Source organism: Oncorhynchus mykiss, chromosome 1 (genome assembly GCF_013265735.2).
Source record: "Oncorhynchus mykiss isolate Arlee chromosome 1, USDA_OmykA_1.1, whole genome shotgun sequence".
Classification (NCBI taxonomy): domain Eukaryota; kingdom Metazoa; phylum Chordata; class Actinopteri; order Salmoniformes; family Salmonidae; genus Oncorhynchus; species Oncorhynchus mykiss.
The window spans coordinates 73,944,362-74,088,540 of record NC_048565.1 but is presented as its reverse complement, the minus strand read 5'-3'; the positions used below and the strand labels follow the sequence as shown (position 1 = coordinate 74,088,540).

Sequence of the window (144,179 nt, the reverse complement as noted above, 5' to 3'; positions counted from 1 at the left end):
GAGGCAGCTGTCTATCGTTGTCTCTGACTGAGAACCATACTTAGGTAGCCTTTTCCCCACCTGTGTTTTGTGGGTAGTTGTTTTCTGTCTGCACAAATTTGTTTACATCCCTGTTAGTGATAATTTCTCCTTTGCCAAGATAATCCATCCACCTGACAGAAGAGCCATATCATGAAGCTGAATAAACGGCATGATCATGAAACAGGTGCACCTTGGGATGGGGGACAATAAAAGGCCACTCTAAAATGTGCAGTTTTGTCACACAACACAATGCCACAGATATCTCAAGTTTTGAGGGAGTGTGTAATTGGCATGCTGACTGCAGGAATGCCCCCAAGAGTTGTTGCCAGATAATTTAAAGTTAATTTCTCTACCATAACCCACCTCCTACGTCGTTTAAAGAATTTGGCAGTACGTCCAACCAGCCTCACAACCGCAGACCATGTGTAACCACGACAGCCCAGGACCTCCACATCCGGCTTCTCCACCTGCTGCATCATCCAAGATCAGCCACCCCAAAAGCTGATGAAACGGTGGGTTTGCACAACTGAAGAATTTCTGCACACTGTAAGAAACCATCTCATGGAAGCTCATCCTTATCAGGGTCTTCACCTGACTGCAGTTTGATGTTGTAACCGACTGCAATGGGTAAATGCTAACCTTTGATGGCCACTGGCATGCTGGAGAAGTGTGCTCTTCATGGATGAATCCCGGTTTCAATTGTCCCGGGCAGATAGCTGACAGTGTGTATGACATCGTGTAGGAAGCGGTTTGCTGACATCAACATTGTGAACAGAGGGGGGAGGGGAGGGGGGGGGGTTATGGTTATGGGGTTATGGTATGGGCAGGCATAAGCTACAGACAAAGAACCCAAATGCATTTTATCGATGACAATGTGAAAGCACAGAGATATGTTGACGAGATCCAGAGGCCCATTGTTGTGCAATTATTCCGCCACCATCACCTCATGTTTCAGCATGATAACGCATGGACCCATGTCGCAAGCATCTATACACAATTCCTGGAAGCTGAAGATATCCCAGTCCGTCCTTGGCCTGAATACTCAATGTCACCAGTGACTATGTTTGGAATGCTCTGAATCTGTGTTCCCGCCAATATCCAACAACTTCACACAGCCATTGAAGAGTGGGGCAACATTCCACAGGCCACAATCAACAGCCTGATCAACTCTGTGCAAAGGAGATGTCGCGCTGTATGAGGCAAATGGTGTTCAAACCAGAAACTGCCTGGTTTTCTGATTCATGCCAATACCTTTTTAGGTATCTGTGACCAACAGATGCATATCTGTATTCCCAGTCATGTGAAATTCATACATTAGGGCCTAATTTATTTATTTCATTTGACTGATTTCCTTACATGAAATGTCCCTTAGTAAAATCTTTGAACTTGTTGCATTTGCATTTACAGTTGAAGTCGGAAGTTTACATACACCTTAGCCAAGTACATTTAAACTCAGTTTTTCACAATTCCTGACATTTAATCCAAGTAAAAATTCCCTGTCTTAGGTCAGTTAGGATCACCACTTTATTTTAAGAATGTGAAATGTCAGAATAATAGTAGAGATAATGATTTATTTCAGCTTTTATTTCTTTCATCACATTCCCTGTGGGTCAGAAGTTTACATACACTCATTTCGTTTTTGGTAGCCTTTAAATTGTTTAACTTGGGTCAAACGTTTTAGGTATCCTTCCACAAGCTTCTGACAGAGCTGGTGTAACTGAGTCAGGTTTGTAGGCCTCCTTGCTCGCACACAATTTTTCAGTTCTGCCCACAAATTGTCTATAGGATTGAGGTCAGGGCTTTGTGATGGCCACTCCAATACCTTGACTTTGCTGTCCTTAAACCATTTTGCCACAACTTTGGAAGTATGCTTGGGGTCATTCTCCATTTGGAAGAGCCATTTGCGGCCAAGCTTTAACTGATGTTTTGAGATGTTGCTTCAATATATCCACATACTTTCCCTGCCTCATGATGCGATCAATTTTGTGAAGTGCACCAGTCCCTGAATTTATTACAGATCCAGGGTCTCAGGATACATGGCTTGTCTCGAAAAACAGTTGTCAATACTCACAAAAATGACAGATGACGGCGAGTCTAAAGTTCAGCCCCTCAAGAGGGTTCATACTGCAGCTAAGACTAGACTTAAATGCTAAACAGCATAACTAGGGATTACCCCTTTTCCAGCTCTAAGCAGAACCTACTCTACCCTTACTGGTACTAAAGAGAGGACACAACAAACAAACTGCTATGGAGCACATCGTAAAATGATGTTCAACCCTAAGCTGAGAGAAGAGGACAGCATTTATCCCTTTGCGCCTCAACTCCACCCACACTTATTAAATTGACCAACGAGAATGAGCATTTTATTAGATTTCACTAGAATAACTTTACTTTGTTAATTAGACCATGTAAAATTGGCCAGTGTAAACCAATGTTAATTTTCTCGGTGTCAAATTTTTTGTGTTAAGAGGTGTTGATTTAAGAGTTGTTTTTACACCCTGTGCTAATATAACACCCAATTGAGAGTTACTGTACAGAGGTTGGGCAGTGGCACTGAGCAGTGTTGATTGAGCTTCCGGGTTTAACTTGAAACTTCCTTTTCATCTAAATGCTGATGATGCAAGGGCAGCTGGAATTGTGACGTGTGAAAGGTAAGTAATATGTTTATGTTTTAATATATTTTTTAATAAGTTAGCTGGTGGCCAAACTTGTTATATCAGCTAAGTGAATGGTCAAAATCTTTGTTTGTAAATTTGTCTACATCTGCGATGTTTAGATTTAGAAAGTTTATAGCTAGCTAATGTGGTTAGTTAACATTTGCGCTAGATTAATTAGCTATCTAGCTAAATGTTAGCGGGGACTTTGTCTGACATTAGTGGTGCAGCAGGAGCATGGTGTTAATTGGGGTGAGACCTAGTGTGATATATTTGAGCCTTGTTTGGTGCAGCATGTAGCTAGCCTGAAAGTGAAGGAAACAACATGGCTAATATCTGCACAAAACGCATATAAATAGGGATGTTTGTCTGGCCAAAAATCGTTAGACAGCTAGCTATATATCTAACTACAACACCAACCTCAACATCTTGTAAATTAGTGCTAACGTACGTGGCCAGACGTGATAGGGTTGTCCTCTGTCATTTAGATGAACATGTCTATGGTGTGTGCTTGTTCTTAATCACAGATCAGACATTGTGTTGAAGACGATACGGCTTGAAATGTTTTGGCCAGTTTCTTTCCCATGTATAGGGGTGGTGGTAACTGTTTGTAGCAAGTTTGTTAGCTTGCTAGTTTGGTTGGTTGATTTCACTGAAATATTGCCTTGCCAAGCCTGGGGCCTGCAGGCACCTGTTACATCATTAAAGTGGCATTCGGAACAAAGGGTTGATCCACTGCAGGGAAGACAAAGGGTATAAGGGGGCATTTTGTGTGATTGTTTCTATATGTACAGCTATACCATAAAATGTTTGCAACCAAATTTAACTTAAATACGACATTATGTGTAATTGCAGTGTAACATGTTGGAGAATGTCCAATGCCAAAAATGCAAGAAGTTCATGAAGTTGCAGCCTGGGTTCTCTTATGGAGATTTCATCAATCAAGTTGAATATATGAACTGTCTGATGTGTTTTCTTAATTGAACCCTTGGGCTTGATTTGGGTCAGACTCATTCTGTAGCCCCCTAGGTGACTTATCTCCCTGTATTCTGATTAGTCTCTCTTTTTGTAGACCAAAATAGGTTTGGACTGCCCTTTGCAGCACATATACACAATTTGATGATTCCCAAACGGAGGTGGAGGATGTCCTGCTGGACCTGATTGAGGCCAATCAAGACCTGTGCCTCACAATCAAAGATCTTGATGAAGGTATCTTTCTACAGTCTCAAATAATGATATCAAATAACACGAATGTATAGATTGATTGCTTTGATCCATTGTTTGTGCTCAGACTTTTCTCCTACAGGCTGTTCGACACCGCGAGTGTGTGCACAGACACATTATCCCTCTTGTCAAGTGACTTAGACCTGAGATCTTCAGAAAGACTCTTCTAAAAAGGCCCACTCAACATTAGGAGACGAGGCCATTGACTCTGCAGCAGGAAAATAGGTATAATTACAACTGATATTGGAGGTTGATAATCCCATTTTTGTGTTTGCTCTTCATGGAGATTCTGACAGCAAGACGTATTAGAAGAATACCAGACAACTAAAACATTGGACCACAGAACCAGGAGAGAGATTGCCATCTTAGTCAGCCGCATGAAAGAGATGCATGAGTAAGCTTCTCATTGGCCACAAACAATGGATCAAAACAATCAAACTATACATGAATGTTATTTGGCATCATTATGAGACTGTAGAAAGATGCAGTACCGTCATCAACAAAACTATGGTTAAACATATATTTGCTGTGTGTATGCTTTATTGTTTTTGAGCAGGAGGCTTCCCACTCATCAACAGAGAGAACGTTATGCTCTTGGAATTCAGGAGGCCCAACCCATAGGAGGAAAACTGACCTGGACCACCAGCTTGTTGGTGATGCCTGCAAGGAGGCCATATCATTCCTTGTCCACACATCCAATGAAAAACACATCTATCAGAAGATGTAGGAGGTATTCCAGTATCGCCAGGAGCTAGTTTATAGTCCAGACAGAAGCACAGATGTCCTCAGTCTTTCCCAGGTTTCTGGGAATCATACGATTGGTGAGTGATGTAGTATGTATTGGAATCAGAACTACAGACTATTTGTCTGATTGAGAACATTATTTTGTGTTGGTCATAAAGTTGAGTTGATCCACTTTGTTTTAGGTGAATCAGGACTTTTTGCTGATGCTCGACGATGAAACGTCCTCTAAGCTCCTTGAAAAATGGGACACTGTATTGAAGCCTAAAGTCATCAAACTGGCAAAATCCCTGACTACCACAGCTCCTGAAGTCTGCAGAAAAACTGCTGGAGAATGACAGCAAAACCAGTTACTGGATTCTCGTGGGTAGTGCAATATTTCAAATTCAGGATATTGTTTTATGTGATTTGGGGTTGTTTGCTTTTTCTTTCCCTCAGACTGGGACAATATGTCCTCCCTGCTGCTGCTTCATCTCCTCCCTCCACCAGCAGGAGGGAAGAGGACCAAACTCAGTGCCAGTGAAGCTGTCGGCAGACTAGTGCACTTTCATAAGGTAAGATGATACAGTAATTGTTGTGTCATTTCTTTTTGGGTTGTCTCTTCATTGTCTTAACATGTGGAGTGTGACTTAAGACCCTTTGTGTGTTGCAGTCATGCTGCAGCATTGAAGACTATCTTGATGGGAGCCATGGTCGACAGCCATACCTCCTTGCCGTCGGAAGAAGACAGAGCAAGATTGACAACTACTACATTGTGGTGGACAAGAGGCTAGTTCCCTGCCAGGCAAATAGTGATCTGTGTGCGTTTGAACTATTCAAAGTCCACTTTGTCTTTAACCTGACATAAACTCAGTAAAAAAAGAAACGTCAACTGCATTTATTTTCATCAAACTTAACGTGTAAATATTTGTATGAACATAACAAGATTCAACAACAGACATAAACTGAACAAGTTCCAGAGACGTGACTAACAGAAATGGAATAATGTGTCTCTGAACAAAGGGAGGGTCAAACTCAAAAGTAACAGTCAGTATCTGGTGTGGTCACCAGCTGCATTAAGTACTGCAGTGCATCTCCTCCTCATGGACTGCATCAAATTAGCCAGTTCTTGCTGTGAGATGTTACCCCACTCTTCCACCAAGGCATCTGCAAGTTCCCAGACATTTCTGGGGAGAATGGCCCTCACCCTCCGATCCAAAAGGTCCCAGACGTGCTCAATGGGATTGAGATCCGGGCTCTTTGCTGGCCATGGCAGAACACTGACATTCCTGTCTTGCAGGAAATCACACACAGAACGAGCAGTATGACTGGTGGCATTGTCATGCTGGAGGGTCATGTCAGGATGAACCTGCAGGAAGGGTACCACATGAGGGAGGAGGATGTCTTCCTGTAATGCACAGCGTTGAGATTGCCTGCAATGACAACAAGCTCAGTCCGATGATGCTGTGACACACCGCCCCAGACCATGACGGACCCTCCACCTCGATCCTTCTCCAGAGTACAGTCCTCGGTGTAACGCTCATTCCTTCGACGATAAACACGAATCCGACCATCACTCCTAGTGAGACAAAACCGCGACTCGTCAGTGACGAGCACTTTTTGCCAGTCCTGTCTGGTCCAGCGACGGTGGGTTTGTGCCCATAGGCGACATTGTGCCAGTGATGTCTGGTGAGGACCTGCCTTACAACAGGCCTACAAGCCCTCAGCCCAGCTTCTCTCAGCCTGACGAGGACAGTCTTGAGCACTGATGGAGGGGCTGTGTGTTCCTGGTGTAACTCGGGCAGTTGTTGTTGCCATCCTGTACCTGTCCCGCAGGTGTGATGTTCAGATGCACCGATCCTGTGCAGGTGCTGTTACACGTGGTCTGCCACTGCGAGGATGACCAGCTGTCCGTCCTGTCTCCCTGTAGCGCTGTCTTAGGCGTCTCACAGTATGGGTATTTCAATTTATTGCCCATGCCACTTCTGCAGTCCTCGTGCCTCCTTTCAGCATGTCTAAGGCACGTTCACGCATATGAGCAGGGACCCTGGGCATCTTTCTTTTGCTGTTTTTCAGAGTTAGTAGAAAGGCCTCTTTCGTGTCCAACGTTTTCATAACTGATCTTAATTGCCTACCGTCTGTAAGCTGTTAGTGTCTTAACGACCGTTCCGCAGGTGCATGTTCATTAATTGTTTATGGTTCATTGAACAAGCATGGGAAACAGTGTTTAAACCATTTACAATGAAGATCTGTGAAGTTATTTGGATTTTTATGAATTATCTTTGAAAGACCAGGTCCTGAAAAGGGGACGTTTCTTTTTTTGAGTTAATGATGATTCTCGTCAACTTCTACATTGTGCAGACAATCCTTTGTTTGACATAATTGAGTAATAGTCAGATTATTGCCAACTTTGTCAAGAAAATTGCAGAATTAGTCTTAGGAGGGCATCCACTTGTGTTTAAATAGTAACTCTGCAAATACTTGTTCGCATATAATATATGTACTGATGTGTCTGTGATGCACTGATTTCATTCTAATGTGTCTGTGATGCACTGATTTCATTCTGATGCATCCTCTCTTTTGTAGCCTAAATAAATTAAACTAAGCAGAGTCATTAATATTGTAACAAATCCTTTATTGCTCATGTTTAAATCCCCTACAACTTGCAGGCTTGATTTGAGTGGGAGAGAACCAGACACACACAAAGTTATTTCATAGTGTGAACATTTAGCACTTCCTGGTGTCAATTCAGCTACAGGATGACTTCTCTGGAGTTGATCCTCAACACTGAAAGGTGTTGCTTAATACTGAGGGTGTTGAAAAAACACTCCCATGGGTCATTTGAACAACAGTGTCATATTTTAACACTCCAAGTGTTTCAACATGAACACTACCAAAAGTGTTAAATTAACACTGATGGGAGTGGACCTATATAAACCCTGGACAAGTGTATGAAATGAACACTTTCACATTTGTGTAGAAAACAGTTAATTGCATTCATTAGTTTAAATTACCATATTTTGCCTTTTACACTTCAGTTTAAAAGACAGAGCTACATCAAATAGAACATGATTAGAACTACTACTCATTGAGACTGAAAGCATGATGCGTGAACTACATGCTAATTATCTAACTCCCCACAACTGGCTTAAACCTGAGCGACCAACTCTGTAGCAAACGATTAAGGACACGCACACCTAATCTGGTATATACACAGTGCATTCAGAAACTATTCACACCCCTTGACTTTTTCCACATTTTATGTTACAACCTTATTCTAAAATGTATTAAATTGTGTTTTGCCCTTATCAGTCTACACACAATACCCCATAATGAAAAAGCAAAAACTGTTTTTTAGAAATGTTTGCAAATGTGTATATTTTATAAATACAAATGAAATATAACATTTACATAAGTGTTCAGACTTTGTTGAACATTTGGCATTGATTACAGCCTCATGTTTTCATGGGTATGATGCTACAAGCTTGGCACACCTGTATTTGGGGAGTTTCTCCCATTTTTCTCTGCAGATCCTCTCAAGCTCTGTCTGGTTGGATGGGGTGTGTCGTTGCACAGCTATTTTCAGGTCTCTCCAGAGATATTCGATTGGGTTAAAGTCTGGGCTCTGGCTGGGCCACTCAAGGACATTCAGAGACTTGTCCCAAAGTCACTCCTGCGTTGTCTTGGCTGTGTGCTTAGGATTGTTATCCCGTTTGGAAGGTGAACCATCGCCCCAGTCTGAGGACCTGAGAGCTCTGAAGCAGGTTTTCATCAAGGATCTCTCTGTACTTTGCTCTGTTCATCTTTCCCTTTATCCTGACTAGTCTTCCAGTCCCTGCCGGTGAAAAACTCTGCCAACTTCTCCCCCAATTGCTCAGTTTGGCAGGGCGGCCAGCTCAAGGAAGTCTTGGTGGTTCCAAACTGCTTCTATTTAAGAATGATGGAGGCCACTGTGTTCTTGGGAATCTTCAATGCTGCAGATATTTTTTGGTACCATTCCCCAGATCTGTGTCTCAACACAATCCTGTCCCGGAGCACTACGGACAATTCCTTTGACCTCATGGCTTGGTTTTTACTCTGACATGCACTGTCAGCTGTGGGACCTTATATACAATTCATCAATGACAGACAACCCCCCCACACATCTCATTCACTCTAATTTATAGAGTCTTGATGAACATAATTAAAGCCCACAGCCACAGGAGAACAAATCCCTACCTAATTACCAACCCCCGACATCAGTCCCCCACAAACTGGATGTTTACAACCATGGGTGAAACCACATGGATGAAAAGCTCCCCTGCCAAGCTCCCCTCATAAATCATGAGGTGTGAAAAACAGTTTGTCAGATTAAACCCTACTGATATGTTTCAAGATGAACATCTCCACATGGTCAACCATCCCTATAGGCCTGGGCCAATATTAAAATGCAATCAAAATGCAAACAATACAGTTCTAAAAATGTAATAGTTTTTATTTATATCGTAGTTTGTTTGTTTTTATCTCGATTGCCCACTGGAGTTTATATTTGACCCATTACCTACTTTTTTGTACCACTACGTCACTGATTTTGATATGGAATAGAGTCGTAAGTCTAATAATTCATGTGAATGTGATAATACAATCATCTGTGGGCTCCATCGATGTCTCTTTGTGCAGAAATTGATTAGTAATGCCTAAGAATACAAATATGAACGCTATGTAATTTGAAAAAATACATTTTTATGTAAAGAGTTCATGATTTTATGCAATTCATCATTACAACTGACTGAACAGTCACTGATGCTACGTGTCAGTGTGAATCATTTCTCATATTTCCCCCCGTTCAGGGGTATAACATTACAATTGTATAGATATTAGCTATGTGTTTGTAGATCTGAGGTGAATGAATCTACAGCATCCAAGGTGATCATGGCTGGGGTCATTTTTGCCTGTTTTTGCTGATCTCCGAATAGAATTTGAAAGTTTTTTTTATTGTGTAGAAATGCAGTAAATGTGCTTCAATATAAAACACATTTTGGACCTCACTAAAACTCAAATGCTGGTTACGGCCCTGCAATGAACCATTACAAATGAAAGTTGACAAACCTGAGAGGGAGTCAATGACCTTCCGGTTTGAAAAATGAAGCCAATAAAAACTGTGTGGCAAACATCAGTCTCCTGAGTTTGAACTAGACTTAACTTTGGCCGCTGCAGATGATTTAGATGCACAGAAACAAGGTATTTTTGGCAATATAGTTCCACACACACCCAGGGTGAACTAGAAAATAGACTTAATGACTTTTGGGCTATGAAAGGATTGTCTAGTCAAGTGTTAATCCAATGTGAAGATTCTGGATACATCCATTATTTAACAGGTAATTGTTGTTGCAGTTAAGTTGTCCACGGACAGAACATCCCAGCTAGCACATTTGGTTCCTTTGAAGTTGTGGGAATGCATGTTTTTGGCTTCACATTATTTGTTGGAACGAAGCCATACGTTTCTGAATGGCAAAAGGGAACGTTTTTTAAATGTTCTGAGAACAGAAGTGAAAATGTTGCTTGTTCTGCAAACATTTATTTTTAGGTTGCAGGGATGTTCTGAGAACGTTTTACTCTGCTTCCTTGAAAGTTTTCCTGGGAGGTTTTATTAACGCTCTGAGAACAGAAATTATAGGTTATTAGGAGGTTTTTGAATAACTTCCTTAAAACTTTTACTGAATATTTCAATAAGATTTTCAAGCTGATTTAAGTCAAAACTGTAACTAGGCCACTTAGGAACATTCAATGTCGTTTTGGTAAGCAACTCTCGTGTAGAATTTGCCTTGTGTTTTAGGTCATTGTCCTGCTGAAAGGTGAATTAATCTCCCAGTGTTGTAAGGAAGTCTGTGTGTAGCTGGTGTATAGGAGTCAGGCGCAGATATGACAGCAGATATGAGTAAATAAACGTATTTTACTCAACATAATAATAAATGCAATACAAAAACAGAGCCCACAATAACAGACCTTTCTACATAGAAACAATCACTCACAAACAAACATGGGGGAACAGAGGGTTAAATAATGAACAGGCAATTGGGGGATTGAAACCAGGTGTGTAAGACAAAGACAAAACAAATGGAAAATGAAAAGTGGATCGGCGATGGCTAGAAGGCCGGTGATGTCGACTGCCAAACGTCGCCCGAACAAGGAGAGGGACCAACTTCGACGGATGTCGTAACAAGTGTCTGATGGAAAGCAGACTGAACCAGGTATTCCTTTAGGATTTTTCCTGTGCTTAGCTCCATTCCATTTATTTTTTATCCTGAAAAACTCCCCAGTCCTTAACTATTAAAAGCATACCCATAACATGATGCAGAAACCACTATTTTTTAAAATATGAAGAGTGGTACTCAGTAATGTATTGGATTTGCCTCAAACATAACACTTTGTAATCAGGATAAAAAGTGAATTGCTTTGCCACATGTTTTACAGTATTACTTTAGTGCCTTGTTGCAAACAGGATTCATATTCTGTCCAGGTTTCCCTCTTTTCACTCTGTCAATTAGGTTACTATTGTGGAGTAACTACAATGTTGTTGATCCATCCTCACTGTTCTCCTATCACAGCCATTAAACTCTGTAGCTGTTTTCTTAAAGTCACCATTGGCCTCTGTGAAATCCCCGAGTCGTTTCCTTCCTCTTCAGCAACTGAGTTAGGGAGGACACCTGTATCTTTGTAGTGACTGGGTGTATTGACACACCATCCAAAGTGTAATTTATATTCAATATCTGCTTGTTTTATTGTTACCCCTCTACCAATAGGTGCCCTTCTTTGCGAGGCATTGGAAAACCTCCCTGGTCTTTGTGGTTGAATCTGTATTTGAAATTCATTTCTCGACTTAGGGACTTTATAGATAATTGTATGTGTAGGGTACAGAGACACTATACAACTTGTTATGTGACTTGCAACTTATTATGTGACTTGTTAAGCAAATGTATAGTTCTGAATTTATTTAATCTTGCCAGAACAAAGGGGTTGAATACTTACAGACTCAAGACATTTCAGCAAAAGAAAAACGTAGTAATAAAATAAAGCAAAAACATAATTCTACTTTAACATAATGGGGTGTTGTGTGTAGGCCAGTGACACAAAATCTCAACTTAATCCGTTTTAAATTCAGGCTGTAATACAACAAAATGTGGTGTGAATACTTTCTGTAGGAAATGTGTGTGCTAGATGAGCACGTCCTTGCATCATTACTATAACACAGGACCTAAGTAATCTCATACAAAGACAGAAATAAACTTTGATGACAACACATAATACATTACATATGGAGCAAAGAGCATCAACAACGCCTCTAAGTTGAATCTAGTTTTGTAGTAATTTTCATTTACTTTCTCCAGACTGTTTTTGTCTTTCTCTAATGAGTTATTTGTCTCATAGCCAAGCCTTCTCTTGCCTTGTGGGTTTCTATTCAAGTGTGTCTGCTAATGTTGTTTTGGAGTTACCTGAGGGTATGCTATTGCCAAATCTATTCTCTCTTTCTGTGCCCTAGATAGGTTGTGACGTACTCAAGGGTTGCATCGCAATAGTTTAAAATGGCTTTCTCGCCATTCTTCTCTAGACAATGCACTTTAGATTGTTTAACTTTATTGGGAAGTAGGGTCATTGTAACACTTGATTTTAACACTTGATTCAAAGCACATGTCAAACTCATTCCACGGAGGGACGAGTGTCTGCGGGTTTTTCCTCGACCCTTGTACTTGGTTGACGAATTAAGGCCACTAATTACTAAGGAACTCCCCTCACCTGGTTGTCTAGGTCTTAATTGAAAGTGAAAACCAGACACTCAGCGGAGAGATTTTCACAACTCTGATTCAAAGCATATTGCTCAATGACATCAACAAAGTGTAATTTTAGCAGACACTCTTATCCAGAACAACTTATAGTAGTGCATACATTTTCTTACTGGTTCCCTTGGTGGACACAAACCCACAACCTTAGCATTGCAAGCGCTGTGCTCTACCAGCTGAACCACACAGGACCCGATTTGAGAAATAAGGGGATGCAACCTCAGTGTCTTGGCTACCTATCCATACAACCCTCATCCCTGGGCCATTTAATGATAGTACTTTAGCCCTTTGAGACAAAATGGCTACCTTCAATCATCCTAATGAGAGCCTCCCATTGAGGGTGGATGAGATGTGATTGAGATCTGACGACAGGAGCTGTAGACATGCAATTCATCAAGGTAATTATTGATTTGTCCCTTTTTGTCTTGCATTTGATTTAAGTGAACTGAGTCTATGGTATATTATAAACTGGCTAGTTTGAGCCCTGAATGCTTATTAGCTGGTAGCCTAAGAACAGTCCTTAGCTGTGGTATATTGACTATATACCACACCTCCTCAGGCCTTATTGCTTAAGTATATCACACAGGCAATTACATGCCGTTTTAAGATCATTCAGGAAGTTTTAAAAGCAGTTAGCAGATTTCTGATGAGAGCAAACTTTTATTTTGCTAAACTCAGTACTTCGTTTATGACACATTTAATTTGCATTGCATTAGCAGCGGTTGAATATCCATTTCAATATTGGCATGGCTATTGCCATAATTGCGACATTTTTATGAAAATAATTAATGACATGCCCACCAGCTTTGGATGGCTTTATCAATTACATGCCTATCTAGCAAACAGAGAAATTAATTCTGACTGCATTATAGCTCAATCAAGTCATTAGGCATCCAATTCACAGCGCTTCTGTTGGCCAAACACACAGTCACCTCGGAAACTTCACTTTTGATTGATGTCAGAGCAATTTTATGAGGAAGTCTTGACCACTTTAGGGAATGTAATCATATGAGAATTTAGCTGTTTGCATTTATTATAATAAAATAATATCCTAAACTAAAGCTTCATTTGAAATCATTGACAGCTTCTCTTTTTGTTGTTTAAGCAGACCCATGTGAGGGCCATATTTTATTCATAAGTCTGGAAAGTGTGCCACAGAGAAGGCTTGTATGCTCAATGGGTGGATGGCGCTCATAAAAGATTTACCAGCTCCTCTCAGAAAGAAGAGTTCAGACATGGTATTTTTAATTATTTCATTTCACCTCGGAAGTTTGGGAAAAATGCACTTTGTATCCTAGAAATGGATTTTTATGGTGCACTCCACTGACCTGTATCTCCATTTATTAAATATATGAGCTAAGAGACGGTTTGTCATTTCTAACCTGGTCTGACTGGTTTGCCTCTGCAAGACTCCTTCCTGACATATTTTTGGACAGCTAACTAGGTAGCTAAAGGGAGAGAATCCCTGTGTCTTTCAATATGCCAGCAGCTTCAGATACTTTGCTTACAGGAACTATTATCTTCACATTGGTTAGAAAAAAACATGTCAGTGTTTAAACATCAGGAGCAAAAATGGACTGGTGTTGTAGGCAGAAACATTTGGGCTTGGCACTACTGATAACGTTCTCTCAGAAATGATAATGAATCTCTCCTAATATTCATATCAGAATATCCAATAGTATAAAAGGTGACTAGTAAGGTATAAAGCTGATAGGAATTTTGAATTATACATCAAAATAAAACATTTCTTATTTAAATCTCATCCCACAGCATCAGGGACATGTTTTTTAAGTGATACCTCATTATTGTTGTACCACGACAAGCATATATATTTTGCATATAGTATTTTTCTCAATCAGAGTTTCCAAGTTGTCACTTTCTGGAGTCTGAAATGAATGGTATTAGTTTTTGGTTTTGATCTTTACAAAAATACATTTACAAAAGTGTTACCTTTGATGTTAGCAATAATTCCAATGCAGTCACAACTAAAATGTACAGCATAGATTAAGACTCTCTATACTTCCTCTGTTTTAGTGTGCCATCGTAGGAAATAGCTGAGGCTATGACTCATCATTTACTTGATCCTGCTGTATATCTCAGAAACAATGTTTTAAGTATACATTATATCAATGCTTTTATGTTTATTTGTATCTCTTCTGTTGTGACCTGATTAAATCCTGGGCAAATAGAGATGCTATATTAATTATATTGTAACAATAATGTCTGTGGATGACACAAAACATAGAGCTAATTCAAATCATATGCAAGGTTTTAGACTGCTATATTCTCCTTGCCTTGAAAACTGTTTTTTTTCCAGAGGCCAAAAAAGCTCCTTTATATACAATACTTTTCACAACAAAAATTATCTAAGGAGAAGCAACTCTTAGTTTACCACTCCCCCTCTCTCTTCTCCCATCCCATCCCATCCCATCTCTCCCTCTCCCTCTCCCTCTCCCTCTCCCTCTCCCTCTCTCTCTCTCTCTCTCTCTCTCTCTCTCTCTCTCTCTCTCTCTCTCTCTCTCTCTCTCTCTCTCTCTCTCTCTCTCTCTCTCTCTCCTCTTCTCAAAACAAGCAAAGACCTTCAAATTCAGAAGCGCTTTTGTGACAGCGACAGAATACAGTTTACAATTCACTGCTAATTTATTGACAATTCAGTCACTGCTAAATGATTAGTGTGCCGAATTATAATCCACTCAAATTGAGGTAAGCAGAAGTGATGATTGAGGTGACATTGACGTGTCAAAGGTGGACTCATCTAGTGAGAGCATCTGTCCACAGCACAATGGAAACTCAGCTGAAATGGTTGCCATGGTGCCAGGGATGTGTTGCAGTCATGAAACACAGGTGGCCATCGGAGGCTGGGCGAAAACCTCTCCAGCTTGGCAGTGGGCTGAACGGATGGGGGTATGGAGAGGTAAAGCGAAAGTGGTACTCTCCAAAGCTGCAGCTGCCTCCAGGATTTTGGTGTTCAAACATGTGCACTCGGCAGAAAGAATGAATCAGCCTACCAAGTACATTAAAAAAACATAATTCTGTACAGTATGAGTTCCCTTCAGTTTCACATATTCAGCATCAGTTTATTGATTTACCATAAATCAATATGAGTCACACTGTGAAGGAATCATTTAGTTTTAACTTATCCAGAAACCTCAGGACACCCGTTTTGATTGAATAGGGCCCTAAATAAAAAGTAATTCATTGTACCTCACAGCCAGTGGCGTTGGTAGAAAAATAAGTATTGATTTCTTATAGTAGCTTTAATCTGAAAGGACTTCCCTATATGAGAGCCATTATGTTGAGGCTATACCAACGGACTCCATTGATTAATTCCGGCTTTTGAAACGGCAGCTCATGCTTTCAATCTATGCCGAAACTCTCAGTCAATTTGATAGCTTCTGCCACTGTTCCAGGTTTTATACTTATTTTTTCTTTTTTTCGTTCTGTCTGAGTGACGCCAATGGAACACTGCCTGAATGTCCGTCAGATGAATGTAGGGTGACATGTTCTCAATACTATCACGTCCTTTCTCTCTCAGTATGGGATTGAAACTGTCCCATCTTCTTTTCTCTGTTTCACTCAAGAAAGACAACTTGTTTACTTGATCCTGCTGTATTCTGATTAAGGCAATGAAGTATTCTGATAGAAACAAGCACATAGCTACATATTATATACGTTATTTTATATATTCAGTGTAACATTCAAACTAACGGAGGGTGACCACAGGCTAAAAGTAGCTCTGTTGTGTAAAACAAATCTTTCAACAATAAAGCGTTTAAAACCTTCATAACTGAAGATTGACACTTAGCCCTCACTGGCTATTGGCAGTGGTGTGTTCTGGCATCCTTGCAGCCTACTGCTGAGTCTCTGTCTCTGAGCTGCAGTACAGGGTCAGAGCTGGAGATGGCCACCTGAGCTGTGTGTAAAGTGGGCCGTAAATCACAGGGGTGTGTGTGTGTCTGTCTGTTCGTGTGTCTGTGTATTTATGTGTTGGCTGTAAATCACAAAATATTATATGTATGTGTGTGTGCATTGGTTTCTCCGTGTATGTGGGGAGGCACTTCCTTGGTGTGTATGCAGCTTTGTGTATTCTACATTATGTGTATGTGTGAGTAGGTATGGACCTGTACGCATAACTTTGCATGTGTTAGGGGCGATGTATGTGCACTTGCTTTAGCGTGTGTGTGTGTGTGTGTGTGTGTGCGCGCGCGCACACAGGTCACCCTGGAGCTGCCAGACCAGATGTGCAGGAGACTGGATTGGGTGGAGTGATGAGTGGCTCCCTCGCTGACTCTGCAGACTTGGAACAATGCACACAGGTCTCTCTGACTAATGAGCTCCTATAAAGAGAGTAGCCACTCTGACTAGATTTTCAATCAGGACCCCCATCATATCATGGGGCCAAAGCTTTTTATCCTCTTACTGGCATCGGACCAAAGAACCTGACATAAAATGCAAAACAGAATAGAGTACCGTGGGCGCCTGCAGCAGTGTTTGTGTCACAGGGTGAGAAGTGACAGGTTCCTTGGATCTTGGTGGAGCAGGCATTGTGAGGTAGAAGCCAGACAAAAGGAGCAGTTTGATCTATGCATGGTTTTGAAGAATAGGCTATTCATTTTCAGATTTCCATGAGACATTTCAAGGAGCAAGAGAATTATATAATTGTTTGAATTGGTTCACTGTTTTGAAAAGCCCTGTTCCCCCACGACCTACTGAAGGTCACTCAACACATTAAACATAGGATACTGAAACAGCTCACATACCTCTAAGAGCAAGGTACATAATCTATGTTATTCCTTTCGCTACAACATTTTGAGTCTAAACAAAAAGCATGCTTATGGCAACATGGACAAAAATAAAAAAGACAGCATCACTAGCTGTGGATGGTAGCCAATACTTAATCACAGGGAGTTACATTGGATGTTTATTTAATAATCCAGTTAAGCATAAATTAACAAGAATAGACTGACGAGTTTCAGAAGAAAGGTCTTTGTTTCTGGCCATTTTGAGCCTGTAATCGAACCCACAAATGCTGATGCCTCAGATACTCAACTAGTCTAAAGAAGGACAAGTTTTATTGCTTCTTTAATCAGTTCAATCGTTTTCAGTTGTGCTAACATAATTGCAAAAGGGTTTTCTAATGACGAATTAGCCTTTTCAAATGATAAACTTGGATTAGCTAACACAACATGCCATTGGAACACAGGAGTGATGGTTGCTGAGAATGGGCCTCTGTACGCCTATGTAGATATTCCATAAAAATCTGCAGTTTCCAGCTACAATAGTCATTCACAACATTAACAATGTTTACACTGTAGTTCCGATCAATTTGTTGTTATTTTAATGGACCCTTTTCTTTCAAAAACAAGGACATTTCTAAGTGACCCCAAACTTTTGAACGGTAGCTTATATGGAGCTTGCCCACAGCACAATCACTACCATTTTGGAACACGGAGGAACATCACACCCCTGAACAGCAGCTTCATGCTCGTGGAAGAGAAATAAGAAGATGTGTAAGAATGTGTGGTAGTGGTGGTGTTAGGGGAAGACATAATAGAGGAAGAGGTAGAAGACAAAGAATAAGAGTCCCCATGGTCTTACAATGGAAGACCATCAATCTGGCCAAAGGCAGGAGGCGTGGCCGCAATCTCATTGGACACCGAGCCACAATTGCCACACCAGGCCAACGTGGGGGCAAAATTACAATGTGTGCTGCCATTTCTGAGAATGGTGTGAGCACACATGTTCCAGACATTGGGCCCTAGAACACCCAACTTCTCCTGGCCTTCCTAAATACATTAATACACCAAAGAGGTTTAGTTAGACCAGATTTGCCAAATTATGTAATTGTGTGGGATAATGTCAGCTTCCACCAAACCAGCATTTTTAGGGAAAGGTTTGCTGCGCATGAAAGGATAACAATGGAGTTCCTTCCACCATCCTCCCCAATCCTGAAACCGATAGAAGAGGTTTGTTCAGCATGGAGGTGGAAAGTATACGACTATCGGGCACTAGATCAGATGTCTCTGTTAGATGCCATGAATGCTGCTTGTGAGGACATCACAGGCGAGCATTGCAGGAAATCCCCCCCCCCCCCCCCCCCCCCCGGTGCATTGCAAGGGAAACATCAGATGTGATGTTGAGGAAAATCTCTGGCCAGACCGACAAGAGTGACAGGATGTCCACCAAGAAGATGGGAATTTGTAGTGTTACGTACTGTGAGAAGGTACAATTATTTATTTTTTACAGAACTACCGCAGGTTTTTTCACTGTTGTGTTTTTTCTTCTTCTTTTTTGCATGGATGTCATTTTGTGGCAAATTTTCTCATCACTATATATGACTCTGCATGTAAGAAATATGTAAAAATGAACATGCAAATGTGAATTTTCTGTTTACATGCAACACATTGCTACAAAAATAAATGTACTGTATATATACAAATGTGCGTATTCTTTAACTGTGTACTACAGTATTGTACAGTATTGACTTTTCCCAGTAAACTTTTACCTACTGTTGAAATTGGGATCTAAAAAGCTCTGTGTGATACACAATAGCATTCAGCTCGACACAACTGACATTATGGTATAGTACAGTAAGCAGTCAGTGTCAACAAAAAAGTAGAACAAAACTGACATTTGTATATAACAAACATTCCCAGGGTTGACTGCCATGGTGAAAAAAACAGCTTAACATTTTCACCAGTACGGCTCACACGATGACAAAAAAACGTTTCCTTTTGGTGGCATTGGCCAATTTACTGACACAATAACTAGGTTTTGAAGCGTGAATTATATGTTTTGGGTGAGTTACTACATTTTGTGGACATGCAGTAGTCGTGATGTCCCATAAAACAGTTGTGACAATTGCACTTACAGTTTAGAGAATGTTAAGACTGTTTAAAAAAAATTGCCAAAGCGATTGAGAAACTGTAAAAGAGGGTCAATATTTTTTACCTGCCTTTTCGTTTTCAACCCCAGGAAGACAGTAACATGCTATTCTACAGCCCCTTAGGAGCAGAGTAGGCATTAACGCTGGCTGTTAAACTTAAAGGTTGATAATGATGAAAGTTCTGCTCAAGAGGCGGTTATGAATGCTAATCCGCTCATGCTTCCAATCATAGCCTGCTAGCAATATCATCAAATATTCATTTTCACAGGAACCCTATTCTGTGTGTTGGTGCAAAATCCTCAGCCTCTTGGAGAGGTACAAAGATAGATTCATATACCCTACAGTGCTCCTCTGCCATATTGTGTACCTGTCAGGGAAATTACAAAGGCTCTGTGCTTGTGTCAGATTTCAAACATCTAACCTTTCCATTTTAGATTTGTTTTGCACTTCACAGTGCTAAATATCAGAGTTGCCCCCCTGTATCTTACAAGAATGCTGTTTTGATCTCAAAGGTTGTGATATATGCTTTGTTTAATAATTGATGAATAGGAGGATGTTTCTCTCATGCCCTGTTCACAAGGCTAAAAAACGACAGTCCTGAAAATTTCAGGGGTCTTCTGGAAGATAAGATATTTTCCTTTGTGAATGACTGATGCATTGTGTGGGAGTTTTCCCCTTGTACTTGTGCAAACCTCAGTGGTTTAACTGTTGCCATGGCCTTTTGACCGCTCGGGATAAACTGGTATTACCTCATTAGAGGTCTAGCATATGGAGCTAGCAACCTGCAGGACTTTTACAGAAAAAACAACAAGAGTGACCTTCTCATTGTTTATATGTCTCATGACTAATTAGGCAGGGAAAAAAGTCTGGAAACCTCAACTGAGCCATGAGGAACCTTCTTACACCGGAGCTACACAAAACACTGAGACTACCGTAAACCTGATTCTAGGCCAGGCTCGAATTACTTCAGCTCCACAAGAAGCCCCCACCATAGTAGAATAGACAGAGTAACAGCAACACAAGCCCCGTGGCTGTTGATTTAAAGAATGGGACCCAGAGAGAGCAGAGAGGCTGGTGAACATCACACTATCATCATATAGAACTCCCACAGCTGCTACTACTGGGACACTAAGAGGGAGGGGAGAGAGTGACTGTGTTCTACCCGGAAAGAAGGGAATAGAGGGAGGACAGAGAGATGAGAGGACTCTGTCTAATCTGCGTGAAGGCAACAGACCAAACACTCGAAGACAGCATATGTGCGAAAGGCCACAATGAGACTGTTAGTTTTTCTTGCATTACACTATCGCTAAAATAAGCTTCTCAGAAGTTCATATCATATTCCCTTTTAAATGTGACTGTATGTGCTGTGAGATTCATCCACCTGTCTGTTATCTATTGATCCTAAACTGGTTCGACATTGATGTTTATATCTGTACAAACTGTATATCAACACATTTATAATTAATGTATCTCTTTGTGCATAGACTATCATCTCTCTGGTTTGTGATACCAACACCATAGCAGCCACTGAACCTGAAAGGCTTGCATTGTATATCCTTCTTCTTCAGCTAAATAGACCAGAGGATTTGTGCCATCAATAGATATGGCCTATAGCATTCCACAAGGGTCAAAACACTTAACCCGCTGCCTGTATTGTCTTGCAATTTATCTCTTAGTAATGTATTTGAAATTATTAGTTGAAAAGGCGATCGTCTCTTCAGCTGCCCCAGAGGTGTGCTGGGTACTAATTGAAGTGTAAGTCTCAAGCGTCCATCACTAAAATGAGCTAGCTGAAAAAACCCATCAACTCAACACTGATAGGAGTACAGTGCACGGCTGACCAAAACAGAATCAATCAACCCACACCGCAGATGGACTTTCTTTTCGTTTTCAATCAGGATTAGATAAGTAATAATCTGCGATCAAAAGGATTATCTTCCTGTGGGAGTGATATCTGTGAGTGTGGAGGTGATGCTGAGTCTGATCCATTGCCACAGCTCCTACTGCAGTAAAGGCAGATGTTTGTTGGAGCAGAGGGGAGGCGGGGTGGACACTGTGCATAACTAATGCCCTGGCATTTCATCCTTCATTGCCTTTTTGTCTTGTCATCTTCTGTTTGGACGAATGCTATGTTTGTTTTCTCCTCTTTTGCATCGCCTTTGTTACAGAAAGGTGTGAGAGGGAAGCTAACAATTGAAGCTATTTCTAGACAGAGGAAGAGACCTTGAAAATAGGCTACAATTCTACAAAGGATTTCAAGGTCTGTTCAATTTAACTAACAGGGGAAATCAACAGCTAGGATCCATCTTTTCTCCTAAGAGTGCATTCTGCAGGGCATGCTTCCAAATCTGCAAATGAACAATTTAAGATAAAATAAAATAGTGTAAGTCATATGCTTCACACACAACAGGTGTAGACTAACAGTTAAATGCTTACTTACGGGCTTTTCCAACAATGCAGAGAGAAAGAAAATGGAGAAATAATAGAAAAGTAAGCCGTTCTCTCCTCAGCAGCCTCCACTGATATATACAGTACATATAACTAGGAGGCATAGATTGACTAGGCAACAGGATAGATAATTCCTGTGACACCGCCTGGTATAGAGCTACTAGATGTCAGGAAGCTCGACCCCAGTGATGTACTGGGCTGTTCGCATTAACCTCTGTAGTGCCTTGCGGTTGGATGCCATGCAGTTGACATACCAAGCAGTCATGCAGCCAGTCAAAATGCTCTCAATGGTGCAGCTGAATAACCTTTTGAGGATATGTAGGCTCAGGCCAAATCTTTTCCCCTGAGGAGGAAGTGGCGTGGTTGTGCCCTCTTCACGGCTGTGTTGGTGTGTGTGGACCATGATATATCCTTAGTGATGTGGACACAGAGGAACTTGAAGCTCTCGACCCGTTCCATTATAGCCCTGTCAATGTGAATGGGGGTATGCTCGGCCCTCCATTTTCTGTAGTACACAATCAGCTCCTTTGTCTTGCTGACATTGAGGGAGAGGTTGTTTTCCTGGCACCACACTGCAAGGTCTCTGACCTCCTCCCTGTAGGCAGTCTCACCGGTTTCGGTGATCAGCAAACTTAATAATGGTGTTGTAGTAGTGTGCGGCCACGCAGTCATGGGTGAACAGGGAGTACATGAGGGGAGTAAGCACACACCCCTGAGGGGCTCCAGTGTGAAGTGCATTTCATGGCTACAGATGTGAGTAATATAGGGCGATAGTCATTTAGACAGGTTACTTTGATGTTCTTGGGCATAGGGACTATGGTGGTCTGCTTGAAACATGTAGGTATTACAGACTGGCTCAGGGAGAGTTCAATAATGTCAGTGAAGACACTTGCCAGCTGGTCAGCGCATGCTCTGAGCACACATCCTTGTAATCGGTCCTTGTGAATGTTAACCTGTTTAAAGTGTTTACTCACATTGGCTGCGGAGAGCATGATCACACAGTTGTCTGGAACAGATGGTGCTCTCATGCATTGTCCAGTGTTGCTTGCCTCGAAGCAAGCATAGAAGGCATTTAGCTCGTCTGGTAGGTTTGTGTCACTGGGCAGCTCACGGCTGGGTTTCCCTTTGTAATTCATGATAGTTTGCGAGCCCTGCCACATCCGAAGAGCATCAGAGCCGATGTAATAGGACTCCATCTTAGTTCTGTATTGATGCTTTGCCTGTTTGATGGCTTGTCGTTTGGTCGAAGCGGGATTTCTTATAGGTGTCTGGATTAATTGTAATTACTTCGCCAATATGGCCTATTTATTGCCTTACCTCCTTACTCCATTTGCACACACAATATACAGGTTTTCTATTGTGCTATTGACTGCACATTTGTTTATCCCATGTGTAACTCTGTGTTGTTTTTGTCGTACTGCTTTACTTTATCTTGGCCAGGTCACAGTTGTAAATGAGAACTTGTTCTCAACTGGCCTACCTGGTAAAATAAAGGTGAAATAAATAAATAAAATAGTGTCCCGTTCCTTGAAATCGGCAGCTCTAGCCTTTAGTACAGATATTGCCTGTAATCCATGGCTTCTGGTTGGGATATGTACTTACGGTCACTGTGGGGATGACGTCGTAGATGCACTTATTAATGAAGCTGGAGACTGATGTGGTAAACTCCTCAATGCTAACCCCAATGTCAGGGAGAATTATGCAGTTTGTATTCAGTCTGTGTGTGTGACAGAAAGCCAGCCAAAGCTAGAGCGATCCTCTTTCTTGAAAGACAATCATACATTTTGCCATGGGGTGTGCACACCCACAGGTAGGCCTAATATGTAAGCAGTTATTAAAGCTTACACCCATATATGATAATGACACGATAAACCGAGATCACAGTTAAATTCATGTTTCTTTTCATGTTCCCTTCAACTGTCCTTGGAACATAACATTTAATCTCCTATTATGTATTCTTCTATAAATACTACCAGTCTACACTATTTCACAACTTTTTATCATACATTTAAAAATACTTAAACACATGTGAAACCTTCAATACACTGATTCATGTTCTGTGGTATATTTCCGGTAACTTTTAGCAGTGGATCAAATGTGTTTTGTATACACACATAGGCCGAAGCGTGATTGAAATTCCCAATCAACCATTCATCTGCATTAGGCAGGTTTCCTTCTTGTCTGATGCAGGATAACTGAAACAGATTGAGAGAGCTAGTGCACACTGCATTGCTAATGGCTCTGAATGAAAGACGGCCCTGTGCTGCTGACCCCTCCATGTAACAGGAACACGTCCCGGCTCAAGCAAAGCGATGGGGAGGACAGATCAATATAGAGACTCTCTAAGGCATCAGTCAAAACCAACCTCCTCCTATTGACTAAATGTTACCCAGGAATAGAATCAAATAGCTAGAATGGTGAGGATTCTAATGGTTTGCACCAATGTTGCATTCAATCCAAGAAGCCTATTGCACAGTATGAAGGATTTCATATACTGTATGCTATGGCCAATGTATTGCCATAATTTAGCATATTTTCAGCAACTTCATGCGTTACTATTCTGCTATGATGTTGTATTACTTTCCCAGAATAGAAGGCTGGCAAAATGATTGGCCACACCTCCATTGCAACCCACTGAGATTTAGGTGAGTACCAATGCCAGCCAGAAGATAAAATTATAATATTAGCACCCCACACCGTTAGAAAATTGTAACTCACAGCATGAAGGTTCTTAGAGTCTGACCTGCTCATTATTTTAGCTGTGTTGGTACACTGACAGTGCATTGTTGTAGGTCCCTGGACACTCAATTAGATTGGCAAAAGGGACATTTTCCAAAGATGACAACAGGTCATGGGCCAATTTTGAAATGGCAACACAACAGAGCTCCCCACTGTATTTCACAGCAATATTTCAAACCTGTAATTCCTGATGGCAATAACTAAGGTGAAGGTTCAGAGAAAATGTCACGGTGAGGGCAGGATAATGTCCCAGAGTCATGATCTACATATCGCTGTCTGAGGGAATGTTTCTGCTGAATATCTGATGCTCTTTGCTCTAAGTTAACTCAGGCGCTTAGGTGGGCCTGGACCCACCTACTGAGCTCAATCAGATTGAGCAAAGAAATAAATAATTTATGCTCTCAACTTGTCAGTGTTCCAAATTGGACATTATTTTTCTTTTTACCGAAACATGCAAACACCATCAGATATAATTCATACTGTAGTCATAATCCAGTGCAATGGAATGGCATTCACTCCCATGGGATGGGTAGTCAGAAATAAGCAACTGAAAGCCACACCCCCAATAAACCACAAATATGACTGCATTGAGGCATATGTCACTGTGCTTCTATGGCTATATGCACCATGCCACTGCCTACTTCCTTTGTTCTTTTAGCAAACAAGACAGGTCATAATCCAGTGCCTTCAGCTTTAATTGGCTTTAAAAATGCTAAATGTTCTCTCAGCCTCAGGGCTAAATGTGTAGAATAGAATGAGATTAGCTATAAAACTGCACATTTTCCTCTCTGCACCATGGCAAAATGTGTACAATTGCAGGAAATAAAATTTAAAACAGTAAAAGTTTTGCTCAGCCTCATGGGAAGTCATGAGATTAAATATAAAAACTGCTAATTGTTCTCTTTGCCCCATGGCAAAATGTGTAGAATTTCAGGAAGTTACCCAGCTAGCATGGTGGATCTGAGCTGATTCCAGCTGAGTCGGTGAACTCGGCTGAGAAGTCAGACTCGGCCGACGTCATGTGGCCCGAGTCTGGATTTATTGCTAGGATGGGGGGATTGAGCTCGGGCCAATTCCGGTGAGAGTTATCTGCCCCAAATGTATATATTACTTGGGGCTCGGCCCGATTCCGGTGTGAGTTATCTCGCCCAAATGTATTACTTGGGGCTCGGGCTGATTCCGATGAGAGTTATCTGGCCCAAATGTATATATTACTTGGGGCTCGGGCCGATTCATGTGTGGGTTATCTGGCCCAAATATATTACTTGGGGCTCGGGCCGATTGAAGCTACTCTCTGGCAGATGATTGTATGGGCTGTTTTATAAAATTAACAATTCGTTATTTATTTTTCTAGATTTTCTCATTGTTTCTGTGAGCAAAAAAATACAATTAACATCTAAATTAAATTATTTGATAAGCGTCCTTGATACTTTATAGAAGGCAATTCATAAGCATTGAAATCTTTTATTTACAATGCATATATCAGTATGTTTTATAGGCTACTCCTTAATGAAAATATGACTGAAATAATACTCCATGTATCATTTTCCATGTTATCCAGAGAAGAACTTCCACTAAACAGTAAGACCACTTTATTATCAGGGTTGCTATCATGTTAAAGTACAGGGGATAGCTCTCTTTTCGCCTCTCTCCAAATGAACGTCTAGTCAGATTCTGGCTATTCTCTCTCCTATCATGACCGAATCCAACCGCCAGCTCCTCCTCCGGTGCATCGTTTGCATCACTACTTCTGTGAGCGCTTCTTCGCACACTGTAGCAACCTCCGTTCCCGGAGCGATTCAGCGGATAATAATCAAACCCTAAAAAGTAGTCTAATTATCTTCAGGTTATAATTCAAATCGGACTAACCTAAACTAGGGATGGAAACAACCGTCGGTTGCTGCCCTCATTGGCTCATTGCTATGTGGATGTGTCTTTTTACTTTAACTTCCACCCTGGACATGACAAAAACAAATATAAGGTGCATTCCATCAAGCCAACTCTCTGTTATCAAGCCGGCTCCCCGGGAACTCTCTAAAGTGGGATTTGATCAATTTGGAAAGGGACCAGAGGATGAAGCTGTGGGGGTTGCAGAGAAGTCACCAGGTTGTCACCCCTTTAAAAGCATCTGTAAAAAAGCCAATGTTGCGGAATATTTAGCGCGCGTCTCCGGTGATGGCGAGGCAAGAAGTTCAGTCCCTGAATCCGAGCAGCCGTTTGTAAATAAATCATACAGCCGTGGATTAGAAGAACGTCGGCTCGTGGACAGTTCTGAAGTGCTCTATCAACATCAAAGTGGCTCGGGCATCACCTCCAAACTCACAGATAGGCCTATGCCGCCACCTGCCACCCTCAATAAAGTAACCGTCAATAACACTAGACATAATACAATTAATAGTTTTGGAAGAGAAAATAGACTTAAACGACATGAGTTATCAAAAAAGAAGGCTGGGGCAAGTTTGAGGAACCTTCGCCGTCGACGAAAGCGCAGCTTCCAAACGGCGGAGAGCAAAACATCTTGGTCCGTATTCGGATGGAACGGTGAAGATGCGTCAACCCCCGGGCAACATGAGTTGAAACTTAGTAGTTCTACATTCGCACTCACGGGGGATTCAGCTCATAACCAAGCCATGGTGCATTGGTCCGGCCAAAATAGCAGCGTAAGTGAAACTTGGCTATGATGAATGCATCCTTGCATTATAGCGCATGGCATAATCATTTTGAATGTATAACAGTTAGCCTATAATGTTTCTGCCTCTTAAAATGTCAATTTAGGTGGTGGACTTGGTCTTCTGAAGGGTCTGATATGTAATTAATTAGTTGTGTGTAGACCTCTAGTGTAAATCCTGGCACTTGGAAAATATTGGGAGGCATTGGGAGAGCAGTGGGCAGTGCAGACCAGTGCACCAGGCGGTTCAATGAGAGGATGCTGAAGAGCTAGATTGTCGAAATAAGAAACACACATGCGCGCGCGCACACACGCGCGCGCGCACACACACACACACTTACTCACACATACACGTTCACACACAAACACTCTCACTCACGGTCAGTGTGTTTCTTTTAGTCTGTCTATCTTTGTGTGGGTGGAGGTTTTGCATGACCCAGGAATTAAGGGTAGATGTGAGGATTAAGGCACGGTCCAATGATTTTTGTTACTTTACCCCTGCTCTACATGTTCAAGCAATCCATTGTTAGCCTATTTACATGACACTTCTCACAAATCCATTTGTTAAAAGAAATGCATGACAGCCACTCGGATCTGTATCCTCAAAATATCAGGCAAATGGGAGTCAATCCCTCATTAGATTGGCATCAAATGCAGCAGACCATTGTGGATATCTGTTCAAAGACCGCATTTGTAGTGGAACAGTCTATTTCTTAAGGTGATGCTAGAACTGAAGCAGTGTTTTGGCCCTGGGTGTGTTATATAATTCAGTGCACATCTCATTTATATGGTTTCTATTTTGGATAATTTTGTACATTATTGTTCTAACATGTGTATGATTTTCATCTTCATTTAGCATTGGATTAGGATCATACAGAATGAGTGAGATCATACTCTACCTCCCATCAACTTTCCTTAATTGTCATGGGGATATTACAACCAATGCTTCATTATACAAGGGAGGCTATGCAAGCTTTGCTTGTTCACCAGATCTGATCCCGAACAGATGGCTGTCACTTACATTTGACATTTTAGTCATTTAGCAGACGGTCTTATCCAGAGCGACTTACAGGAACAATTAGGAGTAGGTGCTTTGCTCAAGGGCACATCGACAGATTTTTCACATAGTCAGCTCAGGGATTCGAACCAGCAACCTTTCAGTTACTGGTCCAACGCTCAAAAAGGGGTATGGCATTAGGTGTGATCCCAAAATACATTTCAAGGTGTAAATGGGATGTTATATGGGATATTATATTGACAGAAGCGAGGGCAACATTTGTACCTTTTTTTCCCATGTCTTTACTTTCGCCTTTGCAATAGATGCATCATCCTCTTTATACTAGCTATTATAAGTCAGCACCATTATTACACGATCAACCTGCATCAGCACTCATTCTTGCTTTTTCTCTTGCAACATCAATCTACCAGTCTCAACGTTACGTTAGCAACACCAGAGTTGTTCAGTTGACATCTTCAATGTTTTACTGTGACTCATATTTTGGAGACTTCTGTTGGACCTCAGTCCTGCACTGAGTGTGCTGCAGAGAGGGAACGCAGGCTTTTAGACCTCAGCATGTCGCCTAAGGGTCACTAGTAGGGTTGCAAAATTGAGGACATTATACAAGAGTCATTCTGACTACTACATTTGTCGTCACACAGGACCACGTGCTGACACAGAGTTTTCACAGGCTGGCAAGCTATGAGGTTAAGGTTGACTTAAGGTTGACTCTCTCAGGCAGGATGGAAACGACTACATCAACCATGATCAATTGCTAGTTACCACTTTCACCATGATCCTTAACAATGTTTTTGGTGCCATTCAGCCCCATTCAGCATTATGGCTTACTTTAAATTAAAATACTTCCGGCTTCATGCGCTATCGGGAGTTTTCCATAGGAATACATGGATGCTACTGTATCACTGTCTACTGGTTTTAATGTCTATGGTCATGGCTCATGTCCTAACCTCAGAACAAATTACGGAAGTAGATTTATAGCAGAGGTATTTCATGGACATTTGCTTTGGTTGCAACTCTAACAAAATGTGCATCTAATTAGCATGAATTATATCAAAGTTAGACAAATGTCATTGCTGGTGATCTACAGTAGCTTAAGAGTTTGTCAACAGAACACACACAACCCTGCATCTTTATCTTTGAGCATCCACATTTCAGAAGACATTTATATGAGTTAAAAGTGTTTTTTTTTAAAGCATCCTCTGCTCAGCGGGTGCTACTTTTGGGCTGGGTAGAAAACAAACTCACTCGATGTCTAATCTTGCCAGCATTGATCAGAGTTCCCTCATGCACGATGAAGTGTCTAGGCTCAGCAGGCTGCCATAGTCTGGCTGGAGAATACAGCTGCACTTCATTCTTTTTAAGGAGGAGTTACTACGGCAAAAGCATACATTCAAAGAAGAAGTGAGTGGCTTCTGATGATTTATCACGTCAAGAATCAACAACAAAAGAATGTCTGCCATAGGGGTGTTTGTAATGCCTCTTTAATTTAGGCTTTTCTTAATGGTATGATAGCATCAGCGTATCCCTAACATGGTGGCTAACTATATATTCTTGGTACCCAATTAACATTATATGGTTAACTGAGATTCAGGGAAACATAGATCAAAATGGATATTCAATTGCAGATGCAGGATTTTAATTTGATCACCGTGTTGCAGAACTTTCCCGCAATGTAGGAAATTGAAAACTTGTTGTGTATTTGAGGTTTAAAAAGGCTCCTGAATTCTGTAATTTCCACTTTGACAATTCAGCCTTGATTTTCCCCCATGAAAACAAAAGTCCATTAAAATCCACATAATACTTCACATTTCCTGTTGCTGCGGGATTATGTTCCTGCTGTGGCAAATTGGCTCAAATGAAGATCCTACATCTGTAGTGGTTGTAAATGTAATGATCGGTCATTTGGATTTTGGTGTGCAACATTATTGTAACATGTAATACATGTTTAGGGTAGATGTTTTCTTTTTATGTTAAGGCCAGTTTGAAGGAGTTTTACATGTATGTGCTGAATAAATATGTTAATGTCAGAAATCCAGCTAGTTTTACTGTATCCTGAGTAGCTACTCTCATATTTACAGATATTCAAATATCCTTTTGTTCATGATAAAGCTCACAGTTGACAGTAGTGAATGTCAGAAGATACTAATGTGGTTGGAGGAGGCAGATACGACCGTGATCTAGACTATTCTGTCGAGGAATCTTACCTTTAGCAGTCATGGTATGGCATGCTTTGGAAATCCTGGTGGTTATGAGAGTCATGCGAGGACATTAAATCATTTATCTTTGCAATATACAGTACTACTGTGATGTCACCTTATAATTCATGATCCAGTTGACCTGTTATCCATGGGAGAGCAAATAGCTCTGACGTCAAACAATCCAGCCCTAGCTAACATCTGGTCTACCAGGAAACAATGTCTGTGTGGATAAAGAGATATAAATTGATGTGGCAGACAAAAGCAAGCCAATAATACATGTTGAGGTTGTATGGTTGAGAGCACTGAGCTTCACATGCTTTTGCTCGTACCAACAGACATAGCTGGAAACAGAAATGATTGTTTATTCATTTTATTCTTACAAAAAGAGGTTCACCCAGTAAAACACAGGAAATAAGTCAGATTTGAACATATGTGTGAATAGCTGATGATACAAAACTTTATACTTTCAAAATTCATAGCTTTTAATGTTAATATCATTATGAACCAACAGAAACATCTGTTTGAAAGTTAACACCTGCTCCACTCCCAGGGAATCTGTCACAATTCTTTAGACTTATTGTGTTGGACTGCAAATGCTAATTTACATCTTATATTAATTTGCCAAAATGTACTGTACATTTCTAAGAATGCGGGTGGCTACTCAATTGCTATTAAGCACTACATTGTATTGTGACTGCAGTGTAACAATTCACATCTGTACATTAAGGGTTAACATGAGGGGAGAGACTTGAGCTGGCTTGTTTCATCAGCATCATTAGTGTTGTAGTAGTGGAAATAGTTTGTGAGATAAACTCTTAAAAGCCAAAAAGGGTAATGTGTTAGTTGTGCTTTTCCATTTATAGGGTACAAATAGAAAACTACCCTATTAATATTCTGATCAGTTACTTGGGTAACAATTGCTTTTATGGAGTCATCCATCTATTTAATTGCAGTGGGTAAATATGTCGACAGTTTTATTGATGATGTAACTTAATTCCTGAAGCTGATAAGGCTGGATCAGGGAGTCACTGAGTCTGGGAATGAATCGTAATGTATAGTCTGTCTTGCATTTAATTTGTCTCTTTCAGGTGCTCCTCATCCTTCACTAATAGAAAGTTCCCACCTCCACCCTCTATCCCTTATCCCTCCAACCGTCTTAATACAATGCCTTCATTCCACCATGGTAATCTCCTCATACTAAGCTCTTTTAATTCACTATAAAACCCCTTTCATGCCTCAATAATGATCAGATTCATACCAATGCATTCACTCTCCAAGGGTTGAGATTTACACAGGGCTTGGAAATCATTTTTCTTATTCTCCTATGGCACATGATTTTTTGGGGAGACATTTGGCGCTAACATGGCATGATGAGTGTTCGACATGTTAAAAGCTTTCTAACATCTCATCTTTGTCAAGATGTGGAAGGGATGGATCTGTGCTCTTATTTAGAAAACTGATCAAGTATAATTCCTGCCATGCCCTTTTTTATCTAGGAATTTGTAATGTATCTTTACCCCAACCAAATCCCTCATCTACACATTTTAGCTTCAGAGCATTGGTGATTTTAATAGGTTTGTATTGCTCTTGGGGGTTCAGAGTTTCTTCATGACTCTCTCTAACACTAATGTTTATGGCTACAGTAAGATAGCAAGTAAGCACCCAGCCCATACCCCCTGTTTAACACAGAACAATCTCCAAAATTAAGTATCTATGTATATTGATGCCTGGTACATTAAATATTGACAACATTTAGAGAGCTTCAGCGTGTACTTTCAACTAGCCTAACACCTCAAGTTTTACAGCTGGCACTTGAGGGGGTGCAAATGATTTGAGACTTCCACTGGACCTTCTCCAAGTAAATGGTTAAATTAATGACTATCCAGGAGACAGGAAGTAATTGGCTCTACTTTCCAAACTGCTCTAGGTCATTTTATTGTGTATGACAATGTCCAACAGATTGGGACTTTTGGAAGTTATAAAGGCCATGTTATTGGTAGACCATTAATCTCTACTTCTATATTTCTATATTTCTACATTTCTGCCGTGTTTACAAGACACTGAGATTATTCCTCACCGCACTTTTGCCAACCACAATATATACACGTTTTCATGAAAATAACCATATTTCTTGGTTCATTGTATCAACTAAAAGGCCAAATAACAAAGAAAATAAATGGGTACAATTGGGAAGAAAAATGGTCCCAGAAGATAGGTCATCTCCAAGGAGTAGAAGACCTTTACACTGGTTTCTTATGCAGTGAACCATTGAGAACGTTGCATAATTTAGCATGTTTTCAAATGGCATTTTTCCATATTGTCTTCAAGTATCTAGTGCGGAGGGGAAAGAGAAATATCAATCCGTTAACATTGGCTGATATAATTTTAACGAAGTGATACACAGACTTTGATTTAGGTTCAAACAAACGCTGAATAGGAAAATAGTTTCTCCTTTCAAATTACAATGGGGAAAATAGACCTGTCCACAGAGAGCCATGCGTTAACATCTGGAACAATTTACGTGACGCCTCGCAATTTATGTGTCTTAATACCTATTAAGTAAAGGCTTGTATAACAGCCATATAACAATGGGGTTCTTTACGATCTCCTCAAAAATGATGTCCATGATATTTACGAGGAGAGCCTTGCTGTGCCTAGGATGAACAATAGAGGCATTGTTTACTTATTTATTCATTTATTTATAGACCACCGTTGGTAGTGTTTACCATGGAAGAAACACGCTGAGCCCTAAAAAAGCACAACATAGTGCATTTTCCCTGATTTACCTTTGTACAGAAGATGCACCATCCTCATGCAAAATTATGCCTTGACAAGTCCTCAGAAGATTGTTTGGGATTTGTTTATGTGTGTGGCTGTTGACACAAGCGTCCATATCAAGGCTGATGTGTTGCTAGCTGCTGTTGTAAAATGTATGATACACACTTCCTAAGGCCTTCCTGCTCAAACCGCTTCCAATGATAAAAATAACAACATTTGTAAGTTTGAAGATGAGGTTGTCAAAAGTTTATTTTCTCCCTTATTTTGTATTTTAGGCTTATTTACCACCTCAATAGGGAAAGAATGCAAAATAGGCAACTCCCCACTGGGCACAGATGTCAATTCAACGTTTATTCCATGTTGGGGCAATGTAATTTCATTGAAATAATGTGGAAACAACGTGGATTTAAACAGTGTGTGCCCATTCACTCATTACTTCAAGTGCCACCATAGTGCCAGATGAAATGATGCACCTTAACAGAGGGTTGTCTATTACTAGTGTTTTCTAGTAATGGGAACTTTGTTCTGTTTTGTAGGTGATTCTAATGCTGACTAAGTACTTTGACTTCAGCCTTGGCAGTGTCACAGAGAGCTCTCTATGGAGGTAAGGAGTGGTTCAATTAATCTCGGTCTGGCTTCGGTGTTCATGTTCAGGACCAAGAGTTGCTCTTGATCATGTGACCATGGGCCCGAGAGATTGCCTATCACATGCTTAGGAAAAACGAATGGCCCATTTGAATGTTGCATGTTGGTTATACAAGTGTATAAGAGACTGGGAAGCAGGGAGATAAGAAACAGAGACAGTACACTGGGAACATTGTGTTCAAATATTGCAAACTAGTGTTGTACTGTATGTTCCTGAATGTAGCATATTAACCCTTCTGCTGTGTTCCGGTCGAATTGGACCGAAGTTTTCTCTCTGAAAAATGTAGTTCATTTAATCTGATTGTCATGAGGTTCCATGACTTTGTCCACACAGAGCATCTGAACATTTTGATGATTTTCATTCAATTTTGAGTGTTTTATTTAACTTTTGTACACCTGTGTTGTTCCCGGTCAAAAATGACCGGTCATTAGAAATGAATGGGTGAGGCTACAATTAGTGTATAAAATTGAGTTCAGGCACATGCCCATTCATCAGATGGACACACTTCCTCTCCCAGACCCTCACACGCATGTGTGTTTGAGCACACACACACACCTCACTCCCCTTCTTGGCTTCCATGGCAACCCCCACGGGAACCTTTCCCCAATAGAATCTTTCCCCCACGGGAACCACACCTGTTGGCATTCTCACAAACAACATTGTTTCAATAATATATATAACTTTTCTCGCAGTTCTGGTATATAAAGCTTTTTTGAGGCCTTGATCACAATTCATTCTGTGGCAACACAATGACCAAACGATATAATGTATTTATTTATTTTTATTTCACCTTTATTTTTAACCAGGTAGGCAAGTTGAGAACAAGTTCTCATTTACAATTGCGACCTGGCCAAGATAAAGCAGTATGTATGTGAGGCTCTTGATCATATCTTTGATCATGACACTGGTGAGGAGGAGAGAGTCCTTGTTAAACTTTGACACAAAGTAGTCTGTGATAAATAACACAATATGTTTCATCTCAGTATTTGTTATAGTCAAAATAATCCATACGTTATGCTTTTTTTTAAACTCAAAAACAAGTTGTATGAGCTTAGTGAGGCCTACAGGCCATAAATAGCAAATAGAAGTTCAGAACTTGTAATGTTCACAATAATTTAAGTTGATAAAAAGATCTAACACAAGATTAGGTGATAATATATGTATTATTATGGATTTATAATGAGCTATAATGGGGCAGTCATTTTGGACTGGGAACACAGAATAAATGAACATGAAACGAACACAACAGGAGGGTTAAACTTGAAATATTTCTGACATCCAGAATATACCAGATGGCAATGTGAAATACACATGCTTCTGGAGTAGCTTTTCTAATATTATTACGTAACTGTCTCCAACTCCAACACAGTTGTTATCAAGCTTGGTTTTGAATATTAGCGAGAAGCAGGGTAGACTTTTGTAATGTATATTGTGGTGTCAATGTTTTAGGACACATGTTTTAGATGAACTACAAATCATATAATTCCCTTGCGTAGTCTGTCATACATATATCCATGTTTATTATTATAATTGAACAATTCTCCATTAAACTAGCAAATTGCATCGTTCCAGTTCCAATGTTCTGCTTGCCTGCGAAAGCCTAATGATACCGTCACTGTACTGAACCATAGGTATTATTATTGATATTGCTCTGTGCTCTCAGACTCACGATTTAACAGTAGAATAACTCATTTAGTTAATCCCCTAATTGAATTCTAGGTCAACAGACTATGGATCCAGGTATGAGAAACTTGATGAAAAGGTCGGGCCAAAAACCATACTAAGCTACTTGTACGTGAGTCCGAATAACAAACGAAAGGTACGTCCTCACACATGTACCTTACCGTAACCATATCTGTCATGTCCTTAAAACTCTTAACAATAGTAGAACTATCAAGTTGAATCATTACGAACATGAATGGAGAATACAAAATAATCTTTGCTAAATGTTGTGATTTATAAAACACATACATACATGCCTGTTAGATTTTAGAGATAATATCAATCTTATTCATACTCTCTTGTGTGGCAGCATTTGTATTTGAATTACTACTAATATCATCTCCGTTTATATAAAATGGTCTGCACCCTCAGAATATACAGCAGACCTAACAGACAGCACACCTAATGCCTTGTGGATGCTGTCAAAGCAGGAGGATAACTCTCCCTCCTCTCCTCTCCTGACCTGTCCTCTCTCATCTCAGATCATGTTACTGACCGACCCGGAGGTGGAGAGCAGCCTGCTCATTAGCTTTGACGAGGGCGCATCCTATCAGAGGTACCACTTAGCCTTCGACATCCTCAGCCTCCTCTTCCACCCCGAGCAGGAGGACTGGATCCTGGCTTACAGCCACGACCAGAAGGTAAGAGACTCCTGTCAATTAGAACTGAGGAGTGAGGAGGGGGGAAAAAGCACACACACAAATTGATTGATTGAGCCAAGGGTCTTGTTAATGTCAGTGAGTCTATTGACTTTAACAAGATGTTTACTTCAATGGTAGCTGTGTGCTCTACATGTATGCTTGTTCTTGCATTAGCATCACTTTCTCCCAGAGGGGAAAGCACCTCTTTCTATTTGTTTAGTTGTTTGCTGTATTGTACAGTGCAATAGTACTGTGGAAAATGATTGTATTGTAAAAAAGTTCCTTATGTGCGATGTGCTCTCAGATGATGTAAAAGACTTATCATTACGAATTAGGCTGAACTCTGAAAAGAGTTGACTGTTATAACAGGATGGATGACATGTCTTTCGAGAGCTTGGATAACAGCCCTACTCTGCTAAAAGAGGGAGCTCAATAGCATAATGCAAAGGGATTATACTGATGGTTAAGTGTGTCGCTGTCAATTAGGAACAAATCCTACGGAGGTAGAGAGGTACCACTGGGAGAAGCTGATCCAAACGAGCCTGTCATAATAGAAACTCTTTGAAAGTGTATTTCAAATATAAAGTACTATTTTCAAATCTTCTTTAAAGCTTCAACTGTACAGCACTCAACAGAAACATTCAAACAAAGTGCTCTAAAGTGCAAAAAGGGGGAAAAAACATGTCAATATAATTAACATTTTGTATGGGCCTCCATTAGACTTACATGACAGTCCCTAAAATAGAGGGAAAGAGAATTCTCCAGGTCTGACATTTTCTTCGTTTTAAGTCTTAGTTTGAACTCTGGAATATTATTACATTTTTTTTCTCTCCAGATTTTCTCAAACTCTGGGATGTTCTTTTCTTTCAGCTCTACGTCTCGGTTGAATTTGGAAGACGATGGCAGCTCGTACATGACAGTGTGGTCCCCAACAGATTTTACTGGTGAGAGTATAAATGAGTCTTTTCCACCATCTTTGGACACATTCTTCAAGTAGTAGTACTACAATTTCATAAAAAGTACCAGTCTTTCCTCTACTGAGAGTATTCTGAACTGATAGCCTATCAGAATTGTCATATTGAATTTAGTCTTCTGCCGGTACCTGAGTTGAACTCAATACATGGCATATAGTATGTACAATATGGTCCTGATGAACACATGAATAGTTGAAATAGATATTCTTACACTTTTTTATTAAGGTCCAACAGTTGTGCTTAAGAAATACTGCATTTAGTACTTCTCACTAATCTACATGATTTGCCATGACATACAGTCTCTTAATGCAGTAGTCCCTGTTGCCAGATAACGAAACTATGAATATGTGTAATCACTAAATCATTTATATTTACAAGGGGGCAAGGGAGATCAATACTTATTGGGTGATCTGACAGCTTTTAACATTTTGATAAATAATGCCATCAGGACAATGTAATCTCTTAAAGTGGATGAGTCAATTAAAATACATGAATTAGGTAATATTTCACATTTACTAATATTGGGCCAAAATTTGACTAAAACTTTTTTCAAAAACTGTTTCACTTGGGAACAAATGATGATCAGGTGCTTTTTAGCCCAAGACAGGAGCCAAAGAAAGATGCAGTGGAAGCAATGTATCATCGAAGTAAAGCCATTATTGGTCTCTTGTTTTGAACAGTTCATATATTTGCCCTAAGATTTCCTGATGGAGTTGATACCAGAGTAGAGCTGGATTGAATATTGAGTAACACATTAGCTTTTTAATTAGTTACAGGTATACGATGAATTGATACCAGTTTGCATGGAGGTTTTTGTACAGGTTGTAATGTATGGATTATTTGTTGCTTTCAATTCCATTCATCAAATACAATTTTTTAAAATAAAAATAGTTATAGTAGTTATAGTAGTTATAGTCTTGTTCCATCGCTGCAACTCCCGTATGGACTCGGGAGAGGCGAAGGTTGAGAGCTGTCTGTCCTCCGAAACACAACCCAGCCAAGCCGCATTGCTTCTTGACACAATGCCCGCTTAACCCGGAAGCCAGCCGCACTAATGTGTCGGAGGAAACACTGTACACCTGGCAACCTTGTCAGCGTGCATTGCGCCCAGTCTGCCACAGGAGTCGCTAGTGCGCGATGGGACAAGAACATCCCTGCTGGCCAATCCCTCCCCTAACCCGGATGACGGCGGGCCAATTGTGCGGCGCCCCATGGGTCTCCCGGTCGCGGCCGGCTGCGACAGAGCCTGGACTCAAACCAGGATCTCTTGTGGCACAGCTAGTACTGCGATGCAGTGCCTTAGACCGCTGCGCCACTCAGGAGGCGCTCCTTTTTATATTATTGATTAAATATTTGATTTAGAGGTTTACTTTAGATGGCTTGGGTTTACGTATCTACTCTATATTTCTTTGTTGTTTACAACTTCTATGATCCTGCTATTATTGCCATCAATTATAAAACTGTCCTCTCTGAGGCAAACAAAGGTGTACACTTTCCTACCAAACATATATCTGTTTTGTTTGTGGTATGAATATTACATTCAGGTAGGGCATGCATATTTCAGGAAGGAGAAAATACAGCTCATATCTTCAGTTCATTCGACTTTTCATATGTTTTGCTGCTCCACATAACTGCAGTTTATCTACTGTTAACAGTAGACTCGCCTTGGCAGATTTACACCATCAACCTGTTAACAAGCCTTATAGATCACACAATGCAAGCATGTAGTCCATACAGTCCATAGTGATAGAGGAACATATAAGGAACCTGTTTAAGAACATGGGGCTTCTGTTCTCCAATAGAAGAGGATGAAGTATTTGACAGAAAGTCCATTAAAATAGATGGAGCAGCAAGGCAATTACAGAGTGCTGAGGGAAGCAGGATGGGACCTCTTTTATTATGGCTCAGACACTGACACAGTATAGAAAATGAGAAGGAACCCATTTTCTTCCACAATAGCTGCTATTTATACAACAAGTGGTCACTCTTGTCACTCCGCACTTAACCACTGCCTCCCAGTTGAGGCTCAATTGAAAAAGGATGAAATGGCTCCGAGGCATCTTCCCTTTGAATTACCCCACAGGCCAAGTGATTGACGGGGCAATGTTTACGGGATTTTTTTGTTGTTGTAGCTGTTATTTTTTTCAGCCATTTCAAGCAGCTAGGTTCCCTATTATAATTTAATTTAATCACAATGGAAATCCCAAATATTGTCATCCTTCAAATGTCTTCCGACATGACTTTGTCCTCTCAAGGAAGCTGACGTTTTAATAGAAAGGTAGAACTAGCGTGATTGAACCGAGGGGTTGACGTTTGTAAATTCATATCTCTGTTCTGAGTTCTGTTTTTGATTAAATTTCTCTGTCTCTCACTTTTTTTATGACTGTGAAGTACTGCTTTTGTTCACAGGATCCTTTTGGAATAGATGAGAAGCAACAGAATGATTATTCATGTTTCCCATACAGTTTGATGTCAGCTTGCCTTTCTTCATCTTGTTGAACTGATTATTTATTTAGGCACACCTATGCTCTTCAATGAACCGATCATACTGTATCTAGATCATGAGCTAAATGTACATGTCATTGATGAAAATGTTGAGATTCTATCATAAATTAACTGATACTATTGTAAATCCAAACATAAGGTATTTACCATATAATGCACATATCATATTTGAAAAGATGTTCTGACTTGCAATGTTCCTCAGTTGTCTCTCCTCTCCCCACAGGTCAAAACTGGGTTTGGACAAAGAACCAGGAATGATTCACCTGGAGACAAGTGTTTCTGACAGACGTGAGTCATCACCACATCTAGGACATCACATTCAGGGATTTTATTATTGGGAATCTAGGGATCATTTACACACACAAGTGACATCTTGCATCTGCGAAACAGCCTTTACAGGGTGCAAAATTGCAGAGACCTTACCTATAACCATCGTATTTCAAACAGACAGGAGGGAACTTAACACAAAATGAGTTTGGAATACTGCAGCTGTTACTATTGTTTTCAGAAGGGAATAGAATACCAAAAAACAAAGCATAAAATACGCTTATCTATATTTACACTAATACTTATCAAATTAAATCAAAATGTATTTGTCACAAGCACCGAATACAACAGGTGTAAACCTTACCGTGAAATGCTTACTTACAAGCCCGTAACCAACAATGCAGTTCAAGAAATGGAGGTAAGACAATATTTACAAATAAACTAAAGTAAAAAATAAAATATGAAGTAACATAATAAAATAACGAGGATATATACAGGCGGTACCGGTACTGAGTCAATGTGTGGGGGTACAGGTTAGTTGAGGTCATTTGTACATATAGGTAGAGGTAAAGTGACTATGCATAGATAATAAACAGCGGTAGCATCAGTATTTACTTACAAGGGGGTGCAAAGCCCTAAGCCGTCCTCTTTTATACAATAGTCATCATGTAGAGAGGAAACTGATCTTCAAGTACACATAACTCTCACCCATGCAAATTGGCTGCATCTAGACACGCTCGCTACTTTGCAATTAAGTTCATTAATTTACTAAGGGACAGTTGGTCTGACTGGGCTCTTAAGTTGGACGGAGTGTTTCGAATGTCTGTTCCATAAGGGCTCCAGTGTTAATGTCTTGTCCCTGAGGAGAATGGCTCATTTGGCTAGAGCTAACACAGAGGGACACATTCCATCTCTGTTAATAGTGGAAATAGAAATTGGCCTCCCTGCTCTTCTGCTTTCTACTATCAATGAAATTAAATGCTAGTCTCTGATTGAATAGTCACAGAGCACTTCTTTTCTCCTGTTACATTGTAGCAATTATTTAACTTCTGTTATAGGATCCCAGTATATAACATGCAAGCTGCAGAACTGCACAGAGGCCAACAAAGGCAGGCCTTTCCCTGGGTTTATCAGCCCGGATTCCCTGGTGGTTCAGGACCAGTATGTATTCATTCAGGTGGGAATTTTGAATGTTTCTGAGGTCATAAAAAGGCACTAAAACTGTTGTGTGAAATACTATCTTAATGTAACTTTGTAAGGAATAATGACCATAAACCAACAGAGAATGGTATAAAAACATACAACTAAGACTGTTACATAATTAGTAGTCTGTCAGCCCAATTTACAGTGATTTACTGTAATAAATGTGTTTCTCTAGGTACCAATGGGTGGTCGGCCTGTCCATTATGTGTCATACAAAAGAAATGCTTTCTTCCCCATGAAGCTGCCTAAGTACACATTTCCAAAGGTGGGTTGGAAATAGTACTTTGACATGACAATACTTGTATTACTACTATCCTGTTATGAATCCAGTGAGCAACAGTTTCTTACCCTTTTGAACAGTTTTGATATTACAACACTGATCATTTTTTGTTGTTGCTTTTCCTGCTTTCCCAAGGCCAACTTTAATGAAATAATCAGAAAGAAATTGAATAGAAAGTACACATACACAGAAAGAAAATATAATGTAACATGTAAAGTGTTACATCATTAAAATAAAAGATCCCAGGAATGTTCCATTCGCACAAAAAGCGTATTTCTCTAAAATTTGGTGCTCAAATTTGGTTACATCCCTGTTAGTGAGCATTTCTCCTTTGCCCAGATAATCCATCCACCTGACAGGTGTGGCTTATCAAGAAGCTGATTAAACAGCATGATCATTACACAGGTGCACCTTGCGCTGGGGACAGTAAAAAGCCACTCTAAAATGTGCACACAACACAACGCTACAGATGTTGAGGGAGCGTGCAATTGGCATGCTGACTGCAGAAATGCCCACCAGTTTAGTGTTTAATTTAATGTTTAATTTAATGTTAGTTTCTCTACCATAAGCCCCCTCGAACATCATTTAAAAAAAATTGTCAGTATGTCCAACCAGCCTTACAACCACAGACCATGTGTATGGCGTCGTGTCGGTGAGCGGTTTGCTGATGTCAACGTTGTGAATAGAGTGCCCCATGATGGCGGTGCGGTTATTGAATGTGCAGGCATAAACTATAGACAGTGAACTCAGTTGCATTTTATCGATGGCAATTTCAATGAAACATGAGGCCTGTTGTCGTGCCATTCATCTACCGCCATCACCTCATGTTTCAGCATGATAATGCACAGTCCCATGTCGCAAGGATCTGTACACAATTCCTGGAAGATGATAATGTCCGTGTTCTTCCATGGCCTGCATACTCAGCAGACATGTCACCCATTGAGCATGTTTGGGATGCTCTGGATTGACGTGTAAGACAGGGTGTTCCAGTTCCCACCAATATCTAGCAACTTCGGACAGCCATTGAAGAGGAGTGGGACAACATTTCACAAGGCCACAATCAACAGCCTGATCTATGTGAAGGAGATGTGTTGTGCTGCATGAGGCAAATGGTGGTCACACCAGATACTGAATGATTTTCTCATCCACGCCCCTACCTGTTTTCTTTTAAGGTATCTGTGACCAGATGCATATCTGTATTCCCAGTCATGTGAAATCCATGGATTAGTGCCTAATTAATTCATTAAAATTCAATGATTTCCTTTTATGAACTGTAACTCATTCAAATATTAATATTTTTGTTTTATTTTCTTAGTATACAAAACATTAAGAACATAGACTGACCAGGTGAAAGCAATGATCCCTTACTGATGTCACTTGTTAAATCCATTTCAATCAGTGAAAAATAGGGGTAGGGTTGCGGAGAATTGAACCATGAATGTAATAAAAAACCTTAGGTGCTGACTTAAGGCCTGTAGCAACCACTATATACAGTATAATAGAAAATTGCCTAACACCATAAATTAGTAATATAAATAAACGGCTAATCGCTAACAGTCATAACAAAATGTTCATGCATTCAAATGCAAAATGCTAACGGTAGTGCTGACACTAGCGGGAGCACGAGCTAGCTAACAACTAGTTAACAACTCAACACACAGTAATTATGCACAATAGACCAAAAAACGTAGCTCCACTTAATATGACACAGATGCACGCACAATAAACATCAGGTATACAGTCCACAGGAGGAAAAGTTCAGCAGGAGGGAAACTGTTGAAGAGCTCATCAGGATAGGGAAAGCACGTTTCTGACCACACAGCATGCTGGGGTCATAGACTAACTGAATCTGAAGTCCTGGGAACCAAGGCTATTGATAGGCTGAACTAGATGTGGTGATACGTTTTTAGCGTGACCTTGACCAATAAGAAATTAACAAAACTGGGGGTCGTCTGAATAGGAGACTAAGCTGACCGACTAGAACTAACTTGAAGGGTCAGCTATAATCAGCCGACTGAAGCTGATCGTTTTAACAATCAGTGTAGATGAAGGGGAGGAGACAGATTAAATAAGGATTTTTAAACCTTGAGACAATTGAGATATGGATTGTGAATGTCTGCCATTTGAAGGGTGAATGCGCAAGACACAAATATTGAAGTGCCTTTTAAAGGGGTATGATAGTAGGTGCCAGATGCACCGGTTTGTGTCAAGAACTGCAACACTGCTGGGGTTTTCACGCACATCAGTTTCCTGTGTGTATCAAGAATGGTCCACCACCCAAAGGACATCCAGTCAATTTGACGCAACTGTGGGAAGCATTGGTGTCAACATGGGCTAGTATCCCTGTGGAACACTTTCGACACCTCCATGCTCCGACGAATTGAGGCTGTTCAGAGGGCAAAAGGGGGGTTGCAACTCAATATTAGGAGGATCAGTCAAAAGTTTGGACACACCTACTCATTCAAGGGTTTTTCTTTATTTGTACTATTTTCTACATTGTAGAATAGTACTGAAGACATCAAAACTAAGAAATAACACATATGGAGTCATGTAGTAACCAAAAATGTGTTAAACAAATATATTTTAGATTCTTCAAAAAGTAGCCACCTTTTGCCTTGATGACAGCTTTGCACACTCTTGGCATTCCCTCAACCAGTCTTGAAGGAATTCCCACATATTCTGAGCACTTGTTGGCTGCTTTTCCTTCCCTCTGCAGTCCAACTCATCCCAAACCATCTCAATTGAAGGTTGACTGATTGTGGAAGCCAGGTCATCTGCTGCAGCACTCCATCACTCTCCTTCTTGGTCAAATAGTCATTACTCAGTTTGGCCAGCTCTAGGAAGAGCCTTGGTGGTTCCAAACTTCTTCCATTTAAGAACGATGGAGGCCACCGTATTCTTGGGGACCTTCAATGCTGCAGAAATGTTTTGGGACCCTTCCCCAGATCTGTGCCTCAACACAATCCAGGTGGCTTAACTTACCCTGTCCCGCAACTCAACTTACCTTGGAGAAGCTATGTTTTCAAAACTGTAATGATTATTTCCAGGGATACATAACATCCATAACATTTCTATACACTACCAATCAAAAGTTTGCCTACATTGGAATATTGAAGACATCAAAACTATGACATAACACAAACATGTATCATGTATTAACCAAAAAAGTGTTAAACAAATCAAAATATATTTTGTATTTGAGATTATTCTAAGTAGCCACCTTTTGCCTTGATGACAGCTTTAAACACTCTTGGCATTCTCTCAACCAGCTTCATGAGTTAGTCACCTGGAGTGCATTTCAATTAACAGGTGTGCCTTGTTAAAAGTGAATTTGTGGAATTTATTTCATTCTTAATGCATTTGATCCAATCAGTTGTGTTGTGACAAGGTAAGGGTGGTATACACAAGACATCCCTATTTGGTAAATGACCAAGTCCATAGAACAGCTCAAATAAGCAAAGAGAAAAGACAGTCCATTACTTTAAGACATGAAGGTCTGTCAGTACGGAATATTTCAAGAACTTTGAGAGTTTCTTTAAGTGCAGTCGCAAAAACCATCAGGCGCTGTGATGAAACTGACTTTTGAGGACTGCCACAGGAAAGGAAGACCCAGAGTTCTCTCTGCTGCAGAGGATACGTTCATTAGAGTTATCTGCACATGAGATTGCAGCCCAAATAAATGCTTCACAGAGTTCAAGTAACAGACACATCTCAACATAAACTGTTCAGAGGAGACTGCGTGAATGAGGCCTTCATGGTCAATTTGCTGCAAAAAAAAACACTACTAAAGGACACCAATAACAAGAAGAGACTTGCTTGGGCCAAGAAACACGAGCAATTGACATTAGACTGGTGGAAATCTGGCTTTGAGATTTTTGGTTCCACGGAACAGGTAAATCGATGATCTCTGCATGTGTGGTTCCCATCGTGAAGCATGGAGGAGGTGTGATGGTGTGGGGGTGCTTTGCTGGTGACACTGTCAGTGATTTATTTAGAATTCAAGGCATACTAAACCGGTATGGCTCCCACAGCATTCTGCAGCGATACACCATCCAATCTAATTTGACCGAGAATGAGAGTGATGGAGTGCTGCATCAGATGACATGGCCTCCACAATCACCCAATCTCAACCAATTGAGATGGTTTGGGATGAGTTGGACCACGGAGTGAAGGAAAAGCATCCAACAAGTGCTCAACATATGTGGGAACTCCTTCAAGACGTATATAGTACGTCCTTCGTATACATATACTCCTTCTTATGTATATACTGTATTGTATTCTATACTACACCATTGACTGTTAAACAGCCATCTCCAGCACATCAGAGGCTGCTGCCTATAGACATAGATTAGGAATCACTGGCCACTTTAAGGAAATTAAACACTAGCCACTTTAATGATATATCTTGCATTACTCATCTCATATGTGTAAACTGTACTCTATACTATTCTACGGTATCTTAGTCACTTTAATTGTTTGTAAATATTGCATCACTCAATCAATCAATCAATCAATTGATCAAATGTATTTATAAAGCCCTTTTTACATCAGCCAATGTCACAAAGTGTTGTACAGAAATCCAGCCTAAAACCCCAAACAGCAAGCAATGCAGATATAGAAGCATAGTGGCTAGGAACAACTTCCTAGAAAGGCCAGAACCTAGGAAGAAACCTAGAGAAGAACCAGGCTCTGAGGGGTGGCCAGACCTTTTCTGGCTGTGCCGGGTGGAGATTATAACAGAACATGGCTAATCACCCATCTCATTTAAACTCAGCAAAAAAAGAAACGTCCCTTTTTCAGGACCCTGTCTTTCAAAAATAATTAGTAAAAATCCAAATAACTTCACAGATCTTCATTGTAAAGGGTTTTAACACTGTTTCCCATGCCTGTTCAATGAACCATAAACAATTAATGAACATGCACCTTTGGAACGGTCGCTAAGACACTAACAGCTTACAGACTGTAGGCAATTAAGGTCACAGTTATGAACACTAAAGAGTTAGGACACTAAAGAGGCCTTTCTACTGACTCTGAAAAACACCCTGCTCATCTGCGTGAACGTGTCTTAGACATGCTGAAAGGAGGCATGAGGACTGCAGATGTGGCCAGGGCAATACATTGCAATGTCTGTACTGTGAGACACCTAAGACAGTGCTACAGGGAGACAGGACGTACAGCTGATCGTCCTCGCAGTGGCAGATCACGTGTAACAATACCTGCACAGGATCGGTACATCCAAACATCACACCTGCGGGACAGGTACAGGATGGCAACAACAACTGCCCGAGTTACACCAGGAACGTGCAATCCCTCCGTCCGTGCTCAGACTGTCCGCAATAGGCTAAGAGAGGCTGGACTCAGGGCTTGTAGGCCTGTTGTAAGGCAGGTCCTCACCAGACATCACCGGCAACAACATCGCCTATGGGCACAAACCCACCGTCGCTGGACCAGACAGGACTGGCAAAAAGTGCTCTTCACTGACGAGTCATGGTTTTGTCTCGCCAGGCGTGATGGTCGGATTCACATTTATCGTCAAAGAAATACGCGTTACACCGAGGCCTGTTCTCTGGAGATTGATTTGGAGGTGGAGGGTCTGTCATGGTCTGGGGCGGTATGTCACAGCATCATCGGACTGACCTTGTTGTCATTGCTACCAGCCATACTGCTCATTCTGAGCGTGATTTCCTGTAAGACAGGAATATCAGTGTTCTACCATTGCCAGCAAAGAGCCCGGATCTCAATCCCATTGAGCACGTCTAGGATCTGTTGGATCGGAGGGTTAGGGCTAGGGCCGTTCCCCCAAGAAATGTCCGGGAACTTGCAGTTGCCTTGGTGGAAGAGTGGGGTAACATCTCACAGCAAGAGCTGGCAAATCTGGTGCAGTCCATGAGGAGGAGATGCACTGCAGTACTTAATGCAGCTGGTGGCCACACCAGATTTTGACTGTTACTTTTGATTTCGATCCCCCCTTTGTTCAGGGACACATTATTCCATTTCTGTTAGTCACATGTCTGTGGAACTTGTTCAGCTTATGTCTCAGTTGTTGAATCTTATGTTCATACAAATATTTACAGATGTTAAGTTTGCTGAAAATAAATGCAGTTGACAGTGAGAGGACGTTTCTTTTTTTGCTGAGTTTATATATACTGTACTCTATACTATGCCACTGTATCTTAGTCCAATGCCATTCTTACATATATGTATGTATACTCTTAATCCATGTTCTTTTGGGTATATGTTGTGAAACTGTTAGATATTACTTGTTAGATATTACTGCACTGTTGGAGCTAGAAGCACAAGCATTTCACTACACCCGCAATAACATCTGCTAAACCTGTGTATTTGACAAATAAAATCGATTTGATTTGATTGATTTGATATGTGGGAACTCCTTCAAGACTATTGGAAAAGCATTCTTCATGAAGCTGGTTGAGAGAATGCCAAGAGTTTGCAAAGCTGTCATCAAGGCAAAGGGTGGCTACTTTGAAGAATCTAAAATCTAAAATACACTGCTCAAAAAAATAAAAGGGAGGGGCCTCCCGGCTGGTGCAGTGGTTAGTGCCATCAGAGTCCCTGGGTTCGCGCCCAGGCTCTGTCATAACCGGCCACGACCGGAAGGTCCGTGGGGCGACGCACAATTGGCCTAGCGTCGTCTGGGTTAGGGAGGGTAGGGATGTCCTTGTCTCATCGCGCACCAGTGACTCCTGTGGCGGGCCGGGCGCAGTGCGCACTAACCAAGGTTCCCAGGTGCACGGTGTTTCCTCCGACATGTTGGTGCGGTTGGATGTTCGCTGTGTTAAGAAGCAGTGCGGCTTGGTTGGGTTGTGTATCGGAGGACGCATGACTTTCAACCTTCGTCTCTCCCGAGCCCGTACGGATACGTGGATACCACGAAATTGGGGAGAAAAAGGGGTAAAATTCAAAATAAATAAATAAAGGGACCACTAAAATAACACATCCTAGATCTGAATGAATGAAATATTCTTATTAAATCCTTTTTTCTTTACATAGTTGAATGTGCTGACAACAAAATCACACAAAAATTATCAATGGAAATCAAATGTATCAACCCATGGAGGTCTGGATTTGGAGTCACACTCAAAATTTAAGTGGAAAACCACACTACAGGCTGATCCAACTTTGATGTAATGTCCTTAAAACAAGTCAAAATGAGGCTCAGTAGTGTGTGTGGCCTCCACGTGCCTGGTTAACCTCCCTACAATGCCTGGGCATGCTCCTGATGAGGCGGCGGATGGTCTCCTGAGGGATATCCTCCCAGACCTGGACTAAAGCATCCGCCAACTCCTGGACAGTCTGTGGTGCAACGTGGCGTTGGTGGATGGAGCGAGACATGATGTCCCAGATGTGCTCAATTGGATTCAGGTCTGGGGAACGGGTGGGCCAGTCCATAGCATCAATGCCTTTCCTCTTGCAGGAACTGCTGACACACTCCAGCCACATGAGGTCTAGCATTGTCTTGCATTAGGAGGAACCCAGGGCCAGCCGCACCAGCATATGGTCTCACAAGGGGTCTGAGGATCTCATCTCGGTACCTAATGGCAGTCAGGCTACCTCTGGCAAGCACATGGAGGGCTGTGTGGCCCCCTAAAGAAATGCCACCCCACACCATGACTGACCCACCGCCAAACCAGTCATGCTGGAGGATGTTGCAGGCAGCAAAACGTTCTCCACGGCGTCTCCAGACTCTGTCACGTCTGTCACATGTGCTCAGTGTGAACCTGCTTTCATCTGTGAAGAGCCGTTTCTGACCGTTTGAGCAGACACATGCACATTTGTGGCCTGCTGGAGGTCATTTTGCAGGGCTCTGGCAGTGCTCCTCCTGCTCCTCCTTGCACAAAGGTGGAGGTAGCGGTCCTCCTACGGCCTCCTCCACGTCTCCTGATGTACTGGCCTGTCTCCTGGTAGTGCCTCCATGCTCTGGACACTACACTGACAGACACAGCAAACCTTCTTGCCACAGCTCGCATTGATGTGCCATCCTGGATGAGCTGCACTACCTGAACCACTTGTGTGGGTTGTAGACTCCGTCTCATGCTACCACTAGAGTGAAAGCACCGCCAGCATTCAAAAGTGACCAAAACATCAGCCAGGAAGCATAGGAACTGAGAAGTGGTCTGTGGTCACCACCTGCAGAACCACTCCTTTATTGGGGGTGTCTTGCTAATTGCCTATAATTTCCACCTAATGTCTATTCCATTTGCACAATAGCATGTGAAATCTATTGTCAATCAGTGTTGCTTCCTAAGTGGACAGTTTGATTTCACAGAAGTGTGATTGACTTGGAGTTACATTGTGTTGTTTAAGTGTTCCCTTTATTTATTTGAGCAGTGTACATTTGGATATTTTTCACACTTTTTTGGTTACTATATGATTCCATATGTGTTATTTCATAGTTTTGATGTCTACACTATTATTCTACAATGTAGAAAACAGAAATTAAAAAAAAAAAAACCTTGAATGAGTAGGTGTGTCAACCGTTGACTGGTACTGTATGTAGAGACTGCATGTTTGTTAGAAAGAATACCATAATTCCCTTGAAGGAGTGATGCTTAATATAAAAAATGGCTTAACTTACCCCACTCTCCCCTACAGTTGTGTGCAGAATTACACCACTGAACACTAACGGGAATTCAACGTAAAAAAAAAACCACACAAAAAACATGTAGTTTGATTTAAGTTAAAAGTTGGGTGAAAAAAAGACAAACATCACAGAAATTCCCTTAAGTTGAGGAATTTTTGCAAATCCGATCAGTTTTCAACGTTGATTCAAAATCCTCACATTGCATTTTCTAAACGAAATAACCTGGAAACAACGGTAATTCAACCCGTTTGTGGTCATTGGGTTCCACTGCAGTCCTGAAACAAAATCCCTAAGGAAAATAACATTTGAATTGTATGGTATAGGATCCTAACTAATAATTCATTTCCAGGACTTGCAGATAATCAGCACAGATGATAACCAGGTGGTGGCAGCAGTGCAGGATTGGCACCAGAATGACTCCTACAACTTGTACATGTCAGAGGCCCACGGTCTCTTCTTCACTCTGGCCCTGGAGAATGTAGTGAGCAGTGGGGGACCAGAGGGCAACGTTATGATAGACCTCTATGAGGTATGTAGCAACGGCTTAGTTAGAGTGCCATCCCTGTTTGTATGCACACTACCACTTCTGACAAGAGGTCTCAACCTTTATGGCACAGATGGTACCGGAGTGCCCTTGCCTTGTAACAGCCATGCATCTTTTTGAAGCCTCAATCCCGGCTGTTCCTCCTTATTTCATATGTTAGTAACTTAAGCGAACACATACTGTACATCAGTCATGAAGACCTGCCATATCCAAGTATGCAGGGTTATTAGAATATATTAGCATACTCATACAATATCAGATCATTATAATCTACATCTATGAAATATAGAGTTTTGTTAGCCATTAACTAGCAGGTCCATGCGTAACCAAGATGATCTCATTTTATAAGGTACAGTATGTAGCATTGTTACGTTAGCACATTTCCAGGTCTACACACAATAATTCTTGATTCACTTCTGCTATATCAACTTCAGCTACTGTAGAACCTGCACCCATATCTGTCTTCACTGACCGCTAGGTATAGCGCTATTGACGACCTTACAAAGCAACGCCAACCCACACATGTAATCAGCGTTGATTACCTTCATCCTGAACTAGCAGTAAAAGCTACTCATGTAATTATGTTAATACAACCATACAGCCTAGATAGCTATCAGCAACAATTATACTCATTGCTCATTGTCTCCATTAAAACCAGAATACGTGTTGAAGCTCACAGGACCAAACCCACTGCATGTGAACCCTTTTTGTAAAGGCACTCTGAATATGTACAGGAGATGGCTTATCCAGTAATACTACAAAAAGGTCATTGACATTTCTTGAAACAAAATGTGTGCACTCTGGATTGAGGAGCAGAATGTACTGGAGTGAGTGCTGTGTGAGTGCAGTGCATGCATCTCCGTTTGTAAATACAAAGAAATAGAAATGTCTTTGGGCTCCGCCATATGTTGTTTTCACTCTGCAGAGACCCACAGATGGTCCAAAGTAGTGCTTCCTGTCAGAAATGCTATCGCGTTCCACCTCAAAACTGCGGCTTCAGCTTTACTTATGTTTGAATCATTTACAGTTGTAGCTTTTGACCCTCAATATTTTTTTGTGTCTCTGTTTCTCACGTGTTCCTAGGTAGCAGGGATAAAAGGGGTGTTCTTGTCAAATAAAGTTGTCGAGAACGAAGTGAAAACATTTATCACTTACAATAAGGGGCGAGACTGGCGTCTACTACATGCTCCTACCACTGATCTGAGCGGTACCAGACTCTACTGTGTACAGGTGAGTCTGCATTTGAAAGTGAGCAATATCTGAAAACGTGTAACAGTTTTGGTTTATAAACCACCTTATGTCTTTTTGTTTTGGTATTTTTTTAGCCTTATTGTTCATTGCACCTGCATCTCCATGTGTCTGACAACCCGTACACATCTGGAAACATAGTCAGCAAAGAATCAGCTCCAGGAATTATAGTAGCATCAGGTAAGCACTATTTGATAACTCGTTTTTTTTTAGCAATGCCCACAAGGACCTCTGCTCTCCCTCAGAGGGGTATAGAACAAAGCAGGATCAATTGCTCAGCCAGCTAACTTTGATAAACAACCAGAAATAACTATAGATTTTTTGGTTCATTAAGAAAGATCAACTTAGATATGTATTTTAGATTCTTGAGTCAATTTGACCATGCCAATTTCAAGCTTATCTTTCCAAAAAATAAAAGGTTATTTCCAAATAATTAGGCAAATTAACTGGATAACTCCTTGATCCTGCTTTGTAGTATACCCCTATGGTTCCCAATTAGCAGTTTTTACACAACCCTTGCACTTTGCTCTTTTTCCACCGTTAAAGACCCCTGTTATCTTGCTGGCATTCTGCTTTAAAACCCTTTGGTCAGATCTGGTTGTACTGTGAAATTGATCAGAGTATGCCTGCACATCTGTTGGAGATTGGAATGTCTGAATGTCTCAGTAAATACTCACTTTTTAGGAGAGCTGTAGCCTGTTGCAGTGTGTATGCATCTTAATTTTTATTTAATTGTTCATTAAATATATTGTAATGTGGGTTGAGAAGGCATAAAATGAAAGTTCATAATTGTTCAATGTGTTTACACTGTAACTATGCTATACCTTCTACATCAAGGTACCATTGGGCCTGAGCTGACTGCCAATAATGTCAGCATTTTCATCACCTCAGATGCTGGCAACACTTGGAGAGAGGTACTGTGATTGAAAGAGACAGGCGCCACTGAAGTGTGACACAAAATCAAGACAACAGACACATAGAAGAAAAGATCAATCGGCTTATGACTCAATCATTTGGAGGAGGGAGCAAACTCTAAATGAATGATGCATGATATAGATTGACATTACCTTTGATCACTCGCCATGGGCAGTCATTATTATTTTCCCATACAGCTTCTTAGGAGCGTTTTTCATTTGATGAGCCCTCTTAATTTTTTAAAATATATAATATGTTGCATGTGCTATGTTGCTGTGTTTCATGTGATATGTAGTTGTGTTGCATGATATAGTAGAATAGTAGTATAGTCATGAAATATTATGGTCTATTACTCATCAAAAGTATACATGAACGTTATGTACATCTCTGACCTCTGTGAAAATGTGATGAAATCCTGTCCCTGTTTGTAGGTATTTGAGGAGGAGTATAGCATCCTCTTTCTTAACCAGGGCGGTGCCCTAGTGGCCATTCGACACACACCGCTCCCCATCAGACACATTTGGTATTGTTTCCTTTAACATTCAACTTTGTGCACACTGTTAAATTATCAACATTGATTTACGTTTGTCTATTTAAATGTTTTATGGACTGTATTATGTACAGATGTTGGATCTTAATTTGAGCCAGTTTACTATAGCAGGAAAATAATCCTGCAGCAACATGAAATGTGAATTATTATGTGGATTGTACTGAACTTACATTTTTTGTAGGGATTGATTATTTTTCCATAAGGGAAAATCAAGTCAGAAATGACTAAATGGAAATTACAAACTTCAGAAGCATTTTAAAACCTCAAATACACTGCATTGCAGAAATGTTCTCCTTCAACAGGGTGATCAAATGAATTACAGTACAATCCTTTCTATGCACAGTGAGGGGTCCACATGTATGAGAGACAACATGTTGTTTCTCCATCCAGGTTGAGTTTTGATGAGGGAAGACACTGGAACAAATTCAGCTTTACCTCCTCTCCTCTCTATGTAGACGGAGTCTTAGGAGAGCCAGGGGAGGACACCCTCATCATGACGTAAGAATCAAAACAAATGACATATGGATATAGTATGTATTATGCAATGCACTGAAAGTTTATTGGATGTTTGGAGAAAATTATTTTCTCTTTGTAATCGCAAACATCCCTTGTGCCCAGCCATGTTTTTTTCCTTGCACTTCTACAGTTGTGGCAAAAAGTTTTGAGAATAACGCAAATATAAAATTTCACAAAGGCTGCTGCCTCAGTTTGTATGATGGCAATTTGCATATACTCCAGAATGTTATCAAGAGTGATCAGATGAATTGCAATTAATTGTAAAGTCCCTCTTTGCCATGCAAATGAACCGAATCCTCCAAAAACATCTCCACTGCATTTCAGCCCTGCCACAAAAGGACCAGCTGACATCATGTCAGTGATTCTCTCGTTAACACAGGTGTGAGTGTTGACGAGGACAAGGCTGGAGATCACTCTGTCATGCTGATTGAGTTTGAATAAGACTGGAAGCTTCAAAAGAAGGGTGGTGCATGGAATCATTGTTCTTCCTCCGTCAAACACGGTTACATGCAAGGAAACACGTGCCGTCATCATTGCTTTGCACAAAAAGGGCTTCACAGGCAAGGATATTGCTGCCAGTAAGATTGCACCTAAATCAACCATTTATCGGATCATCAAGAACTTTAAGGAGAGTGGTTCAATTGTTTTGAAGAAGGCTTCAGGGTGCCCAAGAAAGTCCAGCAAGCGCCAGGACCGTCTCCTAAAGTTGATTCAGCTGCAGGATCGGGGCACCACCAGTACAGAGCTTGCTCAGGAATGTCAGTAGGCAGGTGTGAGTGCATCTGTATGCACAGTGAGGCAAGTAGTGTCAAGAAGGGCAGCAAAGAAGCCACTTCTCTCCAGGAAAAACATCAGGGACAGACTGATATTCTGCAAAAGGTACAGGGATTGGACTGCTGAGGACTGGGGTAAAGTAATTTTCTCTGATGAATCCCCTTTCCGATTGTTTGGTTCATCTGGAAAAAAGCTTTTTCGGAGAAGACAAGGTGAGCGCTACCATCAGTCCTGTGTCATGCCAACAGTAAAGCATCCTGAGACCATTCATGTGTGGGGTTGCTTCACAGCCAAGGAGTGGGCTCACTCACAATTTTGCCTAAGAACACAGCCATGAATAAAGAATGGTTCCAACACATCCTCCGAGAGCAACTTCTCCCAACCATCCAGGAACAGTTTGGTGACGAACAATGCCTTTTCCAGCATGATGGAGCACCTTAAGACCTTAATCCCATTGAGAACTTGTGGTCAATCCTCAAGAGGCGTGTGGACAAACAAAACCCCATAAATTCTGATAAACTCCAAGCATTGATTATGCAAGAATGGGCTGCCATCAGTCAGGATGTGGCCCAGAAGTTAAATGACAGCATGCCAGGGCGGATTGCAGAGGTCTTGAAAAGGAAGGGTCAACACTGCTAATATTGACTCTTTGCATCAACTTCATGTAATTGTCAATAAAAGCCTTTGACACTTATGAAACGCTTGTAATTATACTTCAGTATTCCATAGTAACACCTGACAAAAATATCTAAAGACACTGAAGCAGCAAACTTTGTGGAAATTAATATTTGTGTCATTCTCCAAACTTTTGGCCATGACTGTATGCTAAAAAAATATTTTTTGCTAATAATCCTTTTTCCCTCCCTTTTTTCTCATGCTTGACTTTTTGTGTTTGCAGAATATTTGGCCATTTCAGCCATCGTTCTGAATGGCAGCTTGTCAAGATTGACTTCAGGCCCATCTTCAACAGAAGGTGCACCACAGACGACTATCAGACCTGGCAGTTACACAATGACGTAAGAGCAACCATTTTGATACATTTATAATGGCATGGGGACCTTGGTTTGATGGAATACATCTGCTCAAGCTTATTCTTCTACATGGACACAATGAAGATGAACATGTCCTATCTCACCCAATTGTCTATCTCAAATTTGTCTGAATATTATGGCTATTTTCTGTGTATTAACTTCCAGATAACAAAGTATAAGTTATACACATTTTCATGTGTATACTACTATAATGAATTTTTTAACTCCATCAATCAGTGTCTTTCCTTTGAAGCCGTTAAATAAAAAAGGAAGTCAATTCTGAAATGTTATAGTTAATTATTCAAATAATGCATTATTTCTCACAGGGTAAAGTCTGCATCATGGGAGTGAAGAGAATCTTCCAGAATCTGAAGCCCGACGCCAGATGTGTCAAAACCAAAGATCAGTACATCTCCCAGATGTCAGACTCCTGTCCATGCACTGAGGCTGACTTTGAGTGGTGAGGAGCCTACTGCCTGCTACTGTCGCTTATTTAACATTCAATTCAATTCCATACAGTCTTTATTAATCCTTTTAGCTGCAAAAAAAAGGCACCATTGGAGCACAATAACACAATTGCAGACTGTTTGTAACCATTTATCCCCATTGTGAAGGAGAAGTTTCACAACGTTCATCATACATTTCTGTGATCTGTTGGGTCTGTCCAGGTACATATTTGTAGTAGGGACACTCCCCATAAGAACGCTCTTCTGGTTTTGATGGAAGGAATCGTGAAAGATCGTTTGGTGCTGCTAGTTGCATGGCTTTGTCGTTCGAGGGTACAAGCATCAGGTTTATGGGGTTGTCCACATTTCCAGCACCATTGTTTATGCTTTATCCATTTAACGATCTGTCCTGTGTTCAACTTCTTGGACTCTGGACATGAGATGAGATTTTGTTATGTGTTGTCATAGTGACGAGAGAATGGCTAGGGTTTGGAAGGGGTCTTGGCTTGAGCAGGCTCCTAGGAGCTTGGATATTCACTGATGTTAAGGATTGAAGCGGCTCTCTCCTTTGGTCTAGTGGAGGCACGTTGGTCATTCTTAACTGTCACATTGGTAGAGGGCCACATCTCTGCTTGATATATGCTTAGCCTTGGACTTCTTCTGGATCCTGGCTGTCAAGTCAGGTAAGGCGTACATTTGGCCTGTCCGATACCGTGGTCAAAACTGTACTCCACAAATGAATCTCTGTAGTCCTGTGGCATCTTGCTCAAGAGCGGGTTGACATGGGAAACAAATCTGAGCTCGTAGCTGTTCTGAGTCACTCTCTCTTCCGCTCTCAAAATGGGGCAACGATGACTTTGAGATGCTGTATAATGAGGCAATTAGCTGTTTCATACCAGGTCGTGGGGCAGGTTGCGGAACCATGCTGGAGCGGGGTGAATAACCAGTTGCTGGTCCAGGTTACCATGGATAGGCAGGGAGAAGTGGAGGTGAGTCACCGTAGGCTCAACTTTCCTCTAGGTTGGTGTCTTACTGTGCTACCTGTGGTGCCTGTTCTGCCTGAGGTTCCTGTGCTGCCTGTGGTGCCTGTGGGAAAGGCACAAAGTTGTCACAAGGTGTGTGGAGGGACCTGTCAGATAGTGCTGGAGAGGTGCTCCTGGAGGTATCATCATCTTCCTCTTCATCGTTAAGGAAAGATGTGGAGAGCTTGAATAGCTCTAGTTCATTCTCTATTTTATTTATGCTTTCTCCTGTAGCCACAGATTTTGTTCCCTTTACTGCTGAGCTTTTCTGGCCTGGGAGTCTAATCCTTCACAATCCATGTCGGCACTGTGATTTTCATCCAGCTGACGCTCCACAAGCTTTATTTTCTCCTCCAACATAGCTGCTTGGAGGTTAGAAAGGCCTGGGAATTGGCTCACCGAGTGGGCACTAGATCTGAAGCTGGGCACACTGCTCTTTGTTAGTATATCTGCTCGACTACTCCATCGTCCTTGTCAGAGCAGTGCCTGTATTGAGGCTAGGCATTGATCTTGGTGAGCGAGGTATTCAACTGCGTAGTCAGTCAGGTGTACTGGGGAATGTCTCTTTCTCAGAATACAGGGCCGCGCAGATGGGCCAGGTGTGTCCATACGTGCTGCTTTCCATATCTTTGCGTGATTACTCAATCCAGCTCTAAAGGAGCATGAAGTAGAGGATGGTGCCTCTTGAAATCGTGACTGGTGTGACTATGTGTACAGATGTAGAATAATGATTTAAATATTAATTCAGCAGGAAAATAATCCTGCGGTAACAGGACATGTGAATTATTATGTAGATTATACTTAATGAACAGTTTTTTGTTAGGGTAAATCTAAGTCTGAAATGTCAACGTGAAAATTACAAACTTTAGAAGTCTTTTTAAAAATCAAATACACTAAAAGTTTGCATCAAATTAAGATCCTACATCTGTAGATATGTAGATTGTGTTAGAGAGCGTTAGCAGTTCCTCAGTTAACTTCTCTGGGATATGTGAGACGCTAGCGTCCCACCTGGCCAAAAGCCAGGGAAAATGCAGAGCGCCAAATTCAAATAAATTACTATAAAAATCAAACTTTCATTAAATCACACATGCAAATTAGAGTTACACTTGTTGTGAATCCAGCCAACATGTCAGATTTCAAAAAGGTTTTTCGGCGAAAGCAAACGATGTTATTATCTGAGGATAGGACCTCCATAAACAAAGAGAGAAAGCATATTTCAACCCTGCAGGCGCGACACAAAACACAGAAATAAAAATATAATTAATGCCTTACCTTTGACGAGCTTCTTTAAAGTTGCTCTGGCGGTTAATAGGAATACGAGTTTTAGGTCGCGAAAACTTCTATCATACATGTCAGATTTCAATACTGGCCGATGTCATAACATAAGGGAGGTTGTCTTCTCTCGAATGAGCGATTGATCATATTTTTGTTATATTCCTACCTTGAGAATAGTGCAATTTAACAGAGGGTATAGCACATCTTTCCTATTTGTCTGCCTTTTTAGTCCAGGGTGCATTGCATGGTGCCATTGCCTGAGATATTATAGAAAGGAGATAGGAATCCAATGAATTTAGGAACGCATAACGCCCCACTCAGCAGACTGTCGACCAATCACTTTCATGTTGTCATGCGGTTGCTAAGCTAATCATCACGTAATCCCTTCTCAAAGTCAGTGTACATATCGAGAAACGTGCCTATATTCCTCAAAAGTACGTAATGTCACAATTCCCAAAGCTATACGATATTACAGTTATCTCAATATTACGATATAATATAACGATATTACAGTTATATTACAGTTATCTCTTATCTCTTATTATGTTGTACTTCTTATTGACGAAATTCTTGATAATGTTGGGTTTTTGAACTAGTGCACAAAAGACTTGTATTCGCTATTTGAAGGAGTGCACTCCTTGTCCCAGAATCACCCAGAATGAACCGCACGGCCCATTGACATAGCATGGACAGCGTTTCCCATCTCCTCAAAAGTATATCAGCCATTGTGAATGTCAGACTCCACTCTGTGAGGCACATCAATCTGCAGGTTGAACATGGTGAGATTGTAGACTCCTAAATTGATTGTGCAGTTTGTTAAGGTGAATTTACAGCTAACTAGCTACTTTACATGCTGATATTGTATTTGGTATTATTGTATGTAGCTATGTTTGCTAGCTAGCTACCTAGCTAGCAATTCAATGCTCTCTCTATGGATTGGCTGGTTGGCTAAATAGCTAGCTACTTAACAGGTTTCCGCAAAGATTTTCCATGTTGCAACCAACGTTATCATAATGCCAAAATGAAACATTTGTTCACAAAAACATATTATTTGGAAATATTAGTGTTATTTAACACTGTAAATTAAAGAACCAAGTGGTTTTGAGTGGATTTTTCCTTTAAGCTTCATAGCCAGCTGTTTTATACACTAGTTACTTTCACATCGATGTCAACATAGGCAGCATGTCCAATAGGCTAGGAGAAGATAAGCTTCCCGTAAAGTAAATGTAATTATATTTGACAAAAATTGCTATATAATTAACGTAAACTCATGTATACTCGTACATTGCCTTGGTCCGTACAATTACCCTTATTTTAGCGCCCCAAAAACGTAATACTTCCAGATCAACTGTAATGTCACAATTTGTAATGTAATGTAAAGCACAATTTCTCCCCTTTCCAACAGAATAAATTACATGACCTAAATGCTGCCCGTTTCTGCATGATTCAAGCAGGCAATGAGCCCTGTCGGATCTTAAAAAAAATGGCGGGTGGGGAAGTGAAACTAATATGTGATAGTGAGAAGGAGAGATGTCGTGTGGGAAAATTGCTTTTTTTCACTTGATCTGTCCAACATGTAAATAAAACACTATAAAGAGTTTATATAATGTGTCATTACATACCTATTTGAAGGTTTGGGTTTTTAGGGCGGTGCTAAAGTGATCTTAGAAGTAAACACCGGCTTTGAGAATGATGATCGCATGCAATGATGACGCAAAAAATGACTAGGTATCCCCCCTCTTACCCCCGTCACTGTCCATTTCTTGTTTTTAAAGGATAAGAGAAGTGCTACACCTGGTGGAGAGAGATTGTAAGACAGAAATAGTAGCTTTATGCGTGCTGTACGTTACAACATGACAAGCCACGATGTAACGGAGGGTCCGTTTAATCAACTTTTCTCCAATACTATAGAGCCATTACCATGTCGATCAACGCTTGAATAGAAACCTAGTTCACACCCCCGATTTTGACGTCAACACAGTCGCTACAGTCTCATTAGTTTTCTTTGTAGCCTCGTTTGAATGTTGCGGTTCCGCCCTTTTCTACGGAATGGGGTTAGTTTACGTTACTCATACGTTATAATTTAAAATACTACACCAAAGAGAATGATTTGGCTCCAGAGGATCATTAGAAATTTGGGCAGAACGTGCGGCAAATAGCCTGTTAAATATCTTATGAGTAGCAGCTGTCAGTGAAAAGTAGTTAAATTGGCCTATCGCAATATTTCCAAATACAATCGTAGGAAAACATTTGTTTAGAAAGTAAATGGCTATTGCTAAAAAAAGAAGAATTTGTCTCTAGAATTCTCAACACCCAATTGAGCGAGGAGAGGGTTGGGGAACCCTGCTATAAACCCTGATTAGGCCTACTCTGTCACAATGCGCTAACACATTCGTTGTTCAAAACGGTCTGTTTTGCTAACAGTGATTGAGTCACATTATTAGCCTAAATTCTGACTAAGCAATCTACTCATCACATTAGGAATAGTAGCCTACCTTACATTAGTCTGCAAATGCGATGATAGATGCATGTAATCCTTTATTATAAAGGTGCAGTTTTATGGTGTCAAAATAGCTTCCCCAAACTTGAAACTCACTTGCCGCCTATGGATGTCAGCATCAGAAGTCAGCCTTTTTGTGACTTGATAGCGTGTATTATGCATCTATTTCATGTTGGGCTGTATGCAGCTTTCCACAAGTAAATTTGTGAATTTATGATGAGGTTGAGCTGTGGTTGACATTGTATATGCCATTCCACAGACCTTTAAACCTAATATTGCCATGATATAAGTAATGGCTGGGGTCAGTTTTATTTTCGCTGTTCTCCAAATAGCATTTTAGGTTTTTTAAATGTGTAGAAATGCAGTAAATTAGCTTCAATTTCCAAAGAATGCCATACCCTAGGTTTAGCCAAAATAACGCCACTGACACTAATCAGCTAATAATGACAGTAAAATCTAACAATAGTAACAGAGATGGCATAAAAATGAGCTGCATAAATGCTGTATAATGACGAAAAACAGACCAAATGAATAACAACTTAATCAGTAATCTTTAACAAGGAACAAATGCTGTTCTCACCAGAGACAGATTTCTGTCCACAGCAGCAGGTATCGAGCTGAACAGTAAACACTGGAAGTTTGTGACTTCCTTCATTACAGTGCCTTCGGAAAGTATTCAGACCCCTTGACTTTTTCCACATTTTTTAAAGTTATAGCCTTATTCTAAAATGGATTAAATAAAAAAAATCCTAAGCAATCTACACAAAATACCCCATAATGACAAAGCAAAAAACAGGTTTTTAGAAATGTTAGCAAATTTATTAAACATAAAAAACATAAATACCTTATTTACATAAGTATTCAGACCCTTTGCTATGAGATTCAAAATTGAGCTCAGGTGCATCCTGTTTCCATTGATCATCCTTGAGATGTTTCTTCAACTTGATTGGAGTCCACCTGTGGTAAAGTCAATTGGACATGATTTGGAAAGGCACACACCTGTGTAAGGTCCCACAGTTGACAGTGAATGTCAGAGCAAAAACCAAGCCATGAGGTTGTAGGAATTGTCTGTAGAGTTCCGAGACAGCATTGTGTCGAGGCACAGATCTGGGGCAGGGTACCAAAACATTTCAGCAGCATTGAAGGTCCCCAAGAACATAGTGGCCTCCATCATTCTTAAATGGAAGAAGTTTGGAACCACCAAGACTCTTCCTAGAGCTGGACTCCTGGACAAACTGAGCAATCAGGGGAGAAGGGCCTTGGTCAGGGAGTTTACCAAGAACCTGATGGTCATGCTCACAGAACTCTAAAGTTTGTCCGTGGAGATGGGAGAACCTTCCAGAAATACAACCATCTCTGTAGCACTCCACCAATCAGGCCTATATGGTAGAGTGGCCAGACGGAAGCCACTCCTCAGTAAAAGTCACATGACAGCCCACTTGGAGTTTGCCAAAAGACACCTAAAGGACTCTCAGACCATAGGAAACAAGATTCTCTGGTCTGATGAAACGAAGATTGAACTCTTTGGCCTGGCCTGAATGCCAAGTGTCACATCTGGAGAAAACCTGGGACCATCCCTAAGGTGAAGCATGTTGATGGGAGCATCATGCTGTGGGGATGTTTTTCAGTGGCAGGGACTGGGAGACTAGTCAGGATCGAGGGAAAGATGAACAGAGCAAAGTACAGAGAGATCCTTGATGAAAACCTGCTCCAGAGCACTCAGGTCCTCAGACTGGGGTGAAGGTTCACCTTCCAACAGGACAACGACCCTAAGCACACAGCCTAGACAACACAGGAGTGGCTTCGAGACAAGTCTCTTAATGTCTTTGAGTGGCCCAGTCAGAGCCCGGGGGAGGGCCTTGGTCGGGGAGTTTACCAAGAACCTGATGGTCATTCTCACAGAACTTTAAAGTTTTGAACCTGATCAAACATCTCTGGAGAGACCTGAAATTAGCTGTGCTGCAATGCTCCCCATCGAACCTGACAGAGCTTGAGAGGATCTGCTGAGAATAATGGGATAAACTCCCCAAATACAGGTGTGCCAAGCTTGTAGTGTCATACCCAAGAAGAATCAATGCTGTAATTGCCGCCTAAGGTGCTTCAACAAAGTACTGAGTAAAGGGTCTGAATACTTATGTAAATGAATACGGAAATGCAATATTTCCATTATTTCAACAAACAAAAAAATTGCAATTTCCCCTGGATTCACCTGGTCAGTCTGTCATGGAAAGAGCAGGTGTTCTTAATGTTTTTTTCACTCAGTGTAAGTGTAAACAGACAAGATAAGGACAAGATCAGGACGAAGGACGCATTTAGCTCCAGGTATAAACAGGTTTTCAGATACAAACAATGCACCTCCTGTGTCATTACCTGATGATGGTCTCAGTGAGCCCATACTCAGTAAAGTAGAATCCATTCCACCCACAAAATAGGGGAGGCTTATGCATGTAGAAAGGTCTCAGGATGTTGAGTGTGCTTGAATGTCAGTATTTGAAGTGGTGTATGTGTGTGTGTGTTTGTGTGTCTTGATGAAGGGTCTGCACTCCACTCATCAATATGCTGTCATTTGTTTACTGGAGCAAACCTTTTAATTCCAGCTAACACTGACATCTGACATCTGCCCATCAATCAATTGTATACGATATTTGTTTATGTAACATTTTCTTACAGTGTTCCAAAGCCAGTAAACATACACTATATATACTGTTTAACAGTTGGTGGATTCGGCTATTTCAGCCACCCCTGTTGCTGACAGGTGTATAAAATCGAGCACACAGCCATGCAATCTCCATAGACAAACAATGGCAGTGGAATGGCCTTACTGTGACTCAGTGACTTTCAACTTGTGCACTGTCATAGGATGCCACCATTCCAACAGGTCAATTCATCAAGTACTGCCCTGCTAGAGCTGACAACTGCAAGTGGTGTTATTGTGAAGTGGAGCAACAACGGCTCAGCCACGAAGTAGTAGGCCACACAAGCTCACAGAACAGGACCGCCGAGTGCTGTAGCGTGTAAAAATCATCTGTCTTCAGTTGTAACACTCACTACCGACTTCCAAACTGCCTCTGGAAGCAAAGTCAGCGCAACAAGTGTTCGTCGGGAGCTTCATGAAATGGGCTTCCATGGCAGAGCAGCCACACATAAGCCTAAGTTCACCATGCACAATGCCAAGCGTTGGCTGGAGTGGTGTAAAGCTCGCCGCCATTGGACTCTGGAGCAGTGGAAACACGTTCCCTGGAGTGATGAGTCACGCTTCACCATCTGAATCTGGGTTTGGAGTTGCCAATAGAACACTACAATTCCCCCGTGCACAAAGCGAGGTCCATACAGAAATGGTTTGTTGAGATCAGTGTGGAAGAATTTGACTGGTCTGCACAGAGCCCTGACATCAACCCCATCGAACACACTTGGGATGAATTGGAACGCCGACTGCGAGCCAGGCCTAATCGTCCAACATCAGTGCACGACCTCACTAATGCTCTTGTGGCTGAATTGAAGCATATCCCCGCGGCAACATTCCAACATATAGTGGAGAGTCTTCCCAGAAGAGTGGAGGCTGTTATAGCAGCAAAGGAGGGACCTCCATGTTAATGCCCATGGTTTTGCAATGAGATGTTTAACGAGCAGGTGTCCACTTACTTTTTCATGTAGTGTATATAGACATTTTAATTTCTTATGGTGATATTGATGACGAACACATCAAACAGAATAGTATATCAAGCTAAGTAATGATTGGTGTTAAAAATCAAGGAAATAAAACAAATGAATTTTGAAAACAGACATTCACTTTCTATACATCCATATTACTGACCACGACCTGTAGCTTATTGATTTTTCTCACCCACCCCAAACAGTGATTTTGGCTTTGAGAGGCAGAGTGATGGAGGATGCACTGCTGCCTTCTGGTTTGTTCCATCCTCCGTGTCCAGAGACTGCACCACCGGAGACAGCTTCCTAAACACTACAGGGTATGGTAAATCCTTCTCCATTTAACATAATTCAGTAAAGTAGACAGAGTATTTCCTTGTTTTATTTCTTCGTATGTATTTAAGGGGGAGTACAAGTTGTCTAGTTATTTATGTCTGTATGTGTGTATGTTGTAGATACCGTAAGGCTCTGTCCAATAACTGCACTGCGGGAACCCTTGGGAAGTACCGCATTAGGAGGCAGAGGTGTCTCCACCAGGCCCCCAGGGGTCTGCAGCTGGTCACCAGTGAGGGAACACTCACAGCCACCCTGGGGGACAACGTGACCCTCCTGGTGTTTCTGGAGGAGGTAATGGTCTGGCATATTTCTTAGAGATCTTATCAAACTATTAAAAGCTACACTCATAGAAGAAAGGTTCCAAGAGGCTTCTTCAGCTCTCCCCATAGGAGAACACTTTTGGTTTCCGTGTAGAACAGGTTTTTACATGGAACCCAAAAGGTTTCTACCTGGAACCAAAAATGGTTATTCAAAGGTTCTCCTATGGGGACAGCCGAAGAACCCTTTTAGGTTCTATTCTGAACAAAAATATAAACGCAACATGCAACAATGTCAAACATTTTACTGAGTTAGAGTTCATATGCAGTGGGGCAAAAAAGTATTTAGTCAGACACCAATTGTGCAAGTTCTCCCACTTAAAAAGAAGAGAGAGGCCTGTAATTTTCATCATCGGTACACTTCAACTAAAAAAATCCAGAAAATCACATTGTAGGATTTTTAATAAATGTATTTGCAAATTATGGTGGAAAATAAGTATTTATATTTCTCATTTTGTCTGTCATAGTTGAAGTGTACCTATGATGAAAATTACAGGCCTCTCTCATATTTTTAAGTGGGAGAACTTGCACAATTGGTGGCTGACTAAATACTTTTTTTGCCCCACTGTATGGTAGTCAGTCAATTGAAATAAATAAATTAGGCCCTAACCTATGGATATCACATGACTGGGAATACAGATATGCATCTGTTGGTCACAGATACCGTAACAAAAAAGGTAGGGGTGTGGATCAGAAAAACAGTCAGTGTCTGGTGTGACCACCATTTGCTTCATGCAGCGCGAAAAACGTCTCCTTCGCATAGAGTTGATCAGGTTGTTGTTTGTGGCCTGTTGAATGTTGTCCCACTCCTCTTCAATGGCTGTGCGAGGTTGCTGGATATTGGACGGGAACTGTAAACACTGTCGTACATGTCGATCCAGAGCATCCCAAACATGCTCAATGGGTGACATGTCTGGCGAGTATGCAGGCCATGGAAGAACTGGGACATTTTCTGCTTCCAGGAATTGTGTACAGATGTTTGCGACACGGGGCTGTACATTATCATGCTGAAACATGAGGTGATGGCGGCGGATGAATGGCACGACAACGGGCCTCAGGATCTCGTGACGGTATCTCTGTGCATTCAAATTGCCATCGATAAAATGTGATTGTGTTCGTTGTCCGTAGTTTATGCCTGCCCGTACCATAACCCCACATCCACCATGGGGCACTGTGTTCACAACTTTGACAACAGCAAACTGCACGCCCACATGACACCATACACATGGTCTGCGGTAGTGAGGCCGGTGGAACGTACTGCCAAATTCTCTACAACGACGTTGGAGGCGGCATATGGTAGAGCAATGCACATTAAATTCTCTGGCAACAGCTCTGGTGGACATTCCTGCTGTCAGCATGCCAATTGCACGCTCCTTCAAAACTTGAAACATCTGTGTCATTGTGTTGTGTGACAAAACTGCACATTTTAGAGTGGCCTTTTAATGTTCCCAGCACAAGGTGCACCTGTGTAATGATCATGCTGTTTAATCAGCTTCTTGATATGCCATACCTGTCAGGTGGATGGATTATCTTGGCAAAGGACAAATGCTCACGAACAGGGTTGTAAACAAATTTGCATTTGCACAAAATACATTTAGGTACACATTGATCTACACTCATTTGTCTACCAATGGAATGATATGAGCAGCAGTGCATCATGTTGTACATTTTGTTGGTTCATAGGCCTTATCTAAGAGCCTTGATGTTTGTTGTGTAACACTTGTAGCCATTGTCATACAGTTATTACATACTGTAGATGTAGGATCTTAATATGATCTGCCTGTTGCAGGATAACTTCCTGCAATGCAGGACATTTAAAGTTGTAATGTATTTGAGGTTTAAAAAGGCTTCTGAAGATTGTAATTTCCACCTTGAAATTTCAAACTAAATTTTCCCAAAAATGGCCATTAATTATGATCCACCTAATAATTCACATTTCCTGTTGCTGCATGAATATTTTCCCGCTGTAGCAAACTGGCTGAAATTAAGATCCTACGTCTGTATAACAATGTATTGCTACAGGTAGAATATGTGTAGGGTATAGAAATCAATATACTGTAATAGTGCATTTAAATTATTATGTTAAACATGCACACTGTATCTCGCCATAAACATGCATTTCCATTGGTAGGGTGATGGCTCCACAACAAGTATAACAGTGGACTTTGGAGACGGGACGGCCATATCCTACGCTAACATCAGCTCCATAGAGGATGGGGTCAAACATACCTACAGTAAAGTCGGCATTTACCAAGTGGCTGCTATGGCACTCAACAGCCTGGGCTCTGAGAGAGTCTTACTATACCTGCATGTTACTTGTAAGTGAAACTAAAAATGAAAGACGGATAGAATGACTTTGCTGTAGAGTTACAGTACAGGTGCTCTTTGCAGCATTTCTTCCTGAAAATATCTTTCTGTAAATGACGTGTCTGCAGTAGGAAACGACTACAATTCCATGAAAGAAAACACATTTTTTTGCTGTTGTTTGGTGTTGTAGGTACACTTGAGCAAGTGCAGCTTTCAGCTCCCTCTGTGGTTGTTAGGAATAAAGCAGTGGATCTATCAACAGTCCTGAAGCCACGTTATGTTGGAACAGTCACCTACTACTGGTGGTTCAACAACCACACTGAGGTCAGTCAATCAAGATTTCCACTATATCTTCAAACTGTTTAGATTTACGGAACCTTACTCGCCTCATTTACAGAATGAATTGTAATATTGTGTGTTGTATGGACAAACCTACCTATAGTGACACATGACTAAAATGGAAATGTATTAAAAATGTATGCATTCATTTTCTATGTCTGTAAGCCTGTCGTGACTTTAGTGGGAGGAATGTCCTTCACCTTCTACAAGGAGGGAACTCATACTGTCACCGTGCAAGTGTCAGCAGGCAACACTGTCCTTCAAGACAAAATAACTGTTGCAGTCTATGGTGAGGTCTTTGAAATGACTCATCTCTGTATTACTGAGGTGTTATAGCTAGGTTTCTAACAACCAGGTGGTAAATGGTCTGTGATATAAAATATTGATTGTGATGTTCATCCACTTGATCATTATAATAATTTAGATGTTTAATGTTTAATTAAGCAATAAGGCACGAGGGAGTTAAGGGCTGTTCTTACGCAACACAGAATGCCTGGATACAGCCCTTAGCTGTGGTATATTGGCCATATACCACAAACCCCCGAGGTGCCTTATTGCTATTATAAACTGGTTACCAATGTAATTAGAGCAGTAAAAATGTATGTTTTGTCTTACCCTTGGTATACGGTCTGATATACCACAGCTGTCAGCCAATCAGCATTCAGAGCTCAAACCTCCCAGTTTATAATAATTTATATCTCTTATGATCTATTAACAGTTTATTTCTTATTATCTGGTATCCATTAGCAATTAACATGTCTTGTATTTTCCTGTAGAATATTTCCGGTCACACGTTTTAGCATTCTCCTCTAATCTGGACGCCTTCAATCCTGCTGTGGCTGAATGGAGACAGGACATCAGTAGAGTGGTCAAGGACTCCATGGTCCAAGTGAGTCCTTCTTTAAATATTCTACAGTGCTACTACTGCACTTTTTACCAGTGAATTACTGGGATTACAGTGACTAATTGGTGATCTCTGATGATTAATTCACAAGTAATTTTAACAGCATTGCGAACAATTTTGTAGCAAATGGTACACTCTTTGAAAAATCTAGAACCTTAAAGGGTTTTTTGGCTGTCCCCATAGGAGAACCCTTTGAAGAACCCTTTTTGGTTGCAGGTAGAACACTTTTGCTTCCAGGTAGAACCTATTGGGTTCCATGTAGAACCATTTGGCCTATTGTAAATAACAGGTAGAGTACACCATATAAGGAAAAGTGCTTCCAGTCAGTCCCCTTCGTCTCTCGCAGGATGTCAAGAAGCGCATTGGGTTACATAACGGACACTGAGCTATATATACCCCTCACAGTGGGAAACATTCACTTTGACCTTTTGTCTTGTCAGATATTACCACGTTTTATACCAGGAAAGTGACAGGGGACCTCTGGTTACAGCGCAAATGCACTTAAAAGACCTGCCCTTTACCAAAGACTGTCAAATGGAACTTGCATGTTTGGGCTGATTTGTGCATTATTTCTTGACAGTGACTGGTACTTAGTCAAATGAGATCTAAAGCAGAAAACTGGGTGGATTTAGCCTTTTCCATGCTTAATTGCAGTGCAATGCGTTACAGTAGAACACAACCTTATGTAAATAAAGAAGAAACTGAGACCCCAGAATTGTATTTATTTTTAATTACTTTTTAATTGAAGGTCACAGGGATCAATGGAGAGCAGCTTCTGGTGTCAGTGCTCCCAGGGTTGCCAACGGCAGCAGAGTTGTTTATCATCCCAGAGAAAAGGCCAACAGAGGGGACAATGAATAGAAAAGGGACACATTTAGAGCAGGTAATGTGTCACCAGGCTTCATAGTCAAACACATCCACATTTTTTTGAATTAGTTATTTTTTATTATTATTGTTATTCTCATTTACATAGTTCCATTACTTGAATCATGCCAAAGTTAGGCCAACCTCAACATTCAATACAAGCAAATAATAACAGCATCACTAGCAGCACAATGTAGAATCACATTTCCTCTTGATTATATTATTCATATCATGGTGGCTTCATGATTTGCTCATAATGAGTTTTTCTCTCTTTGCTGCTTTAATCACACGTGCATGTGGAGCCTACTGTTATTTTATTCAAATATAAGCGCAACAAAATGACATGTCAGAACACATTCCCACCACTAGAGGGCAATGTCTTCACATCAAAATAGTAGAACCTCAGCCTTGAAAACCTGCATTCATCTCAATACTGCATTGTGATCGTCATCACAATTTATTTCACATAACTCAATTCTAACCATGAGAAGTGGATAGTTCTAATACATACTATACTTCACCATTCACTCCAATATCGAAGGGTTTGTTTCGAAAAGAACCACATTGAATAGAATGACTAAGATGTTGGCACTGCGCTCTAATTGTTTAACAGCTCTTTAATCCTTGGCATTCTATAGAACTGATAAAACACACCACGTTTTCATCCGCATTTCAGCAGCTCAAGCTTATAGTAAAATGGATATCCATTTCCGTCCGTCATCAGACACTTTTATTCTGCATCATCTGTTACAATCCCAGATGCACGTATTTGCATAAGACATATTTGCATATGTTGCAACAAGTAAACACAATTCCAGTGGATCAGTTAGCCTTAAACTGAGATAATAGGTATTTAACAATGATGCATCATGTAGTAGGACACACGTAGAGAGGATACTAGTGGTGGGGCACCCTGAGTTGGGAATTAGGGGGATGTATTTATCTACAGCCTGTCTGATTACCTGGCAAGACCTTACAGACAATGGGGTAATACATCTTAGTTCACTGTTGCACGTCTTCCTGTGTCGTGAGTGGCATGGGGTGTGTGCGCATGTTTGTGTGCCCATGCGTGTGTGCATGAGTGCTTGCGGGATGTCTGGTGCAGCTTATTAAAATGTGTAATAGATTTACTGACCCTGATATGCCACTAGAATAAAAAGTAATTATTCATACAGAGTAGAGCAGTCTAATTTTAACCAATGGGAAGAGTTTAGAAAGAACGAGATGGAATAAGTGAGCCATGGCTAAGGACTCAAATGGGCTTTGGGAAGGCTTTCTGGTCTCTTGTTAAATGACTGCTTCATCTAGGTGTGAAAAGCAGGGGAAATCATAGAGTATTGGAAAGAAAAGGAGGAGAAGGTTACTTATTTTATAGTGGCCTACCATATTATTAATCAGAAAAAACATCCAAAACAAAAAAAGAATTGGAAAAGCGACATACTGTACAGTATACACTTTTCAAATGTCACTCACTCTTGCCTCATAAGGTAATTTGTCCTGATAAGATTTCAATTGCTATTATTGGTTGGTCAGCCTTTCGACAGGAATTGAATTACAGTAGGCCTTTCCATGTCATATCAGCACATGCCCTTCTTTAAAACGAAGCAGTATTTACAATTCATGACTGAAGTTTACATATTGATGAGTGTGAAATGGTGCTGGTAACCAGAGCTGTGTTTTATTCCTCCACAGCTTTCTCAGGTCCTGCTAAGTGCCCTGAACCAAGACCTCATCCAGTTTACTCTGCGGCCCGGGGTTCAGGTTAACGTTTACCCCACACGACTGTCTCCAGGTCAGCCAGTCTGCTGCTGTGTCCACAGTATAGTCTGATGTCTGGTTATAGGACAGTTACAGATATAAGGTCCTACCTACAGTACTACTATGTAATTAGAATGAAGAGTTATGGATGTTGGCCATTTTGGAATGATGCAATGTAGTAGAATAAAATAGTAGAATATTCAGTAGGTATTCATATTTGTTGAAACAGTCTCAACACCCCCAGGACAACACACGCACACACACACACATACTTGAGAGGTTGTTAGCACAGGGTCAGCCAAAGAGCAATACACCTGAGCAAATCTTTAAGTTAAAGGGATACTTCAGGATTTTGGCAATGAGGCCCATTATCTACTTCACCAGAGTCAAATGAACCCTCTGTGCTAGCATGCTAGTAGATATACAAATGGTATCCAAGAGTTCATCTGACTCTGGGGAAGTAGATAAAAGACCTCATTGCCAAAATCCTGAAGTATCCCTTTCATGTGATGCTCCAAAGGTTTTGTATAATTTCAGCCAGTAGTTTTGAAAGTAGTGCTCACGAGCCAAAATGGGTCCCTGAAAATTGTACACAATTGTGTATTACGTCATCTGTATGATATGTTACAAATTTTCACACAAAAAAATTACATTTATTTATTTTTTGCAATTTGTAAGATATGTTACGAATTCTAATTCATATGATATGTTACGAATTCTAATTCGTACGATATGTTACGAAATCATGAGAACTTAACATCCTGCATCTTTAAGTGCTTGCATCTTTAAGGCCAAAACAGCAGGATATTGCACCTGGGATTTGAACCAGCATCCCAGAGAAGTCTAGTGCCACAACATCTTCATGAGAACGATATAAGAAAGACATAACTCATGTTGTTTTGATCATTAAGGTCAAATTCAGTTACACTATGGTGGTGAAAATGTCAAAAACTTGGACCAGATATCACCCCTGGTAAAAAGCCTCACAGCACCTGGGAGTTTGATGCCAGAAGTAAAAGACTAAAAGATGTATGTCTCTCTTTGTCTGATGTCTATATCCTTTTTTCTCCTTTATTCTTTTCCAAGCTCCTCTCGTGGACACCAGTGAGAGTGGGCACAATGGTGCTGCAGTCATTATGCTAGTGTCTGTAGTATTTGTGGGTTTGGCAGTTTTCGTTATCTTCAAGTTCAAAAGGTAAAGTATCCCGGACTTCATTTTAATGAAGCTGATTCAAATGAGAGTGATATTGTTCATTCAGGCCATTCTCACACACCAATCATTAAGAAAATTAATCTGTACATCTTACTACTCAAATCCAATAGCTAAAATGAGCCAAAATATAATTAACTATCTTTAGGGTAATCCTAACAATTGAACTTCTTCGAAGCCCCTCTTCTCTTTCCTATCCTCTTGAATATTCCTGGGAATTACAGTTTAATCAATTCTCTAAGTTCTGAATGGGTGTCAGTATTCTGCAGTTTATCAATATTAATCTATCTGACAATGTGAAAGTTGACCTTTCTGAAATGCTAAAGAGAGCCAGTGAGGCATTCAACAGAATGGCAGCAATGGTTGAAAAGTTAAGACCTGAGACAACATACAATGCCATATGAAATGGATAGTATCCTCTGCTTCCATTACATTGCAAAAGACCACACTCTCCCACAAGGTAAAGGTGCATTATGCAGAAATCGCACCGCCATTTCCTAAAATTCGAATAGCTTGCCTAATTTCAATTTATGTGACAAAACAAGTCATGGTGCCATCTAAACCGCTGTGAATATATATTTTCCATAACAAAAATGGTTTGAAGCTGGTGTACAAAACCACAAGTAAAAGACACAAAAACAAAACTTAAGAACGGGAGGCATAGAAATAGCGCACATAGAACAGATCTCCAGCTTCTTAGACTTGCTTTCATTGACAATGACAGATCTATAACTCATTATGTAACTATGAGAATTTGGTCGGGTAGCCCAAAAAGTTCAATATTGCAGCTTTAAAATGATTACTACTAAAAGTGTTAAGTGTGTGAATCTGTCACTTTTCAAGACATAATGAGAGTAGTTCATAGTTTAACATTTATCACCACAATGAAAAGGTACTGTAACTGCCCCATGAAACCCAGAATTATTAGAAAATTAAACAGGAAAATTAAACAGTGTTACTCCATTTTCCCTCATTGGTGGTAAATACAGTCTATTTTATGAGATATATTACAGAAGGGAATAAGCAGAAAACGATGTATTTACTATTCCTTTGCTGTTCCTCTTAACTCTTTTGTACTATGTATATTTCCTATAGGAAGATCCCTGGCATCAACATATACACAGAGGAGAGGTCAGAGAAACAACAGGAAGTGATCCCTACGGTGGCGTCCATAGCTGTCCCAAATCCTGAGGGAGACATGGTGACCTCTTTGGAGCACTTGGACACAGGGCCAGATGCACGTGGCATAGGTAAGGTATCCTTCATAAAAGGGCAATTACTGATAAGTCATCAAGAATAACTCATGCCTTATTGATGAGATATTGCTATAAATTCACATATTTGACCTTTTCTATAGTGGTGTACTGCTCTATTAAAGGAATAGTGCGACATTTTGGCAATCAAGCCCTTTTTTCTACTTACACAGAGTCAGCTGAACTCATAGATACCATTGTTATATCTCTGCTTAGAGTTTGAAGTCAGTTGAAGGTAGTTTCTGGAGCCATTGCTAACAGCTAACATGATACCAGAAATGACCTTCAACTTCTTTCAAACTGCACGCAGAGACATACCAATGGTATCCATGAGTTCATCTGACTCTGGGGAAGTAGAAACAAGGCCTTAATTGCCAACATGTTGCACTATCCTTTTAATGCTTGGCTGATTTAAAAAAATATAAGTTCACAGGTAGATCAAATCAATTCATTGAAATGAAAATGTTCATAATTTAAGTTGATACGTTCCCATAGGTTTGCATTGGTACTGTAAGACCGCCTTACCATGCCAATACACCTCATTAAATTGAATTGTGTACAGCAGTTATTTTTGTGTTTATGAATAAATTAGTGTCCTGAATAATGTAGCAGTGCTGTGATAAGCGACTCTGTAGAGCTCTAGTGGTTGATATACTCCTTTCCATTGTCAAGCAAGATTTGTTGGCATCGAAGATGGATATGCTTGCATGCTAAAATAGATATGCTAGTGTGCTAATGCTGATATATCATTTCTGCTCTGTCTCTTGTGTCACTATCTCTCTGGCAGGATACCTGCCATCTCTCACAGACATCAAACTCTCTGATGAAACTCCCCATGTGTTTTAATTCTCCGAGTCTACAGACGACTTGTAATACATCTTTTTGGCAGTTACTTCCAGCAAACTCTGAAGTCATGGAACCAATGGATGGTCTCGGGTGTTTTCTACCCATGCATGGACAGACCAGCTTACACTATTTTGCCTGTACTCTGGGGGGGAGGGGGACTGTACAGATTTTTACATGCGTCTTGAAAAAGGAAATTTTTGATCGAATTACTTGTATTTTTGCAAGAACATTGAAGTTGTTTATGGGAATTGTGTAAATACAGAATTGCTGAACTAAAGATGATTTGACTCAGATGGTTACAGTTGTGTATATGATCTCAAGACATAAAACAGTAATGTACAGTAATCTATTTAATTTGAGTGTTCCATTTATAGTTCAACTCTAGTGGTAGGTGTGTGGAGGATATGTAAGTGAAGTGTACTTAGTGACTAACTACATGGAAATGCTGTATTTGAATGAGATGTGAAAGAAATGTCTGAATGTTTGGTTTTATCACATTGGCCTGAGTTCTAACTTGAGATTCATGCACAAAACTCTGCACTTGTTTCTCAAATTTGGTTTCAGCCCATAAGGCATGCGCTAGTTCAATCAGTGACCTGAGACCTGTCATATTGACTGTGTTATGCTATTCTTATGACAACGTTATGACAGAACCTATGTTTTATCTGCTGGTTGTAAGAGGATGGAACTTTTCACTTAGTACATATCAATATCAGACGAGATCTTTCCCACTGGGCAAAAACGGATTGAATCAACGCTGTTTCCACGTAATTTCAACTCAAATTGTGATGACATTGAATCAACATGGAAAACTGATTGGATTTGCAAATGGTCACCAACGTAAGGGCATTTCACCCAACTTTGAACCTAAATCCAATGATATGGTGTCATTTGTTGTTGATTTCTCGTTGAATGCATGTTAGTTGACAACTCAACCAAATGTAAATCCAAACTAGACGTTGAACTGAAAGTCTGTGCTCAGTGGCTTGGCTCTGCTGGATTCTGCCTGAATCAGAAGTTGAGGGCACACTGAAATTGGAGTGCAGTCCTTGCAGAAAGAAACTGGTAGACCCCAGGGGCTTGCATGAGAAGGTTATAGTTCACGACTTACCATGCAGACTTCATGTCTGTCAAGACATGAACCTCTGAAGAGGTTTTGCACATAAGAAAGGGACATACAGTATCTGCATGCTTTTTTCTTTACGTTTATTCTCACACTAGATATGTGTCATGGTATTAACTCTGGATGCTACCACTCAACTTACAGTATTGTTGCACACGTTGCCATCGGAACTTCTTTACTTGGGCAAAGCGTAGGGAAAAGATTCACTTCCAATCTCCTCGTTTTCCAAATTGGGACTGAGAAATGGAAGAATATTCCTTCTTGTCGACAGTCTGCTAGCCTGAGATGACTGACAGTTTTCGGTTGGTTGGCTGTCTCTTTGAGAGAGGCACAGAAGTTCTGAATCAAACTCTCTTTTAATGTATTGTCAGCATAACATGTCAGTTAGACAAATTAACTAGAAGCTATCCACTTGCCGCCACACTCCTTCAATACAGACTAACACATAAATGAACTCAACAACTCAAACCATACATCAGCAATTCCGTTTTTATTCATAGCTTGGTATTTCTAAAACAACACTTTGTTACGCATACTGTGCAAGAAAACTGTACATATTTGTTTTCATGGTATTTGTTTTTCACTTCACATAGAGTTACAGCTAATCTGTATTTGGAGAAATGTAAAAGTACTTTCCATTTGCAAACAGGCTATAGCTACAGTAGGTCCGTTTATACCTGGTGCTAACATATGTCCCTTTTCCTGATCTTATCCACATTCTGATTGTGCCCTTATTGTAGCCATTTTGTAACCTTTATTTAACTAGGCAAGTCAGTTAAGAACAAAATCTTATTTACAATGACGGCCTGCGCTGGCCAAACCCGGACAACATTGGACCAATTGTGTGCCGCCCTATGGGACTCCTAATCACAGGCGGTTGTGATACAGCCTGGAATCGAACCAAGGTGTCTGTAGTGACACCTCAAGCACTGAGATGCAGTGCCTTAGACCGCTGCGCCATTGCATTTACACATGGTAGTAAAATGTGTCTTGTAGACATTCACTGTGTACCTATTGCGACCAGATATCCTGGTCTGTCCCTGTATGCAAATTATTTAACAGATATTCTTTCAAAATTATATTTACTTATTGTAGGACACATATATATTCCATAAGTCAATGGTGTCACCTGTCAAGGACTTTAGGGGATGGGATAGTGATGATTTCACAGTCAATATCCGTCTACACTTGAAAGATATTCAGACACAATGCATTTTAGACTACCTCCGGAGGTGGTCAGGAAGATCTGATCACAATCAGATCACAATGCTTCTTTTAATCAACTACACCTATTTAAAAATGTGGGCACAATCAGAATGTGGACAATATCAGGACAAAGGACACATGTTAGAATCAAGTATAAACGGAACTTACGGTTCATCAATTCAGATGTCTTTTTGGGTGATATCCTTCCATACCAGACAATGTGAGTTGAAAGAATACATGTCAAAAATACTGGCAATATTAAGATCTAGAGGGTCAAACATAATGAACATGATCTTTTTTGGTTCAAGATTATCTGCAACTATATTTTTATTTGTTTTTGTTTAAACCTAATTTTATCAGGGAGTCATAGTGAGACCGAGGTCCCTTTTACAGAAAATGCACACATCAATATAAATACTAAATGTAAGCTGGAAGAAAAACACGGTCACAAAAAACAAACACGTTCATCAGTAATAAGATCCAATCAGCTTTCTAAACTTGCCCTAAAGAGACCAGATCATCACATTTAAGAACATTTTGAAGACTGTCACACAAATAACGTGCAAGAAAACTTAAAGCTGATTTACCTAACTCAGTAGAGACCAAAGGATTTTCCAGAGTTAGGCATCCCTGAGACCGGGTGTGGTAACTCATATGTGTAAAGTTTAGTAATGATGTTCTGTATAGAGGTACATTTTGTATAGTGGTACAAAAGGGTTTTATAAATTAAAACATAGCAATGCATCAATTTACGTGACGTCAAAGAGGGCCAACCAACTCTCTGGTAGAGAATGCAGTGATGAGAACTAAAACTGTAATAAAGAGCAGTGCGCATCTAACGGCTTTAATGAAGTGTCAGCTGCATTCATAAAGATGTGGCTATAGTCTAGGACCAATAGGAACTTTGACTGAATAATCTGCTTTCTACTATTTAGCGAGAGGCGGACCTATTTCTATAGACATTCTGTTTGATTAGTTCATGAAAGTAATTATTCCAACTGCCCCTAACAGTTGATTGTATAACAGTTTGATTTAGATGCTGATAAACCTGAGTTAGTTACAGTAGATCTGAGATCTTATTAAGATGAGTAGGAGGAGAACTGATCTTGGAGAAAACGGACTGGGATTAGCTCATGATAAGGATCTTTAAGATAACCATCCACAGTTTGGTTTTTAACTGTAACAAGTGTTATTTAGCATACAATGTGTTCTAAGGTTTCATTTGCATATACTTGGGGGCCGACTGGGAGGACAATGAAGCCTGGAGTGTATCTAATGGACTAGTTTCACATTTTCCTCGCTGCTCAACAAATTAATTATCCCCTCTCCAGGATATCAACACATAGTCAAGCAGGATTTCCATAAGTGGAATAGCGCCTTGAATGAAAATATCCCACAACAATAGCTTGCAGCAATATTGTTAGACCCAGTGTAAAATTGACGAGCGTGTTTCCTTTCATTGAGTACTGCATTATAGTATCTGTCCCTGCTACAGGAATGCAGTGCCAATAATTTGGAATGAGAAACTGAGGTAGAGTGAGACACCCAGGGTCATGGAGCTGTTTGGCAAGGATGCAGGTTGGTGACTGACATCATGGTGTTGAAATATTGACACAAAAAAAGTAAAGAGAGAGAAATAGAGACGGGGTGGGTGGAGAGAAAAAAATGCACTGGTTCAGAGCCAAATATTACTTCAATGTCAGGGGAATGAAATCTCACACAAACTTATCATACTTCTGGAAAAAAGCGATAACTTCAGGGCCTATGATGAATAACAAGGAAGTGTTTGTGTGTGTGTGTCCATGTCCATGTGCGTGTGTGCATGTCTAGCCTTAGTTGGCAGATATAAGGAATATGTGTTCCAGCCAGGATTCACTCTGCAATACCTTTGGGGGTGATAGTGAAACAAAGATTCAGGAAGCTGGGGGGTGTTTGTGTTAGAGGCTGTCCCCATGACAGTACAGACAGACAACATGCATACATTATTTAATGGCAAATAGTTATTACAAGGTAGACTATCCCCGAACCATGGTGAATAACATGAAGCATTGGTCATGATAATTATGCTGGTTTCGTTAAAAGTCTTGCGAACCCAGACACTTGATTCTCAGAATCCGTGCTTATGGAGAACGTAAAGCTTGGAACTTAAGGTTAGTTTCCTTTAAATATTTGTTTTCATCTCCATCAATATATGTAAAAAAAAAAAAACACACACAAAAAACAACAACATACTTTCATAGAAAAATACATTTATTTTGAACAATTTGAAAATTGTATTTTGTTTACAGTAAGAAATGTGAAGTAAAAACTAATATATTAGCTCAGCTAACAAAATGAACAATACAGTACAGCTCATGCTCTACAGCAACGTTTGCTACATGTTCAACAAGACCATCAGACAAATGTTTTAGAAACAGTTTAATAGTTTGACTAATCTTAAAATCACCATGATCAACACTTGCTTACTTCTTCGTATTATCTTACATGTTACGGCTAAAAAGTGAATGATGACATGCTAGAAAAGGTGAACAATATTATTGTACTTATTGTGAAATGAGCAGTAGGCTAATAAATAATACAAACTCTGTTCAATGTACCAAGCTTTTTGAATGGTCAGTTTAAGAAAAAATGTAGGCCCACATGTTTTGTATCGACCTGTACACTTCCTAACAGCCTCAACTGTAGTCCGGAGATTGTTTAGCAAGCAGCCACACTGATTTGTACACTGAACAAAAATATAAACACAACATATAAAGTTTTGGTCCCATGTTTCATGGGCTGAAATAAAAGATCCCAGAAATGTTCCATATGCACAAAAAGCTTTTTTTCTCTCACATTCTGTGCACAAATTTGTTTATATTCCTGTTAGTGAGCATTTCTCCTTTGCCGAGGTAATCAATCCACCTGACAGGTGTGGCATATCAAGAAGCCGATTAAACAGCATGATTGTTACGTAGGTGCACCTTGTGCTGGGGACAATAAAAGGCCACTTTAAAATGTGCAGTATTTCACACAAAACAATGCCACAGGCTCAAGTTTTAAAGGAAGCGTGCAATTGGCACGCGGACTGCAGGGATGTCTACCAGAGCTGTTGCCAGAGAATTTAATGTTCATTTCTCTACCATAAGCTGCCGCCAACATTGTTTAGAGAATTTGGCAGTCTGTCCAACCGGCCTCACATCTGCAGACCACCTGTAACCACGCCAGCACAGGACCTCCACATCCGGCATCTTAATCTGTGGTGAGAAGTGTCTGGAATAAAGCCCTTTTGTGGGGGAAAACTAATTCTGATGGGCTGGGCCTGGCTCCCCAGTGGGTGGGCCTGGCTGCCAAGTGGGTCGGCCTGTGCCCTCCCAGGCCCACCCATGGCTGCAGTCATGTGAAATCCACATATTAGGGCCTAATTAATTATGTTCAATTGACTGATTTCCTTACATGAACTGTAACTCCTTATGTGAACTGTAATTCCTTATAAGTACCGTAATTTATTGAACTGCATTATTGGTTAAGGGCTTGTAAGTAAGCATGTCACCTGTTGTATTTGGCGCATGTGACAAATAACATTTGGTTTGAAACTGTTGCGTGTTGCATTTACATTTTTGTTCAGTATAGTATGCCTTTTGTCTTATTACCTACATTCCACCTCCCCTGTGCAATAGAACAATAGATGCAGTTGTCATTATCAAGAGAACATCCGTGAGATAATCATGTTGAGCTAAATAATTCATTAGCAATGCAATCTGGCACTTAAGAACACAATATATTCTTTTCAACAATGGCATTTTTCTAATGCCTAATACAACATCCATAGATGTCAAATTACAATTCTTCAATACTGAAATAATGTATATACACAAAATAATATATTCTCCTGCTATATAGTAGATTTCTAAAGTCTTGTGAAATACATATTTAGTAGCAGTTCTCAGCGACCAAAGTAAATGGTGAAAACAAAGATTTTTTTAAAATGGCACATTGAAACACCACAATCTGTACTTACAGTACTCATAATCAAATTTCTTAGACATTAGTACAAGTAGGAAATTCTCTTGTGATCACTCTCTCCCCATTTCTTCCATATTCTCCTGGTGATAGAATACAGAAATCAAAGTATAATTATTATGAATAGTGCCCCCAAAGACCCTATTGTCACCAATGTTTTGATGTTGGCAGCATTTTGTGGATCTTTGTGTCAACTACCAACTAAACTAGCATAGATAGGAACCACTCCAGGCATCAGAGTAATCATGGAATCTTAGCAGACAGACAATAGGTGGTCAATTCATTGAATCTAATGGTACAAATAACATTTCCTGTATTGCTCTGCCAATTGAAAATAAAAAGTTGGAAGGCAACAGAAGAGAAATCAATCTGTCTCAGATCACTAAGGTCTGCTGGAGGAGAGACCTGCTGTGAGATGAAGATTGGCCAAAGTGCTGACCTCCCAAAAAGCCTCCAGCCCAAATGTCTATCAGGACCACTGCAGTGCCGCAATTGTCAAAAACAGTTAGCAGTCCCCTGCTTTAACAACCCAAAATGGTTTCCTTATGTCAACCTTTCTGCTTCATGCTTACAGGAGCTTATGGTGCAGATTGAACTGGAAAGTAGGCCTATACCGTAAATCTTTCTGTATCTTGTAGTGGCTTATGATAATGCCTTCATGACACTTGAGATTGACACAATGCTTGCCATTGCAATCCATAATTCTCACAGAACTCATAATATCTGACACAAATTCCAGAAATTCTTATTGCAAAAAGCTTATTTCTCTCACATTCTGTGCACAAATTTGTTTACATCCCTGTTAGTGAGCATTTCTCCTTTGCCTAGATAATCCATCCACCTGACAGGTGTGGCATATCAAGAAGCTGATTAAACAGCATGATTGTTACATAGGTGTACCTTGCGCTGGGGGACAATAAAAGGCCACTTTAAAATGTGCATTTTTTCACACAAAACAATGCGAATTCTGATAGAATATAAGGTAAAACGGATTTCTAGAGAGTGCTTCACTGTGGTTTTTATTGCAGCTTGCTTGATGCATTAGCCATTTCTTTGAAAATGTGTGAGTTAGCTAACTAGCTAATTAGGGCTTTTTAACTTGCTGTCCAAGCAAAGATGAAAACATATTACAATGTTTCAATTATACTTTTTGTTTTACCCAATGCATTTAGCGTGATTAATTGATAAAAATGCGTGCTTGACTGGGTCCGAACGAGCTTGATGTATATTACGGCATTTTACAATACAACTTTATTGTCCATATGTTACATAGCATGATGGAAATGTGTCTTCTGCTCTGTACGTTGTGTGGACAGCTGATTTACATACAGTACCAGTCAAAAGTTTGGACACATCTACTCATTCTGGGGTTTTTCTTTATTTGTACTATTTTCCACATTGTAAAATAATAGTGAAGACATCAAACGTATGAAATAACACATATGGAATCATGTAGTAACCAAAAAAGTGCCAAACAAATCAACATACACTACCGTTCAAAAGTTTGGGTCACTGAGAAATGTCTTTGTTTTTGAAAGTAAAGCAAAATTGTTGTCCATTAAAATAACATCAAATTGATCAGAAATACAGTGTAGACTTGGTATTTTATTAGGATCCCCATTAGCTGTTGCAAATGCAGCAGCTACTCATCCTGGGGTCCAACACAAAATATGAAACATAATACATAATGACATAACACAGAACATCATAAAACATGAACACCTCAAGGACAGAACTACATACATTTTTAAAAGGCACACGTAGCCTACATATCAATGCATACACACAAACAATCTAGGTCAAAAAGGGGAGAGGCGTTGTGCCACGAGGTGCTGCTTTATCTGTTTTTTGAAACCAGGTTTGAGTTTATTTGAGCGATATGAGATGGAATGAAGTTCCATGCAATAAGGGCTCTATATAATACTGAACGTTTTCTTGAATTTGGTCTGGTTTTGGGGACTATGATAAGTCCCCAGGTGGCATGTCTGGTGGGATAAGTGTGTGTGTCAGAGCTGTGTGTAAGTTGACTATGCAAACAATTTGGGATTTTCAACACATTGTTTCTTATAAAAATATGTTGTAAATTACTATTGTAGCTGGAAACGGGGGATTTTTAATGGAATATCTGTCATGACCTCCTCCGAAGTCAGTCCCTCTCCTTGTTCGGGCAAAGTTCGGCAGTCGACGTCACCGGTCTTATAGCCATCGCCGATCCACCTTTAATTTTCCATTTGTTTTGTCTTGTCTTCCCACACACCGCACAGAACTCGCTTCGCCATTCCTCCACTAACCTCTCTCCCTTCCAGTGCGTACTGGGGTACCAGCCGGTTCTGGAACCTTGGCATCAGAGTCGGACCGAGGCTCCTGCGGTGGACGACTGGTTTAGGCGCGCGGAGAAGACATGGGAAGCTGTCCGTGTTCACCTTCAGCGGGCCATGCTGCGTCAAATGGAGAACGCAGACCGCCACCGCAGTGAGGCCCCGGTGTTCGCAACGGGCGACCGGGTCTGGCTCTCGACCCGAAATCTGCCCTTCCGAAAGCTGGGTCCGCGGTTTGTGGGGCCATTTAAAGTCCTGAGGAGAGTGAACAAGGTTTGTTATAGGTTACAGCTTCCCCCCGATTACCGTATTAACCCCTCTTTCCATGTGTCTCTCCTCAGGCCGGTGGTGTGTGGTCCGCTGCATTTTGGTCCGACTCTCCTTCACACCTAGAAAACCGTGACAGAATCACCCACCACAACTGGACCAAGCGGCGTGTCAACAGGCAGCAGCAGCAGGAGAAGGAACAGAGGCAGGAGCAGCAGCAGCAGTGGGAGAGGCTGCATTACTTGGAGAAATGGACTTGGGAGGACGATTTGGACGGTAAAGGACCCAGATCTGCCAGTCAACCAGACTCTTCCAGATCTGCCAGTCGACCAGACTCTTCCAGATCTGCCAGTCGACCAGACTCTTCCAGATCTGCCAGTCGACCAGACTCTTCCAGATCTGCCAGTCGACCAGACTCTTCCAGATCTGCCAGTCGACCAGACTCTTCCAGATCTGCCAGTCGACCAGACTCTTCCAGATCTGCCAGTCAGCCAGGGGTCGCCAGTCAGCCAGGAGCTGCCGCCCCTCTGTCCCGAGCTGCCGTCCCTCTGTCCATTGAGAAGAGTTGCCATGGTGAGGAGGCCACGGAAGAGGATAAGGTGGGGGAAGACTAAGGTGGGGGGGGGGGTGGGGGGGGGTGGGGGGTGGGGGGGGGGGTGAGGGGGGGGGGGGCGTACTGTCACACCCTGTCCATAGTTTACTTTGTATATTTCTATGTTTTGGTTGGTCAGGGTGTGAGCTGAGTGGGCATTCTATGTTTCATGTCTAGTTTGTCTAGTTCTATGTTTGGCCTGATATGGTTCTCAATCAGAGGCAGGTGTTTGTCATTGTCTCTGATTGGGAACCATATTTAGGTAGCCTGTTTGGTGTTGGGTTTTGTGGGTGATTGTCCTTAGTGTCCTTTGTGTCCTCTGTGTCAGTTTGCACCAGTTTAGGCTGTTTCGGTTTTCACATTACGTTTATTGTTTTTGTATTGATTCGTGTTTACGTTGTTAAATAAACATGGATCGCAATAGCCACGCTGCATTTTGGTCCGACTCTCCTTCACACCTAGAAAACCGTGACAGTTTATTTTAAGTGCTTGTGCACGTTATGTCTGGGGTTTTGTCCCATTGTATATATATTGTTTTGTTCACTGTAATTTTTATCATTAAAAACTGCGCCGTTAAAACACTGTCTTTTCTCTCCTGTGCCTGACTTCTCTACCACCAGTACGCACGCCTTACAATATCTACATAGGCGCACAGAGGCCAATTATCTGCAACCATCACACCTCTGTTCCAATGGCACGTCGTGTTAGCTAATCAAAGTTTATCATTTTAAACGGCTAATTGATCATTAGAAAACCCTTTTGCAATTATGTTAGCACAGCTGAAAACTATTGTTCTGTTTAAATAAGCAATAAAACTGGCCTTCTTTAGACTAGTTGAGTATCTGGAGCATCAGCATTTGTGGGTTTGATTACAGGCTCAAAATGGCCAGAGACAAAGACCTGGTTCTGAAACTCGTCAGCCTATTCCTGTTCTGAGAAATGAAGGCTATTCCATGCGAGAAATTGCCAAGAAACGGAATATCTCGTACAACGCTGTGTACTACTCCCTTCACAGAACAGCGCAAACTGACTCTAACCAGAATAGAAAGAGGAGTGGGAGGCCCCAGTGCACAACTGAGGAAGAGGTCAAGCACATTAGAGTATCTAGTTTGAGAAACAGACGCCTCACAAGTCCTCAACTGACAGCTTCATTAAATAGTACCCGCAAAACACCACTTTCAACGTCAACAGTGAAGAGGCAACTTCGAGATGCTGGCATTCTATGCAGAGTTCCTCTGTCCAGTGTCTGTGTTTTCATTTTATTGGCCAGTCTGAGATATGGCATTTTCTTTGCAACTCTGCTGGTGACACTTTGCTGGTGACACTGTCTGCGATTTATTTAGATTTCAAGGCATACTTAACCAGCATGGCTACCACAGCATTCTGTAGCGATACGCCATCCCATCTGGTTTGTTCTTAGTGGGACTATCATTTAATTTTCAACAGGACAATGACCCAAAACACCTCCAGACTGTGTAAGGGCTATTTCACCAAGAAGGAGAGTGATGGAGCAATGCATCAGATGACCTGGCCTCCACAATCACCCGACCTTGGGATGAGTTGGACCACAGAGTGAAGGAAAAGCAGCCAACAAGTGCTCAGCATATGTGGGAACTCCTTCAAGACTGTTGAAAAAGCATTCCAGGTGACTGCCTCATGAAGCTGGTTGAGAGAATGCCAAGAGTGTGCAAAGGGTGCCTACTTCAAAGAACACTTTTTTGCTTAACACTTTTTGGTTACTTCATGATTCCATGTGTGTTATTTCATAGTGTTGATCTCTCCACTATTATTCTACAATGTAGAAAAGAGTAAAAATAAATAAAAACCCTGGAATGAGTAGGTGTGTCCAAACGTTGACTGGTACTGTAGGCTACGACATGTGATCATTTTCTTGGGAGCCTGGCTCTGAAGGCCTAGGTCCAATAGGCAGGTCTGTTACTGTTCTGGACGCTACGTCAAACTTACCTCTGCTCCTGGTCTTCAGTTCTTTCTCCATGAGTTCCTTCTCTGTGGGGAACTCACTGAGCTTCATCTTGGACATGGTATTGTTCTGCCCGACCGTGCCAATCATCTCCGGCTCCTTTTCCTGGTTCTCCTCAGCCTGGACATGGATCCAAGGGATTTTCCTAACAAGCCAGACACCACTCGACTGACGTCATGCAAACTTAACCTGCAGTACTGTAAGAACTTCACTTATGTGTTAATAGTTGAGAGTATAATGTGGCATTCCGAATGCCACTAAGACAAAATAAGACAAAATAGGTTGACTATAACCAACCAATGAATATTATAATGAGAACATACCTTTTCAACTTGAAGATGAAAAACGCAGCTAAACCAACAAACACCACAGACAGCAACATCAGCATGACTGAGCTACTGTGAATAGGGTTGGAGTAAACCAGAGGTGCTGGGGAAAGACAGAGACAGACCAGTTTCTGCTTTAGCCAATTCCTTTGTTGATGTCATTTATTTAATGTAGTATTGTCTTTGTATTACTCTTGTCTATAACTGTTCTGTACTGTGTCATGTACGTTTTGTGTGGACCCCAGGAAGAGTAGCTGCTCCATAAGGGATCCTAATAAACTAAAATAATCATGCCAAACACACGAAAAAAGACTTGGAGAAAAACAAGGGGAGAAACCAGCAAATATTCATTTTTTCACGTAGTATGAGCCCATTAGGTCTGAGCGGTTCAGAAGGAGCGGTATCTGTCATGTTCCATTTTAAGAAGGCATACAAAGGGCCTCCATACATGAGGTCGCACTCTATCTCCCCATGCATCTGAAAGGTTTGTGCTTAGTCATGGCTTTAAGTGCTGAGGCGTATTATTCTGAGTATGTATTAGCCCACCCCTCCCAAACCATATTTCTCTCTTCCAAGATGTGACCAGTGAAGTTGATGACCTTTCCATAGCATTTTAAAGGCTTCTCAGACCTTTCCATGCAGACACAAGTGAAGACAGATCAATCGCTGGATGAAAAGGGTAAAGTAATGTGGGCTTGATCGACACGTTTTGGTGATATGCTAATATCCAAATGACCCCACTGATTTCCAAGGTGCATACTAAAGATACCCGATGTTAATCGTATTATTGATCGCAATGACTACAAGACACTCTACTGTAATAAGATAGTTGTAAAAGGGATTCAATGGAAAATGTCCATCAATATCTGCTGTTGACATTAGTTGACATTGTCTGGTGAATTGAGTGTCAGTACAGTACTTATTATAGTATTTTGAATTGTTTATGTTTAGTTACTTTATACTGTGAAAGAGACAAAGAAAAACTGCAACTTACCCAAAGTTAGCTGTGTGATGAAAACAAATATTTGAGTGTCAGCTTTCAACTCAAACTGGACCAATCCGTGGTTCAGGGCATTTATAACAAGGTTTGATATCTGTTTGACATAATAGACAAATGACTTGGCACCCCAAAATGTGCATTTGCAAAGATTATTCTTTTCAAATTTGAATAAAGGTTTATGATAACATTATCTTGGAAAACCAATTAAGTCCGTTAAACCCCATTGTTTATACAAATGTGGATTTTGAGCAGATGAATTAGACGATTAGATCTGTTCTAGAAGATTTCCAAAAAGACAAACTCTTGTAAGAAGTCAAGCAAAATATGCTTACACTCACTAAGTCCTCTTTGTTCCGCTTCCCATGTTCAGGCAACTGTGTCTCAGGCAGGATAAATAGTTCTGCTGTTGTTGGAACACCTGGAAACAAAGATACTAACAGCCGTTCCTCTGGAAATCCAGAAACCTGTAATAACAGTCAAACAGTCAAACATACACACTGCTATTGTGGGAAAACACATGATACTAAACATCTATGTTCACTTTACTTCCTTAATATGTCACATTGAATGAAGTAATCCTCATCATGTCTCCTGTTTTGAAATGGTTAAGACCATAAAAGACATTGCGTGACAACCTCATGTTGACTGTCGTCCCAGAGGGAATTTCTTCCTGTACCTGTGATACAGCTGTCCTCACCACGCGGCCCACGTCCTCTCTCCACTCCGGGATGTCAGGGTTGTGCTCGTCCAAAGCCGGAGAGAACGATAACAGCAGGGATTTGAAGAAATCTGTGATACATGGAGGATGCTGCCATGAACCCTCTACCACAAAGTGTTTCCGTGTGGCACTGTACCATTTAGAATTTTTTAGTTTGCTCAGAATTGCTTTTCATCTGACATGAATTTACAATTTATTCTTGTTCCTCATGGCATGGAGGTGACTAGCTGGGAGTAGAGGTTACTAGCTGGGAGTAGAGGCGACTAGCTGGGAGTAGAGGTGACTAGCTGGGAGTAGAGGTGACTAGCTGGGAGTAGAGGTGACTAGCTGGGAGTAGAGGTGACTAGCTGGGAGTAGAGGTGACTAGCTGCGAGTAGAGGTGACTAGCTGGGAGTAGAGATGACTAGCTGGGAGTAGAGGTTACTAGCTGGGAGTAGAGGTGACTAGCTGGGAGTAGAGGTGACTAGCTGGGAGTAGAGGTGACTAGCTGGGAGTAGAGGTGACTAGTTGGGAGTAGAGGTTACTAGCTGGGAGTAGAGGTGACTAGCTGGGAGTAGAGGTTACTAGCTGCGAGTAGAGGTTACTAGCTGGGAGTAGAGGTGACTAGCTGGGAGTAGAGGTGACTAGCTGGGAGTAGAGGTGACTAGCTGGGAGTAGAGGTTACTAGCTGGGAGTAGAGGTTACTAGCTGGGAGTAGAGATGACTAGCTGGGAGTAGAGGTTACTAGCTGGGAGTAGAGGTTACTAGCTGGGAGTAGAGATGACTAGCTGGGAGTAGAGGTTACTAGCTGGGAGTAGAGGTTACTAGCTGGGAGTAGAGGTGACTAGCTGGGAGTAGAGGTGACTAGCTAGGAGTAGAGGTTACTAGCTGGGAGTAGAGGTGACTAGCTGGGAGTAGAGGTTACTAGCTGGGAGTAGAGGTTACTAGCTGGGAGTAGAGATGACTAGCTGGGAGTAGAGGTTACTAGCTGGGAGTAGAGGTGACTAGCTGGGAGTAGAGGTGACTAGCTGGGAGTAGAGGTTACTAGCTGGGAGTAGAGGTTACTAGCTGCGAGTAGAGGTTACTAGCTGGGAGTAGAGGTGACTAGCTGGGAGTAGAGGTGACTAGCTGGGAGTAGAGGTGACTAGCTGGGAGTAGAGGTTACTAGCTGCGAGTAGAGGTTACTAGCTGGGAGTAGAGGTGACTAGCTGGGAGTAGAGGTGACTAGCTGGGAGTAGAGGTGACTAGCTGGGAGTAGAGGTTACTAGCTGGGAGTAGAGATGACTAGCTGGGAGTAGAGGTGACTAGCTGGGAGTAGAGGTTACTAGCTGGGAGTAGAGGTGACTAGCTGGGAGTAGAGGTTACTAGCTGGGAGTAGAGGTTACTAGCTGGGAGTAGAGGTGACTAGCTGGGAGTAGAGGTTACTAGCTGGGAGTAGAGGTGACTAGCTAGGAGTAGAGGTGACTAGCTGGGAGTAGAGGTTACTAGCTGGGAGTAGAGGTGACTAGCTGGGAGTAGAGGTTACTAGCTGGGAGTAGAGGTTACTAGCTGGGAGTAGAGGTGACTAGCTGGGAGTAGAGGTGACTAGCTGGGAGTAGAGGTGACTAGCTGGGAGTAGAGGTGACTAGCTGGGAGTAGAGGTGACTAGCTGAGAGTAGAGGTGACTAGCTGGGAGTAGAGGTGACTAGCTGGGAGTAGAGGTGACTAGCTGGGAGTAGAGGTTACTAGCTGGGAGTAGAGGTGACTAGCTGGGAGTAGAGGTGACTAGCTGGGAGTATAGCTGGGAGTAGAGGTGACTAGCTGGGAGTAGAGGTGACTAGCTGGGAGTAGAGGTGACTAGCTGGGAGTAGAGGTGACTAGCTGGGAGTAGAGGTGACTAGCTGGGAGTAGAGGTGACTAGCTGGGAGTAGAGGTGACATCCACATTGTCACTAACAAGGAGGCAGTGTTTACATGAACATAGATGTGTGATTAAAAAGTTGCATACATGCGTTACATTCATATTACCAATAAAGACATTCGAAGGACTCCTTCCCACTCACCTTTGACAATGATGACCTTGGTATCCTGCAGTATGTTGCACCCAGAAGACACTTGGACCATGATCCTGTTCATGCCTTCCTTCCAAAACGTGTACGAGATGCTTCCATCCAAGGTTATTAAGGGCTGGGTTTCGCAAGATAAAGAGAATGGCATAGAAAACCGCACAACCTTGCCTTTTCCAGCACACATGGAAAACACAAAGGACAAAAATAACTTTCCGCTAATAAACTCAAGGTCAGAGTAATTGGGTGAAGGAACCTCACCTCGGAGCTGTTTTCAAACCACCAGAAGAAGGTGAGTGTTCTGTGGTGGACAGGCCAGACCACAGCCGTTAGGTTAGCTTCTTTCTTCCTGATGGCAACAATAGGAGCTGAGAGATACACACGCTCCACTGGGCCTGAGACACACCAAAGCACACAAGAGAACCATATTGGCCAATATAAACTGAAAGCAGCCTTTTTGGGAACAGTCAATTGGTTAGTTGACCAATACAACCAAATCAAACAGCTTCATAAGCACTTAACATTCAATCCATTAAAGGTTGTTGTAGGTCAATCTATAGTTGGTGACATATGATCATCCGTAACCTATGCTGGTGTCAGTAGTTTACTGTGGTAACATGCTTGGGCAGGAAAAGTCATTAAACCACATTAGACATAAGAGAACCAGTGTTTCTCATTGACATACTGGTGATGTGTAGGAACAGGGAGCTAATGTCATAGCCCTGGCTGTTCTCTGCATGTGCTGTCACTCTGAAGATCCCATCTTCTCTATAGCTGTGTTTGATTCCATCGCCTCTCCGGCTCAGGTTGTACATGAAAGTGATGCCGTCCCCAAAGTCTAGCTGGATATAAGTCCACAACGAGTTTCCCTAGAGACAAGAAGTAAGACAGGCATCATTAGTCAAAACAGATTATGTTATGACACTGCATTATCTTTCACAGGGAAGAGCTGTCTATGGAAATACTTGGGATGAGATTTGAGATTAGACATTGGAGAAGTACAGGGCCCAGTTTTTCTAAACTTTTAAACCAGAATCAGAATGAGCCGGAGTATCTAATCCTCTTTTTTTGCTATCCAGGATCAGATCAATCTGGTCATTTCTACGCCATTTTTTCCAGAAAATAATCGGATAGGATCATTCTGATCCAGATACCACAATATCAAGATCACAGAATCTGTCATAGGGAAACAGAGATGAGTAAACTACATGAACAAATGTACCTAGACTACAAATAATAGAGCCTGCATATCACTTATAAGTAAGTACATTTATTTGAAACTTCTCAATATAACAACATATCTATACTGCGATCAAATTAAACAAAATTCAACTTTGGTTATCAGATATCAGAACGTTTTTAAAAACCTTGTCACCTTCGTTACATTGACATTTCTTGGTTGTAGAGCTTTCACCTTTCTAAATCCACCCTGAATCCACCCTTCATGTGGTGTCAAGATAATCCCGATTTTGGGCATCAAAACTATCCTAATCACTATTTTTGAGTATTGAAAAACACAAACATTCAACCCTGATTAAAGGTGAGATTGGATTACCAAAACTGTATCCCTATCAGAATCACCTTTTTCAGTTTTGTAAAAACCCAATTCTAACATTTAGTCCTGTTTGATTGCCGAAATATGATCAGATAACTTTAGAAAAATTGGGCGCTGGAGACGAGAAAGTGAGAGATAAAGATAGAAAGCCAAACAGACACAGACCAATGTAGTGAGTCATAGTGCTTTCATCCCAAAACCAGAAGAGAAAAGTTCAGGCTTTGGGGACGTCACATCAACCAACACAAGATAATCCAGGACAAACATCCACAGTTTACTGATGAAATAATAATAATATGTCTAGTAATGGCACAGCTTCAGTTGGTGTTGGGAGAGGAAACTCACATCGTCCAGATACACCAGGAAGGTGACATTACTGCCCACGGTGGCGGTGAGCTCTCCCTGGCTGGTAGTCAGTCTGAGGCCTCTGGGAGGCCTGGGGGAACAATGCTGTTTCCTGGGGGAGTACACATCCTTCCCTCCCTCTTTGCAATTATTGGACAAAACCTTTCTGTACCTGAACATTCACAGCATAGATGTAATTTTAGAATGGAGAGTGAGACTAGCTTTAACGTAATCTCACAATGCAGAGAGAGTAATTTGCTGAACAAAGGGCCCTATCAAATCACAGCACAGAGTGTTATTTTGCCCAAGGAAGGAAGGAATTAGGGACAGTACTACAAGTTACCTACCCTGTGCTGTTGAGGTAGTTATGGCTAGTGCTACAGCTTCTTGTCACAGTGCTTGGGTTGAACCAAAAAGCAGGGGTACACTTTCCATCGGCTTGACGTTCATACCCATAATCACTGTAAAACATGAGACATTTCAGTCTCCTTTCCCCTATCTGTCACGAAAAAGTATTTTTAGTTGAACGATAGGTAAGACTTAGTGCTAGTATGACTACATGGTTTAAAATCATAACTAGAGACATGACTATTGTCAGACATGTAGGATCAAAGAGAATTTCAGACAGAAAGAAAATACATTTAGAATTGATTTAGCAATTAATTACGTATTAATTGGATGATGATAAATCATTTGACATTATGTAAATTTGACCAGCCTGTTAGTCACATTCACAATTTTCAAACTATAATTGGATTGTGTGTATGCATGAACAGTGGCTATATGCAATAAACTAGAGAACATGTTGGGAATTGAAGAGGTATAAAGTTGAGCAAACTAATATTTGTGGTTAGATGTGTGATTAGGAGGGCTGAGTGTTGGGGGATGGGTTACACTTACAATGCCCTTGCCTATTCACTGACGTAAAAAATTAGGAAGTCTACCATAACTTGCCATTCAAAATCATATGTCCTGCAGATGCATGGTTCTGAGGATATGACTCGGGAGTAGTCCTGGGCCAGCATACAGCGGTTACCCGGCCTCCGTTTCATAAAGGTCTGCTTCTCTCCCATCACACATGGCTCTCCCTATCAAACAACATGACATGTCATTCCCTGTGGGGAATTTCATTACATTGATTCAATGTTTTTTAGTGCTCAACAGTCTGAAATTATACTGTATGAATATACAGTATGTGTGTGTGTGTGTGTGTGTGTGTGTGTGTGTGTGTGTGTGTGTGTGTGTGTGTGTGTGTGTGCGTGTGCGTGTGCGAGCGTGCGTGTGCATGCATTTATGTGCTGCGTTTACAGTTACATTAAACCAACATGCCCATCTTGATGTTGGCATCAAAACAATACCTTTCAACGTGTTTTACCTTGTTATGTAGGTGCCAAGTCTGATAATCTCCATCCATGCATCTCCTGCTAAAGATGGCTTTGTAGTCAATCTTTATCAGCTGCCATTCTGAAACACGGCTTAAGTGTCCAGTGAAACTTAATTCAACAAAACAAAACATTAGGTAAGTTGTTAGCCTTATTGTCTTTGTCGCTTGTAAAATTAAGATGCTGGGTCTGCTCACACCAGTATTTTGCTGTGGCTGAGGTTGCACAAACTAAACACAAACAAAAATAATATATATGCCAACACAATTACGTGTATCGCACCTCTGGGCAAACAAAACATTGTAAATTGAGAAATTAAGTGTAAACGCTATTTACCCATTCATGCATAACAACAACACTATTTAACTCTCATCACCAGATGAGCTGGAATCTAGAATATGAGGTCTGTGTTTACTTAATGTTGGCCAAATCCTGACTCCACTTACGTGATGATGTGATTCTCTGGCTGCATGAGAACTCCATCCAGAAACAAAGGAGCCAGAGAGAAACTGTGGCGATCCCATTTCTTACCCTCGTCCAGACTTACCCTGTTTCACAACACAGGACAACAACTATTAACATCTGATTGAATATATCATGAGGTTTATTAGTTCCAAGTTTCAAGTTTTAATGTCACATGCACAAGTACAGTGAAATGCCTTTCTTGCAAACTCAAAACAATGACTATGTTAGTAATGGTATAATTACAATTATAAACTGGGTGGTTTGAGCCCTGAATTCTGATTGGCTGACAGCCATGGTATATCAGACCTTATACCACGGGTTTGACAAAACATTTAGTTTCACTGCTCTAATTACATTGGTAACCAGTTTATAATAGCAATAAAGCTCCTTGAGGGTTTGTGATATATGGCTAAAGGCTGTGTCTAGGCACTCCGTGTTGCGTCGTGCATAAGAACAGCCCTTAGCCGTGGTATATTGTCCGTATACCACACCTCTTCTGGCCTTATTGCTTAAGTACACCACAATTCCAAAAGACGTAACTCTATGGCATCTTTGTAATCTTTGTAAGGTGTGACAATGAAAAGAGTTTAACAGAAAATATTTCTAACCATTTCTACAAACAGAGGTCAACAAAATGTGTCCAAATTCCTAGTGTTACTGTTCTTCAGACAGTAAGATACATTCTCACCATGACGTAGATGAAAAATGAAGTACCCTTATCAGCTTGTTCTCTATGTGGGAAATTATCCCAACTACGCACTCAACAATGGAACCAATGTTTCACGGGTCTAGGTAAATGTCGAAGGCAACAAAACATAAAAAAAATGGATATGACTCATGCTCTAACAATTGAGGGACTTAAATCACCTTTCACAGATCTTAATTGATTGTGACACTATTTCAGTGCGGGGGACATCAAAGTATCTGGTGTGACAGAGTTCCAACAACACAAGGACCCAGGCCAACAAAGTCCCTCGATACTTCAAACCTCTACTTGGCTACATTTGCATAAAAGCTCTCGAAAATACCCACGAACAGTACAAAGCTGTAACAGCCATTTTTTTGTTGAATGGATTCTGACAGTTTTGATGTGGTGAGAGAAACAGTTGCTGGAGATAGACATCCCATGCAAACGTACCTTGCCAATCAGCATTTCAAAGGCTAAATATAATCGTATGCAACAACAACACCAAAACTGAAATCAGAATGAAATGAATTGTGTCCTGAAATAGGAACTTCAGCATTAGTCTCAACGTTTTGCACACCAGTTTCTGAAATCAACTGGTAAGTTACAGTATAATGCATCTTTACATACAGTGAATATCATTATTATACTCCCATACGCTGTAGTAGAATTACAGTGAACCTACCATACGTGCCGGATGGGTACTGTTGCAACTAAAGAAACTGCAACTAAAGCACCTCCATTGTCAAGAAACCAAACACCGAGTTCTTCTTCAAAAATCTAAAGAAGGTAGAAGATAATAAACATGATTTACATCAGAAGTTGTTCACATTCAAAATGCAAATTTTAGACAAAACTAACTGAAGTTGGAGCCCATTTTGAGGCACAGATTGGTCTCACCTGTCTCCAGGTATTTCCTGCATCAGATGTTATAAACATTCCAAGGTTAGCGGAGGACAGCTCTGTACCAATGTTGCCTGAAAACAAAAATAAATATATGAATTCATATACTGATATATTTGCATAGTAAAGACTCATATTTTCAAAGAAAACAAACCTGCATAACAAACCTGCACAATTTTTTTTATAAATTGAAGGACCTGATCTCATTATAAACACGTTTATTGATCTGTATTCCGTTAACAGATTCTTTACATTTCTACCACATATAACAGTTTGCACAACGTTTTCTTTTAACAGCTGTGCCTACCTTTACTAATTTGTTGGTTGAACACAGAAACAGGTGTAACAGTATAACTTTAAACCGTCCTCTCGCCCATACCCGGGGTCCTCTGCACACATCAACAACAGTCACCCGCGAAGCATCGTTACCCATCGCTCCACAAAAGCCGCGGGCCTTGCAGAGCAAGGGGAACTACTACTTCAAGGTCTCAGAGCAAGTGACGTCACCGATTTAAACACTATTTTGCGCGCACCACTGCTAACTGAGCTAGCGTTTCACATCCGTTACACTCACCCCCCTTTTGACCTCCTCCTTTTCCACAGCAACCAGTGATCTGGGTCAACAGCATCAATGTAACAGTATAACTTTAGACCATCCCCTCGCCCATACCCGGGCTTGAACCAGGGACCCTCTGCACACATCAACAACAGTCACCCACGAAGCATCGTTACCCATCGCTCCACAAAAGCCGCAGCCCTTTAACTAAGCTAGCATTTCACATCCGTTACACATGCATTAACAACCTATTTCTACTTCTGTCCTACCTGTAGCTACAATGATCCCAGGTGCTGAGTCCATGCTAAAGATGCGTCCAGGCAGGTAAGGGTTCACTGGCGTATCCAGGTGCAGATGCAGAGAACAAAATGGCTGCCAAAACAAACACAATGGATTCAATTTAGATATAGACCTAAACCAAGACACAAAATCAAACATCTTATTCGGATCCATATCTGACTCATTTATATTTGACTCTGTATTCAAACTGCGCAAACTAATCTCTATTTAAAAAGGACGTTTACAAAGACCATTTATGGAACAAATACACTTTTTTAATCTTTTCCACCAACAGATTGAAACTGGCTGCAGAGGACATTGGAGCTGGCATTTCCATTTTAAAGCCATGTAATTAAAAAATCCTCAAGATGTAAAGATAAATCTGACAAACTTGTTTCATTTACTGATAAATCTGAATCACTCATCTCTCTGATTCAGCCACTTTGTGAAACATTAATAGAAGCTTTTACAAACCCAGAAGGGAGGCCAGAGTACAACAGGCATTTGAACGACACAGGCAAAAACAGTGTTATATCAATAATTCCTCTCATTATTTTCTTAATGCATAATATGTGCATATTATGTTAACTCGCTTTTAACATTCAAAATGATTGTATCACTTAAATTAATATCAAACATATCTAACCCAGAACACCACTAACTGCCATTAACTGTAATGTAACTTTCATTAGGGTGATGTATCTGAACAGTGATTACTGGAGGCAAATTGAAATAGTTGAGGTTAATGGAGATTTTGACACACTTTGTGGACTAGCAACTGCCATGAACAACTCCAACTCTTAAATCAATAAGCTTTGGTTGGATTGGAACATTTGATGAATGAATTTGTTCAGAAGCCGAATTAATTTGGTCATCATCCACCACGCCACCCATAACTTCAACTCACCAGGATGCAGTGCAGACTGTTTCCAGCCACATCAGTGTTGGGGGCTTGCAGCAGGGCCCAGGTCTGACCCTTGTTATAGGTGATGAATGTCTTCACTTCATGGCCCACCAATTTGTTGGCTAGAAATATGCCATTTATTCCTTCTACCTAGAATGACAATAAGCCAAATGGATAAAACAAAAGAGGTATCACATTGAGAGAGAGAGTGTGTATGTCATTATTTTAAACAATAACTTCATGGTTATGAAAAATCTTTGCTCTGTGCGAAACTACAGTGGAGATGAAATCATACACAGGAAGTGTGCCTTTCAGAGGTACTAAACAAACGGTACTTAACATAGTAATATGGTACACCTAAGAACACCTTATGGAAGTTGTTCCACAGACTGAGTGTCTTACATACATATACAATAGATGTACCTTATACAGGTCGACCAGTAAATTTCCACCTGGCTCTCTTCTGGTCCGGAGGTTCTCTAGAGACAGAGTGAAGTATACCCCTGGAGAGTCTGAGATATACAGGCTGTAGGTGTCATTCTGGTTCCACTCCTGTACAGCAGAAAACACCTGCTTCTCATTTGTACTGATGATGTGCATGTCCTGTTAGAGGAGTGAGAGATGGTGAAAGGATGAACATATGGGCAGGTAGGTAGAGACAAATAGATAGACACACAGACAGATGGAGAGAAATATACTGTAGAGAGAGCAAAATAACAAGTGTGCTTCAAGATGAGCAGCTTACGGCCTCCACAACATGACAGCAGTCTGAGTAAAGTGAGGCTTCAGAAATGAAAACTGTCTCACGTTCCTCAAACTGTAGCTGTATCTGTTGCAAGGTGTATTTGGGTAGTTTGATGCTTACCTTAGGAAGACAGTATTTGGGTAGCTGAATTCGCTTAAATGATTCCCTCATATAGGACACAAAGTAACTCGCTTGCCCTGACTTGGTAACCTGTGGAAGAAAAAAAACATCTTGCTTCAAGAGCTCTTGGGGGCTAATAAGCGTAACGCTAGCTTGTCAAGTTCATATTTTATTGAGTATGTTAAACTCATCGATGTTTCAGGCATGCTGGGCTTCATTAGAATGAATCAATTTGAAATGTCAATGATTTTAACACACTCATTTTTTACTGCACCTTGACTTGAGGTCCTGGAAGGACTGACTTAGCCCACAGAAGAACTCTGTTATTTTTCAAATATTCTAGAAGTGAAAATGTAGGTACAACTTCAATCCAGTTTTGGAAAATCGAGTTTAGCCATTTCAATACAAGAATTTACAAAAATTATAATGAAGAAATACATTTAAAATCAGAATTGTTTTTGTGTAATTTAGGGACTTGATGCTACAACACGGTAGGCAATACAAGTTTATACACCAACATCCCAATTAAATACTACTGTATTTACAGTTGCTGAACAAATGGTTTTGTCCTTCTCTACATGTCTTAGATGTACCACTACCACCCCTCCACTCTATGGCCCACACCACTTGATTTCTTATTTTCTAATCAACTAGAGGGATGGCGATTGTCTCCAAACAGACTACATTAGAGCTCTAATGGAATAATCTATCGAAAATCAATGGGCTACATTTTCACAGGCCAGATTTCTGAGGATGTTGCACTTGGCTGTTCCTTCTCCCCCAAGAGACATTCGAGAGGTGTTGAAGACTGCTTATTTCGATGTAGCCCAATCGATAACCTCATTACTCTTTGTCAAGTTAAATCCAACTGCCCGAAGCAATGAAAGTCACAAGAAAGTCATCTGTACCGCCACAGCTCCCTGCACAACCTGGTCTCAGAGCATTTCATATTATTCTGTACAGAAATCCAAGACACTCCATTTAGTATAATATGTTACGTTTCGAATGGTATGTAGCAATTTGTGGATGTCCAGCACCCATTTTGTATGATATGTTAAGAATTACAATTTGAATTATATGTTATGAATTTGCTAAATGTATGATAGTTACGAATTGTTGGGTTAAGGGTTATGGTTAAGTTTAGGAGTTAGGTTAAAAGGTTGAGGTTAGGGTTAGGGGAAGGGTTAGCTAACATGCTAAGTAGTTGCAAAGTATCTCAAATGTAGTAAGCCGTTGAAAATGTGCTAATTAGCTAAAATGTTAAAATTGCCCGTGATGTGATTCACGTTATACACCCACCATCCACCCCGACCAACCAACCTACTTTAGTTTTTGCTTTTTAGTAACCATCTGTCTTATGTAACCATACCCAGCATAACATATCATACAAATTTGAGTGTCCGGAATTGCATTTACTAGGTTACACCTAGTCTATGAGACCAGGCTGCCTGCAACAAGCCAGCTGTGTCCAACTGGGCTATTTTCACCAAAATCTATGATGATGGGGTCAATTCCATCTCAACTCCAATTCGATTCCGACATTGTATTGGATCATTATTTATGACCCAGACAGTTACTAATTATTTAGAATGAGAATTATTTTGTTCATTAATCGCATTTTCAATTAAATCCCTGAATTGACATAGTTGAAACAAATCAACTTACCACTGTACAATCCTACCATTTATCTACATACTCACAAAGGTGATTTTTATAGGCAAGACGCAGCCCCACATAACCATAAACCCCACATTACATGTCTGTCTCATTCTAAACCAAAAGAGAACACTTGAAGAGCACTTACTGTATGTCGTGTAAGTCTTAGCAAACCATTTCTACATCATATTATTAAATACTGTTACACAATAGGTGAACCTAAACCCTCATTAGTGCTGCAAAACTGTGTAAATGGAGGAAGAGCAAAGCTGACAGAGAAAGACAGACATCTTCAGCTGTAAATGGAAATCAATGGCAACAGGAGGCAGTAGAAATCAAATCAGTCATAATGACACACAATGTCATTGCCTAATTCGAGCCAATGTCATGTCAACCTAGTTGGCAATAACAACCCCAAACTCCATACAAATTCCTTGCCCAATTATAAGAAAAGCCTTTCAGCAGATGTGATGAAAAAAACACTTATTTTTTTCAGCAGTCACGGAATCCTTCAACATCATAGGCAGCTTGGACAATAGATAATCAAGATCTAAGTGTAGCAGGTGTTTGGAAAGAAAGCCATTTTGTAGACTTCAACGGTACAACACTGATTGGCTGCAGCAGAAGAACAGAGTTCACAGAAAAACACAAGCCTTTTGTGAACGTATAAAATGTACCGAAGATATAGACAGATACAGTACACACCTGAACAAACACATAGTTGTCCTGAACAACCAGAGAATTTTTGTCTATGTATCCCGGGAACAGGTATTGTCTGTTTGATTCTGTGCATCGTTGAGCTCTGCACTTAACATACTGAGCACCTAACACAGAAGAGAACTAGATTAGTTGTCAGTAACAATCCTAGAAAAAAACAACCAATGAAGAGAAATCACAAATGAATGGACTTCCGTCTATCTTTAGTGGGCACTACTCTTTCCAAACCAATTCTACACTTTCTGAGGACAGGATAAAAATAGCATCCCTCTTGCACTGTGATAAAAACAAAAAAAGTGTTGATAATTCAATCATTGTCTCTCACATCACACAAGTAATACTATTTGGTCCCGCCCCGGAATCTCAGTAACTGGTTTGATTGAATAAAGTCTATAGTGTTAGTGTTTTTGGAGAATCAAGGTTCTGATATGGGGCACAAGGGTCCGATTAAAGGGAAAAAATCTCTATCAATCTATTATATAAAGCTCTACATTTGTCAAGAGACTCCTACTCTGCTTTACAGTGCTTCTGGGGCCTATCCTGCAGCCCAGAATGAGCCTTATATTCCAGTGACCTCGCTCTAAATGGGAGGCAAGGGGTCCTTGGGGTCCTGCTACTGTGGGGGAGGGAGGCAAGCTACAGAGCAGCACTCACGTCCTTTGGCGATGTGGGTCTCCATGTGGACCACATCTGCCTCTCTGTCTAGCCCAGTTTGTGCCCTGCAACATAGGAGAGAGAGTTGATGGAAAACAGAGATGAAAGAGGACAAGAGTGGGGGAGGAAGGTGAAAGGTGGAGGAAGAGGAGGTAGAGGAGGAGAATGAAAAGGGGGAAGAGGAGGACAGCAATTTAGAGGAGGACTAAGAAGAAGAAAAAGATGGGAAGAGGGGGTGGAGGTGATGGAGGAAAAAGGGAATGGGGAAGGGGAGGACGAAGAGGAGGGGAAGAGGAGGAGGATGATGAGGAAGAGGAGGGGAGGAGGATTAGGAAGAAGAGGGGGCGGAGAGGATGAGGAAGAGGAGGGGGAGGAGGATGAGGAAGAGGAGGGGGCAGACGAGCAATTTAGAAGTAGGGGGATGGCCTTAAGAGGACAGTGGTAGCCTGTGATGGACAGCCTTATTCTGTGTTTCGCTTTACAGCACAGACAACACATCTCCATTTCCTGTACGCCAACTTCCAATTTGCGCCAGCCTCAGCAATTCATCTTAATTTGTGATAGCGTAAACAAAGGGAGACAGAAGCGGGAAAGCCTCCACACTACACAATTACTTAGGTTTGTGGTGTTCTCTCTCTCTCTCTCTCTCTCTCTCTCTCTCTCTCTCTCTCTCTCTCGCTCTCTCTCATTTTTAACATGGCATAAAGGAAATGTAAACTCTATTATATGTTACTATTCTAAAAACATTATATAGAGGCAAAAACATGTAATGCATTCAGTAAATACAAACAGTTAAACAATTCATCCATGAAAACATACATTTTCCAAGCACATTATAGTCTTGTGTGGGGTGCTATTAGTCCATTCATGCTGTCCTTATTCATCAATTGTTTTGCTGTTCATGTGAGGAGGGTGTCCTCCAAACAATGTCCTTTCTTTTTCAGCTTGAGAGGCACTTGGGTTTGACACATAACGTGACTGACTGTGGTAAACTGCATCACATCAATATGCCGTGTGTATGTGCACTTGAAATTACAGAATGACAACTAGCAAAAACAACATGTTATTCTTGGGCTTTAGAGGAGGAGTCCATTATTCCCGGCTACGTGATATGGGTTCAAGTACTGTAGGTTGGTTGTCATAATCTGTCAAGACCTGTTTTGACAGACACTAGTAAATCCATCTGACAGAGTTCGGTATGGATCCATACATAACCTCCATTTACTAATTAGGAAAATTACTTTGACCACACACTGCAGTTGGTCATTCAATTTACATTATCATTTAGTTTCTGTTTTTATCTTCACCAATTCGGGGCTAAAAGGCAATGTGCTTTACATAATATTTTTCAAGATAGCTGCAAGATAGCATTTCTAATTTGCATATGAGATTCTATATAAGATACAAATGCTAAAGGAGTGTTTCCAAAAGGAGTGTTTCTAAATGAATATTGACAAACATGGGCAGGAATGAAATCATACCAGAAGAACCGGCCAGGAGTTACATTCTCACTAACCAACTGCCATTTTCTTCCAAAATCCATTGTGCTGTACACCTGACAAAACATGAATTTGATCAAACATTGTTACATCAAGTCTGTATATTCAACCTTTACAATTTTGTTATGCAGAACAAGTGATGAAAGCGCAAAATACAAAACAGAATTACTATCTTTCAACTTTGGACTTCTTTCAACTTGAAAGACTTTGTTTTCCATTCAACATGGAAATAAAAGTCCTGCTGCTTAGCCTACCTTGTTGTCAGGACTGCTAGCCAGCAGCCAGTTTTCCTGAGTTGGATGAAACAGCAGACCGTCCATGTAGAAGTTAATGGGATACTTCTCGAAGCTGGCACCTTCATCTGAGCTGATGAGTACACTTTGCTCCAGCTCTGGGTCGCTAAGCATCATTATCTAAAGTACAAAAGGAAGAGAAACAGAGTATAGATTATAGTGCTCAACGGAGGATATGATTGCATGATGTCATTGTGCAGCATTAGGAATAAACAGCAGCATTAAAGCAGTTTTGATTAAAGTAAAAACGACACGATGTACCAACATCCTTTTCAATAATAAACTGATCAACAGAACATCACAGCTTGTTGTAAACTATCTTAGTGGTTTTTAGTATGGTAGTTTTAGTGAGGTAGTTAGTCATTGTGGGGTTGTAGTGAGTGTGGGGTAGTTATAGTGGGGTAGTTATAGTAGGGTAGTGTGGGGGTATAGTAGAATAGTGTGAGTGTGGGGTAGTTAGTAAGGTGAGGTAGCAGAAATCTGTATAAACTGGTGTCTGGGTAGGATTATCGATTGGCACTAGGAACTAACCTGGGTGTTCTGTGTTCTTCAATGTGAATATACCAAGAATGACAATGTTGAAATATACCAAGAATGATGCTGATACTAAATGTTGAAATGTTCTTTGGAGTCCTTGTCCTTGTCCATAAACGTCAGTCTTTACTCAACAATAGTCCATAAACTTTACTTTAACATGGTCCTACAAGCCACCATCAGTTGAGTATTTCTGGTTTAGCCAACGCTACTGAGACAACAAAGGAGTTTATTAAAGCAGCGAGAGAGACCCAGGCGAAGGAACAGCTGAATAAACATGTAGCTTTTTGGTTTCCACTGGAGTGTGATACAAACCTTTCTCTTGTTGGTTGGGCAGACGTATAGGCAAGCCAAGGTTGACCCAACCTTTTTATTCAGTTTTATATAAGTGCTCCCATAGTCCACTGATCTGTGAACAGTAAAGAAGACCATGTAAGGAATGCAGTATGAGTTGTTCTCCATTGATATGGCTGGAGTAAGTCTAATACTTAGATTTCTTTTTAAGTGCAGAGCCTGTGGTTTAACAGAAACGTGCCCGGCTCCTGCTCTTACCACATACAGTGCATTCAGAAAGTATTCACACCCCTTGACTTTTTCCACATTATGTTACGTTACAGTCTTATTCTAAAATGTATTAAATTATTTTTTCCCTCATCAATCTACATACAATGACCAAGCTACACACAATGACCAATCGTTTTATTTTTACAAAAACTGAAATAGTACATTTACATAAGTATTCAGACTCTTTCTCAGTACTTTGTAGAGGCACCTTCATCAGCGATTACAGCCTCGAGTCTTGTGGGGACGATGCTACAAGCTTGGCGGACCTGTATTTGGGGAGTTTCTCCCATTCTTCTCTGCAGATTCTCTCAAGCTCTGTCATGTTGGATGGGGAGCATCGTTGCACAGCTATTTTCAGGTCTCTCCAGAGACGTTAGATCGGGTTCAAGTCCGGGCTCTGGCTGGGCCACTCAAGGACATTCAGAGACTTGTCCCGAAGCCACTCCTGTGTTGTCTTGGCTGTGTGCTTAGGGTCGTTGTCCTGTTGGAAGGTGAACCTTCACCCCAGTCTGAGGTCCTGAGCAGGTTTTCATCAAGGATCTCTCTCTACTTTTCTGCTTTCATTTCCCCTCGATCCTGACTAGTCTCACAGTCCCTGCCGCTGAAAAACATCCCCACAGCATGACGCTGCCACCACCATGCTTCACTGTAGGAATGGTGCCAGGTTTCCTCCAGACGTGATGCTTGACATTCAGGCCAAAGAGTAAAATTTTGCTTCCATCAGACCAGAGAAGTTTATCATCGTCTGAGAGTCTTTAGTTGCCTTTTGGCAAACACCAAGTGGGCAGTCATGTGCCTTTTACTGAGGAGTGGCTTCTGTCTGGCCACTCTACCATATAGGCCTGATTGGTAGAATGCTGCAGAGATGGTTGTACTTCTGGAAGGTTCTCCCATCTTCACAGAGGAACTCTGGACCTCAGTCAGAGTGACCATCGGGTTCTTGGTCACCTCTCTGACCAAGGCCCTTCTCCCCCAAATGCTCAGTTTGGCCGGGTAGTCAGCTCTAGGAAGAGCCTTGGTGGTTCCAAACTTCTTCCTTGTAAGAATGATGAAGGCCATTGTTTTCTAGAGGACCTTCAATGTTGCAGATGTTTTTTGGTACCCTTCCCCAGATCTCTGCCTCGACACAATCCTGTCTCGGAGCTCTACGGACAATTCCTTCGACCTCATGGCTTGGTTTTTGCTCTGACATGCACTGTCAACTGAAGGGCCTTATATAGACAGGTGTGTGCCATTCTGAATCATGTCCAATTAATTACACTTACCACAGGTGGACTCTAATCAAGTTGTAGAAACATCTCAAGGATGATCAATAGAAACAGGATGCACTTTGAGCTCAATTTCAAGTCTCATAGCAAAGGGTCTGAATACTTATGTAAATAAGGTATTTCTGTTTTTGTTTTTATACATTTGCAAATATTTCTACAAACCTATTTTTTCTTTGTTATTATGAGGTATTGTGTGTATATTTATGAGGATTTTTAAAAATGTAATCTATTTTAGAATTAGGCTGTAATGTAAAAAAATGTGGAAAAAGTCAAGGATCTGAATACTTTCCGAATCTACTGTACTTAACCCCATCGAAGACAGAGTTCAATCCCTGCGTTTTCCCTTCTGACTCTCTCTCCAACATACCTCTCCCCCTCTGTTACATTGCTGTCTAAATCAGGGATGGGCAACTTTGATGGGGGCCACAAAAAAAGCAGGTCAGCATACCCACATCCATATCCACACATGTAGACATTTTAACGGCCGTCTTCTTGACAGCAGAGAGAAAAACATTTTAGATTTGATTTCCTGCAATTTTACACATTTTGCCATGGGGAGGAGAGACGATTTTGCAATTTTATAACACATTTCATGCAATTCTACTCATTTTGCCATGGTTTCTATCCACAGTTTTATGCGAATAAAAGTAATAGCATACGAAAAAAAATCACAACAACTGTGATGAAAACGTGAAGTTTCGGTACAATTTTATAAAAGCCGTCTGATAGGCCTCAGGAGTATCGCAGCGGTCACTACAGATTCTGGTTTGATCCCAGGCTTGTCACAGCCGGCAGCGACCGGGGGACCCATGAGGCGGCGCACAATTGGCCAAGCGTCTTCCGGGTTAGAGGAAGGTCCATATGGGAGTTGCAGTGATGGGACAATACGCCTTTATGCGCAAATATTGATAATAACCATCATATCAAAGTAAACTTGGAGTCATGCGAGGATATGGTGTGTGGTCCTCCCACTACGACTTGGGAAACAATGTGGTTTATTAGGCTGAAGAACATTTTTATTATGGTGAACTTCACAGGGTGGTGAAAGTGCACAGTGATCTTGATGCTCCTTTCCAATACATATTAAAGGTGTTATTCTGGTGACAGGATTATCGATGCTTGACTGCTGCTGACAAAAATATATATTCCATATACTGTATATTATTATCCATAATAATCCCATAATGTAGAGTAGCCTAGCCTCTCTTTACTATATCTGCCAGCTGTTGAGCGCACATTCCCAGACCAGAGAAGGCACATTTGCTATTTAACGCAGTTAAAACAGTTTTTGTGACAAAGCTATTGGTAAATGTTGAAAATGCGATGGAAACACATTGAACTTTACATTTGTATTCGGTACATGAAAACGTACATGTAAAAGTACATTTTGTGTGCATTAGTCATCACGTAGTCATTTTTATCTGCAACAAGTCAGTTTGGTGGAAACACACCACTGGTGGGGAAATTTGCATATTTTCTTCATGCACATTTTCGAATATTCGCATGAAAATCTGTTGCCAATTGGATGTGACTAGCTAGTGACTGAAATAACAAGAGAGCAACTGCTGATGCACAACCACATTTCTAAATTGCGCCTTGTGTGCCAAAAAAAAAGCTGTAAGGACAGTCTCTTTACATTTGATTACATTACATTCTTTCATATAATGAAGTACCTTTCAGAATTCAGTTAAACTCGGTTGTGCTTCAACTTGGTGAATGAAGTGTATTTTGTCTGGTAATTTATTTAATTGAATGAGTGTACGATTGACCTAAATCCCTGAAGCGCTTTATGAGATAACATATTTAAGCGTCTATGTCCACACAGTAGGCTATGCTGAATTGCCCCCCAGAAACAAACAAATGAAAGACATTAAAAGACATTTGCTTCTCTGAACGTTCTCTGTCCCTTATCTACAACTCCCAGTGTTGTTCTATAACAAGGGTAAATATGTCTCCCTCCCTCCCTCTCTATTCTACATAGCTCTATTACCACTCACCAAACACACAACCCACTCGTCTCTCTCAGTTCTACCTGAGCGCCTCCAAATGTAATTTCATTGCATAATTGGATAGAAACCAAGGGTCTGCTATCGCTGCTTTTGCATTAAGCTGGATCATTCCATTGGCTGTTGAGATCATTTGCAAAGGTTTCCTCCTCAACTCTTTTGTATTTGTGTCTTAGAGCTCTTCATTGCGGTTGACAAATATCCTCAACTGTAGCTGGAAAGACGGCATTGCATATGAAGCTATTACAGTGGGAAGTTCCTTCACTAAGGGAAGCAGTCATTACTTTAAAACATGTACTGCAGGAGATGCTTGTTAAGATACCTTTCGCGAGGCCCCAATTGATCTTCCCATTGCCATCCAGAGTGCCCAGGGGCTATATCCATAAATCCTTTATCGTATTATTACAGATATCATTTACTCTGTTTCTTTTCATAACATTCAAATGCTTTCCTTTTTTAATATCATACTAAGAGCCTTGCCGCATCCCCCGAGGTACAGTCTAATTTACTGGCGGTGCTATTGTTAACCAGACACCTTGATGATGGAAGACCTGTACACAATATGGGCCTTCAAAACGTGTCAAGTCGGGTGTAAATCTTACCGGTGCCTCTAGTGAAACAGAAATTAATTTGAGTCTCTCTGCTTGGTGAACTGATGGTCTTTTTGTCAGGTGTATTTTCAAAATGAAATGAGTTTCCTGTGGGCTTAGGAAAAGGTGAGAGGAAGAAATACAAGAGACCGTATCAGCCTACATATAATCCTTAATGAATTCCATTCTTATTTATGATGTGACAGCATACAGTAACTCAACATACGATATAGGGTGAATGGATTGGTAGGCCTGCAGTTATTGCATGTACTGTGTGCTGTGTGTATTGGCTCTGCAACAAATGGTTAGGGGCATTATTCAATCAAAACCAACATCAGGGAATTTCCTGGATGAGGAAAATCAACATTGACCAATAGCAAGGTAGTTAAGATAAGGCAGGTAGCCTAGTGGTTAGAGAGTTGATTTGAATCCCGGATCCGATGGGAAAAATCTGAGGGGAAGTGAGCTAGCAGCCGGAGGGTTGCTGGTATCTAATCCTTGATGCCGTTGTGCCCTTGAAGAAGGCACTTAACCCCCCACAACAGCTCTCCGGGCGCCCAACAGTGGTGTAGTGGACGGTAAACACAGAACACAGTTCACCCACTTTCCCCCCCAATAGTTTACCCACCTTTTGAGGAAAAATGTATTGAAAGAATAGGAAGAGTTACTTTTTTCACCTGGACTGACGATCATAGTTTATCCAGCTATTTTATTACCGCTGCTTCACTGGCGCCCAGGGTGGCAGCCTCCTGCCCCACGCACCTCTCCAAAACTTGTACAATGTATTCGGAAAGTATTCAGGCCGCTTGACTTTTTCCACATTTTGTTAGGTAACCGCCTTATTCTAAAATGTATTAAATTAAATGTTTTCTTCATTCTTCATACACACAGTACCCCATAATGAAAAAGCAAAATCAGGTTTTTAGAAATGTATTCTGTACCACCCACGTCGGAGTGATGGAAGCAGGGAGAACAGGCCATGACTTGGGAGGTCCCTGATGATCTTCTTGGCCTTCCTGCAATACCTGATGTTGTAGGTGTCCTGGAGGGCAGGCAGTGTGCACCCAAAGGTGCGTTCGGCTGAGCGTACCACCCTCTGTAGTGCCTTATGGTCTGCGACGGTGGAGATGCCGTACCGTGCTGTGATACAGCCCGACAGTATGCTCTCGATGGTGCCCCTGTAAATCACTGTGAGGGCTCTCGGGTACAGAACACATTTCTTTAGCCTCCAGAGGATAAAGCATCGCTGTCGTGCCTTCTTCACCATGGTGTCCGTGTGGTTTGAACATTTCAGCTCCTCGAAGATGTGTATGCTGAGGAACTTGAAGTTTTTGACCTCCTCCGTGGCGGCCTCGTGGATGAGGATGGGGACGTGCCCAGCCTGATTACTCCTGAAGTCCATAAACAGCTCCTTTGTTTGGCTGATTTTGAGAGAGAGGTTGTTTACCTGGCACCACACCATCAGAGTGCCTACCTCCTCCCTGTAGACCACCTTATTGTTGTTAGTAATCAGGCCTACTACTGTCGTTAGAGTGATGGAGTTGGAACTGTGTGAGACCACGCCGAGAGCCTTGCAAGGGTTAACACATTTGAATTACTTACATATGTCTTCCATGGAAACCATAAGCACGTAGTCCTCGTTGTTCGCAGGGACTCTCCTCGGCAGCTCAGAATATTCTTGTTCAAAGCGTGAGAAAAAGGTATTTAGCTTGTCTGGTAGGGCGGTGTTGGTGTCTGCGACGTGCCTGGCTTTCTTTTTGTAATCAGTGATTGTTAGAAGCCCCTGCCACATACGCCTCGCATCCAACCAGCTGAATTGCTCCTCCACTTTGACCCTATACTTGTTTCTCGCCATCTTGATAGATCTGCGTAGGTCGTATTTGTACTGTTTAATCATACAAATGTCCACTTTCACCTTGCCATGTTCATAAGCAGCATCTCTCTCCTTCAGTTTCCCGACTGCCATCAATCCACAGTTTTTGATTCGAATACATTTTGAAAGACAGCATCGGTATCACATCGTCTATTCATTTTTTATGAATCCAGTGACTGAGTTGGTGTATTCATTGATGTTATCCCCAGAGGCAACCCGGAACATATTTCAATCCACGTAATCAATGCAGTCTTGGAGCATGGATTCTGATTGGTCAGACCAGTATTGTACAGACCTGAACACCGGAAAATCCCTCTTGAGTCTTTGTTTGAAGAAGAAAAATGGAGTCATGGTCAGATTTGCTGAAAGGAGGATGGGAGATTATACCCATGTCAAAAAGCCATGTAGCAGTGGACCAGCATAGAATCTCTGCTAGTTGGACAGTAACAGCACGGTTCTTAAATGACTTTTGTTAAAGTCCCCCACAATAATGAACGCTGCCTCCGTGTACCCGGTCTCCAGTTTGTTCAGGGTCCAATGAAGATCTTTGAGAGCATTTTTGTTGTAGTCTTGTGGCGGGATGTACACATTTGATGACCAAGTATTCCATGTCGGGAGAGCAGAAGCTCTCAAGTTCCTGCACGTTTTCCCCGTCGCACCACTTGTTATTGGTCATAAAGCAGAGCCCTCCGACTCTGTTCTTGCCAGAGTGTCCTCTTCCTATCCGCTCAAAGAACTGTAAATCCAGCTGGTTGTTATATAATTAATTTGGATGTTGGAGGAAAGACAGCTCTTTGAAAAACAGAGTATGTTGAAGAATCTGAGGTTGACGTGGAAGGAGATCCTCGCACTGAGTTCGTCAAGTTTATTTCCCAATGATGAAACATTGGTGAGTAGTATGCTCAGTAATGAAGGACGAGTCGCCCAGTGTCTCAATCTCACTAAGCCCCCCACCTCCCCCCGTCTCCCTCTCTTACAGTGTCTTCGTTTCCTATTCTCCGGTAGGACTCCCAGGCAACCCGGGGGCTCACAGGATAACCATTGTTCCACTGTCTCCGGGAATTCGGGAAGGTCGGGTAGACGGTGAGTACCGAGCTGTGTGCTAGTCGTTTGAACAGACAGCTTGGTACTTTCAACATGTCAATACTTCTCTCAAAGACAAGTAGTGATGCAGTCAATCTCTCCTCTACTTTGAGCCAGGAGAGATTGGCATGCATGTCATTGATGTTAGCTCTCTGTGTACATTTAAGGGCTATCTGTGCAGCTCTGTTATGGGCCAAATGTAATGTGCCTATGCTCTTCTTTGTGTCACTTGACCATATGACTGGGCAGTAGTCCAGGTGTGACAAAACTAGGGCCTGTAGGACTTGTTTTGTTGATAGCAATATCAAGAAACAGGGCAACACTTTATTACAGACAGACCACTACCCATCTTAGCTACCATTGCATCAATATGTTTTGACCATGAGAGTTTACAATCCAGGGTTATTCCAAGAAGTTTGTAGCCTTATCACATGTAAAATATATACAATTTATAAAATAATACATTGAAATGAAATTATTTTTTAAAATATAATGATAAAGCTGTAAAACATTATGCTAAATATAAACCATCAACTTAGTGAATAACATTGATGTTTATTATGAGGGTTTCAGCAAACAATATCCTTTATTTATATTTTTTACACACTTTAATTTATTTTACTATGTCAGTAAGTCTTTTTTGTAAATGTTTCGGCTCCAAACTGGTGGCAGGTCTGGAAAAAGTAAATAGTTGGAAGAGATGCAGTTAATTGAAAATAATGCCATTGATAATTACATGCTTTTTTAATTAATTGCACTACTTTATCTTGAACCAAAAAGTATGGACAATATGGACAAAGATCTAAAAAAATGTAATATTATATGTGAATACATAAATGACAAAATTTACCCTAGATTACCTGTTAATTACCAAAATTACAGACGATTCCGGTAACTTTGGTACATTACCAGTAACTTTGCAACCCTATTGTTTTAGAACAGAGCCCTACAGTAGGTTCAGCACATATGAATTACAACATGTTCATGAAGTCTTACCTCCACAGAGAACTCTCAGTGAAAGCACCCAAGTTAAAGTCATACTGCTTCGTCAAGGTCAGGATCACCTAAAAATAACAACAAAAGCACTTTAATTATATGCAATTGCAGGCACATCTACTGTACGTCTGCAATCAAATTCATACTTACAACATTTATTACCTGTGTCTAACAGCATGGAATATGCACTATGATTGCTACATTACCATAAAATATAATCTTCGTAAGACAGCACAATGACAAATGATCCACAAGTTGTCTAGATCTGCCAGTCTGTTGGATGCAATGATCTGAACAGCCATGCAAGCTGTCAAGTCTTGTGACAGTCCCTCAGCGGATTCAGAAAATTGTTCAGTGAACAACAAAATGAAGTACAGCCAGTCCTCCCACCTTTCTTTCTCTCATTCGCTCAATCTCTAACTCCCCTCTCTTTCTCCTTCTCTCTCTATCCTTCAAATATATAAAATCAGATAACTTTTCATAGTGCAGACTGCAACATAAAAATGTGAACAGTCCGTATTCAACCAATAATGTGTTGATTTAGGTTTTCTAGTTCTACAAGCATTCAATTGCTGTAGTACCAGTTATGGTTGTACTCTACAAGTACATTATTTTGCTCTTATGTTGTGTTGTCTTCACAGTGTATGGGCACACAAAGTGTTTGTGGGAAGGGAAATATGGGCCATAAATGTCTACACATTCACAGAGGGCAGTGTGAAATGGTGTTCAAATGCATTATTGTCACTCCAATGGCATTATACATTTATTTTGGGAATGCTTAAGGTGCATGACAGATAGAGGGGTCAGACAGGGGAGAGGAGAAGGACTATACAACGGCAATTACTAAAATCATACAAATGCGTGTTTTCTACTAGAAATGCGGTGTTTGAATTCAAAATGATATTGTTTTTAGTACTTCACAGTATCTGAAATTATGTTTTCTTGAAAGAAGAATTCATTCCGGCCATTTTACAAAAATATATTTAAATAAATCATATTAGTAGTCATGCCAAAATGACTGAAGAATTACAGAAAATGATGCCTTCCTTGTCTCTTGCCTATGACTTTCCGGTCCCTCCCACTTGAATTGTAGTTTCACAGTTGAGCAATTAACTAAAAACAAATTCCATGAACATTTGGTTTAATGTTGAATAAAACTCTTCATTTACCAGAGATTGAGTTTCCATTTTTTATTGAAGGAGAAATGTACAGATTATTTAACGACTTTCTGAGCATTTAAGTAGCTAACTCTTAGCTTTACTGCATGTGAGGGAAAGGGAACCACACAGAGGAGTTGCATGTGATGTGACTTCACCAAAGCACATCATTGGCTCCTCTAAGGACCCCCCTTCTGTAAAAAGTCATGGTGGTTTGTATTTTTCCATTTAGAAAAGCATGGATGTCTCAACATTTTCTGATAAAGTTATATTCTATATATCTAAATATAAAGGTATATTATATTTAATAAATATATATTTATGTTTAATAGAGGTATATTATATAACTCAAAATAAATATTTATATTGTAGTACCAGTAAAAAGTTTGGACACACCTACTCATTCCAGCGTTTTTCTTTATTTGTACTAATAACACACATGGAATGATGTACTGCAGTTAACCCACTGTTCGTAGGCCGTCATTGAAAATAAGATTTTGTTCTTAACTGACTTGCCTAGTTAAATAAATAAAACATTAAGTAACCAAAAATGTGGTAAACAAATCTAAATATATTCTGTATTGGAGATTCTTCAAATGAGCCACCCTTTGCCTTGTTTACAGCTTTGCACACTCTTGGCATTCTCTCAACCAGCTTCATGAGGTAGTCACCCGGAATTTATTTCAATTAACAGGTGTGCCTTGTTAAAAGTTCATTTGTGGAATTTCATTCCTTCTTAATGCATTTGAGCCAATCAGTTGTGTTGTGACAAATTAGTGGTGGTATACAGAAGATAGCCCTATCTGACAAAAGACAAAGTCCATATTATGGCAAGAACAGCTCAAATAAGCAAAGAGAAACGAAAGTCCATAATTATTTTAAGACATGAAGATGAGTCAATGCAGAAAATTTCAAGAACTTTGAAAGTTTCTTCAAGTACAGTCGCAAAACCAATCAAGCACTATGATGAAACTGGCTCTCATGAGGACCGCCACAGGAAAGGAAGACCCAGAGTTACCTCTGCTGCAGAGGATAACTTCATTAGAGTTAACTGCACCTCAGATTGCAGCCCAAATAAATGCTTCACAGTGTTCAAGTAACAGATACATCTCAACATCAACTGTTCAGAGGAGACTGTGTGAATCAGGCCTTCATGGTCGAATTGCTGCAAAGAAACCACTACTAAAAGACACCAATAAGAAGAAGAAACTTGCTTGGGCCAAGAAACAGAAGCAATTGACATTAGACGTAAGATGACTTTGGAAGAAATGGCAGCAGTTTTACGGGCGCCCAACCTTGTTGAGCTATTATGTGGGTTTTTTTCTCGTTATTTGTAACTTGTTTTGTAAATAATGTTTCTGCAACCGTATCTTACAGCAGAAAAGAGCTTCTGGATATCAGGACAGCGATCACTCACCTCGGATTAGACAAAGATTTTTTCAACAACAAGCAAGACTCACATGATATTTTCCAAACACCCGGCAGGGCCAACATCCCAGTTATTCGCAAGAGGAAGCGACGCAGATACAGAGGACGAAGTGCCGGATGCCTCGTCAGGACCCGCAGAAGGCGAGTAGGAAAGCTGCCGTTACCGTCAATATTACTCACCAACGTGCTATCATTGGACAATAAGTTAGACGAGGTACGATCACGAATATCCTACCAACAGGACATCAAAAACTGTAATATCCTATGCTTCACGGAATAGTGGCTGAATGATGACATGAATATTCAGCTAGCGGGAAATATGCTGCACCGGCAGGATAGAAAGGCACACTCCGGTAAGACAGGGGACGGGGTCTGTGCATATTTGTAAACAACAGCTGGTGCACGAAATCTTAGGAAATCTCTAGATTTTGCTTGCCTGAAGTAGAGTATATTATGATATATTGCAGGCCACACTACTTGCCTAGAGAGTTCTCAGCTATATTTGTCGTGGCTGTTGATTTACCACCAGAAACAGATGCTGGCACTAAGACCGCACTCAGTCAGCTGTATAAGGTAAAAAGCAAACAGGAAACCACTCACCCAGAGGCGGCGCTCCTAGTGGACTTTAATGCAGGGAAACTTAAATCAGTTCTACCAAATCTCTATCAACATGTAAAATGTGCAACCAGGGGGAAAACAATTCTAGATCACCTGTACTCCACACACAGAGACGCGTACAAAGCTCTCCCTCGCCCTCCATTTGGTAAATCCGACCACAACTCCATCCTCCTGATTCCTGCTTACAAGCAAAATTAAAGCTGCTTCCTCACCAGTGACTCAGTCTATAAAAAAGTGGCCAGATGAAACAGATGCTAAACTACAGGACTGTTTTGCTATCACAGACTGGAACATGTTCCGGGATTCTTCCGATGACATTGAGGAGTACACCACATCAGTCAGTGGCTTTATCAATAAGTGCATCGAGGACGTCGTCCACCCAGTGACTGTACGTACATACCCCAACCAGAAGCCATGGATTACAGGCAACACTGAGTTAAAGGGTAGAGGGTAGAGCTGCCGCTTTCAAGGTGCGGGACTCTAACCTGGAAGCTTACAAGAAATCCCGCTATGGCCTGCGATGAATCATCAAACAGGCAAAGCGTCAATACAGGGCTAAGATTGAATCATACTACACCGGCTCTGACGCTCGACGGATGTGGCAGGGCTTGCAAACTATTACAGACAACAAAGGGAAGCACAGCTACGAGCAGCCCAGTGACACGAGCCTACCAGACGAGCTAAATCACTTCTATGCTCGCTTCGAGGCAAGCAACACTGAGGCATGCATGAGAGCATCAGCTGTTCCGGACAACTGTGTGTTCACGCTCCCCGTAGCCAACATGAGTAAGACCTTTAATCAGGTCAACATACACAAGGCTGCGGGGCCAGACGGATTTCCAGGATGTGTTCTCCGGACATGTGCTGACCAACTGGCAGATGTCTTCACTGACATTTTCAACATGTCTCTGATTGAGTCTGTAATACCAACATGTTTCAAGCACACCACCATAGTCCCTGTGCCCAAGGACACAAAGGCAACCTGCCTAAATAACTACAGACCCATAGCACTCACGTCCATAGCCATGAAGTGCTTTGAAAGGCTGGTAATGGCTCACATCAACACCATTATCCCAGAAACCCTAGACCCACTCCAATTTGCATACCGCCCAAACAGATCCACAGATTATGCAATCTCTATTGCACTCCACACTGCCCTTAACCACCTGGACAAAAGGAACACCTATGTGAGAATGCTATTCATTGACTACAGCTCAGCGTTCAACATCAAAGTACCCTCAAAGCTTATCACTAAGCTAAGGAACCTGGGACTAAACACCTTCCTCTGCAACTGGATCCTGGACTTCCTGACGGGCCGCCCCCAGGTGGTGAGGGTAGGTAGCAACACATCTACCATGCTGATCCTCAACACTGGAGCTCCCCAGCAGTGCGTGCTCAGTCCCCTCCTGTACTCCCTGTTCACCCACGACTGCATGGCCAGGCACGACTCCAACACTATCATTAATTTTGCAGACGACAAAACAGTGTTAGGCCTGATCACCGACAACGACGAGACAGCCTATAGGGAGGAAGTCAGAGACCTGGCCAGGTGGTGCCAGAATAACAACCTATCCCTCAACGTAACAAGACTAAGGCGATTATTGTGGACTACAGGAAAAGGAGCATGCTCCCATTCTCATCGACGGGGCTGTAGTGGAGCCGGTTGAGAGCCTCAAGTTCCTTGGTGTCCACATCAACACAATGCAAATACCCCAACCAACCAGTGCTCCCGCACATTGGCTAACCGGGCTATCTGCATTGTGTCCCACCACCCGCCAACCCCTCTTTCTACGCTACTGCTACTCTCTGTTCATCATATATTCATAGTCACTTTAACCATACCTACATGTACATACTACCTGAATAAGCCTGACCAACCGGTGCCTGTATATAGATAGCCTTGCTACTGTTATTTTCAAATGTTTTTTACTGTTGTTTTATTTCTTTACTTACCTACCTACCTACACACACACACACACACACACACACACACACACACACACACACACACACACACACACACACACACACACACACACACACACACACACACACACACACACTATTGGTTAGAGCCTGTAAGTAAGCATTTCACTGTAAGGTCTACACCTGTTGTATTCAGCGCGTGTGACAAATACACTTTGATTTGACTTGATTTAGACCGGTGGAAATCTGTCCTTTGGTCTGATGAGTCCAAATTTGAGATTTTGGGTTCCAGCCGCTGCCACACTTAACCAGCATGGCTACCACAGCATTCTGCAGCGATACGTCATCCCATCTGGTTTGTGCTTAGTGGTACTATCATTTGTTTTTCAACAGGATAATGACCCAACACACCTCCAGGCTGTGTTAGGACTATTTGACCAAGAAGGAGAGTGATGGAGTGCTGCATCAGATGACCTGGCCTCCACAATCACCTGACCTCAACCCAATTGAGATGGTTTGGGATGAGATGCACTGCAGAGGGAAGGAAAAGCAGCCAACAGGTGCTCAGCATATGTGGGAACCCCTTCAAGACTGTGTGCAGGGTCAAATAGGCCAACGGCCAATGGTGTAAAGTACTTAAGTAAATGTTGTGGGTGTTTCAGGGGAAGGGGGTATATCTGACCTCCATCATGTAGGACGTGACTAAGGTTAATCAAATCTCTCCATTTCTGCCCATTTTTTTGCTCGTTTTTGCAGGCCTTCTCATACAGCTGCAACTGTATATGCATTCGTAAATCAAGACCTTTCTTGAGTTGGGCTCTGGGATGGTGCAACTGTTAAGAATCTGAGTCTATGGTTGTGGTGGGGGAAAGGGGTTTAGTGTGTATGAGTGTGTGGGTGTGTGTGTATCCCACAACTGTTGCGAGGGAGTAAAAGATGTTAGGGACAATATACGACTATAATGTTCCTTGCCATAATGTAAATTTGGTAATGGCGAGACTGGTGAGAGGTAAAATCTTTTGCATAAATTGCCCATATTACTACAAATATGAATAGCTAATTATGGAAAATAAGATAAACAGGATTAAAAAAATATACATATACTGTATACAGTACACACATATATTTTTTAATGACTATATGTAATACAAATCAAGGTGAGGGCGATGGGAAATGCATTTGGCGGTTGATCTGCTTCTGTTCTGTGGGTAGCACTGTGTGCTCTTTTCAAAGAGTCCTGGTCTATCCGGGGCTATGGGATCCGGGGTGGTCTGCCGGCATTGGGATGACAACCCAACTCGGGATGAGGAGGGCTTTTAGCGGGTGGAATAGTGGGAACCAATTGGAGGTTTACTTAGTAGCAATGTAAATATCATGGTACAGCTATATAGACACTCAATCATCATGTTACTTTTTAATGGTATGTTTACAAACATATTTTGATAAATAGAATGGAAAGTTGTGTCTCATTATGGTAAGTGGTGACACAAGTATAGCCAGTTAGAATTGTAAATGCTTAGCAGATAATAAGAAAAGACAATAAGTATTTACCTGGCAAAAAGAGAAGGAATATAATATTTACTGTTTACAGGAAACTCATTCAACAATTTTAGATGAAGTTTTGTGGAAAAAGGACTGGGGGGGGGGGGGGGGGGGGGGTGATACTAATTAACAGTAATTTTGATTCAAATGTTTAAATTGTCTACACAGATCATCAAGGTAGATGGATTATTTTTAATATGTAATTGGACAATAAACAGATATGGCTTATTAACCTATACGGTCCAAATAATGATGATCAAAGCTTCTTTGAAAATATATAAGAATTTATCAACTCTACACTATGGTGGGGATGTTAATACCTCTATGGACCTTAAAGGAAATCACACTGCAAACTATCACCCTCAGGCACTTAAGGAAATCAGGAATGTCATGGATATATTAGAATTAGTGGATATGTAGGCTTACATATCCTGACCTAGTGAGATCTACATGGCGGAGGCTTAATCAAGCTAGTCGTCTTGATTACCTTCTTATGTCATTCTCTCTGGCATCAAAAGTTAAAGTGTTGATAGGGGACAGAATGCGGTCGGATCATTACATAATTGGCATATATATTACTCTTACAGAATTTCCACGTGGGAGAGGATATTGGAAATTTAATCAAAGCCTACTGGATGATAACTTGTTTATAACTAGGACAGAATAATTTAGAACAGACTTTTTCCCGACATAACATAGGTACAGCAGATCCCTTTATTGTATGGGACACTTTTAAATGTGCCTTTAGAGGCCATGCAATTCAGTACTCATCTATAAAACAAAAGCAATTTAGATCAAAAGAGTCCATATTAACAAAGGAAATTGAAGGATTAACAGTCCAGTTAGATAGCAATAAAAACTGTACCATAGAGGCACAGAATAAGTCAGAGAAAAAAATAAAATAAATGGAGGAACTTATTCAAGATCCAGTGTAATATTATAAAAATAAAGCAAACTGGATGGAATATGGGGAAAAATGCACCAAATTCTTTTTCAATCTTCAACATAGAAATGCTACCAAAATGTATTGAAACTTGTTACAAACAGCGCAAACTGTCTCGAACCAGAATAGAAAGAGTGGGAGGCCCCGGTGCACAACTGAGCAAGAGGACAAGTACATTAGTGTATCTAATGAGTTGCCTCTTCACTGTTGACATTGAGACTGGTGTTTTGCGGGTACTATTTAATGAATCTGCCAGTTGAGGACTTGTGAGGCATCTGTCTCAAACTAGATACTAATGTACTTTTGCTCAATTGTGCACCGGGGCCTCCCACTCCTCTTTCTATTCTGGTTAGTATCAAGGCGAGACCCAGATGCAGACACAGGAGACAGATGGTTGGAGTCTTACAATGTTTATTAATCCAAAAGGAGTAGGCAATAGAACGGTCATGGACTTGGCAAAAGGTCCAAACCAGATCAGAGTCCAGGAGGTACAGAGTGGCAGACAGGCTCGAGGACAGGGCAGGCGGAATGATCAGGTAGGCGGGTACAGAGTCCAGAAACAGGCACGGGTCAAAACCGGGAGGACTAGAAAAAGGAGAATAGCAAAAAGGAGGAGAACGGGAAAAACCCTGGTTGACTTGGAACATACAAGACAAACTGGCACAGAGACACCTGGATGGGGTGGAGACAATAACGAGGACAGGTGAAACAGATCAGGGTGTGACAGAGCCAGTTTGCGCTGTTCTGTGAAGGGAGTAGTACACAGCGTTATACAAGATCTTCAGTTTCTTGTCAATTTCTCGCACGGAATAGCCTTCATTTCTCAGAACAAGAGTAGACTGACGAGTTTCAGAAGAAAGGTCTTTGTTTCTGTCCAGTTTGAGCCTGTAATTTAACTCATAAATGCTGATGCTCATGATACTCAACTAGACTAATGAAGGCCAATTTTATTGCTTCTTTAACCAGAACAACAGTTTTCAGCTGTGCTAACATAATTGCGAAAGGGTTTTCTGATCAATTAGACTATTAAAATTATAAACGTGGATTAACTAACACAACGTGCCATTGGAACACAGGAGTGATGGTTGCTGATAGTGGTCCTCTGTACGCCTATGAAGATATTCCATAAAAAATTGTCATTTACAAAATTCACTGTATTGCTGATCAATTTGATGTTATTTTAATGGACCAAAAATGTGCTTTTCTTTCAAAAACAAGGACATTTCGAAGTGACCCCAAACTTTTGAAAGGTAGTATATATGGGGGATACAACCTTCTCAGCTCTGCAGATTTTGCTGCGAGGAGGCAGAGCCATTAGATCATTTATTTTGGTACTGTCCATATGTAGCTCGTTTTTGGTCACAGGTCCAGGAATGGCTGAAGAATTGCAACATTTACCTTGAACTAACATTGCAGATAGCAATCCTGGGTGATTTGAAAAGTCATAGTCAATCAATCAATAATATAATAATTATTTTAGCAAAAATGTTTATCTTTAATTTACAATCTGTAGAAGCTATGAGAATAGAAAGGTTCAGTACTTTTGTGAAGCATCACAGCACAGTTGAAAAATGTATGGCAAATAGAAATCCAAAATGGATGGTGTTAAGAGATACAGTAGATGGGAGGGGTTGAATGGAGCTGAAGGGTGGGACTAATAACAACAACATAACCAATGTAAAATGTATATAGGTTCAGATATTTTGTGAAATAGCACAGCAGCAAATAGAAATCAAACTGGATGGACATCAGAAATAGAGGTAGGACTAAAAACAAACAAAATATAACTATTGCAAAATAGATTGTGTCTGTAAAATGTGTATAAACTGAAGATAGAAGCAACAATCTATCCGCAATATTAAAGCTGATCCACCCCTTAAAAATAAAAAAATAAAAAATATAGTACTTAAGTAAAAATACTTTAAGTACTACTAAGTCGTTTTGGGGGGTATCTGTACTTTACTATTTATATTTTTGATTACTTTTATTTTTACTTTACTACATTCCTAAAGAAATTGTTTATTTTTTACCCCGTACATTTTCTCTGACACCCAAAATTACATGTTACATTTTGAATGCTTAGCAGGACAGTAAAATGGTTCAATTCACTCACTTATCAGCCCTACTGCCTCTGATCTGGCGGACCCACAAACACAAATGCTTTGTTTGTAAGTTATGTCTGAGTGTTGGAGTGTGCCTCTGGTGATGAGTAAATTGAAAACACAAACAAATGGTGTCGTCTGGTTTTCTTAATATAAGGAACACTTTTACTTTTGATACTTAAGTATATTTGAGCAATTATTTTTTATTTAACCTTAATTTAACCAGGCAAGTCAGTTCCGAACAAATTCTTATTTACAATGATTTACATGTACTTTTGATACTTAAGTATATTTAAAACCAAATACATTTAGACTTTTACTTAAGTAGTATTTTACTGGGTGACTTTCACTTTAACTTGAGTCATTTTCTAATAAGGTGTCTTTACTTTTACTCAAGTATGACAATTAGTTACTTTTTCCAACACTGCCCACGGCATCATGAAATTGACCAAGTACCAAGACATTTGAGTCAAAAACCGGGAGTCTGAAACTTGCCCGGAAGTGGATCTTACAGAGAGAGAGGGATCAAACCAGGGTCTGTAATGACGCCTCTAGCACTGAGATGCAGTACCTTAGATCGCTGCGCCACTCGGGAGCCCTAAATAGATTAGTGAGTGAGTGAGTGAGTGAGTGAGTGAGTGAGTGAGTGAGTGAGTGAGTGAGTGAGTGAGTGAGTGAGAGAGAGAGAGAAGTGGGGGATAGAGAGTGAAGGGGGGATAGAGAGTGAAGGGGGGATAGAGAGTGAAGGGGGGATAGAGAGAGGAAGAGAGGAAGAGAGGGTAAAAGGGGGGATAGAGAAAGAGAGAGAGTGAAGGGGGAGATCGAGAGAGAGGGAGAGCGATAGGCGATAGAGAGAGTAGAAGATAAATATCAAGAGAGGAGCAACAATGTGCCGTAGCATCATGAATAAAAAATGGGGACTGAAAGAGAGGTCGAAAGCTCAATTACAGTGAGTTTAAACACATTAACCTTATGGGACCCATAGAACGAGTCATTAAACCAAAGAAGCCACACAAGAGTTAAAGAACAATGCCATGCCTCCAGCCCGACACCAAAATGCTAAAAACCCAATTGACCCACAATTTACCCATCAAACGACGGCTCTGCTAGGCATGGACCAACTCCATTCCAGGTTAATTAACCAATCAAGGAGAAAGATAACCATTTGCATAACTAAATGCGCCATGTCTGCAAGGACCAACACCAGAGTCAGAATCAATTTGGAATATAGATTTAGTTAAATGGCTCTGATGTTCGAACTAATTGCCTCTGAAAAACACGAGGAGGAAAAAATGTCCACCAAACAGTCTAGCCTACACTCTTTGAAAAAAAGGCTCCAAAAGGGTTCTTCGGCTGTCCCTATAGGATAACCCTTTTTGGTTCTAGAATGGATAGTACATGAACCCAAAAGGGTTCTACCTGGAACCAAAAGGGTTCTACCGAGAACCATCAAGACTTATTCAAAGGGTTCTCCTATGGGGACAACCGAACATCCCTCATCCCAAAAATTCTAGGTGTAGTATTCGTTTCTTCATGTTTTGCTGGTTATGATGGGTCAGTGGCAACAGAGCCTGACACTTCACATGGTAAATTACATCTGTCTGTAATAAGATTTCAACTGCCAACTAAACCTCTTTCTGGAGGGAATATAAAGACGCCATATCATATCATACCAAAAGGCATTGGTTGTCCTTCATTTTAACAGCTTAAGTGATGCCAGAGGCATGTGTGGTGACAATTACATTGTGACATCATTGTCATAAGTTTCATGATTTCACCCACCATTAGCCTAATGAAGAACAAATCATACAAATCCATGTGAGATGAAGTGTTGATTTGGGTGTAATTGACCCTCACACAAGTGTCAGGCCAAGATTTGGGTTCAGGCTAAGCATCCATTTAGTCAATGCTGTCTAAATTGTGAGAGAATTTTCCACATATCTGTTGTTTCTCCCCAATGGCTTCATGACTGTTAACTATACTGACCCAAAGAATTGGGTCAACAGCAATCCACCGCAGGGCAGCATGCTGCCCAGGCAGATAACTAGAAGGAGAAATTGTCCCTAAGTGGATTCATCACGGGTACATCATTGGAGACAAAATGTTCCTACGTCTCTCTCATTATTGGTAGGCAGCGCAACTGCAGTTCATGTCAATCGAGAACAACTACTATACATGCAAATACTGCAGCCACCAGGGACCGAGCAGCAATGAACCTCTAACATACTGTATCTGCAATGCTTGACTATTGATGTCGCAAAAGGCACATGCCAAATTCAAGAGTTTTTATGATGCATTATTGCATTTATGTAAATATCCAAAACAAAACTAACAATAATGGCAACTAAAATTATTTTGAGCCTTCTAGGTAAATACACATTTCAATGCATATCATCACTCACTTGCATACATGAAATTAAGTAAGGACCCAGGAAAGGCCGAAAGCAGTGCATTTATTCATGTTTATGTTTTATTGATGTGGGGAGAACTTTGCCCCAGGAAAGTCAACCAATCATTTTCAGATTGGCTCCCACTCTCTGTGGAGATCAGTCATTCCTTTATCTTAACATTCTATTCTTGTTTTTTTGTTTTGTTTTAATTGGCTTATCCAAGTGCCTGGTTTTGTTATGGAACCATGAATCCCAATCCTGTATCTTTTGTGGAACGTGAAAGCAGACAGAGACATAAAAGGTACACCAAAGAAAAGAGCTGTTTGCAGAGATTTAGATTCTTTGGAGATGCTTGAATGGACAGACTCCATGGCAACAGAGGTGTTCTAGCCATAATTTAATTTTGATATACATTGTGATACCAGCTGGACACATCTCTCTCTTTCTCTCTCTCTCCCTCTCCATCACACACACACATACATGCACACTTCTGACAAAATCAATTCTCTGTGCTACTAGATCACTATTGGTTTCCAGCCAAGGACGGAAACTCTGAAATTCAAAGTGTTCTCTTTGCTTGGATGAGGCAACACAAAGCTGCAGAGGGCAAACTGAGATTATTACTTGGTCTCACCGAATACCCCAGCCTATACACTGATTTCTTACATTTTACAACACTTCACATCATCAAAAACAGAACAGAACATTTCCATATTGGCCGATTACAGTCGGCTCTTAACTTGTATTTGCGTTTTTATGACAGACGCTTTCCTTTAAAACGATTTGAATCACTACATTCAGTGCTAATGGAGAAACATCCTGGTCCTGGAGATCTAAAGGATGCCCAGGTATTTGTTCCAGCCCAGCGCTAACACACCTAATCAGGGGCATAATGATTGATTGAAGAAATGCTGGTCAATAGTATTCTCGCCCACCAGCTGGCTCTCTATCTGTTGAACTGGTATGTGCAAGAGCAATTATCCTGGGGATGAGGTTAAGTCAAGAGTAACTCATGTAGCTAGAGTTGGCCAAGCAGCACTCAAGCATGGACTGCACCAGTAAATACCAGGGTATTTCATTTACAGATACAGGATCATAATTTGAGCATCCTGTTGCAGGATAACTAAACATTGGTGTGTATTTGAGATTTAAAAAGGTTTCAGAAGTCTGTAATTTCCACTTTGCAATTTCAGACTTGATTTAGTCTTACTAAGAATTTATCAACCGTCACAAAAATGACCATTAATTATAATCCACAAAATAATAAAAACAATCCTGCTGTAGTAAACTGGTTCAAATTACGATCCTACTTCTGTAACAGAGGTAGAGAGGACAGCTTGTTTCCTGCTATTTCATTAAAACTAGAAACAATATGAGTGATAGATCCAGGTTCCTAGACATTCTCCCTCCCTAAGGATCATATAGGACTTGTCATGCTTTCCAACTACATGCCTCCAATCATACTTAGTTTATCCTTCTCTGTCCCACTGGATCGTACTGTAAGAAGATTGCATCCCTCAAATATCACTTCATTCTAATGGGATAGGTAGGGGAGCGATATGATCATTCATCTTAAAAAGGGCATTTTGTATGAGAAATGTGGAACACTGTGATAGAAGACACTTTTCTGTTGGACTCAAGAGTATCCCGAGGGGCCAAACATACAATTTAAATTAACTTCCAGGGACACCCAGTTAATATCAGTCAACTATCAGGTTCTTTGTAATATACTTCACAAAAAATCCACTTCAGAAGCAATACCACATGTAAGTTACCTTTCAAGTTCCCTGAAAAGTTCAACGTAATAGGAGCTAGTGTACTGCTACTCTGCATACTCATGAATATGTACAGGATTTCGCACATCATAACAAATACATAAGCCATATCTTGGGAGAAAAAGAGTCCACTGGGCCACCGTGGTGTGTGTTTACTCACCTCCACTAGCACACTCCACTAGTAAAAAGAGTCCACTGGGCCACCGTGGTGTGTGTTTACTCACCTCCACTAGCACACTCCACTAGTAAAAAGAGTCCACTGGGCCACCGTGGTGTGTGTATACTCACCTCCACTAGCATACTCCACTAGTAAAAAGAGTCCACTGGGCCACCGTGGTGTGTGTATACTCACCTCCACTAGCACACTCCACTAGTAAAAAGAGTCCACTGGGCCACCGTGGTGTGTGTATACTCACCTCCACTAGCACACTCCACTAGTAAAAAGAGTCCACTGGGCCACCGTGGTGTGTGTATACTCACCTCCACTAGCACACTCCACTAGTAAAAAGAGTCCACTGGGCCACCGTGGTGTGTGTATACTCACCTCCACTAGCACACTCCACTAGTAAAAAGAGTCCACTGGGCCACCGTGGTGTGTGTATACTCACCTCCACTAGCACACTCCACTAGTAAAAAGAGTCCACTGGGCCACCGTGGTGTGTGTATACTCACCTCCACTAGCACACTCCACTAGTAAAAAGAGTCCACTGGGCCACCGTGGTGTGTGTATACTCACCTCCACTAGCACACTCCACTAGTAAAAAGAGTCTACTGGGCCACCGTGGTGTGTGTATACTCACCTCCACTAGCACACTCCACTAGTAAAAAGAGTCCACTGGGCCACCGTGGTGTGTGTATACTCACCTCCACTAGCACACTCCACTAGTAAAAAGAGTCCACTGGGCCACCGTGGTGTGTTTACTCACCTTTACTTGTATATTCATTCCTGGTAATAATTGTTGATTTGTTTCTTTATTACCTTTAAATATCCAAGTTGGTAAATGTTGAAAAGGTCTGAAAGACTATCTGGTGTATGGTGCCTAAATGTCCTGATTTCACATATATTAGCTTTCCCAGCAGGCATAGCCTTGTTTCCCTGTAATAGGTTAATTCATTAACAATTAAATCAATCCATTAACGTACACCAGCTAATGGCGAGGTTTTAAACACCACCGCATTTTCCCCAAACTACGTTTTACTCTATAGCCATCAACATCTCCACTAAAGACAACAGGCTTGATCGTGAGAGAGGCCAGTCGTGACCTGATTCCTTAAAAGATGAGTTAGGGAGGAGTCTGAATGCATCAAAAGATTGAAAAAAAAATATGGCTCATAGGTCTAGACCATTATTTTGAACCATCCTCCCCTTAGCAGCCTCCACTACGGGAGAGCTACCCTCCTGTAGGTTTTCACTCCAGCCGCAGTTGTAACTAACCTGGTCCAACTTATCAACCAGCTAATTATTAGAATCTGGTGTGCTAGATTAGGGTTGCAATGAAAACCTACCGGATGATAGTTCTGCGGGAACAGGATAGGAGAGCCCTGGTCTAGACATCGTGGCAAACACATTCATTTAATTGGGCCCCTGATGCACAACACACTAGTTGGATCTGCAGTGCCACTGAGAAAGACTTGTCAAACAGCACAAAGCTGGCAGGTAGCAGGAGAAGAAAGACTGTGACTGTGCCTCTGTTGTTCTCTCCAGATTGCAACCCATTTCACTGCACTGGCAAGCACAGGCAATTCAGAGGCCACTGAAATACATCTCAAGTTGATTCATTGTTAAAACTGGTACATTGCCTTCTCGGATTGGAATAGCATAAAAAGAGATGCAGAAAATAAGTAATTTAGAAAAGCTGTATTTTCATTAGCTGAACACATTTGGTGATGCTCACTCTGATTACTGTTGCTGTTTTGAGGCACCCCTCAAACTTTTCAGAGATTTGAATTTTGTGGTAACCTAATAATCAGGCACACATTAATAACAGACTGTGAAAGCAAGTTGTGCAATCACTAAGATAAACACCTATGACAAAACAATATGTGACAAGTTTTGCTCTCATGAATAAGGATTAATGTATTCATATATTCACAAGAAATAATTTTCATCAAACACCTGCAGTGAAATATTGATTGGTTACATTTAGTTAGCTAAAAGCCCACCATCTTGATTGTAATCAAAAGGACATCTACAAAAGGACATCTACAAAAAAACACAGTAGCAAATGACAAAAAACAAATATATTGTTTAGCTATAGAAAGACCTTGGTCTTTCCTAATCACAAATATGGATTGAATTGATTGTTTGTCTTTGTGAGTGATGACAAGTTATTCTGTGAAGTACCAATTTCATCCAAGCATAACTCTGGTGAAAGCCCTTATGCATTGATTGAGCTTGGCGAACAACATTAGTCTTTAAATGCTTGCTGTAGGCCAACACTCCATTATCTCCAATCCACACAGCCACACAGCCAAAACGTCAAAGTGTATGAGGATTCCTTACTCCATAATAAGTCCCTTGCATCCCAAGCACCTGAGAAATAATGGATGTATGAATGGCACTACGAGACATCGGCTGAGTAGTGTTTCACGACCTCGCTCAGCTTAGAACATGATAGCATTATCTGTTTTGCTTCAGGCAGGTGCCTGTGTGTGGCTCATGCACCATTGTAAGGGATGCCACATGACAACATTATATTTTAGTTAACAAGGTTCTGTAGATTCTGGCATCCATAAGGTGTCAGTACAATAATTTGGTATATACAGTACCTGTACATTCAAACAGTTGCATTTTGAGATTATATAATGTCAAAACCTCTGCAATTTTATGTTGAAAGGATCATGATTTAACTGAAGGTGAGATTTGAGTGAAAAAAAGATGCGGAACATCATAATATCTCCCGCCAATGAAAATAAATAGATAAACAATAACAACAAATTAGGCTATTCTCCTCAATATTACTATGCTGTGACAGTTATTCATAATTCCTTACATGCAAGCTTGTCAAATTTGATTCACCGCCTGCTTCATCTCTGATTAAGTCCATAACATAATGAGTGTGTGTGTGCCTATATTTGTGTGTGTGTGTGTGTGTGTGTGTGTGTGTGTGTGTGTGTGTGTGTGTGTGTGTGTGTGTGTCTGCGTGCAACAGAAGTGCAGCATTGACTTTAAATGCACTTTGTGAAGCCAAATGAATCTGAGTGCTGTGGAAGTGCTGAGGCCCCACATTGATGTTCTGCATTATGGTCCCTTCACACAAATCATTCATGATAAAAGCAAATAGAAGTGTCATTTGGAGGAGTACAAATATAGTTATAGGAGTGGAACGCTAACACGCTAAGTGCCCTTATTACTGTATAAGTATTCCTGTAAGTACAGTGTAAAAAGTATTGTAATTACAAATTGTTACACTGCACTTACAACTGCAATCCTTACCCTTGACCTTACCCTTACCCTAACTCTAATCTTAACTCTAACCCTAAACACATGGCAAGTGCAGTGTAACAATGACTACACTGTACTGACAGGAATAATTACACTAACACTATTCAATAACCGCAAAGCAGTCTGTCATCAACCCCACAAACGTATAATACTATGTCATTAAGACATTGTGGGGGAACATTCACAGAGTAACATGGTCTTCATTATAGCCTTCCATGGTGGTGTATATTGTAATCAATCAGGTATCCAACCCCCGGTTGTATGTGCGCCTCAATACCACGGTAGCCCACTGAGCTATGGCAATATCCCTGAGCTCTAACATGAGTCTTCAGCTCTCTGGCAAAGTTACCCAGGCAAGGTGTAGTTCACTGAACTACATCTGCTACACATAGTCCCCATCAGCAACAGTGAATTTGCGGATCTCATGAGACTACAGAAAGTGAAACGTTCCAATAGACCCCTAAACAGTTTGGACTTCAGTGTCAATGACTGCCACACTTACATACTGCAGTAACCTATTATACACTGAGTAGACTTAAGAAATAAGGCACGAGGTGGTGTAGAATATGTCCAATATACCATCGCTAAGAGCTGTTCTTAGGCAAGACGCAACGCCATCGACTGTGGTATATTGGCCATATACCACAAACCCCCAAGGTGCCTAAATGCTATTATAAACTGCTTACCAATGTAATTAGAGCAGTGAAAATAAATGCTTTGTCATACCCGTGGTATACTGATATACCATGGCTGTCAGCCAATCAGCATTAAGGGCTCAAACCACACAGTTAATAAAAAAACATCAAAACATCTTAGATGTGATGTCCCGTTTTGGGAACCTGCATGGTTCTGGTACCGGTTCTGACCAGCATCTTTGCTTATAAATCGACATATATCGAAATGGATTGCATTGAGCGATAGCCCTGATTCTCACAGACACAAGCGTATGTATATTTGGCCTGTGTGAAGCGGGATGTGAAATCTGACACCACTTGAACCTGGGATGTCTCTTCTACCATTTCATTAGCTCTTCCGACTGTCCATCAACTCCTGGCTGAACACTACTCACATGCTCTATTTAACCTTCATTTAACTAGGCAAGTCAGTTAAGAACAAATTCTTATTTACAATGATGGCCTACTCCAGTCAAACCCTAACCCGGACAACGCTGTGCCAATTGTGAGCCGCCCTTTGGGACTCCCATTCACGGCCGGTTGTGATACAGCCTGGAATCGAACCAGGGTCTGTAGTGACGCCTCTAGCACTGAGATGCAGTGCCTTAGACTGCTGCACCACTTGGGAGCCCACTAGCAAAGTATTGCAGCAGGAGAGAGTGGTTTCGTCGCAGTAGCACATTCATAGATCAATTTATAGCCAGTAATCTAAGATAATTCATATATTTTAAACATAAAACACTTTTTGTTTGTCATAGAGGGAGAATATTAATATGTGGTGAAAGGCGAGTTCCTAACGGGTTCAGGTAGCCAAGCTACTTCTATGTGAGACGTTCACTGCTATAGGGGCAGACGTTTTCATCAAGAGAGAGCTTTAGCAAATATGCACATTTTCTCTAACACTAAACATACAAATATGTATTTTACAGTTATAAGGAAGGTGATATATTTAGAAACCATATAAGTAATTTCAGGCCTTAATCATACAGTTGTATTGAATAGGAAATACATCATATAAAATATTTCATATTTGTCTCATATTTTTACTGTGTATTTGAGCGTGTGTCCTCCAAAGTGACTACACCCCCAAAAAATGTACCAGAAAGGTGAAATGTTAACCTTTCTTGGAGTATGCAGCATTACTAATTATTGTTTATGGCCCTCTCAAGATAAATAATTACTTTGGGGGACTATGCAGATTACATTTTGTTTACATTTAGTTACATTTAACTGGTTTTAAGAACACCTTCCTAATTTTGAGTTGCACCCCCTTTTGCCCTCAGAACAGCCTCAATTCGTCGGGGCATGGACTTTACAAGGTGTCAAAAATGTTCCACAGGGATGCTGGCCCATGTTGACTCCAACTTCCCACAGTTGTGTCAAGTTGGCAGGGTATCCTTTGGGTGGTAGACCATTCTTGATACACATGGGAAACTATTGAGCATGAAAAACCCAGCAGCGTTGCAGTTCTTGACACAAACAGGTGCGCCAGGCACCTACTACCATATCCCATTCAAAGGCACTTAAATATTTTGTCTTGCCCATTCAGTCTCTGAATGGCACACATACAGTACACAATTCATGTCTCAATTGTCTCATGGCTTAAAAATCCTCCTCTCCTCCCCTTCATCTGCACTGATTGAAGTGGATTTAACAAGTGACATCAATAACAGATCTTAGCTTTCACCTGGATTCACCTGGTCAGTCTGTCATGGAAAGAGCAGGTGTTATTCGTGTTTTATACACTCAGTGTAGATTAGACCACACCTATTTCTCCTACTATTGCCATACCTTACTGATGTTGACACTTGGACTAATTTTGAAATTACAACAGTGGGCCAAATGCCATGGACAAAGGAGGCATTAAATAAATTGTATAAAGCTGAAATACTCTGCAGAGTATACCCTGGGTAGCCAACAGCCCAGGGGCAAACTGGTCATTTGGCATTTTGGGCAAATGCCTGACGGGCTGCTTCATTTTTAGCCCAGTGGGCCTGTGTAACTTGGATTTTTTTTGCACAAAATGATTGTTTGTTGTCTGTGCAGATTGTTGTGCATAAGAGTATTTAATCTATTATGAATATGTTTTTCTCTATAATGGAATGAGATAGAATAGTATAGTTAATTTGTCTCTGGTTTGGAGGCACAGTGCTCATTCTGAGCTTTAGTTGTATGGAGTAATACTTCACTGTATGCTTGCAACACATTTTCTTCATTCCTTTTACATGGAAATAGCAATACTTCACAGACAACACCTACAAAAAGCCTACCCACTCCAACAGGTACGCTCACATTTGCTGATTCTAACCCCTCTCCTATAATTACGCACTAACATGGTCAGATTGGCCATTTGGAAATACTGGCAAATTCCAGAAGCGCCGAACCATCTGTGTGTTGGGTGGGTTGTTCAAAACAAGATGGGCCCTTCTGGTTTTCTGATTGGCTGAGCTGAGGCCATGCAAAAATGTACATTAGCAAAGAGACCCGATCTGACTTTCTGTCATCAGGCATCCCAGATCATGGATCGTATAAAACCGAAAGGGGTTGCCGAAAAAAAGAGAGACCAAAAAAAGTATCTTGAGGCGGACGCTGCTAAATGTGTGAAATTAACCAACTTATTTTCTAAAGGTTCTGGTTCTGCTGGTCCAAGTGCTGTGACTCTTGTCTGTGATGAGAAATGATGCTATGCTTAGCGCCAACCGATCAGCTGCTACTACAGTGCAGTCAAGGTAGGGAGAAAACAGAGAAGGACACACAGACACTGACACAGATTAAGCCTCGTGCTATCAGTTAACATTTTGGCTGAATATTGTATGAAATAGTAGGCTAATTAACACTTAGGCCTAATTAGAGAATGGAGGATTCGGGGAACAAATATGACAGGCACTAACTTGCAATAACCTAAAAAATCATTAGACTTGCTTTTATAACACATAACCCAATAGCCATCTACTGTATAAGACATTACATACAGTGCTACTGCTTTTTTTAATTAAATATCAGTCATTATGTATTACAATGAAACACTGAATTAATGCACAATAATTGCTCAATAATCCTCTGTTAAAGGTCAATTCGGGGACAATCTGTGCATGTTAATTGTTCTATTAAAGTTGATTTGTTTCTAAATCTCAGTCTCTTCAGCCAGCGAGTGGGTCGTAGTTTAGGAGCTGTAGTAACAAGTGACTCTGTGGTTGAATCACAGAGCATAGCCACCGCCACTGGAGGCTGGAAAGTCCTGCATATTTCCCGCCTATTTCATTCGCTGAAAGGCCTGTCACCTCTTTGCAGAAAGATACGCATACACGGGGAATCTATCCGCATCCACATAAACTAGTTCCGGCCTCACTCTATGACAAACACAGAAGGTTTGGTATTGAATTCAATATAATAAAATAGATAAAGAGGGAGGGAGAGAGACAGCCAGGTCCTTAATGTAGCCATTGGCTGCAGCCAAAGCATTAAGGATCTGTCTCTCTCTCTCTCTCTCCTCGCTCTCGCTCTGTTTTCTTCTATTGAATGATATGTAGCCTAATATTTAAACACTTAGTAAAGTAGGCAGGGGGGAACGCGTCAGGCACTAATTTGAAATAGGAATTTATACTGTTATAAGGTACTAAATAAGCCAATGGTGATCTATAAGGTATTCATTCTGTGATTTTGTTCTTTGGCTAATATTTGTGTTTATTCATTCACAACTAGGATGGGTAACACTTTATTTTAAGGGTCCAGAATAAACCATTTATGAGGATTTATAAATTGTGTGTTCATCATTGATTAATTATTACTACCACATGAGTATACAATTTACTAATAATTAGTCAAATATTTATGCAGCCCCTAATCTAAAGTGAGTGCTATTTACACTGTTTTGAGTGACAAGTGTAATTTCTCCCCAAAAGAGCTGCGCATGCCATTGGTAGACATTCCTGCAGTACTTGGTAAAAGAATAAGCACAAAACACAGGATGTTTAAGGAAATATATATACATGTGTGAATAACTAGCTTACTAACACTTACAAATGTGGGAGTAATGGTCAATGAGTGATGAGCAAACGGTTTGTAAATGCCTTATAATGCCTTATAAATGGTTTAATATGGACCTTAAAATAAAGTGTTACCCTAGGATGTTCCTGGGCACCGCACAGGCAGTGTTGTCCCCTGGTCTTCTGGTCCCAGTGATGCTAGGCTTACAGCACAGACATCTCAGCTGCTGCTGCAGTCATGTGTAGTGGAGGTAGGGAGAACAGAGAGAGAAACACACACACTGACACAGATGTCCTGCCAGTTTATTGATAGTTTGGCTCTGTATTATATATGTAATAGTAATTAACCCTTAGCATGGGGGGGGGGGGGGGGGGGGGGGTGCTTTCACAACCAGGATGTTGCTGGGCCCAGTACAGGCAGTGTGGTCCCCTGGTACCAGTGATGTGAGAAAGGATGCTAGGCTTAGCAGAGACAGCTCAGAGGTGAGTGCAGTGGAGGTAGGAAGAAAACAGAGAGACACAGATGTACTGCCAGTTTCTTAATATGTTGGCTCTATATGTAATAGCCATTAACACTTAGGAGTGACAGACAGAGTACAAGGTGAAGCAAAGACAGACAGAGTGACAACAGAGGAGAACAAGGAGAAGCACAGACAGACAGACAGACAGACAGCAGAGAAGATGCAGAGACATAAGGCACAACAGGGAGGCAACAGAGGCCCAATTATAGTGGTGAGTTCTATCACCAGCAGAGTTTTTACATGTTGTATTTGTCTTAGACATGAGCTGCTGAAAAGAGAAAAGGAGGAGGACAATGTTTCACAGGTCACTGTCTGCCCCTGTGCACTAATAATTAATTAGCCATAAAGCAAAGTAACCTCAATCACGAGACAGACATGTTATACATGAATAATCTCATGTCTTTAAATGATTCAGAGAAATGCTCCCTCTGAGTTTAATTGACAATAAAACCATGCATTATTTCGCGCGGGGTGAGAAAGCTGTGCGTAATGATGCGCAACTTGAACGCTAGGCTTTTGAAATATACTGCAGGTGATACATTGAGTAAAATACTAAAATGTTGAGTTAAAAATCGTCTTTAGAGATGCACACCATTTGTACATTATTAACTTTAATCTTAACTCACGCTGCTGTTTTCTCCAACCCAGTGCCCCATTGCCTGGTTGTGCGCAGAGTCTCCGGACAGAGGGAAAGTGGAGGTAACCAGAAGCGGCTCACTTTGCCTCGGGCTAGTTCTTGCGTCCTCCCCAGTTCGTCGGTATTCTGTCCTCGAACTGTAAACGCCTTGTAAAGGCTCCACAAGCTTCTCGGCTGAAAATGCGTCACCAGGACCTCCGATTTGACTCCTGTCCGAATATTCGCCAAATGATGTGCTTCGCTTTGTCCTCGTACGGTTACTTGAAGCAAATGTACCGTCTTTAACTTCAAAGGAACTGTCTGACTTTTTGCTGTCAGCAGTAAAATGCTTGGAACGGTTTGGCGCCTTTTTATCTCTGACAGTAGATACAGCGTCTGGTGGCACTTTCCCATTAACTCCGTCCAAGTCCTTTGGCAATTTCTCCTCACCTTTTGGAACTACGGCTTTTCCATCAATTGTTTCCATTCTAAAATCTCTGGAAAATGTGGATTCCTTGTCGATATACTTTGGGACTTTGACCCATGCGGATTTTAGGTTTGCGCGCAGCTCCAGAGGCAATTTATCCATACGGTTAAACCAAACGTTCGTCGTCGTAGAACTCGCTGGCCAACTTATTTCAGCGTATGCCGTCAACATATTGTAAAAAGAGATTAAAATGCAAGTCAAAAGAGCCCAACACCAAACTGACCCCGAGACGACCATGGTTTTCAACTCACTGTTGCCAAATATGTTAAAAAATAAAAATAAGTTTGACGGTGGTAGTAGATTGATCAACTTGTGAAATATTCACTGCGTTACCGTTACAATCAAGAGTCGCTTAAACTGATCTGCTCACGTCCAGGAATTTGTCAAAGTGACCAACAACCAGTTGGGGAGGCGCTGCACAGCAGACAAAATGCGCCCGACAGAAAGTGATTGTGGCAATTGGAGGGGTGTGTAGGACAAGAATTACGTTAAAAACGCATTAAATATCTAAACTTGTTTATTTATTTTTAATCAACATGAATTAGTGGAAGTATCATTATTTGCCAAATCCATATGGAATAGGTATCCAGCCAACTGGATAGCATCCTCCAGTGCGTCATTGGTTCATCCGACAAAAACATTAATCTCAGTATAGGCAATCTTTACCATTGAATTTCCTTCTGCAGAACAGGTGAGTGTACAGCTTTAATAGACAACCAATAAGCCATGTGGATATGCACATAATAGGCACATTTTGGATATATTTTGTAGATTTGAAGGAAGAAACATCTAGAGTATGTTGCCAATTTTCTGACATGTATGTGTATTTAGGCCTACATTTGGAAGAGTTCACCGAAAATACAAATGTACATGATTTTCTTCTAACCTTGACTTAGACAGTTTATATGTTGTGCATATTTAGGTTATTTCATTCATTTCAGCAGCCTCTGGCTTGCATTAGCTTCCTCGGACCTCTAATAAATGGCTCTCAACAAGGTATATCCTAGCATGGAAGTTCCTTCCAAACCTCTGCAACATCAATTGAGTAGAAAATCATGTAAATGTTTATTTTGGGTGAACTATGCCAGGAAAACAATAGGAACGCCTTGTGTTAAGAAGTATTCAAGAATGACAGTATTGTCATCGGCTCAAACCAGCTCAGAACATGGCAGTCTAGCTGTTTTTCAGAGGTGGTGTCATGGAAAACTCTCATTGCTGTGTATCACTGTGCTAAAGAAAACTGAAAACTGAAAAAAAACACACAAAAAACAGCAGTTGATCTTTATCCAACTTATCTGTGCATATTTGAATGTATTTTTTTTTAATAGGCCAAACAAACAGTGTGCTATGAAATTATATTCAGTCTGTATGGTTGCAAGAATTTCTATGCCCTCTAGCAATACTATATCCTATTCTGGTGTTCTAAACGTTCTGTTTGTAAGTCCAGCCATTTAGCCTGTTTTTGAAAAGTATGGTCATGTGCATACACTTTCCTTATCAAGTAAACAATGTATTAATACCTACTTACATACATTTGAGGAGAAGTAGCATTCTTTATAATGATATGCTAATTGAAAATTATTATGTTCAATTAGAGGTGCACAGCAAATCAAGAGTAATTTCCTTTTGTCAGTGTCAGTCAGCGCTCCCTATAATTGTATCTCAATCTTTGAGGATATGGCAGAGTTGATTTGAGAAACAGGAGAGCAAAGTGGGGAGGAGGTCTATGAAGAACATAATTATGCAGGAGATAGTGACTGAAATGTATGTGATATTTACATCACCTGTCAATCGCGCTCTGATAGAAAAAATTAGAACAAAGATTTCCATTTCTTTCAAGGCCAAAGTGTCTTTGCATCAAAGGAAGGAGACAAAGCATTTTGCTGCATCAAACGAGAGGGCAACCGTTACATAGAATAATTAGGCTATGCAATTACTCCCACTTTATCCAACTTGGATCTCTTATGACTTCTTTTTACAATTATCCTTCTATCCTATTCCTGCTAATGAATGACAATAATGTAGCAAAACCTGCAATATAAACTGTAATATGCTAGTTGTGAAACTCACGTAAGAAACTATTCTTGCCACTTATATGTACACTGAGTGTCCAAAACATTAAGAACCTGCTCTTTCCATGACATTGACTGACCAGGTGAATCCAGGTGAAAGCTATGATCCCTTATTGATGTCACTTGTTAAATCCACTTCAATCAGCAAAGATGAAGGGGAGGAGACCGGTTAAATAAGGATTTTTAAGCCTTGAGACAATTGAGATATGGATTGTGCATGTGTGCAATTCAGAGAGTGAATGGGCAATACAAAAGATTTAAGTGACTTTGAACGTGATATGTAGTAGGTGCCAGGCACACCGTTTTGTGTCAAGATCTGCAATGCTGATGGGCTTTTCACTCTCAACAGTTTCCCATGTGTATCAAGAATGGTCCACTATCCAAAGGACATCCAGCCAACATGTCACAACAGGGAAGGATTGGAATCAACATTGGCCGGCATCCCTGGGGAACGCCTTCGACACCATGTAGAGTCCATGCCCTGGCAAACAATATCAGGAAGGTGTTCCTAATCTTTTGTACACTCAGTGTATATGTAACAGTATAGCTTCCGTCCCTCTCCTCGCCCCAACCTGGGCTAGAACCAGGGTCCCTCTGCACACATCAACAGTCACCCTCAAAGCATCGTTACCCATCGCTCCACAAAAGCCGCGGCCCTTGCAGAGGGGAACCACTACTTCAAGGTCTCAAACCGATTGAAACGCTATTACCGCGCACCACCGCTAACTAGCTAGCCATTTCACATCGGTTACATATATCATGATTGTTCTGTAGTTACTGTATATGACCAACTTGCGATGAAATACACTCTGTATAAGCAGCTCAAGGCATGTTTTAAATCACATGTAACACTCACTCAGTGTCCTTGAAAGTTTAATTTAAAATCACAACACACATGAGTTGTTGACATAATGGCTGAAAGTGACAGCAAATCAATGTGTGGCTGATACAACCTATGACAGTGCCACAGTAGATCCCTATAGAGTGTAATGTACAAAAAAGCAAAAGAGAATCCAGTGACTCCGTGTCTCAGGAGTTTTGCATTTGGCCACTCCTTTCTGCACGGCTGTACAAACAAATTGAGATTCATGGAACTGGAAGCTTGGGCAGCAGGTGCTACTGTTGTGGCTCTCAAACTCAGCCCCATGCAAACGGCATACACGCGCAAGCACGCACGCCACACACACACACGCACACGCACACTCACACACAGAACCACACACACACTATGTGGGCCAATCCTGCCACCACAACCCCTCTGACATGGAAGTCTAATTGGACTGATGAGACTCTGTTTACCGATTATTCACCTGAAATGAAGTGGCCAGTTCCCAAACTGACCATGGCAGACCAGTAAGGGAAACCACCTCCAACAATGACATATCTTTTAATCTATTCTAACCTTGAGCCATTCCAAGCATGTGTTGTTGTGTGTGTGTGTGTGTGTGTGTGTGTGTGTGTGTGTGTGTGTGTGTGTGTGTGTGTGTGTGTGTGTGTGTGTGTGTGTGTGTGTGTGTGTGTGTGTGTGTGTGTGTGTGTGTAGGAGGGGGGGACTGAGAGAGAGAGAGAGAGAGAGAGACAGACAGACAGACAGACAGACAGAAGGAAAGAATAAGGGGGAGCAGAAGTGTGTGCGAGCGCGTGTGTGTGTGCGCGTGTGCATGTGTCTGCGTGCGAGACAAAGAGAGAGATGGAGAAAAAGAGAGTCTCCCAGACTCCAACTCTGCATGTGTGTATCTACGCTTTTCACTCCCCTCCCCTGATTAGATGATTAATTCGATTATCAGATCAAATCCTCTCATTTAAGTAGGTTTGCCGAGTCGAGCCCTGAAAACAGCAGCTCCTCTCAGCCTCCAGCCAACCGAGCCTAGACAAGGAGGAGCAGCCCAGAAGCTCTCAGGATAAAATCACATTTGTGCATCCACTGTCTGCATTCCAAGCTTGCTAGCTTCAACACTTCCTTGATCCTGACAGAGCAGACACACTGGAAGTAACAGTAACAGTAATGGCCGTCACACAGACAACTCACAGTCCGGCACTGGAGATGAACAACAAGGTGCACTCTCTCCATGCCATTAACCCTTAAAAATCTAAAGTCTTCCTTATGCTTCGGTTCGGCTGGTGCTGACATGGAAATGTTTAACGATGGTCATACCATGTATCCTTTAGCTAATTGATTTGGAATTTTAGGACCCCTGTAAGTATCAAAAAAGTATATATAAAAATGATTTGACAAAATATTGAACTTGTCCTTTACTACTATAGTCCATAGAAATACATTGAATAACACATAAAAAAAATTTTATGAAACATTGTCCTCCTCCTTTTCTAAAAAAAATGGTAAATTTGGATTAAACATTTTTTTAAATCTTCAGCAATCTACACACAATACCTCATAATGACAAAGTGAATAAAGGTTTATCGAAATGTTAGTAAATGTATAAAATTAAAAAAATAGGTATTCAGACCCTTTGCTATGAGACTCGGAATTGAACTCAGGTGCATCCTATTTCCATTAATCATCCTTGAGATGTTTCTACAACTTGATTGGAGTCCATCTGTGGTAAATTCAATTGATTGGACATGATTTGGATAGGCACACATCTGTCTATATAAGGTCCCACAGTTTAGACTGCATATAAGAGCAAAAACCATGTAATTGTGAGGTGGAAGGAATTGTCTGTAGAGCTCCGAGACAGGATTGTGTCAAGGCACAGATCTGGGGAAGGGTAGAAATATATTTCAGCTGGTTTGAAGATCCTCAAGAACACAGTGGCCTCCATCATTCTTAAATGGAAGAAGTTTGGAACCACCAAGCTCTGGACACCCAGAGCTCTGGAGTTCCTCTGTGGAGATGGGAGAACCTTCCAGAAGGACACCACCAATCAGGCGTTTATGGTGGAAGCCACTCCTCAGTAAAAGGCACATGACAGCCCGCTTGAAAATAAAGGTGTGCCAAGCTTGTAGCGTCATACCCAAGAAGACTCAAGGCTGTAATTGCTGCCGAAGGTGCTTCAACAAAGTACTGAGTAAAGGGTCTGAATACTCATGTAAATGTGATATTTCTGTTTTTCAGCAACATTAGCAAACATTTCTAAAAACCTGTTTTTCCTTTATCATTAGGGGGTATTGTGTGTTGAATGATGAGGGGAAAAAACTATGAATCCATTTTATAATAAGGCTGTAATGTAACAAAATGTGAAAAAGTGAAGGGGTCTGAATATTTTCTGAAGGCGCTGTATATTACATTTCTTGGACATACTGTATATTTAACCCCGGTACTGGGTTACCTTCAGACGAGTCCCGTGACACTAGGGGGGGATGTAGAGCAAAACAGAGAACACCATGTTTGTGTTCATATTAGTCTAAAGGCCAAACCGTTATGACACCACATACATTTTTGTAAGAAGACCGATTTTCGGGATGTCTCCTGATCTGACAACCAGCGCTGTAGCTCTGCCACTTTCCAACGTTGATGTGGAAGGTGGACATAGGCCGTTGATTGAGCCCATACAAAAGAGCTCATACAAAAACAAACTTAAACAGATGGATTTGGATGCGTATTTTGTAATTTGGTTAATTAGATGGACGGACGTGAGTCAATCGATTAAAGACAAAAAAAACTACCTACTGCGGATGGAGAAAAAAAACATGGTGGGAGAAACAATTGAAGAGATCTTCCAAATGAGTCATGACCTGGTTTTAGAGGGTTTCCTTGTTGACTGCGCACTCTACCACTATATCTCCGATTTGTATAGTATCATGTTTCTGCATCATTCTTTGTATGTCTGCATGAACAGCAATGTAAACCTTTGTTTTTGTTTACTTGTACCTGGCTGTATTGATAATAAATTCCTCTGTAATATCATTGAAGTCTATCTTTCTATATCCTAACTGTCATACTCTCAGTTTATATGGGCGGGCACTATATTGTAACTCCTCTTATCCATGTTGAGTATTCAAGAAGGTTCTTCTTGTTCCCGAGAAAACGTTTGTCGTTTTTCTTTCCAGCATACATCAATACCATTTTAGAAGAGGAGGACCATGTGTTCCAGCATTAAACAAAAACCTTAATGTGATTGATCAAAATACCTGTACATGAGACGTAGATCAAAGTATACGATTCCTCCTTCATTATAATCTGTCTTCCAGAGTGAGGCTACAGTATGTATTTCCTTTAAATAAAGTCTAGATATTTCTCTATTAGCTTTATCATTTTTAATCAGGGAGGATTATCGTGATTAGCAGGGGACCACCCATGCATAATACCACTACTGTAGGGCAGGAATATTTGTCTCTACATAACACATTTGTTTATTGCCACTGGAAAGCGAACACCATCTGTTATCAAAGGAAATCTCTTTGACCCACTTAGAAAAATAAACTTCAAGACAGGACTTCAGCTTTATCCTTCTTTAATGTGTTAGATAAAGTATGTATATAGGTCTACCTATTAATTCAAAAACCAAACCAAACACTACTAGGCCCTATTCAACCAAAAGGTTGTGGATGGGAGTTTCCAAGGTGAGACTAAAAACATAATAAATCCATGTTAACTGTGCAAAGCAAAACAGCTATAAAATGGATATTGGAATTACCAAAAACAGACAAAAGAAATTTCCTTTAACGGTTCAGAATACCTTCCCATTTGACTGTACAACAGCTCAGTTCTACAGTGCCTTTTCCTGTGTTTTTCCTTTCAACACAAGCTGAAAGGAAAAATCGATACTTTTTAAACCTCTGGCAACTATTTCAGATTTTTTTAATGGGTACTTTAGTACTGGTCAAAAGGTGATGTGTTATCTCTACTCTCTTGGTTTTCTGGTCTAACAGATGCTTTGCCTTTTCTCTCTCTCTCCCTTTCTCTCTGCAGTTGTACAAAACATGAAAACACAATCATATCTTTTGATCAACCATGGATGCCCAAAGTGTAAAATGGCCCAAATTTCAATTGTAGTTGTTAATCATATATATTGTGCTAAAGCTACGTAGAGTGACATGTTGTAAAAAAATGACTTTGCATTAAATCTGTCACTGCTGGCTGATTTATGCACGCTTCTATATGAAGATATACGGTCCACATTTCTCTATGAATAATATGTAGTAGGGCATTTGGAAACAAACACCAAAGGACATGCAGAATGAATAACAAACCATAATGTAACTCCAGCTCATGGAAACACTAGATTTGCATTAGTTGACCTAAAACCGAAGCCACAATAGAAATGGATGACTTCTTCTGGGAAAATATCTAGTCATATTACTGTAAATTATGTTACCTAAAACAGTAGCAGGACTGATGCATTTAGGCAAAATTGTCTGTTTATACGAATCAACTGTTGGGCATAGATTCAGAACTCCTTGATCACGGAATCAGAGACACTTGTATGGGCAGATGGGAAGAATAATTTATTTGTAGCAACGGACCCAATTCCTTTGAGATAAAGATTGTTCAAAGGTCTTGTTCGCACCTTGTTCAGGGTAAGAAAGGGCACTGTCCTGTAATTCTCTGAGGGGAAAAGCATGCGTGGAAGTTTAATGCCTTGCTACAGACAGTCTCAGAAATAGGGGCTGGCCATGTCTCTCATCATCCATCCTATAGTGCCCTGTGGTACCATGATGACTGGAATGCAGGTCTCCCGAAACGGACACAGCATTTCCCACCAATGGACCTTGCTCCAGACAGCTAGCTCTGTAACTGGGGTCAACGCAGGGCCTGGTAGTGGCAAGAGAAGGTGGAGGAGGGTATGAGAGACTGGATGAATACATTTGAGATAGAGTGAAGGAGATAGACATATCAAAATTGGATATGCAAAAACACGCCGAGTACCAGCACGAGGCTGGAAGGTTCCCTTTTATGTTGGGTTTCCATACTTAGATTAGAAATGTAAATGTGGTTTCAGAGTCATATATTCCCGGTTGGTGAGGGTAATTGATTATTAAAATGGAAACAAAGGATAATTGTGTGGCAGATGTATGTACGCCTACTACTCTGAGTGTACAAAACATTAATAACACCTTCCTTTTGCCCTCAGAACAGCCTCAATTCATCAGGGCATAGACTACAAGGTGTCGAAAGTGTTCCACAGGGATGCTGGCCCATGGTGACTGGTGGACCAGTCTTGATACACACGGGAAACTGTTGAGCGTGAAAAACCCAGCAGCATTGCAGTTCTTGACACACTCAAACTGGTGCGTCTGGCACCTACTACATAACCCTTTCAAAGGCTCTTAAATATTTTGTCATGCCTATTCACCCGTTGAATGGCACACATACAAAATCCATGTCTCAATTGTCTCAAGGCTTAAACATCCTTCTTTAACCTGTCTCCTCCCCTTCATCTACACTGACCAAAGTGGATTGAACAGGTGACATCAATAAGGGATCATAGCTTTCGCCTGGATTCAGCTGGTCAGTCTATGTCATGGAAAGACCAGGTGTTTATAATGTTTCATTCTATGGCAGATAGTGTTTTCAACAGCTCAGCCTATTTGTAATTTCACATTAACACCTGGTGTGGTAAAGTTATGGATGGTAACAACAGTGACTGAAAAGGCAGCTGATTGAAAAGCCACGTCTATACCATCACCACATAGTATCATCACCACATAGCATCTCAACAACCTTTGCCAGCAAATGCTATAAATAAAT

General features: G+C 40.9%; 2 protein-coding genes and 1 long non-coding RNA gene across 7 annotated transcripts; 2 read left to right on the top strand and 1 right to left on the bottom strand.

Moving 5' to 3' along the window:
- The first annotated feature begins 2,569 nt into the window (after window positions 1-2,569).
- Window positions 2,570-5,602, top strand: LOC110529148. 3 transcript variants are annotated; one of them, XR_005052844.1, is made up of 7 exons: window positions 2,570-2,672; window positions 3,748-3,884; window positions 4,186-4,293; window positions 4,456-4,720; window positions 4,826-4,989; window positions 5,079-5,194; window positions 5,293-5,602. It is a non-coding gene; the product is annotated as an uncharacterized LOC110529148 (long non-coding RNA). The 3 variants fall into 3 exon arrangements; XR_002474341.2 differs by having other exon boundaries at window positions 4,826-5,194; XR_005052845.1 differs by having other exon boundaries at window positions 4,826-5,194; window positions 5,275-5,602.
- Window positions 5,603-26,232: 20,630 nt separating this feature from the next.
- Window positions 26,233-76,550, top strand: LOC110529136 (VPS10 domain-containing receptor SorCS1). Its single transcript, XM_021611274.2, has 27 exons — window positions 26,233-27,169; window positions 33,708-33,775; window positions 35,537-35,636; window positions 36,022-36,180; window positions 37,051-37,124; window positions 39,883-39,947; window positions 40,985-41,103; window positions 41,305-41,394; window positions 50,361-50,540; window positions 51,639-51,785; window positions 51,881-51,983; window positions 52,641-52,717; window positions 53,150-53,241; window positions 53,659-53,766; window positions 55,457-55,574; window positions 55,916-56,049; window positions 64,690-64,803; window positions 64,939-65,110; window positions 67,268-67,454; window positions 67,634-67,767; window positions 67,948-68,071; window positions 68,559-68,671; window positions 69,435-69,569; window positions 71,243-71,342; window positions 72,395-72,503; window positions 73,614-73,768; window positions 74,559-76,550. The coding sequence occupies exons 1-27, from the start codon at window positions 26,390-26,392 to the stop codon at window positions 74,615-74,617; spliced, it is 3,816 nt and encodes a 1,271-aa protein (XP_021466949.2). The 5' UTR covers window positions 26,233-26,389; the 3' UTR covers window positions 74,618-76,550.
- A 3,886-nt stretch (window positions 76,551-80,436) lies between these two features.
- Window positions 80,437-135,851, bottom strand: LOC110529121 (VPS10 domain-containing receptor SorCS3). Of its 3 annotated transcripts, none has more exons than XR_005052843.1 (27): window positions 134,979-135,851; window positions 111,846-111,913; window positions 103,781-103,874; window positions 102,893-103,051; window positions 102,621-102,694; window positions 101,140-101,204; window positions 100,474-100,592; window positions 98,113-98,202; window positions 97,671-97,850; window positions 97,251-97,397; window positions 96,334-96,436; window positions 95,506-95,582; window positions 95,291-95,385; window positions 93,902-94,003; window positions 93,449-93,566; window positions 93,028-93,161; window positions 92,421-92,534; window positions 92,074-92,245; window positions 90,859-91,042; window positions 90,435-90,568; window positions 90,171-90,294; window positions 88,109-88,221; window positions 87,765-87,896; window positions 87,427-87,526; window positions 86,430-86,535; window positions 86,091-86,226; window positions 80,437-81,031 (listed from the first exon to the last, which is right to left on the bottom strand). XR_005052843.1 is itself a non-coding variant. In XM_021611265.2 (27 exons), exons 1-27 carry the CDS (start codon window positions 135,690-135,692, stop codon window positions 80,967-80,969), a joined length of 3,744 nt encoding a protein of 1,247 aa, XP_021466940.2. In that variant the 5' UTR covers window positions 135,693-135,851; the 3' UTR covers window positions 80,437-80,966. The 3 variants fall into 3 exon arrangements, 2 of the variants coding, with proteins under 2 accessions (XP_021466940.2, XP_021466945.2); XM_021611265.2 differs by having other exon boundaries at window positions 86,091-86,251; XM_021611270.2 differs by having other exon boundaries at window positions 86,091-86,251; window positions 87,771-87,896.
- Window positions 135,852-144,179: the final 8,328 nt, after the last annotated feature.

Excerpts from the sequence above, each read along its gene's own strand:
- LOC110529121 (XM_021611265.2), bottom strand. The coding sequence starts at position 135,692 with ATGGTCGTCTCGGGGTCAGTTTGGTGTTGGGCTCTTTTGACTTGCATT. Across the intron at positions 100,593-101,139 it reads GACCCACATCGCCAAAGGAC|GTGCTCAGTATGTTAAGTGC; the intron begins GTGAGTGCTGCT and ends CTTCTGTGTTAG. Across the intron at positions 94,004-95,290 it reads GTACCCATCCGGCACGTATG|GGTAAGTCTGGACGAGGGTA; the intron begins GTAGGTTCACTG and ends GTTGTGAAACAG.
- LOC110529136 (XM_021611274.2), top strand. The coding sequence starts at position 26,390 with ATGGAAACAACCGTCGGTTGCTGCCCTCATTGGCTCATTGCTATGTGG. Across the intron at positions 51,984-52,640 it reads AGGAATTATAGTAGCATCAG|GTACCATTGGGCCTGAGCTG; the intron begins GTAAGCACTATT and ends TTCTACATCAAG. Across the intron at positions 55,575-55,915 it reads CCTGGCAGTTACACAATGAC|GGTAAAGTCTGCATCATGGG; the intron begins GTAAGAGCAACC and ends TATTTCTCACAG.